The sequence below is a fragment of the Paramisgurnus dabryanus genome, chromosome 8 (assembly GCF_030506205.2).
Source record: "Paramisgurnus dabryanus chromosome 8, PD_genome_1.1, whole genome shotgun sequence".
NCBI classification, from domain to species: domain Eukaryota; kingdom Metazoa; phylum Chordata; class Actinopteri; order Cypriniformes; family Cobitidae; genus Paramisgurnus; species Paramisgurnus dabryanus.
Genome location: NC_133344.1, coordinates 29,265,066 through 29,387,576, shown reverse-complemented (window position 1 = coordinate 29,387,576; position 122,511 = coordinate 29,265,066). Strand labels below are relative to the sequence as shown.

Below are 122,511 nucleotides of genomic sequence, written 5' to 3'. Positions count from 1 at the left end.
AAAATAAAAAATAAACATTGTAGCCTACTGTCAGCAGAGTAGAGAAAAAAAATGACACAGAGAAGATAAATGAAACATGACATCTGTCATTATTTGCAAAATATTTAAAGGGCTATTACCAGAATTTCGACCGCAATAGGCTACTGTCTTTAATTTAATAAACGCAAATGTTCAGGCTAATTAAAAGGAAACATGAAAATGTCATCTATTGCAGTAAATATATTTCTCAGGGGGTGGGGGGGGGTGGGGGTTATGTGGGGACCCACCCACTTTTCATTTGCTTCCGACGCCCATGCCATTGGCTGCGGCCAAACCACCTGCTTCCATATAGTAGGCGAAAAGCAGTAGGCGAGGCGAGTAGTATGTCCGAATTCATATTATTCAAAAACAGTAAGCAAAAAGTAAGCATACGACTGACACTTCATTATCCCATGGAGAGGAGTTATCCAACGAAGAAGAAGAGGTGTCGTCATATTTGGAAATGGCGGAAAGCGACGATGCGGCTGTATTTGCGCTTGAATGACATGACGTGAAGACGACGTATGTCATGTGATGTATCAACATTACGGATGTATTACGTCTGAATCTCATTCATACTACCAGGATTCATACTATACAGTACCTACTGTCTAACCGTCAGTACTGTTTCATCTCATTTAGTGCGTACTGTTACAGTATGCGGTTTCAGACACACCCATTGACTTAACATTGCGCTGACCTTTGACGGGTCATAGCTCTGCTTGAGGATTTTGTAGATATGGGTTACAACTTTGAAGAGAGTGGTAGGCTCTGTAAGAACACACATCACATTGGGGTGTACATTGTACCCCTGGGGTGTAAGAGGCATTTTACTCACAATCACATCAGTCTCTCAGGATCCTCCCAGAACTATAAAACCATGCCCCTAGTTACCGTTTGGGCATCCTAGCAACCTATCCATTAGACTGCATTTAAAAAATGCCCGGATGGATATCTTTGCAGCACATTGTCATAGAGACATGAGGGTGGGCTCATTTTCCTCAGGCATCCAATCAGTCTCTCAGGATCCATTACAGAGGTATTAAGCCATGCCCCTTGCAACCACTTTTGAGCACCCTAGCAACATAAAATTCAAACAGTTATATCTTTAAATCTGAATGTTATGGCGACATGTAATGGAATTGAGTGTTTTAGTGAATTAAAAATGTATAACACACATTATGATCCACTGTACCCTAGCTATATTCAATTCACTTAAACACTCAATTGCAGTTAAATTGTTAACTGGCTTTGTATAATCAACAGTGAATATCTACATAATATGTTTATCTTATATCATGTAGATCCAAAACTTGCTTTGCTACAGTAAGTCTGATCTGATGATGCGAACTCACTGTACAACCTACTGGACGCATCAGGAACAACAGGGGCATAAAACTGCCTGGGCCGTATATAGCTGCCTGAATCTGCAGCCTCCCTCTATTCTTTCCATGGGCACTCATAACAGATCACCACGTCAAAATAAAAGTCTCACAGGGAAAATGTATTTAGAAGTTATTTTGGTTACATATACATAGTATAAATCACTAAGAAGGTTTATACTGAATTTGGTCTTCTAATACTGTTATAATGCGTTAAGCTTTGTTAAGCGTTTATCCGCTTAGCAGTTTTAAAATGTCCCATTCGGGTGAACAACCTGACAACCGCTGGTCTGATAATAAATAACTTACATAGATTATTTTATCTAGATTACCATGTGAAACCCATATCCTTGAATCTGGTCACACATATCCCCCCTCCCAGGATGGCTGGGTCCTGTTGGTTCAAAATGGGACTTAAAATCTTCAAGTGTGGGAAGCTTTATGTGGCATGTGTGAGAACACTCTTTCAACCCTCATAGCTGAAGTAAATATCAGCTATAACACATTGTCCCACTAAATGATTTTTACAGGTGTTTAATAATGTTCAACCTTGGGAGGTGAGTAAATATTTGTATTATTGGGTGTCCTATAGATCCTTTTAGTGCCAACGTCAAGATTACTTCACGGGGCTAGCTGGCCTGAATGCAAAACAAAAGGAAAACTGGAGGCGGCCAATACAAATCAGCATAGAGTTACACAAATATTGTTGTGTTAGTATGCCTCCAATGTGGTTGGAACGTTTATCGCATTCAGACGCCCTCCTTCTCTCTGCATCTATGTGCACAAGTGCAGCACACGTCACACACAGACAGACAGGTAGGCAGGAGCTCCTCACTCACACAGATCGTATTCCAGCTGTGTTTTTCTTGACTTGTGTGGAGGTGAGTGAAGATCAAATGAATATACCGTACCAGTACCTCAGCTTTACAGCTAATTAGCCAAAAAACTAATTACATTATATAAGGCAAAAATAACACATTTAAGTTAAGTTAAGACTTTTTCTGTAACAATTTGAGTTGCTGTATTTTTGCATTTTGTCAATAACTTTGCAGATTTTGTAAAATAAAAAAAATAGCAGCAACCCTCCTTTTTTAGTTTAGTGTAAAGTTGTGTTCTTTTAATAACAAAATAATTAAAAACATTTACTGCCTTGTGGAAAGTAAACAAACAAATGATTAGTAAAACTGTCCACCCTCTCCTTGGCGCAGTCGGAATTCGGACGCAGTCGGACACTGTCTTCCATGATGTGCATCACAACTAACTTTGTTAACATCTAAAAAAGTGTTGGTTAGTGTTTCATGAAGCTTTAACAATGTTAAAATGCGAAATGCATTTCAATAATCCGAAATGGTAAGTGTTGAATACACTATACCATATCTATAACCAAATATCTGTTTATCGCCAAAGGACTGTATTCATGTGTTTTGTGTAATAGTTTAATTGTGCTCATTTGATGGGATTTTCTGATATTTTTTTTTTTTTATCTACACTAGTCTATCAGTTTAAAATTCAGAAGCATAGTCTCGTAAAACGTACTGTGCTGCCAAAGCGTTGGGATTTGATTGGCTTGCGGCTTAAATACCCAAATACGCTGCATGTCGGTTTCCATGTGCAATATGAGTTAAATCTGTGTGTCTGTGAAGATGCGATTCACCGGATTCAGGACATCAAAATATGTTATGTGATGAGAAGATGGAAAATCCTGCTGGTGTTAAATGTGTTTACGATGGTCGGGTTCATCTCTTTTTTGGGCTGGTTCAATTTGCACGTAACCAAAGCTCACCAACCAGCAGCCGATACGAGAATGCTGTCGGTCATCAGATCTGCTCAGAGGACCGGCATCTCTCATGATGTCCTCTTAAAGAGACTGGGATCACTGGAAGATGTAGTGTACAGGCAACTCAACGGTAACCATCCATTGAAGTATTTTATATTCAAAAGTATTTTCATGTTTAAGTATTTCAGTGATGACTAATCTTACTGTACTGTTGCTGTAGCCCAACCCACAAAAATAATAATGTTGTATAGTATAGTATTTACTTTAGTAAACAATTGTTAAAATTCCTAGATACTATTGCATCACACTGTTTGAAAACACCTGGCCTATACTACAGTATTCACTAGGCTATAGTTTATCAATTTGCTATAGTCAATAATACTGAATACTATATTGTACTATAGTAATTCTACTATACTACAGAACAAATAATAGGCTTACTAAATTATAGGCTACTAAAATTTACTACAGTTTAGTTATTAGTAGGTTCAACAGGTTTGTCCAGGTCTCTTGGGCTTATCGAGGGTTTTGGAGGTCGAGGTAGAAGAGGAGTGGCAGCAACACTTTTGCCAACAGAAGAAGAGACGGCCAAAACATTAAAGGAGAAATATGGCTACAATGCATTTCTAAGTGACAAAATCTCTCTGGATAGGACTATACCAGACTTTCGGCCCAGAAAGTAAGAAACATATATATTGTTTTGCTTCTTCTGATAGTCTTCTTATAATCTGAACAAACGGTATATTTAGTGTAGGAGAGGAAAGTGACATTTACTGTTACTAAATTCAACTTGAAAGGTAATATAAATAAGTGTTATGTCTAAGCTTTGTAATTGATACACTTAAAATGTGCAAGATAGCAAGAAATGACCTCTCATCTGTTACGAAAAGAACGGTGTCATACCTTTACTACACCACTCTTACAGGAGTCTGTTGATTCATTTCACTAATAATGAAAAGCTATTCTGTGTATCCATGTACTGTATCTGTGTTTTTGTAGATGCAGAGACATCGTTTATCCTCATGACTTACCGCAGATCTCCATCATCTTCATTTTTGTAAATGAGGCGTTGTCTGTCATACTGCGTTCTGTCCATTCTGCGGTCAATCACACTCCAGTCCATCTCTTAAAGGAAATCATCTTGGTGGATGACAACAGTGACGACGGTGAGAAATATTCAATTGAATATGTTTTTATTAACCAACATAAGCTTACGATTTCACTGGTGGACTGTAAAATGCAGGAAATGAAAAAGAGGGAAAAAGTCAAAGAAACCTTACAGGGCTGGACCATGGGTGTCAAAAATATAACCTGGTGCACCCCTTGCTTATGTCATTCATGGCCATGCTGTTGGTTATATTAGAATATGTCATCAAGCTTTGTTAGAAAGACAGTTGCAATCACATTGTTGGCATGAGTACAGTATGTGGGGCATGCCAAGCTACCCATCAGCGTAAAGAGGAAGAGACTTGCTAAAATGAGGGGGCAGCTAAGAGCTAACACACCTATTTCTGTCCTAATGTCAGTGAATCACCAGTTGTTTCTTAGCAAGCTGATGACATTGTTTAACTTGGGGAAAGCGAGCACTTTTCAAGAAAGGAATGGATAAGTTTTGGCATCGGAGATGCCCTCCCTCCGTTGTGGTTTAAACACTGCGACAGAGCGACTGTGCACCATGAAACAAGTTTTGTTGATTGTGGTTGTATTTGTGTATTTGCAGAACAGCTGAAAGGACCGCTAGAGGAGTACGTCAACAAGCGCTACCCGGGTCTTATCAAAATAGTGCGCAACCAGAAGAGAGAAGGGCTCATCCGTGCTCGCCTCGAAGGCTGGAAAGTGGCCACTGGGGAGGTGATCGGGATCTTTGATGCCCATGTTGAATTCACACCTTTATGGTGAGAACATTGTACTTAGCTTTTTATGATTGGTTCTGCAGACCGTTTTGGATCAGTTTACACTTTATTTAATGCTGCCCGTGAAAGGGGCATAGGTGCTCCTACTCTCAACTCTGTTTATAATCAAGAAGTCTTTTTAGTTTGTATCTTCATGCAATTGTCTAATGTGAGGAGAATGAGTACATTTTCGAACCAGATTGATAAAAAGGGGTGAGCGGGGCAAAAACTAACGTGGGGTTAATTGTAACAAAGCTACTTTACATATTTTTACATGGCCGAGCAATCTGTGCTTTCAGAGTGCGCTGTGTAAGTCACCAAATCCAACCTTGCATTATTTTACTCGTGTTACCCAAAACATAACACCATTTAAAAAAATGTCAGCAACTTCTAGTAACTGATAGCTGGGATTGACACAGTGTTACAATCAGTGTTGGGGTAGTTACTAGTAATTAGTTACTAGTTACTTCTATAAATTGTAATGAGATTACTTTACTAGTTACTGCATTTGAAAAGTAACTTCACTACTTATTACCTTACTTTCCTTTTTCTTAATTTACCACATAGATACATGGACAAACATCATAGCCCTATCATCACTTAACCTTTCTGCATAGAGTTTATTGTTGAACCATATACTGTAATAACAATATCCCCATCTGCACAAAGAAATATGCCTCACCGTAAAATCCAGAAACAACAGGATAACTAAATATGGTGGGGTCATTAAAATGGTGCAGCCACTTTAAAATCAATTATCAGTGACTCATGCTGTTACTTTATGTGATAGTCTAAAGGATGAATGAACCTGTCCTATTTCACTAGCTCTGGCATTGTAAGTGTGTCTATCTCTCATTCTCTTGCAGGCAAGAGCAGCCTTCTCGTGTTTAAAACTAATGCTGTCTATCGTGCACCGTCATTCCTAAATAACTTTTGTTGTTGGCGGACCAAACATTCTTTTAAGCTTTGATTCCATGTCGGAATAGAATAACACTTATCCAAGTAATGTGAAAACGTTTTCCTGTCGGACGTTGCTTGCGAGTCGCAGGTATTTTATCTAAACCTGGTCGATTCAATGGTCGAGAGGGGAAACATGTCTTCTACAATGAACCCTGCAACTACAGTAGCCTGTTCATTTCGTTTTGTGTTACCTGCTGCACTCCAAGACTTGAGAAAAGCTTAGCATGGTTTAGGCGAGTGACTCCTTTAAATGACCGGTGAGCAGGATCTTTCGCCACAAGTGTTGTATTGCCATGCTGGGCTTACAAATGCTCAGACAGGTTGCTCATCATGTTGGCAACAGTTGAAAGAGACTTATCGTGTGGGCATAGTGTGCATTTAACACAAATATTTTTGTCCTTTTGAGCAATAAACTGAAAGTAATGTGAATACCACTACAGTGGCCTGAAACCCTCCGTTCTCCATTTCCCGCTCCCCTTTGCACCAGCAGCTACGTCAAATCAATCTCTATGGATGCGCTACTTTACTTCGTTACCCAAAAAAGTAATATAGTTACTGTAATCCGTTACTTTGTAACTCGTTACCTCTGACACTGGTTACAATAAAGCCTCAGGTATACAATGATCACTGTCACTTTCGGTGTAATTGTACGATAACGGTACAAACAAACTTTAAGTTTTCATGTGTTTTTAAGTTTTACACATTTAAGATGTAATGTGCATGTTGATTGTGTAAGAAATATTATTTGAACTTAAATATTTTTGAATGAGCCAAAGCCAAAAAGCGTTAGGTTATGCCCTGCTCTCCCATATACTTTGCATGCACTTAAAGTCACTATAGATAAAAATGTGAAACTCAGTTTGTTTATAATGATCTAACCTTTACAACTACAGGGCTGAACCAGCTCTGTCTAGAATCAAGGAGAACAGTAAGAGGATCATTCTGCCATCTATAGATAACATCAATTATGACACATTTAAGCTGGAACACTATGAGAACCGCGCCCATGGCTATAACTGGGAGCTCTGGTGTATGTATATTAGTCCACACAAACAGTGGTGGAATGAAGGGGACCCATGTGCACCCATCAGGTATTTTTCTTTATTTTTCTTGCAAATAGAGTGAGACAGAGATCTGTATAGACAGAAGCCGTTTCTCAATGTCAAGGAAGGATCCTCGGAAGCTAGAATTTCGAGGATGCTACGTCATCGACGTCCGTCGAAGGACTGTTCCAATGTCGAGGATCCTCGAAATTTCAGCCAAGGACTGAGTCCTTCGTTTGAGAAATATCCCATATACAGGAAAGGATGCAAATTTGTATCCTTCGCGCTCTTCACGCGCTGAAATCACCCTCAATCCTATGCGCGCAGCACCGAAAGCACACCTTTCAATCACGCAATGACGTAATGACGTGCACTTGCTAGCCTGTTCCATTTAACGTGTTCTCCGAATGCTTAAAAGGAGCCTCGCCAAGCCTCTGAAGGAAGTGACTTTTAAGGACTAGTCCTGCCAAGGAAGTATCCTTGACATTGAGAAACGGCTAGAGTTTGAATCTTTTCTCCCCAAACAACAAGAACGAAGTGAGTGAACATGTATACACGGTTGTTTATATTGTATGCTGTGTGTAGAGGTTTAGCTGCTGTAGCTAACGTTACTTTCCTTTAACATAAGCTAACAATGAACTTACCATGAGCAATATAGTTTTACAACATTTATTCATCTTTTTAATCAGTTTACATTTAGGCATTTAGCAGACACAGTTGAATATTTACACATTTTGGACTTATAACTAGAGATGGGTATCGTTAAGGTTTTAACGGTATTACTACTCTTACCAATACTACTTAACGGTCTGGTACTTTAACGGTATTCTTGTCGGTACTTTGGCCAATGTTAACATTTGATCATGAATCTGTGTTCACATAATTAAGTTAATTATGTGTCTGCATTCCATTATTACAAATTAATTTCTGGATATCATTTCTAAATAATATACATATATTTGTTAAGGCACCAGCGTGAAAGCTGCTCGCCTTGTAAGGTTGCATTCTTAGAAAGTCGCAACCCTTGAATTGGGACACAGTTTCTGTCTGCACGTAATGTACTTTTGAAAGATGCTTTATCAGATTGCTTGTGCTTCCGCCCTTACATGCAAACATCTTGTTGCACTTACCTATATGACAAAGAGCGTTGTCTGCATCCACTTTAGTAAAGTATAACCGCACTTTTGAACGTTTTGCTCTATCCGCCATCGTCACTCTTTGTATTAAGCGGGAGTTTCATGCTGTTATGCGTGCGCCGCGCTCGTTGTTGTGTGCGTGCGTGTGACAGACAGCCTCCGCGGCATGCATGAGAGATCTCGCAGATCTCACAAACAAACATCATAATAATATCGCAAATTAGAAATGTTTGGTGAGATAAAATGTGCACGAAAACATTATTAAGCAAGAATACATAGTACATTTATTTTTATTTTTTTCTCCAGGACCGAAAGCAGAACCGATAGCGTCAGATCTTACTGATACTACGGTCTTTCATAATTTAGCCCCAGGGCCAGTTTAATACTGGGTTTCGGTACCCATCCCTACTTATAACATATGGAAATATTTAATGTCTCAGTTAAATAGCATTGCATATGCCAAGTGTGAAAAGCTGTTTTTCAGGACGCCCGCAATGATAGGCTGTTCATTTGTGGTAAACCGGGAATACTTTGAGGAAGTGGGACTGTTGGACGAAGGCATGGATGTGTATGGAGGTGAAAATATAGAGCTGGGAATCAGGGTTAGTGTGTTGCCTGTATATCTCAACTAAAGTAGAGCGCTCATATCTGAGCATCTGGAAACTCAGTCTTACTTCACAAAAGTATTAATTATATCAAGACTGAAGTTTTTTGGTGTGTTTTTAAATCCTAGGTCTGGACATGTGGGGGCAGCATGGAGGTTTTACCCTGTTCCAGAGTGGCCCACATGGCTAGATCAAATAAGCCTTACGACAGTAATATCTCTTTACATGCCAGGCGAAACGCCCTTCGTGTTGCTGAAGTCTGGATGGACCAACATAAATCTAGTGTCTATATAGCATGGAATCTCCCAATGAAGGCATTGAAGAGCAACAGTAGTTGCAATATTGTAACAATATATCCATTCTAGTCATTTTCAAACATACAGTACACCAACTTTCTTCATTCTTGCAGAATCATGGCATTAATTACGGAGACATTTCCCAGAGAGTAGCGCTCAGAGAAAGACTTCAGTGTAAAAGCTTTAACTGGTACCTCAACAATATCTATCCACAGATGAAGATATACAACGACACTCTGTTTTATGGAGAAGTAAGTGGATCAGAAAGTTTTTTTGGAACAACATTATCTGATTAAAGTAAATGAACAAGGGCTAGTTTACACAAAATTAAAATGCTGTCAGTGTTTATCCACCCTCATGTCATCCCATTATGAACTTCTATTAGCAAATAAAAATATGAATTTACCATAAAATGAAAGTGAATAGTGTTGCTGTAGCCCAACTGATAGAGCATTAAGTAAGTAGCGCAAAAAGTCATGAGATTAATCATAGGGAAAATACATACTAACAAAATATGTACCTACAAATATGTAATTTGAGCTCCATGGAACTATAGTTCTATATGTTCCTCTCTGAGGGGTGCAAGCCCCTACTGGCATAAGCAATGGGTTGCCGCTGGCCATCTTGTTCTTAAGATAGAACTGACCTAAGTCCCACTTGACTAGCATCAATTTCCAATACAAATGGCTAAGAAAAGTCAACATATCCAAATACAGGGGCCTGCACTAATTTCTGCTTTAGCGTCTGAAATGCATCCTCTGAAGTGATGTGTCCACTTAGTTTCCAACAATATGTTAGTAGTACAACTTCACTTCCTCCCCTTTCCTTGGAGATCTCATACCAGTTTATGTAGAGGAGCAGCATGTTTAGCAAAGCCTCCCACAAACCTAGGATAGTAGGAAGCAAAACCCAGGAAAAAACGCAGCTTGGATACATAAGTCAGACGTCGCCATTTAACCACTGTATTAATCTTATCTGGATCTGTATAGTAGATACTCCTTGGGAATAAATTACATGGCCTAAATATTTCACAATGACATTTCTTCAATTTCAATTTCAAATTGTATTGTTGAAGACAATCATAGAAGTACCATCTCTAATTGTTGAAGATGTTGCTCAAAAGAACTGGAATAAATTATAACATTGTCTAAATACAACAAGAGAGACTTGAAACACTGGTCGCCGAAAATTCTCTCCATCAGTTGTTGAAAAGTACTAGGCGCGTTACAAAGCCCATAGGGGAACCGAATGTACTTGTAAAGCCCAAAAGGTGTACAGAAAGCAGTCTTCTCTTTATCCTTCTCAGCAACAGGAACCTGATTTTATCCACTTGCTAAATCAAGGGTTGTGAACCACTGAGCACCATTTAAAGCATCCAAAGATTCTTCAATCCATGGCAATGGATAAGCATACTTTTGTGTCTTGGTGTTAAGCTGCCTCTATTCTACACAGATTGCCATGTGGAGCATATGGACTGCAACTGGGACGAATTACTCCTTTTTCTTCATTATTATGTGCTTTAACTTGCTCATATTGAGATGGAGGCAGCTGCCTATAATGCTCTCGAATGGCAGCGTAGTCTAAAACAGGTCTTTCATGTTAAATTAAATCAGTGCATCCTAAATCTCCCTCGTCCTTACTAAACACTGAACTAAAGCGAGTTAAAAGACTCTGGACCTGTTATGATTGTGCAGCAGTTAACGCAAGCCAGGGAGCTTTACTGCTGTCAGGGGGAAGATCTAACATTCATATGGCTTGATTACAAACTGCAAACTTCGACTGACCAATATTTACCGGCCGATTAACATCAAGAGGGGGAGGCAAATTAACAACATGTAATTGTGGTAGAAAGTCTTCGGCCTCAGCCACTGATCCTTTTATCCTAAATTAACTATAGGGACATGGACCATACCTTGCTTTACAGGAAGGAGACACTTTGCTATGAAAATATTTGCAGGCGGAAAACTCTCCCCTTCTGTCAGAGGCTCCATTATGATTGTTTTAGTTGAGGATACACCTTTTTTAGTAGAAATAAATGCAGGGGGCGCATTGGGGACCCATTCAAGATGGCGGCAACGCTGATATGTCAGCTCCAATAGGAAGCGCCAGTCTATGAGGCATCTACATATATGTCTATGGTTGGATACTATTGGAAACGAGCCTAAACGTTTTTTTTTTCATATGTCTGAACAGTTTCTGCGGAGGGTGAACGAGGGCGCACTTAGACTTCACGTATGAATAAACAGACTAGTGTAAATGTCAGTTTAGGAACCAGTGGCTCATATCACCGTGTTTAGAAAAAATGGAATTAATATTAATCCTTTCTTTAGAAATTAGAAATAAACATATGAAATCAATCAGTATTTTTTAAAACATGCACTCCTTTGAACCAAAATCCCTAAGGGATGTTGTTTTGTGAATTGCTTTCATGATGACCATGCATGAGATTTTTCTTATTGACAGCGACTGAGGGTCATATTTCATTTTTACAGGTATGGACAATTTCTTGTGACATTAACTTGGGACACAAATTAAGACACTACTGTCACTATAACTGTTCCTAAATAAAACAAAGGTCAAATACAAATGCTTGAGCCTTAGACCTTTCTAATGATGTATTTTTTGTTAAGCACAATCTTTTACATTAAATAAGTAAACAACAAGAATCAGGCTGCACTCGCTATGCTACCCACAATCTTTTATTACCAAGAAGTTTTGCACAAAGTTATCCGACCTAATAACATGAGAAAGGATGTACAATGGCCTTGGATGAAAACAAATTGAACAACATTTTCAGAATTCAGCAGAAATCGAGTTTTACTAATTACTTTACAGTAGCAGCATGTAGGATAAGCGTATATTTTCCGTATTAGCTTACCTGCTACTTGTGGCGCTCGTGTAGTTATTTTGAAGACTCGCGGCTAACTACTGCATAGTATTGTTATGTTTATTATAATATTTATAGGAATAATAATAATAATTATTTACTATTACTGGAGAGAGGCACATTACATTTTGAGACAAAAGGGGCAGGGGCTTGAAACCCCCACCCCATTCCCTCACCTGTGCACACCACTGAGTTGGAGGATATGTTGTGTCCTTGGAACAACAGGAAGTTGACTTAATTATGACAATTTTGATTAAGACTTATTTTCAGTTTTAGGTGAACTAATTCTTCTCATCAGAATCCAGTTACTTCTGAAACAAATACAACTTGCTTATCACCTTTTTAATTTGTGCTAGTTACGCAATGCCAATGTGACCCATCTGTGTGTGGACCAGGGCACAAAGGAAAACAATTCAGCAATATTATACCCCTGCCACGGCTGGACGCCTCAGGTAAGCTTGACGTCTTAGGTAAAGCCACACAACTCTCAGCTGCACATCTCCAAAGACCTGACCTCCTCTAAACCTCAGCTCAGTCTCCAGACAGAAAATAGGTTACATTACAGTACAGGGAACATTTTCGTCAGACAGTTTTGTTTGTTTGTTCATCATAGGGTAAATGTGAAATAAGAAAACCTCAATATTTGCAGTTTGGAATTTTGACTTCATGTATCAATAAAGTGTGTTTGATGAAATCAGAAGTTGTGCTATGAATGAAGTTCATTACGTGAGTACACTTGGTGGAGATAAAGCAGCAATTCTTTTCAGTTTTAGATATTGGTGTGCTGGTGTCACCTTGGACTATTTAACTAAGGTTGTTTTCACATATGTTGGTGCGCACCGTGGTGCGGCCTCGGAGCGCACCAAAATACACTGTATCATTTTCAGTTAGTGCGGTCCGTGTTCACATATATATATTTTTTACTTTACTCGAAATGCCGCACCGTACACCATGTGACAACGATCAGCGATGTCATTGGTCTCTGACAGCTCTTACCGTCTCATGACCACCCCCACGTTTCCACGACAACCAGCTTGACAGAGAGAGCGCAGTTATCAAGATGTGGAGATAAACGATGCACGTCTTTGCGAAGTTTCTTTGCTTTAACGCGAAATTGCGTAGCTGTTCTATTAAAGCCTTTCTCACGGAGCCGTTTGCTAAAAGCCCGTAATGTCACTATTTGTGTGTGGAGGACAACTATGCATTTATAAAATCATCAGCTCAAACGTAAAGGAGACAGCGAATCTCTGCAACGGACCAGGATTGGCTTGTTTGTTGTTAACCCACAATATAACACCCGGCTCACGTCACAACGAAAGCCCAGTGGCTCAAACATGTGGAGAACTTCCTGTATTTGGTTCGGCCCGAGGTCCAGCAGTGTTCACACTACAGGTGGGTCGCCCCAGAGTTCGGCAACAGCCGCTCCGAGACCACCTGTTTAGAGCGGTCTCGGAGCGGCCGTTTAGTGAGCACCCGAGTGCGGCTGTTGTGTTCACACTGACCCAAACGCACCGTACTCGGAGCGACACGTCATTTGGGCCGACCTAAACAGTGTATATGTGAAAACACCCTAAATTAACCAGCAAGCCTCTCTTGCATAATCAGTTGACTATTATTGACCTGCATTTGTTTAGCTAGGAAGGGCACTTTTATGTGCATTACTTTCATATAAGTTAAGTCTGGTCTCTTCATCTGGGACAATGCTGAAAACATAAAAGAAGAAATGTATGCAAAAACATACTGTAGTAATGTCTACATTTGCAGTAAGCGATTACACAATCTAGCTTTGATCCAGGTGTTGAAGTTTGAGAAAGCTAGGAATGGAAATATGGAAATAACCATAACTACTGCCATATTACTTGGTTCCCAAGTCAAATATATTCACATTATCCCCTCTATGGCCTGTTTTATAGCTGAGCCGCTACACTAAGGAGGGATATCTTTACCTGGGTGCTCTGGGAAGCAGTATTGAAGAGACTCGCTGTATGGTGGATGATACAATGAATAGCCACCCTCAGCTCCTCAACTGCGAAACGGTCTCCAGCGTAAGCCAGAAAACTTGGAACTTTGTACAGGTGAAGTACTGTAGGTTTTTTATATACAGTAGTACACAGTTTAAAAGGTCTGTTTACCCTTTGGTCTATAACGTGTTTTTATTTCTGCCCTGAAGAATGGGTCATTAATCAACCGAGCCACAGGACGGTGTCTCGAGGTAGTGCCAGTTAAATTTAATTTAACGTTATACTTCGGCTTTGACTTGGTCCTGCGCTCCTGCACTGGCCAGAAGTGGAACATTAAGAATACAGTAGATCTCGAATAAGGCGTTTGAGCCGGTGGCCCTCAGTAAGACTTCAACATGCTGAAAATTTGGACTTTCGACATTCATCAAACATTTAGGAACTTGAAAATGGATCCAGTTTGGACTCCCACATGTCAAAATATTTTATAAAATGTCATAAAACTGGGGCCCGACATGGCACCCCCCCCCCCCCCCAGCTTGAGAACTACCGCTGTATTTTTAAATGTAGTGTATATATACGAATTTTGTTACTATCATGGGACAAACATATCAAATGCTTGTAAATTATTTTTATTTATTCCATTCTATTTGCAACTATTTTTGGTATCAATTTAGTTTACTTTATATGCACTTAGTAATTAAACATGGAAGAGTTTGGTTCCAAAACGCAATAAATCCATTTTGACTAATTTGGGTAAAAATGTGTTTTCTATACCAAGAAAGTGACAAGATGAAAACCACTATTTTCTGTTACAAACTTTCACATATAGCATCTCTAAGTCATAATAAAATGTAAAATTCAAATCCATAACTTGATTTTCAAAGATTTATCATAAAAACTGATTATTTTGTCTGCAAAATGCAATAAATCCATAACAAGTTTTTTTTTCAAAATGCTATAAATCTATTGAATCAATATATAAATGTGCATTCATCTTTACCATGTTATATTCATTTAGTTAACTAGTTGTATACACTGATTAAAAATAAACATTAATGGCATTAATCAAAACACTTAGTTTGTCATATTACTTGTCATTGCTGCTGTTATACCTGGGATGTTCTCGCTGAACTTTTTTGACAGCGATCAGCTGTAATGTATGTTTTGGTCCTGCTCGATTTTCATTGGCTTTGAGTAAAATAATGGAAAGTTTTTCATAAGATCCCCTGGAGTCAATGTGTTAGCATGACAGGAGCTTGATGCTTCAACAGCCGGCATTTTTCCGTTTCCTGAGTGCCTCTCATGTAAATTATTCGATTTTGATGGCTTACGTTTCTTCCCCACCACAAAAAACCACCACAGGTTTATCAACGCCATCAAAAGAATTATTTTGATTTAGTTTGTTTGTTAATCATCAGTACAAAGTAGATGAGGAAAACTAGGATTCCGTGTGTATTCAATACGCCTCCATTATTTTTACAATCGGTGGAATGGTGCGCTGTGATTGGTTGAGCGAATTTATTGCATTCTGCAGAGAAGGAGGACTGGCGTTTATCGCGTTTTGGGAAAAAAGGGAGAAAAGATGACAGAATAAGACGTCGGATATCAGATTTTGCCTAAAATTAATACTGCTTTGGCTGCTATTTACAGTTGTCAGGCTAAAGTGAATGTAGCGTCATGCAAAAGTTTTCATTATTTACAAAATAAAGCTTTTTTTACCTTACTGTATGTGACATTACTCTACATATAGTTTAAACATATGGTTCATAATAATAATAGAGAGATTACTAAGTGCACATATAAATAAGCTGTCTGGTCAGAGAAGGTCGTTTATTTTCTTTCTGCATTATGTGCATTGATAACATTATGATACGTGTGCAGGAAACAATGTAACAGTAACTATGGTAACCATATTGAGCTGCTATTAAATGATCATATTGTAGAAATGAACCTCTGAAGCAACACATGGCCAGTCTGTAGGCGAAGGGAATATGTAATAATGATGGACAGGGATTTGTTACATAAGAACACTGTTAATGAGTCATGAACTGCAGATGTTACTACAGTTTCTTTAAATGTACTGTCTTGATTGATATGAATACAATGGTAAAAAAAAGTCCAACGTTGTGTTCTGGTGCTCAGTGTCCTAAATATCTATTTATGCACAAAAGATCCTCAAATAAGCCTCCTTGCAAACAATGTCATTCTTATAGAAGATGAATGCATTTGATAAATAGTAAGATAAAGTGTCAAAACCAGCAGTTTTCTTCAGCTATGTAAAAGCCATTTCAACTTAAAAGCACATCAAGTGTGCATACTAATAACCTTGTGAGCGCTGCGCCATACACTCCTGCTGTGAAGCTTCAGACTCTGAATGACTGACAACTCCCAGCCATGAGCTCATTTCACATGTCTGAAGCTTGATAAATATTCGACTGCTGTTTACTATGCGTTTAAATCACATGAATTAGGGCAGATATTCATTCTTATCTCTTTCAACACAACTATGCTGTAAATCATTAAGGAGTTGAACCGATTTATAACTCAACAATTCACTTTATGGCTTTGACGTTCATTTAAATAGACTACACCTCCACACTTTATCACCGTTATTATAATACACGATGACCACGATTCATTACTGCCTCATTACTGTGGTGTTTAACCCTTAGAGGTGAAGATCATAAAATCCTGTTTATTAGCACATTGATATGATTTTTGCAGGGAATCAATAGAGAGGACAAAATGTTATATAAAAAATCTTTATTGCATAAACTCTATGCTTTTGTGTCCTGTACATATTTGAATAATTTTGAATAATAAAATCGTCTATGAGCAGCTTGCAACAAGCTCAGTCTCAACTACAGTCTATATAGCTAAATTTTCTGCATGCACGTGTATAGATCTATCATAAATAAGTGAATCGTGGTAAATATAATACAGTATAATATACAGCTCAAACACCATCACTTTGATTTTCAACCCCCAGTCTCCATTGTAAATACATCCCACAGTTGATCTGATGTCATAAATATATCTTGAAACATTGTCTTATTTATTAAAAAGGTTACTGTTTTTAAATAAAATATTGACATAAATGGAAATAAGAATATGTGTTAACATTCCAACCCCAAAATATAATAAATGTATATTTTTCACATTCACCACATCATTGTGTTGATCAATCAAAATATGCAAACACATAATAAATATTTGTTTGTCAGCCCCTCTATATCATTTATATATTTGAATGCTACAAGCTAATGTTACATTCAGTATCAGACAACAGTAACAGTAAACGAATCATCCATTCAAACTTTAGCCGCTAGGTGTCGCCATTGTATCAGAATGGCACACATTGAGACTAATAACGCATGGATCAACATTTGAGTGAGAAAAAGGGGTTCGACTTATATAACAGTAATAGTAGTAGTGTATGCACCTTTAGATTCTTCAGTACATATGTGCAGACAAATATGGCTTTTGTCAGGGGTGCCGGGGGGAACGGAGAGCTGGCAGACATGTATTGGTTTCAGCCGCCCCTCTGTAGCCCTGACGCTATCTGTGCAGATTGTACCGGTTGAAACTATCATGCACAAACAAAAAATAACACACAAGAAAAAGGATATTTACAGAGATTCACATGCATAATAAAGTATAGTCAGACCTCAGAAAACATTACAGTAAAGAACAATAGGAGACATCCATGAAACATCAAGATCGAGGAGAAATGGGTCAGGCACAGAGATTCTGCCATCTTATCGATACCAATGATACAGCCAACTTCAACTACATCAATCGATCCTATTTTACAATCTCATTAGCTGTGAAATAACATTTCTGTGGCTGTACACAACTGCTGAGACATCAACAATGCAATGCTACTTTGGGGTTTATGGATAAATGAGAGATGTGCAATATGAATGTGTGCAGGACACCAAACATTAAATATTACTATGACCCATGAGATCAATTGAAGGATATCTTCAGTGCAACCTTAAATGAAGAATGATATAATATAAAAATTTATTTTATTAAAGGGATAATTCACCCAAAATCATTGGCTCACCCTTATGTTGTTTTAAACATGTATGAGTTTATTTATTTGTTGAACACAAAAATGTAATTTGATAAATGATGGTAACCACACAGTTAATGGCAGCCATTGATTTCAATGTATTTTTCTTCTACTATAGAGGTCCGGACGTCACGTGACCCATTCTGTTTAGGGCACCATACTGGCATGCAAGGACAGCCGGGAGTGTGTATGAAATGAAGGGCGCCAGCAGGAGTACTGAAGCCAGATTTTTTGGGTTCGGCCGAATACCGAATCCTACTCGCACCCTTATTCCGTTAACACAGTAAAACACATGAATGAAGTAAATAACGTCCACAGCAGTGTATTTTTCATTTTATTTGATTTTAACTGTTTTAAACTATTTTGACAATTACTATAAGCCTATGCATAATGAAATGCGGTGCAACACGTTCGTTTTCCCAGGTGCGTTCGCGAAATGTTAACCGCCCCTAATGCTCACCGAAAGAAAACGCTTATCTCCACGTCAGCACCCGATTTGTGTAATCAACTGCTGCGTAACGTCGACCAGCGTAGCGCAAGCCTGGAGTTCGGTTCGGTGGGAAAAAAATCTAAGATTCGGCCGAACCCCGTCAAAAAGCCTAGTATTCGGCCGAATCCGAATCCTGGATTCGGTGCATCCCTAAAACAGAGTTCACTGCACACTTCAAAGATATGGATATGTACATCCAAAACTTAATAGATGAAACATTACAAATGCCTTTTAACATATATCAGTCCAGTTATTTTCCACATTTTAAACTTTTTCATGTCATTTCAGGGTTACTTACTATTAAACATAAAACCCTTAAGGCCAATTCACACTGGTCAATTCAAACACATTTCTTGGATCAGTGTGATTTGGCCTTTATACAACATGTTGAAATAGTAAGGTTTGTAAGGTTTAAACAGTCAATTATTGGTATTGATACTGGTTAAACAATGGGGTACAGGACAGTCATAGCCTAGTGGTCCAAGAGTTGCCGGTTCGAGTTTCGTGGCAGATTGCGACTGTGGTGCCTCAATGGGATGGGTTAAATGCAGAGGTCACATTGTGAGTATGCGTTGACAAGCATGTCACTTAATACTTTTCACCTCACTTGCAGCGCTCCTCGATTGCCTGCCAAAAAGGTGTAGTTTAGGCTGTGTGATGTCACATATTATGGTGCATTCACACCAGACGCGGAAGAGCCGGTAAGCACCAGTGATTTACATGTTAAGTCAATGCAAAGATGCGAAAAGGCTAGGGCTGTAGTCAACCAAAGAAATGCTTAGTCGACCAAAGTCCTGTCATGCGCATCGATCAGTCAACTAAAAATAAAAAAGACGCAATGTTTTGCATTTTGATTGAACATTTATTAAACAATTGTCATAGAGAATTTACAAAACAACAACGAAAAAACATCAAAAATAATACATAAAACTATAATAATAACACAATTCTTTAAACATTAAGCGATTTTTTTTTAACTGCAAAGTGAGGAGCTCTGTACTAGGTCTATAGTGACAGTCACAATCGCGCACCTGACCACACCCGCACGCTACAAAAAATATAACTGCTAAAACTGCCAAATAATGAAAACTCCTAAAAGCTCTCGTTTATACAGGCTGTATATTCTTCTTTACTTTGAAGTTATGGGATGACTTTTGTCCAGCCGATCTAGGCATTTTAAAACAAACACACACACAAACACACACAAAAATGGCCTAAAACAATCCTAATAATAATAGGCTGTATAGCAGGATGGACTATAGGTTTATATTCGTTTTGTTACATTATTTAGGCTATTTTCAAACGCGTCAACTGTACAAATAAAAACAAAAACATAAGTCCAGCAAACGCCGAATCGGAGGACAAATGGCTCCTTAGTTTCGAAATGGTTTGGGTACGAGGTGATCGTGTTGAAAATAAAGGCGTTTGTCTAGCGTTAGAAGCTCATTTGAAACATTGCCGCAGCTCATTACAGAAAATGACAGCTGAGAAGAGACTCCGCTTTAGTTTGAGGTAGTGCTACAATAAAGAAAGAAGATGGTCACCGTATCTGTTACCACTGAAATGTAGATGTAATATATTTCCAAATCTAAGCCCGTTGTATGCGGAATGTTGCCGAATAGACTGCATCACGATAAAACTAATGGATACAATAGGCACCTTAAGAATGCGTAAAAAGACGCACCGGCCAAGGCGGACTAACTCACTGTATGTGAGAAAGCTCTTGACATCTTCTAGAACGAATGCAGCAAAGATATTTAATGCTAATGTATGAGGCATATAGGCATACGCGGAGTTTTATTAATTTATAATGAGGTACGTTCTAGTTAACAATGCAATGCAATATTGTCTGCTATATTTGCTTTTTATTTATTAAATACATGCAGTTGGTTGATGAAACATTTATTAAAATTAAGAAACAATTTATACAAAACGAAATTCACTTTAAAGAAATGCTTTCTATAAAGCAAAACTTAATTAAGTGGTAAAAATAATGTCTGAGGATTTACAAAAACAAAACTTAATCTGCAATTTACTTATAGCCTACAATACGTAAATGTTAATCATTTGGAACACAATCAGGAGAGACTTTCATTTTAATTATTTTATTGCTGTATTTTATTTACTATTCGAATGAAAGAATTTACAAATAAATAGACTGTACCATTTACTTTACGCAAACCTTGTGAGCAGGCGAACTCAAACTCCGTGACCTTTTTTTGTAAAATGCAGCCAGACAAAAGATTTAGATTTCTTGGACATTTTGCTGACTAAAGCCAAAACAGGTAGTGTTTGAACTGAATGAATACAGCAGAACTACCTATATTCCTGTCTGAGCAAAGTAGCAGTGCAGCCAGCCACAGGTGCGGTTCCAGAGTGTTCTATGTGGTGCGCTAAACTGTGGCGCTGTTACAAAATAGCCTAAATTGAAGCATTTAAAGTTGGGGATAAAACATGGGCTAATTATATTTAGAATACAGTCATATTTAATTGCTTATAAAGGAATAAATATCAAGGAGTAAATCAATGAAAATTTCTTAATTGGGGAAAATAAATTAATTATGCAACTGGTCGACCAATGAAAATGTCAGTCGACCAAGACGGCATCGACCGATTAGTCGACTAAACGACTAAAGTTGACAGCCCTAGAAAAGGCATCCTGTGACGTGGAAAGCGCGAATGGCGTGGCGCGGATGGCGGGTTCCACGCAAATTGAGTGTTGCCGCGTGATCCGCACTGAAAAATCTAAACTTTGGCGGATTTTCACGCCGCGTTAACCAATCAGGAGCTTGCTCTAGCAGTGATGTGATTACAGGAAGCGAGTGGAGGCAGAAAAACATAACAACAATGGAGAACAATCATCATCGCTACACGAAACATCTTTGTAATTTTACATGAATTAAAAGGATCTTGTTTGGAAGAGTGAGGAGGTCGCACAATCTGGTAAGTTTACTCACTTTGAGCTATATAAGCCCCGCCCATGATGCGAATTTCCGCATGATGTCTTGAATGACTAGAATTGTATGCGCGAATGAAGTGCATAAACTCAAAATGGTCAAGCGTCCAACGTGTCTTCCGCGTCTGGTGTGAATGCAAAGTTAGAAGTTAATAATGTAAGCCAACTGTAGGTGCAATCTTTTATCAGAATATCTTATTTTGTGTTCAACAGTATAAAGAAACTCATACAGGTTTAGAATAAATACATTAGAATATATGACAGAATTTTCATTTTTGGGTGAACTATCCCTTTAATGCTTAGTAAACATAAAGATCATTCTTCTATTGTGTCATTGGATTTGTGGGTATGGAGATACTGTAAACAGTAATAAGAAATGATGTATGGAGAATGAAGATACAACACTGCAAAATAACTCAACATCTAAAAAATGCCAGGTTTTCAACACACAGTTATGTAAAATACTGACAACTAGATAGCAGATGACACCAGGCCAGATCTGCACCGAAGTCAGCAGCTCCAGTTCGGATCCGGCCCAAGGTCGTCTGCTGTCTTGGCTGTCTTGGTTGTTAAAATTAACCAAGAAACATCCATATTTGACCCAACTACGTGTTGAAACAACCCATAATTTTTACAGTGCAAGTTGATCAATGTGCATCTCAACAGGTATTTCCCTTGATGCAGCACAAACTGGCCAGTACCAAATCACATTTAAAGGAGACATTTCACAAGACTTTTTTAAGATGTCAAATAAATCTTTGGTGTCCCCAGAGCACATACGTGAAGTTTTAGCTCAAAATACCACACAGATAATTTATTATAACATGTTAAAATCGCCACTTTGTACGAGTGTGCAAAAATTTGACATTTTTGGGTGTGTCTGTAAACATGCAAATGAGTTGATCTCTGCACTAAATGGCAGTGCTTTGCTTGGATAGTGCAGATTAAGGGGCGGTATTATCCCCTTCTGACATCACAAGGGGAGCCAAATTTAAATGACCTATTTTTTCACATGCTTGCAAAGAATGGTTTACCAAAAACTAAGTTACTGGGTTGATCTTTTTCACATTGTCCTGGTTGATACAAGCACTGGGGACCCAATCCAGTCAGATTTTCATGATATGTCTCCTCTAAGAAATCGTTCACTAATTTTAGTAAGCCTCAGAACCATTTATGTCAACAGGATCAACTGATTCAATGATTCGACTCTAAAAAAGAGCAACAGGTTCAAAAATCAGACAAACCTGTAGACAAAAGTCCTGACTGCTGCATTCATGAGAATGAATGGAGCAGAGTTCAAGGTTGGACTTGGAATGTATTGACTAGGTATTGTCCACTTTTATTTCCACTTTTTATATTTTTTTACCAATTTACTGTAGTTGTAAAATGTGACCAAAACGTTCCTAACAATTTCTACTTTTGTGTTTTACAGAATGAAGCTTTACAGTATCTAAAGATGACAAAATGTTCAATTTTGGTGAGACTATCCCTTTATATGCCCCGAAGTCTTACAAACCTCAAGTTAACAGCATTCTCATCCACAATTCATTACAAACCCACTGTAGAAAGGTATTAGACGGGATAAGATGGCATTTGAGAGTTCTCCTCGCACAATCAAACAGCAAAAGACATTTAAAATGATTCAAATCTGTGTCGCGTAGACTTTTGGAGTAGACGATTACGGATTCAATTATGGACTACATAGAGCACTGTGTCTCCCCAGCCTCCCACAATCCCCAGAGCCCGTAATGTACACGGGCGAGTGCAGACGAAAATAATCTCCAGAGTGAATGCTGCAACTTCCCTTCTCGAAGGTGTAATGAGTTGCCAATTACTTTTGCTTTTCTACATCGACGGCAGGCCGGAGCACAGCCGCGAATCCCAGCTGAAATCTCCAGCCACAGAGGAGACGGCAACGCAGGTGAGGTGCTTGTGAACTCCTGCGTGTTATTGCATTAGGGAACAAAGGTGTCACAAAAAGCATAAAGTCAGCCCTTTTAAATCCCTGCCAGAAAGATGAGACCCCGTGAACATGCTGGCGTAACTTCCTGTGTCAGTTTGTCCTCGTGGAAAAATAACAGGAGAATAAAAAAATGATAAAAAGCTCCTCTTCTCAGTAGTGAGGTGTTTGGTTTCGTTACTCTTTTTATTTAATAGTTTTAGGAAATGACTTCATCGACAGACATGCACATGCAGGCTCCGCCCCGCTCACAGTGGTGTCGCTACTCCATGCCGTTGCGCAGCATCTGATTGGCTGCGATGAGCATGACGCTGATGATGAAGGCCATGGCGAAAGCACAGATCAGGCTCTTGCGCACGCACGTCTGCCGGTTCTTCTTTTTGGGATGAACTGCAGTTGACAAGCAGAAGAAACAAAGAGTATTTAGTCAAATCGGTTCATGAATACAAACCTCAGGATGAGATAAAAACCACAGACTATTTAAAAATGCAGAAGGAGGCAAAGAAACAGCAGGTGATTAGCATTAGTTAGCATTAGCTTGCAGTGGGCATTATAACCCAACCTGGACCAACACGAAAAAATGGATGGTGGTCTAAACTGCATCTTTTCTGAGAAATCGCCCCTGATGAGAAAACTGAAATGCATTTTCTCCTTACAGCTGAGGCTGATAGTGTAGGTGTCGATTTGCATTCTAGCTGACTGCCTTTCATCTGACAATCTGACCTGTCTAAATAAAGAAGCATGTTTCTTTGCAGCTGCAAGATGGAGAGGCGTTTTGCTTGGACTGAACACAGAAACTCGGTCCACCTGAGCACATGTGGCGGCTCTGCTCGAGCTTCATGAGGTTCAGGGTTGACGGTGGGGTCTGAGCTGAGAATAGAGGCGGTTATTAGGTGCTTCTGGAACACACAGCGAGACAGATTGCGTGACAGTCTCACGCCGTGATATCATTTTCCGCTCCAGTCCTCCTTCCGACAAAACGGTAGTCAGCAAGTCCCTCCCCCTGCAGCCAATCGGTGGCCTGGTTATGGCAGAATGGAGGCACGGTAATGAGGAAAAGTAGATTTTGTTTGCATTTGTCAAAAGAAATGTGTGTGTGATATTACGGTCCGCATGAAGAAAAAATCTATAAAAAATCTCTTAAATGTCTACATGGACAAGGCCCTATTGTAGTTTACACAAGTTACACAGCGACACAGACTGTGCTCAGAATTTAACACACCAATGTCTCCCATCAAAAAATAGGACAACTTTTGAGAATAGAATTTTCTCTCACCGATAAGAGCTTTAGTTTTTGCTCCACTTTTGAAAAAAAAATTATGGGAGCGCATAAAAAGTCAAGATCAAATATTTTGCTGCATGCTCAACACATTTTAAACATTAAAAATGCTTAAAGCACCGCAGTTACCACAAAAAGCCATCGCTACAAAACAAACACATTATTTTTTACACAGGTACGCAATTTATGCACCATTGCCAAACACCAAATGAATTTGTAATTATCCACCTGTTTCTTCATGTAAATGCGGGCGCCGCCATCTTTGAGCTTTCCGGTTTATGACTTCCGGTGAGCCGTTTTGACTGGCTGTTTAATGTTTATTATGTAATCCAAGAAGACCCACATCATTTGTGCAGTAAGGGGGTGCCATAATAGCTAATACAAATGCAGTAAATCTTTACAAAACATTTGTTTTAACCCAATGCACAAGAGCTGAATGTGTGGCGCACATGCAATCATGATCTGTATTTACAAATCCATCCAGTAAAACCTTTCATAGAAACTACCAGTAAACAATAAATACAATAATTGTTTTTAAACAACTACAGTAATATTATGCTGATAAAAATATGCTGATTTAGCTGATTTATTTATTCTGCTACTATACAGTATATTAATACAAAAATGCGATAACAGTAGAGAATATATATGACATAATCTGCTTACTTAATGTTTATAATAGTTCGTAATGTGTTTGGATGTACTTTTGTTATGTTTTAAATCAAAAAGCAAAAAGTAAGCAAATAATTTCATAAGCTCATGTCTCCACCTGCGTAAGAAGCAATGTAATAATATTTTCCTAAAACGAAAACAATACTCAATACATGGAGCAGTTTGTTTATTATGGTTTGTTCAAATAACTTACAATGTGTTGAATGAGAAAGATACTGCTGACTGTGTCAGACCGCGTGAAGCTCGACGTGTCGCAATAAACAAGTCCATTAAAAATGCAGTTTAAAAAAAACACAGCAGAGGGACAGCTGTGACATTTTAAACCAGCCCCTGAAAAGTTAAGTCTTGGTAAAATCCATGTACAAACCCTTGACTGACGTTCCCATTGTAAAGATACTGGTATGTCTCTGCTTTTATATTTGCGCATTGAAGACCCGTCACCTCCGATCAACAACACAAAATGATTGAATATATTTTCATATATATTAAGCCACTTCTTAATTTCATCCTCACACTGGTTCATACATGGCAGGTGAAGTAAATATTAACTGTTTAAATCATGTTGTATGCGTGCTCCCACTACGCCCCTCTACCATAGACCTCTACCGGCTGGCAATTAAAATGGAAGTCTCGGACCGGAGAGGAAATACCTCACATCACTTACTTTCACGTTCGCGAAACAGGTGGATACATTTTATAAATGAAATACGTGACCTTGGAGCACAAAACCAGTATTAACTCTTTCCCCACCATTGACGAGTTAACTCGTCAATTAAGAGAAAACGCGTCCCTGCCAATGATGAGTACACTCTTAGAAAGGATTTAAGCTTTTAACATATTATGTGTAATTTAAACACATGATGTGTCATTTTGTGTTGATTTTAAAAGTAACACAAAATGTGTTGTTTTTTATAATACCGTAAAACTTCAAATAATAGCCAAGTCCCAAAGAGACGCCTGTCTCTTTTAGACGCCTGGCGTGACGACAGGTTTGGGTAAATAAACGCCTGTCTCAAATAAAGGCCTGGTCTGTTTTTTAGTTTCGGGTTGTATTTAATCTTCTAAAACCCGTCAGATAGTCTGTTTAAGACAGTTCTATGGTGCAGATTGAACACGCTAAAGTTTTTTTTTTGCTTACCGGTAGATGTCACGTGACAGACGCAGTCGTTCCGTTACTCATCACTATGACAACACAACAAGCTTCGTCGCCAGGATTGAGGTGATGATGACAGTAGCGAAGTGGGAATCGGGAGAGTCGGGACTTTTCCCGGTGGGCCGGTAGTGTTTTGAGGCCACTGATAATAGCCGGGCTTTCAGTCTTTTGTCATACATGCACTCCCGCCACACATTGTATTTCTTGCGCGGAAACACTATTTATCATATTTAATATGCTGCAGCGCCCAAAATGTATCTGGCCGCACTGCTCTCTCTCTCTATCAAGCCCGTCTTCCCTAGAGTTCTAGTCGAGCGAGCCAATACAAAAAAAAGAGAAAGAGGCTACACAATAGCCAATCAGAAAATAGCACTGTTGTATCTGGGTAAGATTTCACGCAACAACCAATAAAAAAACATATCCTTGTTTGCTTTATTTATACTGCCAATAATTTAAGACTGTTGTTATTACACGAACTAATTTGTTAAACACATTCAAATTAAAAATAAAACGTAATATGTGGTAACCTCCTGCTGTCATGCTGGAACCATTAAATTAAAAGCCTGTCTCTTATAGACGCCTGTCTCTTTTAGACGCCTGGTGTGATGATAGGTTTGGGAAAATAAAAGCCCGGGCTATTATTTGAAGTTTTACGGTAACACAGAGATGTGTGGATTCTGGGACAACGCATTTAATGTGTTGTCCCAGAATCAACACTAATGTGTTGTTTTTAACACATTCGTTCTAAGTGTGTATTTCCGGCAACTTATAAAACCCGAAAATATCGCCCTACGGCAAACAGCTGTACTGTATGTCCATGTCAGTTTTTAGGCTCTGCATCTGATCTCTATCAAAAGTCCTTCACAAAAATGAAATTATTTCAGCTTTTTGCTCAAAATTTTGTGTTTTTGAAGAAATCTACCCATATTTGAGAGGTGATAAAAAGAGAACTAATGAAGGTAGGATGAAACAGGTTTTTTTTTTAAAGCAGAGGGTCTGTTCTTTCATTTTATATATTGTATGTTTAGATATTTTAAGAAGAACATTTCCTGGAAGGCATTAAACTTTTGTGGAAAATCATGAAAAAAGCTGGCGCTGGCTGGCAACTTAAAAAAAAAAACCGCTGGCAGGGAAAGAGTTAAAGGGATAGTTTACCCAAGAATTTAAATTTTGACATCATATACTCCCCCCTCATGCTGTTTCAAACCTGTACAAGTTGCTTTGTTCTGCTGAACACACAGTAAGATATTTTGAGCAATGTTTGTAACCAAATCAGTTTTGAGCACCATTGACTTCAATAGTATTTTTCTTTACTACTATGGAAGTCAATGGTGTTCTGTTTCCTGCTCAATTACGAATATCTTCCTTTGTGGTCAGCAAAATAAAAAAAATGTATACAGGTTTGTAACAACTTGAGGGTGAGTAACTAATGACAATATTTTCATTTTTGGTGAACTATCACTTTAAGAGACCCAGGTATATTTGTAGCAATAGCCAACAAAACATGGTATAAGTCAAAATGAATGGCAAAAATCATTGGGGTATTATGTAAGATCATGTTGCATGAAGACATTTTGTTAATTTTCTACAGCAAATATCAAAACTTAAATTTTATGAGTGGATGCAAGAGCTAAGGACTTTATTTGGACAACTTTAAAGGTGATTTTCTCCATATTTTGACTTTTTGCACCCTCAGATTACAGATTACTGTTTTGTATCTCCGGCAATGATTGTCCTATCCTAACAAACCATTTATCGATGGAAAGATGATTTCAGATGATGTATAAAAATGTACCCTTTATGACTGGTTTTGTGGTCCAGGGTCACATATTTTCTAACAAGTTACACAACACTCCCACCATTCCTGTCATTGTCTGTAATAATACTTAATTAATAATTCATTTCATTTATATAGCGCTTTTCTGCAGACCTCAAAGCGCTTTACATATAAATAGGGGAATCTCCTCATCCACCAATGTGCAGCATCCACTTGGATGATGCGACGGCAGCCATATTGCGCCAGAACGCCCACCACACACCAGCTTATCAGTGGAGAGGAGACCGAGTGATATAGCCAATTAGTATGAGGGATGATTAGTAGGCCAATGGGCAAGTTTGACCAGGATGCCGGGGCACACCCCTACTCTTTTTCGAATGACATCCTGGGATTTTTAACGACCACAGATAGTCAGGACCTCGGTTTAAAGTCTCATCCGAAACAAAATTCACACCATTGGTAAAGCTGCTTTATCATACAGAACTATTTGATACATCACAAAGCCAAAGTACCTTAAAAAAGCACAAGTATCAACAAATGGTTTATTTATAGCTGTCATTGCATATTAAGCTAGAACAGAAGCATAATAACTTTGAAAACCGTCAGACTTTAGCTATAAAAAGGCAAGCTTTTGTGTTGAAGAGAATCCGTTTTACCCGTGACTCTGAATACATTACATGGTCTCAGCATGTTGTCTGTTGTCAACACCTAATTTCAGCCCAGGTGCCGTTGTGAATGATTCATGAAGACAGAAGGTGTGGATGAGTATTGCTTTAGAGCTCTGGACATCTGTTAGTGTTGGTAGGTCAGGGAGTTATGTGATTTGCATAAGGTTTATGCTTGACCTCTTCACTGGCTTTATGGGGAAAATACAGGTGCATGCCCAAACGGTCTCCAACCAATGTTGGAGTCATGTTAATAGAGTATGTCAAAAATACTAGTGCTGGTTCATGCTAATTTAGCAAGCATTTTTGGGCTTACATCAGCATACATTTTGGTACTTGTTTGCATTGGTAGGCGTTTGATTTTGACACACCAAAATATAATTGTGGCAAACAGATTTATTTCTGTCATTAGAAAACTAAACTTTTGTTTAAAAATATATTTATTCTGAAATACAATATATTGAAGAAAAAGCAGCCAATAAGATATTAGAACAGATGTAAACTCCTTTAATGCATCTCAGGGTGAACTTAAGAAGCTTCTTGATAAAGCGAACAGTGTATGATTTTGCTAATCGTTTTAAATAAACCCCTCTATTTTCTCAAGTATTTTCTAAGTTTCCTCGGCTTCTTTTTACAGTGTACTTATAAATATAGCTTTGTAGACTACATTTATTGTTGTTGAAAGTGTCTGCTAAATGAATGAATGTAAATGTAAATATTAATTTAACTCTGTTTAACCTGTTTTAACTCATCTACCCCCATAGTCTTACTAGTTTGCAGTACAACAACAGAAATATTTTCTGATCCCCAAATATACCTTAAGCTGGCATAATCGTACAATGTGTACCCAGCTTTACTCTCAGGTTTAGTATGTGAAGCAAAGTAATGTCAAAATGTGATGCAGCATATTCTTCAGTGCGATTTGGTTACCATATACAGTATTTGCAACACCCACTCATGAGTTGCCCAACTAATTCAACAGCATTTTTAATCCTCTCATATCAAAACAAGCTTCTAAATATTCAACTTTTACTGCACCTGATGTTTAAAGAAGCTTTGATTATCAGATGGGCATCAAAGTTCCTCTTTATTACCATGAGAAATGTTGGAGATATTCATCACAAGATCACAATATCCATAGAAGTACAGTAAAAGAGTCATTATTTGATCTTATTTGCATGAAAAAAGGACATGCTGGCGGACAGAATGATAAGGAGCCATATAAAAACTCAAGAGATGCACTATGAGGTCACTTATGGCCACCATTACATTTAGCTACATATAATTAACAATCTAATGTTTGTATTGTTCATATGCCCGGCTTTCATTTCAAAGTCATTTGTGTTATTTCATTTGTGAAATGGTGACAGTAGAAGTTTTTGTGTGTGTGTGTGTGTGTGTGTGCGTGCGTGCGTGCGTGCGTGCGTGCGTGCGTTAAATACACATGATTTGCATGAAAATCTATGGCAACTGAGATATTAGTGTACTTTAAAAGTCAGAAAAGGTAGAATATTATTTAAACTGATATACAACCTCCACAAGTTTTTACATGTTTATAAAGATTAGAAATACCACAGCTGACAAATAGGGCTTCTTTTTTTAATCTCATTCTTGCCAAGAGCTATGCATTGTTTCAGTAAATTGTATACTAAAATATTTAAAATAATATTTTATATTTTTTAATTCAATAATTACATTAAACAATTAATAATTGAGGAGTTCAAATGCAAACCCCCCTATGTGCGTCTGACATGTTTTCTTGTAAATTAGCATTTTTTATCCGTCTCTTCTGTTTAGGTTCAGTAATTTCACTTTAATGGAAATGTAAAGGTTTTTAGTCAGTTATTCAAATGTCTTGTTTTCACAATAGTCACTTTAGTCATTTCATTGTTTAGTAACAAATTTGACTTTATTTAGTTGCAAAACCCTCTAAGTGCATGCAAAATCTCCACTTTTTAAAGTCTACTTCTTTGGACAAGACACAGTAACAAATGCAAAACTGAATGTAATTATTCACTGAAGTTGCATGACTAAAGATGTTTTACTATTACAACTAATGAAAGTCAGAATGTAAAAATTAACAAACTAAACCACACGTTAATGGGCGCTGTGACTGCCACATACGGGTTGTATTCAAGTCCAAGTACTCAGACAAAGGACACAAGTTTCAATGTCATCCATGGCCGTCTTGCACATCATCGTTCATCTAATTCATCTATAGTGCACTTAGAGGACATGTGCACAAATTCAACGTGACGTTTCAGAGATTCAAACATCAACGCAATATTACTGAATGCCATGAGGTCTTGGATTAGGCATATTTTAAGCGAATGTATTTCATGAACTTATGTTGAGACCATTCGGTTAATATCATTATCTCATTTTTGATGGAGGTGCCGATTCGTAGCTTTTGCATCTGAGCTCCTCAATTGTATCCTTAGGTTAAATGATCACTAGATTAATCAATCACCAATATAATCAATAGTTCAACACAACACAATGGATGAGAGCTAATCCAAATATTGTTACTTATATTCAGACTTCACAATATAACTGCTGTCCATTGCGTTAAACACAGAGACACTCACCTCCCTCAAACTCTGTTTGACAGTTCCCCGAGTTCTCGTTCAAGCTCTCCTCCTCATTGATGATGATGTTCTCGATGTCCTTCATCGTCAGGTGGTCTCGGAAGGCATGAAAAAGGATGTGCTTGAGCTCCTCCAGTGTTATCCGCTGCATGTCAAACTACATAAGAGAGGAACAACACAAGAGGACTTACTCAAACACACCTGAGCTCAAGATAAGCCTGTCTTAAAAATGCAGATTTATCCATTAATCTAAAAGGAATCTACAGTACTGTGCATTCAAACTACAGTATATATTTTATGGATATGTGTGGATTCAAACCCATGACTTTTGGCTAGCAAGGAGCTGAGTGTTTTGTTTTTGTTAACAATTTTTTAACTGAATAATAAATAAGAATGCAAAATCAATACAGGGGAAATTTAAGAGGTAAGGAGTCTAAATTTTTCACCTTTGCTTTACGATAGGACATTTATCAATACAATTAAATGCAAGAGAAATGTGATGGAAAATGTCAAGGGAACTCTTAACTCATGTTCTGTATTGAAAGCTGATTTTTATTACTCGTATCCAGAGGGCATTTATATACTCCATCATTTTAATTACCCAAGCAACATTAGTGTGAAAGACGTAAATGAAACTTTGGTGCAGCAGCGTAATGCTTTATTTGCAAGCCTTCATTAGGAACACTGGGGAGAACCGTGATACAGTTGACTACATAATTTTAATACATTACTAAATCATTCAGACTTCTCTGAATGTACCGTGATGTACGATACAGTTAGCTGGTAGATGCAGTAACTTTACCATCAGGTAAAAAAGTATTTTTTCAAATATAGCCATTCACAATACAGTAACTGTGTTCGGACTAAACACGTTGCCAACACATATAAATAGCAAAATATCATTGGATTTAACCCATTCCAATAAATTTTCACTCACAACCACCACTGGTGATGTCACATTTTAATGCACAGGGTTTTTCGATGTGCATTCTGCATTATTATAAATGCTTTTTTTTTGCACTGTAGAACAAATCTGTAGTTTTACGATAAAAATCTGACTGCTGTGTTGACAGAAAATCCCCAAAAACCTAGGAAACACATAAACAACTTTCTGCAGTTTAAAATTGTGTAAAATGCATTACATCAAAATTTGGTATATTTTACAATTCTCAACTGTATATTTCATAGCAAAGTTTTGTATATTTCAGTATCTGACATACAGTATTTGACTGTTCCAATAAATCTGCCCTGTATCTGTTTGCGGGGCTCTTACGAGTGGCGGCAGTAATGTAATTTCCAGAATGTGATTTTCTGCACTTCCAGAAAGATGACATAGCTCTTATGGCTCATGTGACAGACAAAATATACCTTTATATGCTGTGCACACCTGAGCAACTTTATTGAGATTAACAGGAAGAAAGATTTTTCTTGGTAACATACACAATCTCTGTCGACATGTTAATATTGTCTTATATTAGTATACTATAAACAAAATGATTATTATATTTGTATACTATAGTAAATATACATAATAACACATTAATGACCGTGGAATTTAAGTTTAAGTAATATTCAGAAACGTTGGTTGTGATAAAATACAGAATGGAAACCAGTTACCTGCAGCGACAGTAAAACTGCAATTCTAGTGTTGTAAATAAAGACATTTGACAGGAGAATCTGCCATTGGAGCTCATGAGGGGAGACAAAAATAATACAATAGCTGGCAAGCTAATAAATCTGACAGGTCATTAAGTATTACAGCCTCAGTATGGTCACACCTACAGTAAATTATCTTTTCAATTTACTTTAGCAAGCAAGTGTGCTATATGAGCAGTGCTTTGTAACACTGCATGTAAGGTATAGTAAACACAATAGGCAATTGAAGTGTGCAATATATTTGTGACTCTGCCTATGAAATGATATTCAGTTTTGTGATTTATTTGTTTTCAACATAAAACCTTCATACATAATGTAAAAATATGTCCTTGATATCTTTAATATTGACTGAGTTAGGTCATGTCAAAGATTAAAATCAATGGGCAAAATCAAATTTAAAGGTGCCAGAGAATGCATTGATATAATCTGTTAAATTGTTATTTGATACTTACATAAAAGGTATCTAACTTTATAGGAACATTTTACATGTCCATTTACAACCCTATTGTCCTTTGAATGAAATGGTCTATTTTTGCCCTATTTGGAAGGGTCATGAATAATAATGTTGAGCTTTGCTCTGATTGGCTCTGCTCCGAGGCTCATGCCAGTAGCTCACATTAGTAAACATGTTGGGGTGTACATTTTGACTGTTATATCACATGTCGGTGTTATGTTGAGTTTGGCTTGTTTTTCAGCAGTCTTTTGCATGCACAATTTTTACATAAAAATTAGGAAACAAACGCATTTGAAGCTCACAATAATGTACAGAGCTCTTATTATTAATCTATGGGTAGGTAAATACAGTTTCCCATTGTGTTACATCTATGGCACCTTTAATGTTCCTAATCTCATGATTAAATTGAGACTTTAGCCTGGATTTCATAAACAGGGTCACATATAGTTGGGTAGATATTTGCTTTTATATCCCTATAAAAGAGCAACTTCTACATTTTACAAGTTGCAATTGGCAGACACTTATCTAAAGCCACTTACAGTGCATTCAAGCTGAATGTTTATCTGCATACGTGTTCCCTGGAAATCAAACCCACCATCTTTGCACTGCTAACACAATGCTCTACCAACTGAGCTATGAGAACATCATCCTCTAATCAAAACAATTTTCCCCAGGATAACTGATAACCTGGAAAAATAAATCTTTCACATCACACATCTTTCCACAGAAACTTGCATAGTTTGAGCTATTATTCATGCTCATAATACAAATAGTCAGGGTTTAAATTGGGCCGGGGCCGTCCGGGGCTAAGCCCCGGCACATAGGCTGAAGGTCGCGCTCTGCTCTTGCCAGTGTACTCGCTGCGCTGGTGCGTGTGCACTGACGCAAATGGAATAATGTGTTTTCATTCATTATGGGGCATACTTACCAACGCAAGTTCAACGATTTGCGCGAGCAGATTACATACAAAGTTAATGCAAAGACGCAACCAGGCGCGTCCTCGCACGGGGCGATGAAAATGACGCGAATTGGGCGCCGCAATTGCCGCGAAAACACGCGCTTTTCCCTTTACATGCGTCTTCGCGCAAGTTATGCCAGAACTTCAAGAACATAACAAATCCCAATTTAACCCCTGCAAATAGTGTTGGTGTAGATTAAGAAATAACAGGAAATTTAATTGAGCAGATCTTTTAGGGTAAAACACCAAGGGACAGACGTGCAAGTCAGCCTATTTATATCCTAAAAGTAAAGCTGAAAAGTTTCTGGACATTCAAGAGGGAATAAGTTGGCACTAACTGCATTGATGTGACCCTCGGACAGCCGGCAGCCAAAGAGATATATTTACCTAAGGGCATCAGATTCATCTGTTTTCATTGGAGGGCATGAGAGTGGGCAGCAGACCAGCTTATTAGGAGCTCTCTTGCTAGATAACAAAATCCATTATTTCTTTCAACACTTTGTCTTTCCTGTATCTCAGATTATTTATATCTCTGTAATGGCGGCCAGAATGACCTTCAAGGCTGACCGACTGTGCTGGAGGTACAGTGTGATCTTGGTCTGGACTCGGGATGGTGTGTGTGTGAGTGTATGCAAAAATAAAAAGACTATATCCAGTGACCCATAGTCTTATCTAAGCTTTCCTGGGCTTAGAGAGGAAGGTTTTAAAAGTAAGGTTCTTAAAGATTTAAAGTAGGTGTAAAAGTATGTGACAAAAAGATCACAAAGACAGGCAGACAAAAAGATCAGACCAGCCTGATCTCACGAGAATTTGAACATTTGTACACAATAAGAGTTTGCTGTTTTGTATGAATTTCGTATTAAGTTAGCCGGGCAAAAATATACGATTAATATAAAAAATCAATAACAAAACCCCACCCCTAACCCCAAAGTCACAGGGGTCAAGGCAAATCGTACAAAAAATGTATGGATGTGGTCCTACCAATGAATACTAATTAGCCACCTCATAAAATATGTACAAATTGCCATGAGATATAGCATTGGACAAATCAGACAGACAAACAGATGAAAAGATCAGACAGAGAGACAAAAAGTCAGACAAAGACAGATAGACAGGTAAAGAGAGATAGACAGACAGACCGACCGACAAAAAGATCAGACAGGCAGACAAAAAGTCAGACAGACAGACAAAAAGTCAGAAAGACTAACAGACAAAGACAGACCGACAGACCGACAGACAGACAGACAGGAATACAAAAAGATCAGACAGGCAGACTAAAAGATCAGATAGGCAGAGAAAAAGATCAGACAAACAGACAGACAGACAGACTAAAAGATCAGATAGGCAGACAAAAAGATCAGACAGACAGACAGACAAAAAGATCATACAGGCAGACAAAAAGTCAGATAGACAGACAAAGACAGATAGACCAACAGACAGACGGACAAAAAGATCAGACATGCAGACAAAAAGATCAAACAGACAGACAGAAAGTCAGACAGACAGCCAAAAAATCAGACCAACAGACAGACAGACAAAAAAGATCAGACAGAGAGACAAAAAGTCAGACAAAGACAGATAGACAGGTAAAGAGAGATAGACAGACAGACCGACAAAAAGATCAGACAGGCAGACAAAAAGTCAGACAGACAGACAAAAAGTCAGACAGACTAACAGACAAAGACAGACCGACAGACAGACAGGAATACAAAAAGATCAGACAGGCAGACTAAAAGATTAGATAGGCAGAGAAAAAGATCAGACAAACAGACAGACAGACAGACAGACTAAAAGATCAGATAGGCAGACAAAAAGATCAGACAGACAGACAGACAAAAAGATCATACAGGCAGACAAAAAGTCAGACAGACAGACAAAAAGATCATACAGGCAGACAAAAAGTCAGACAGACAGACAAAAAGATCATACAGGCAGACAAAAAGATCAGACAGACAAACAAAAAGATCAGACAGACAGACAAAAAGATCAGACAGATGGACAAAAGATTAGACAAAAGATCAGACAGACAGACAAAGACAGATAGACCAACAGACAGACAGACAAAAAGATCAGATATGCAGACAAAAGATCAGACAGACAGACAACTGGTTTGGCCAGGCAGACAAAAAGATCAGACAGACAAACACAGTCAGACTAAAAGATCAGATAGGCAGACCAACAGACAGACAGACAGACAAAAAGATCAGACAGACAGACAGACAGACAGACAAAAAGATCAGACATGCAGACAAAAAGATCAGACAGACAGACAACAGGTTTGGCCAGGCAGACAAAAAGATCAGACAGACAAACACAGGCAGACTAAAAGATCAGATAGGCAGACAAAAAGATCAGACAGACAGACTTAAAGATCAGATAGGCAGACAAAAAGATCAGACAGACAGACTTAAAGATCAGATAGGCAGACAAAAAAGATCAGACAGACAAATAGACAAAGACAGATAAACCGACAGACAGGCTGACAAAAAGTCAGACAGACAGACAAAAAGATCAGACAGACAGACAAAAAAGATCAGACAGACAGACAAAAGATTAGACAAAAGATCAGACAGACAAAGACAGATAGACCAACAGACAGACAGACAGACAAAAAGATCAGATATGCAGACAAAAGATCAGACAGACAGACAACTGGTTTGGCCAGGCAGACAAAAAGATCAGACAGACAAACACAGGCAGACTAAAAGATCAGATAGGCAGACCAACAGACAGACAGACAAAAAGATCAGACAGACAGACAAAGACAGACAGACAAAAAGATCAGACATGCAGCCAAAAAGATCAGACAGACAGACAACTGGTTTGGCCAGGCAGACAAAAAGGTCAGACAGACAAACACTGGCAGACTAAAAGGTCAGATAGGCAGACAAAAAGATCAGACAGACACACACACAAACACAGACAGACAAAAAGATCAGACAGGCAGACTTAAAGATCAGATAGGCAGACAAATAAGATCAGACAGACAAACAGACAAAGACAGATAAACCGACAGACAGGCTGAGCAAAAAGATCAGACAGACAAAGACAGATAGACCAACAGACAAAAAGATCAGACAGGCGGACAAAAAGATCAGACATACAGACAGACAAAAGGATCAGACAGACAGACAGACAGACAGACAGACAGACAAAAAGGACAGACAGACTGAGACAGACAGATAGCATGCTTTAAAATACACAGCCACAGGTGCAGTCACAATGGTTTAACAGCGCACATCAATTTCAAAATGTTGACCAATTATGTCATAAAGGAAGCCAACCAATCAAATGAAAGATGGCCGGAGTTTCTGTTAACAGAAGACAGGCACGAATTCCAACCAATAAGATTACAGAGCCGAGCAGGGATTCCAACCAATCAAACGAAAGAACGCCAGTTTCTGCTCAATGAAGCCAAGTGCTTTATTCCCTTTATTCAATTTAATTCACACATTGTAAAAAAAAATTCAGCATAAGGTTAAAACAACGTTTTGTCAATGCAACATACTATTTTAAGTTTTTACTAGGTGATATAAATTATAAAAACAAGTTGAAATTGTTTAACTTAATTTTTTAAGTTAAAGTAATAAAATATATATTGATTTGACCAAAAAGCAGAATTTTTAACAGTGCATATTAAAGCAATGATAGGGTGATCATAACAGTTATTATACATGTGAAATGTACCCCAATCCAAACCCCCCCCCTCCCAAATCTCACCCCAGCCACAAAGCCAAAGTTGGCAACCCTGGCTAGGCAAGCAGCCAGGCAGGTTCTCTGTCTCTATAAACCAGCGCTGATCATATCGACAGTTTCTGCCTGCTCTGCACATCAGTCCATTTAACAGTAATTAGGAACACATTAATGGAATCTCCTCTGCCGCTAAAGCACTGATAGCGCTGCTCATTGATCCTGCCATCCAGCTCTACTACAAAAACACAAAACACTTCTGTAAACATGTATGTATAAGGGCGTTCAGACAGAACAAACAGAGGTTGCATGTGGATGCGTTATTTAACACAGTCCCACAAATTGTACTTTAATGTTTAATTTCATTTTGACGTATCACATATTAATCACATATTAGTCCACCTTATAGGCCGTCTACAAATGAAAGAGACTGTGTGAGCAGCTTCATGACCTGATCTGACCATTCAGCAATTTAATTTCCACACATCATCACACTTCAGCGGAACATTAATATGATCACGATCAGAAGCCCAAGAGCATTTTTGAAAAAATAATGAAGCCAAAGAACACTTTGTGTCCGGGCTGTAACCTGGGGCCGGATTCACGAAAACATTCTTAAGACAAAAAATAAGAAAGTTCTTAAGATAAATTATAAGAAGTGCGTAAGAATGTTCCTAAGTGCAATTCTCAAACATTTCTTAAGAAGTTCTCAATTTTTTTCTTAAGAATATCTTAAATTTGTGTCTTAAGAATAAAATGACAAGCTTTAAATGAATTATACCCTGCTAATGAGGTAACAATAAATGTATCCATTAATCTTTTGACTACCTTGCGATCATTAACGCGATACAAACGAGTGATGCATTAAGACTACCACAGGATGTTATTCGCTGTTGTAACAGAGGTCAGCTAGTATTAAGGCGGTGCGGTGCGTAAATATAAATCCATAATGTCCCAATCGGTCCGTCATGCGGGCCGAGCGCTCTGAGTGTGCGTGCTTCACTCTCCGTGCCCAAGGCTTTCGTCTCCCGCGCTCACGCGTCAAGAGACGGACGCGGAGGGTCAAGCGTGCCCGCAGTTTCGGAGCCCTCGACTCACATGACGGAGCGATTACCGGTCCGCCTCCCGCTAAGAGCGACTTTAAGCTGTTAAGTAATTTCATAATGAATAGGCTATTACGGAGGAAGTTACATGTTTGCTAATATTATCACTAATACTTATTTGTGTTGTATGACATATTACTGAGTAAGCTATTAAACTTCATTATATGAGTGTTGAATTCCTCTTTAAACTAATCTATGTGAAGTAAACTGATAAAATTGCCATTTCAGACTACAAAATACAACATGTCACATTTAAAACAATCACATTAACTTATAAAACATCTTACATTTTGAGATTTAAGACTACTGTAAGGTTGTCCTAACTTTAAGATGTTATTTAAGACAGTTTATTTTTCGAGAATTGGAATTCTTCTTAAGTTTTTTCTTAAGAACATACTTAAGGAAAAAAATAAGAACTTTCTTAAGAAGCTTTTTTGAGAATACAAAATATTCTTAACTTTTTTCTTAAGCTTGAATTTAAGATAAAAATGGCAGTTAAGAAGATTTTTCTTCTTAAGAATGTTTTGTGAATCCGGCCCCTGGTTATCATCCACCCTGCCGAGACTGCAAATATCATTGCCCTTGTACAACCCATGCTTGTCCGCGAAGGCACATGACAGCTCCCCTCCCATTTGATGTCCATTGATACAGCTATAAAAAGAAACTAAAGTCATTCCAACTTTATACAAAGCTATTCTTTCTCATTAAATCCCTGCTTATGGTATCTACAAACTTACTTTAGTAACCTTAAGATTTTGGTGCAAGATTGTTCTTGCGCTATAGCTGGTAGAGTACAGTATGTAGCTGACAGTGCTAGGATCACATGCAGGTTTATTTCACAGAGAATGCACAAACCATTAAAAAAGTTTATATATAAAAAAATCATATTTCATTTGGATGAATGTAAATGTAAAATCTGAATAATTCTGAAGAGTGGAAACGGTACAGTACAGTGTACAGTTAAATGAAGCTCATAATATACTGTATATATTGTAGAAGAGATTAAATCACATTGAGTAAATCAATCTGGGTTGCAATATGCAAAATATTTATGCATAATACAAGAAAAAAATGAACTTAGCTCAAGAAATGTTCTCTAAAAAACAACTTATTACATTTCTTATGCAACTTTTGCTGCTCAAGTACATTAATCTTGCTGCAAGTATGTTTTTAGTTATTTTTAATATAAAACAAGACAAGAATAAATATATTTTACAAGCAGATTAACACAGGAACTTCTAGCCAGTGCAAACTGTTTAAAGTTTTATGGTGTAAGACATACGCTACAGCAAAAGCTCATTTTGCAGTATATTTTATAAATGACAGTAGTTTGAATGTACAAGAATGAGTTAATGACTCTGAAAGATAATTACTCATGAGCTATTGTACTGCATATGCATAAAGTAAATGTATCCTGTTATATTTATAGCAGAGGGCCACTTAATCTGATACAAGGATCGTTCAAAGCACACAATCTCCTAAGAGTTTGTCATTAAGTTTGAGTCTTATTACCAACATCTTAGTAAAGCTGATCAGATCCTTGTTGTTTAAAGGAAAACACCACCGTTTTTCAATATGTTACTATGTTCTTACCTCAACTTAGACAAATTAATACATTCCTATCTTTTTTTCAATGCGTGCACTTAATCTTTGTACAGCGCGTCATGAATGTGTTAGCATTTAGCTTAGCCCCATTCATTCCTTAGGATCCAAACAGGCATGAATTTAGAAGCCACCAAACACTTCCATGTTTTTCCTATTTAAAGACTGTTACATGAGTAGCTACAGGAGTAAGTATGGCGGCACAAAATAAAACATGGCGATTTTTTTTAAACAGACTACATTGCAAATTAACTGCCCTTCCGCCATACAATATAGTTCTCATTTTTATCTGCTTAAAAAAATCGCCACGTTTTATTTTGTGCTACCATACTTGTGCAAGCAGTGACAAATCCTGTAAACCTTGTAAAAAAACACACGTTCACATCTGCATATTTCCATATCCTTTCCCCACAAAACTAAACAGATTGAACAGCATAATGTGACGTCTTGCATTTATACACAAATCTGGACACCTCACTAACATAAAAAGAAAAACGGGATAATATTTTATTAAAATCCTTCCTAAAGATTGTAAATAAAAATAAAAGAATAAATTATGTTTTTAAAGGAACATTTATTATATATTATATAATATGAAATTCTAAAATTAGCATTTTTATCAAGCTTCTATGTTTATGTTCAGTAATGGCAATGAAAATAACCTATTCATATAAAAACATGATAACAAACACCCCCCCCCACACACACACACACACCCTAAACACGTGTTTTATGTTTACTGTTAGCTTGATTAAAGTCTGATGCTGACAAGTTTGTGTTGTGAACGTCAAAATAAAGACACAGTTAACTGTCAGAAAGAAAAGTGTGTGTATTTTTTTAAATCACACATTATGTGATGATGTACCCATTGCAGGACTGTGATAGGCTGCTTTACTTGTTTTACATATATAAGCAGAACAATGAGACTTTTAAGGAGAGGTTTGTGAAATCCCTGAAATTCAGTGTTTTTACACTTCTTCTCTATCAGATCGAAAGTAACTAGTAACTAACTACTTGAGTATTTTTTCATCTACTGTAATATGCTTCGTGCACTTCAAAGTCTGCAGCCTTCAAAAACAGAGTCTTGCCTTCTTAGAAGGACCCAGCCTTCGAATTGGGATGCACCCATTGTCATTGGCTTTCTTCGTCACTTACATTTTTCTTCTTGTGCACTGGTCGGCTATGCCGGGTTTAGGGCCGGGTTTCCCAAAGCATCGTAAGGCTACAGTAAGTAGATCGTAAAAACGATCGTACGAATCATCTTAGAGTTACGGGCCGTTTCCCAAAAGCTTCGTAGCTTAAGTAGCACTTGAAAATCATCGTAGATCTACGAGTGCTCTGGAGTAATCGTTCATTCATAAGTGCATTGTAAGACAACAGTATTACAAGGTCACCTGCAGGACAACCAGCAAATTGCGCTTGCACTCCTGCAATAACGATAATGTAATGTTTTAAATGTATATTTATTAATTGGGGTTTTCTTTGTTTAAATTACTTTAATATAATATATTTAGAATTCAAATGAGTAATCAAATTTAAATGACTAAACATAAATTAATAAAGAAGGAAAACGTATTTGGTACAATTTTGGTAAAAGTTGGTACTAGCAAATTGATAAATGGTTCCTACCAATTGCTGCTATAATTCATCTAGGCTACAGTAAAAAAAAATGTTTTGAAGGGTATGGCATCTGATTAAAGAAACCAAATAAATATTTACGGTACAACGCAATAATCAATAATAATAAATAAACATAGATAATAAACAACAAATAATAATAATGATCTATACTATAATATAAAATGTAGAAGGCATTTCGCAGTGAGACGAGTCCTAACTAAATACGGAAAAGAATATTTCATTATGCGCAAATTATTAAAACATTTTAAAGTCATTTAACAATAATAAAAAATATTATACAAAATTTTAGTACACATCAGCCTAAATAAGCTTCTGCTACAAAGTCGAGTCATTCTATTGGTGCCATTTCAGCACTTGACAAACGGATAGCGACTCGTAAGTAGCACTTTAAACCCAGTTGTGAGCGATCGTTACACGTGCATCTTTGGGAAACGCACGTAAATGAACAACGAATGTTCGTTAAGTAGCTCGTAGAAAGCACTCTTAAGTGCTAAGTTCAATCGTTATCGGGAAACCCAGCCCTGAATGATCCGACACCCAGACAAGCGCCACAAGCAGCTTAAGAAAAAAGGCCATGGTGATTAAGTAATAAAATTAAGTCAACGATCAAAACCTGTCCAACCATCTCGGTGTGCACATAGTTTTAAACAACAGGAATTATTACACAAAAGTCTTCACAGAAGGTGTGCGAAGGTATTGGGCAATTCGGCAGTAAACAATTGTAACTTTCGTTTTGAAACAGTGTGCAGAGTGTTATGATTGGCCAGAAGCTATCAGCACGTTCTGATGTCGTCCACACTCAGGGAGAAAGATGTGACCTCATACAATATCTACAGTGTGTTCAACAATGAATGTGCCTGAGGCAGGCCTATCCCAAAATCCCTCCTCTAGCCAGAAGCTTTCACTATGCCGTTACACATAAAGCATTTCGATGAAAGATGCTGTGCAGAAATCGACGGGACAGATGGTTGACGTCAATGATGGAAAATATGCCAAAAATGTCACATTAAACCATCTCCACGTGTATTAATCAGAATGATTGTTTAAAATCTATTCTTGGACTCTTTCGATCCGCTTCAGTCCACGAATATCCAGCACAGGTCCGGCATGATTCATCTGCTGCTGGTCAATTAGTCTGTGCTTACCAGAATGCAAATGATTATGACCTTTGCATGCTATCAGTGTCTGAAATAGAGATGGCGACTGAATGCAGAAGGTTTCTGTAGCGCCTGTAGCTCCTCCTACAAGTATACATACTGAGTCTATTAACTGATGCAGTATCATCTCATTCGTTTTCATTATGTAAACTGTCAGTAAGCCATAATGGAGAAAAAACCATTACTGTATGTCACAAATGCAATACAAGTTACTCATAAGACAGATCAAAGCTCTTTGGTGATATTTCTTTGAAAGCTGAAAGCAATTTAAAAGCTGTTGAACTGTTCGAAGTCTCTCAAAATGGCAACATGGAGAACGGAAATACCTGAAATCTTTATTATTTATCCATGATATGATAGCAATCAGGCTCAAGTTTCCTAAATTTTAAGATTTTTAAAAAATACCTCCTTTCTGTAGATGTCCTAAAGTCTCAAACTGTCTGCTTTAATATGAACCCAAATATTTATCATGCAAAACTATTAAAACTGAATGATCTAATATAGGCAATCTACATTACCTTAATAATTGTTTGTGTATATAAATGAAACATAACTGAGACACTTTTATATCTTCTGAGTATATGAAGAGATTAGACATCAGTTTGAACGTTCAAGTTTCAGAAGTAAACGCATACACATGCTGTAATCGAATAAAAACAATATGCGGCTGTCATTACTCTTTGTTTTACGACAGAATGTTAAGGTGAGGAATTACAAATGAGCTGAGTCTCAGCACGTATCTCCAGCTAAAGAGATGCATTTGTCAGTGTGCCAGTCTCGACCCATTTCCATATCTGAAATTAAAATGGGCTCCACGGAAACGTCGGCGTCCCTTTGACACACTGCTTTAATATGCACACAGTGCCAAACGCTGGCGCTCGTGACAATAAAGACCGAATACATCCCACCAATACATGTAAATTTATACACACTCGCTGGCCGGCCAGCACTCGTGTGGACACCGCAGTCAATCTGCACAGTATTAAAAAGCACAAACTATGAGCATGCTAAACAAACAGCAGGCCTTGTATGCTTGATTCTTTCCTTGCACGGTCACAACACTCAGCCTTGACATAAATCATTTAATTTTTAAAGATTCATAACCTTAATATCAAACCTGTATGACTTCCTTCCTTCTGTGGATCATAAAGACTCCCAATCAAGCTTCCACAATAAAAGAATATCACACAGATCTTAAACGAAATGAGGATGAGTAGCAGCATTTTCACATATCACTGTTTTGTTGAAGCACAAATAGTATGACAGACACAATGAATCAATACAGTCATTCAACATGAATAAATCAAAGCTAAACATCATCTTTTTCATATATGACAATTCAAAATCTCCCAAAGTCAACACGGCACATGATTCCCAACGATCACCTTGCAAAGGCTTTGCCGTGCTGCTCAAATGGGAACGTTAATTTAATGTGCCACCATGTTTATACTTGGAGCTGTTATTGTCTGTTTACATTACATACACAAAGTATAGTCTCAGCCTCAGATGTCACTCCAATAGCACACTTAAAGGGGACATATCATGAAAATCTGACTTTTTTCATGTTTAAGTGCTATAATTGGATCCCCAGTGCTTGTATCAACCTAGAAAATGTGAGAAAATAACAACCCAGTAACTTAGTTTTGATAAAGCATTCTTTGCAAGTGGCTCCCCTTGTGATTTCAGAAGGGTATAATACCACCCCCTTTTTTGCTCCCACCTACAGTGGGGATTTTAACATGCTATAATAAATTATCTATGGGGTATTTTGAGCTAGAATTTTACATATGTACTTTGGGGAAACCGAAGATTTATTTGACATCTTAAAAAGTCTTGAGAAATGTCTCCTTTAACTGGAAACACTGTAGCAGCTTTGAAATTGTCCTCTGATTGGTTAAATTATACAGTATTTCTGGGATAAGTGTGTTGCATTCTTTAACAGTTCACTAGAAACAACACAAAACCGTCTGATTAAAAAAGAAAGCTGTCATGTTTACATCTGTGATAATGCTTCATGAATATTGAATAAACTCTGCATTTTCTAAAAGTATGCAATGTTCAAAGTCTTTAAAAGATGTCCAAGAATTTAGCTTAAAGCAAAAGTAAAGCATTGCGTTAGATTACTCGCAAGATTTAAATTCATGCAAATTTCCACTTGAGTTGAATATTTTTAACTTTTGAGGTGAATAGTAAATTAAATAAATTCAAATAAATTAAAGGATAATTTGTATTCTTTGGTGAACTACTCCTTTAACTCTTTCATCGCCATTGACAAATTATCTTGTAAATTAAGAGAAAACATTTCCCTGCCAATGCCGCTTCCCTGACACGTTTTTACCATAATCTATAATTTTGCTATTATCCACTAGATGATGATCTTACCCAATTTATAAAAAATTGAAACATCTGCTAATTCACAAACATTTTTAACTCCGTGTATGTTTTGATAATCGTTCTGAATCTGATCTCTAACAAAATTCCTTTACAAAAATGCAATTATTTCAGCTTTTTGCTCAAAATTGGGTATTTTTGAAGAAACCGACCCATATTAACTCTTTCACCGCCAGCGTTTTTAAAAAAAGTTGCCAGCCAGCGCCAGCGTTTTTCATGATTTAAAAAGTTGCGGAAGGGCGCCTCCTGGTGGATAATAGCGGTATTGCGTAAAGACGGAAAATCTCGTCATTGGCGGGGAAGCGTTTTCTCTTAATTGACGAGATATCTCGTCAATGGCGGGGAAAGAGTTAAGGAGGTTATAAAAAGAGAAAAAAAATTAGATACGATAAAACGTTTTTCCCCGTTGTGTTTGTTTGTTTGTTTGAAAGCAGAGGGTCTGTTTTTTCATTTGCTATATGTGCATGTCTAGGGGTGGGCGATAAACCGGTAGACAAAATTAACCGGTAGAAATTTGTCAACCGGTAGAGATTTTGGACTATCGTTTCTATCGAGGTTACGTGCCCACGTCACGCTCCTGTGCGTGTGGTCGCGAAAACGTAACGTTTGTACACGTATTTAAGCACTGCAGTTTTAAAACAAGTTATTTTAAGCCATTGAAACACAGACAACAGATCTGTATGCGTGCGTTCTTTCTGTGTGTCAGGAGCGGACAAGTCGCGCAACCGCTGCTCTTTCTGTCTGTGAGGAGCGCGCAAGTCGCGCGACCTCTGCTTATTAAGCTCGTGAGCATTTTTCCCGCTTTATTGGCCTTAAATACACATATGCGTCAAAATTCCCGTCTTTGCAAGCATCCTCATAAACACGACCAGTTAGGTCTTAAGAGAAAGTAAACAGCTAAAAGAGAAAGCGCATGTGTAACAGTGTATTGGATCCGGACTTTGGTCTTAAAGGGGAAGTTACCTAATTTTGCTCCTGTCTGTCACTCGTGTTAATCAAACAGCATTGAGAAAAAAATCTCTCGCTCCTGATTAAATCACTTTTCTACCTTAAATAAAAATATATATAGGCCTATACATACATGCATAATTATTTATTATCATTCTTATTGACTGTGTATCTTCAGAGAGCTTGAGTTTTGTTTGTTTTTATCTTCTTTCTATGCTTGTATATGTTTTTTGTGAGAATTATGAACATTTCTATGGTATTAAAGATTTAAACCTTATTAAAACATAAAAAACTCTACCGTGATACATATCGTTATCATGATATAAAATTAATCCTATCGTGATAGAAGATTTTGGTCATATCGCCCACCCCTATGCATGTCTATATATTTATAGAAGAACATTTCCTGGAAGGCATTTTGTGAAACTTTTGTGAAATTCGCAAAAGAAATGCTGGTGGGCATTTTTTTTTTTTTTAAAAGGCTGCCGGGGAATGAGAGATTCACCTTCCTAAAGGGACAGTTTACCCAAAATCAAAGTCATCAGTTATTTCTCCTAATCTCAACGGAACACAAAAGATGTGTAGGTTGTTAAGATGTTATTACACAAAACTGAATAGGGACTAAAACTGCAAAAAGATCATCTAAGCAAAACTAAGCAAACACAATTACATTGCAAGGCTTCTGAAGCAGAAAGCTTTGAGTGAGGAGCAGAAAGGATAAGAAAAGGGTAATCCATTAACATTTCTGACTCCATCTGTGAAAACCCAGCTAAAGCATTTTTTGTTGGTGACATATGTTGGTGACATTTTTGTTTTTCAGCAGAACAATAAAAAATATATTTTGCAGAAGCCGCAGTGCTCTATGATTCATATAACGCAAGTTAACAGGTACCAAAGAGTTAAAAAAGCAGATAAATTCAACACACAAGTAATCCCAATGACTCCTGGTGACACATTTAGCAAGAAACTGAACATTATTAGCCTCTGCCAAGCATCATGGGCATGATCTTCTTATTGTGTTGTTTGGAGGAGGTTGGCAAACCAGCCTACTAGTACCACCTCCAAAGAGCGAAGTCCTTTAATCCCTTTAATCATAATTATAATGGTTAAGAGCCATGTATTGTAGGTCATTTGTGAACATACCAATCAAATACTTTGGTTACAACAACAAAGAAATCAATATAACCCTATCAAATTCACATTTCGTGGATTAGTGGATGATGTCATTTGTCAAGCATTACTCTCAGTTGATAACACTATCTCGTGCACAGATAAATGACTAAAGAAGGCTATCACAAACACTTACAGTATATGCAGAGAGTGTTTGACAAAGATTATTACAATGAATTTTCATCTTACAGACAGGCACCTCACAAGCACAAAACCCCCCTGTAAGAGCCAGGCTGGTGTGACACATCACAGTACATGAGTCACTGAAGTCCACAGCTACAGTATGTTTCAGACTTATAGCCACCTTCTTTTATAAAGCACACCTGCAGCCTCACAAGACATCTGTATAACAATAACTTTGTATAACATCTTTCTGGTATTAATTTGAATGACGTATATATGCTTGTCATTATAAATACAATGTGTAAACATTCATCAAAATGTAACATGACTCTGTCTCTGATAAAGCTTTCCTTTATGAGTGACATCATCATGTCATTTTTTTTTACATTGTCCACGAACTTCCTTATAATTTTCACATATTTCCTTTCAGTATTCTTCTCTTGTGGAATAAGAATAAAGAAAATAATACTATAAAAGTGTATTCATTTTACAGTCAGGAGTGTTTGAGTGAATTTCTTTCATTAAAAGAAGAAGCGGTGCTGCAAATCAGCCAAAAATGTGATGTACTGTATAGGTACTGTATATCATTTTTGCTTTACTGTCACAACAATAGCATGATGTTGAGCATCATTAAGATGAAGAAATACTTTATCTGCACCATGCCTTTGAAATCCTTTGCCTTTGTTCCTTGTGATACACTGGTCCAGCAGACCTTGTAAGGGTTTGTTTAGTTTGCCAAGAGCAATAATACGCTAGGCACTTATCTCTTAGAATCCTGTATTGTATAACGCAGCAATTGTGCTAAAACAGATTTTTTTTTTGTTTGAATGCTAAACACAAAACTTCTAAAAGCCATACTTGACTTATCAAAGTCAGCACTTGAGAGTCAAGAATGAAATAAAGGGTTAGAGCCTGCGGGCAAACTTAAACAAGAACTTTTCAACTCCATTTACGTCTCTATCCTGCTATCTGTAAATCAGATGACTTTCTACCAACAAAATCCAATTGTGGGCTCAATTACGTTTCCCTATTAACAATACAGCACAGGCTATTAAGCCACAGTCAGCCCATTGCTAATATGTGGTATTATCATGACCCAATCACTTTGCTAGTTCTTTTTTTTTGGATTTAAAATGTCTTCATTTATATTGGATAAAATGTACTTTATTAAGATTATATTTTATCATAATATTACAATTAAATGAACATAAGATGAATTTAAAATAATTCAATAGTTGGGTTTGAATTGATTCAAATTAAATATTAGGTTTCACTTTAAAGGGGCTGTCCGTAAGTTGAGAAATTTCTAACCGTTACTGACACCAGTGGCCGTTATAGAAACTGCAGCCAGTCTCATGCTCGTACTCGGTGGGCACACTCGTACGAGCATGACCACAACAACCAGAGTTGCCATAGCAACCACAGACAGCTCATTGAGATTCACCAGCATGTTTACAAATGTAAGAAAAGTTACAGTACTGTAAGGTTATTGTTTGACAGACCATATTTTAGCAGTGTTAAAATTGTGTTGCAGTGCTACTTTATTTTCAACAGAAGTCTACTTCTAAAAGTTTTGTAACACGACACTGTAAAACACACTCCCGACACTCACAATCTTAATGCACTCGTGCTCTGAATAAAGATAATTCATATAAGAAAGTAACTTTTGAAACGGTCCTGTGCTACATACTATCGTTAGCATTACACCACAAAATAAATGCTATCGTTAGCATTACACCACAAAAACAATAACATAATATATTACAGATGCCCTATAACTATGTCTTACCTTTGCAGTAAAAAGGAAACCTGCTCAAGGTCTGTTTTCATACCCAGCGCTGACCGGAGCTCCCTCCAAGAATCAAATGCCAATCCGATGTTTAATCTTGTCTTTTCCCCGACGCCGGTCACGCACTATTTTGGCCGCACTAGATAAGGATTTTTTTTAAACTTACGAGGAGTTTCCATAAGTGTCTGGATTGTGCTGGAAGTTGGTAGCTTCTTTCCGTCTACAGAGTCCATTTGAAACATGCTAGCGATTGCCGCTGTTTACTAATGACTGCCGTACGCATCTATATGGAACGCCCAGAAAGACGATCACGCAGATGGCGTCACATTTTGAATTTCGCGCCAATTCGGACCCGACTCCTTCAAACAGAAAAGAGCCTACAGGCTGATAGAGACAACCGTGGAGGACACTCAAGGTGTCATTCTTTCTATTACATTATGGTTGCCTTATAAATATACAAATGAAAACTCTATCTTAAAGATTTTTTTAAGTAATAACTTACATTCAGCCCCTTTAACCCAATTACATTTTTTTAAACATGATTTTTGTATATTTTGTAAATAAATTCTTAATATTTTTGTCCTGCACTGTCAGAAAAAATGGTCACGTGCAAATGTATCCATGAGTGGAAAGATGAAGCTCTTAGGAGATGTCACTTAGAGACTATGGCACTGTAAGTACACTTAAACCTCGTTCACACAGCACTATGGTCCAAGAAAATATCTGTAAAATGGGCAGACAGGCATTTGTGTGAGTGCAAACACGTCCGGTAAATGTTCTGGGATCGCTCCTGGAAAGAGGACATAGTAACATTCCCGGAAACCCCTCTTTGTGAACAAGATGCAGAAATAATTCCGTAAGGGGCGTGCATGTCATCGCAACAATGCAGTTATGGTTCAGCTCTTTAAAATGAGGGATTTAAATGCAGATTAACAATTACTATAAGAAATGTCTGGAAACTGGAGTGAAGCAGAGATCAGGGAGCTCGTCAAATATCCACTCTGAAGTTGAGATCATTTACCAGCATACTAGAACGGTGAATCAGGCACTCCTTTAAGGTCTTATCATAAACAAAAATGCACGATGAGAAATAACTGATAATAAGCAAACTTTAGATGCTGCTGAAAAAAAAATAACCAGGACTTTAAGCCTGTCACGACTCACGCGTCACTATGGCATCTGTGTAAACGCACGCACAGATTCCAGAAAATCATTGGCAGTGTGAATGAACCATAAATCAAACGATCCCAGACAAATCCCAGATGCATTTTCTGTGTATTTCTGTGTAAAGGGCTTTGCACTTGCTATCTGGTATGTATTGATACATACTGTATGGTCCCCCTCAATGTTTAAGTTGTGGTTATGGCCTTGATATGTACCTCTGAGCTACTAATATAAACTCTTTAGGTACAAAGGTGTACTTTTTAAAAGGGTACTGCCCCAGTGACATCTACAGTAGGACCGTTTTTTGACCATTTTTCTTACAGTGTGCTAGTACTGTGTAACATTTCAAACAACAGCATAATCGGTAATACCAATGGTTTCATAAATTCTGCAATAGGAATGACGCAGGAGAGTTCACCTGACAAAAACGTAAGATGATATTAAAGAGCACCTATTTCGTTGCTCAAAAACAATGTTATTTTGTGTATTTGGTATAATATAATGTGTTTGCGTGGTTTATGGTTCAAAAAACAATTTTTTTCCACATACCATGCATTTTTTTTTGCTCTAGACATCCCTGCCTTCCTCAAACGCTTTGATTTGTACAAATCTCACCGATCTGAAAAGCACTGTGTCCCTGATTGGCCAGCTAATCTGTACGTTGTGATTGGCCTAAATACCTTTGACGTTAACCGGAAATGTGACGCTCCTTACCATGTTTAAAAGAATCCGTCACAATGCAATGCTGACAGGAGATAATATCGTCTTTACTACCTTATCAATCTGCCGAGCCGAATCTGATCCAGAAAATGCAGATGACCGAGCTGATCAATAAACTTTGCTAGGGCGGCTTGAGCAGGACGTTACAGATTTGTAAGGTAAGGAGCACTGTGAATGTTTAATGGGTGTTTTCAAAAAAGACACAAGAAACTAGAATTATTTGTGTGTTGTTAGCGTATACGCATTGTGTTTGTTTATTGTTGGGACCTTGATGAGGATCAGATCACATTTTATGGCAAATCACTGTAGATAACTAGTTCATTCCTACAGGGGTCACATACTTTTTCTTGCCACTGTATAAGCACTGTCCAATATTGACAAAAAATCCATGTGTTTTCTTCATCATTCACTTGTTTTGATTGCTTTAAAGGTACAATTTGTATGATATTTGCAGTAAAATATCCAAAAACCACTAGTCCGGTGTTTTTTATATATATATATTTTGCTGATTACTAACAATATCTATAATGTTTTCAACTACTTGTAAATTATGAGAAAATTGCTGCCCTAAACAGTGACACGGGGCAGTTCAGTCGCCTGTAAATGACGTTAATATCTACGTTACCCTTTGTTACCACCTTTACTGACGTAAAAACCACATGAAAACAGTGTCGTGGACAAATGCGGAAGTAATAGCGTCTGTCGGGCCACTCGCTTTTTTATGGTAAGTTTGTTCATCTGAACACTTAATTCTGTGCTGTGTTAACAAACCATCGTACTGGACTAATACTGTAACATCTATTACTAACAATTGCGTTTTGAACATAACATGAAACCTTACATGAAAATGAAAAAAGAAAAACGTTGTCATCAAACACAACATTTATAAAACTTGATTACTTTACCTCATGTGTAACATGATTTCTTGTGCCCGTCTGATTGATGGGCATCAGCGTTTGCGTTAAAGACAAGAAATCCCATCAGTCCACGCTGCTTCAAAGCATCATTAATCTACGTCATTGTTATTGATTTGATCTGGCGCCCTCTAGCGGTGCGGATTATACAAATTGCATCTTTAAAGAACCAAGGTCCTGTTTACACCTGGTATTAAGATGCATTTGTTCGATCAATGTGCAATATACCGAGCACAATGTTTAGATGAAATTCATAATTTTAATGCATCTTTAAGCTATCATTGTTAAAAAAAAACAACCATCTGTCTCTTTCAATTTGCTTCATTTTTTGTTTCATTTTGTTTGCATGTGAAACATTTTCTGGGTGAATTGAACCCAATGGCTGGGTTCGACCTACAAATGTCAAGAAGGAGGGTAGCATGGTTTCTCGGCACCTTGCAGATTGTGCTTCCACACTGTGGGGATCAGGAAACGCACAACGAGATGCATAGCTGTGAGACTTTTCGAGTCAAAACTCCAAAAGAAAAAAGATATAAAATACATCAGCAAAACTTAAAATGAATGAGATTCAATTTAAAGTAAATAACTGTTGGAATATAAAGAAGAGTGGAATTCCTAAAATTTTCTGTGTGATTATTTTGATCCTTTATCTTATTACTTTATTCATCCTATGAGACAGCTAAAATGCTTGCAACCTCAAACAGCCCCCCAACACACAACAAGGTACATTGCTTGGCCCACCTTACATCTCACAGTTGGATCCGGGCCTGCAGAGCAGTGAAGAAATGCAATGCTGGGAAGTGCTGAGCTACTGTAGATAAAAGCTTATGATCTGTGACCTTGTTTAATTTACAAGAGGAGTCTGTGTACGAGCATGTAACAATTGCATTGGCAAATTAACACATTCACGCACTGCCAACTTTGGCTTAAAGGACAAGTTCGGTATTTTAGACTTAAAGCCCTGTTTTCAGATTGTTTATGATGAAATAGAATGGTTTTGACTGAAATTTCGACATATGCGGCTGCCCTGAGAATTTTCGGATGATTGTGTTTCACCTCACACCTCTACAATGGGTTTAATGGTGCACTGGAACAATCCTTTCTTAAATGCATTAAACTTTCGTTTACAAAGACGTGAAACTCACCGAGTGGTCAGGGGTGTTCACTGATATGCTCACACAAAAATCGCTGCAAAAGATGCTTTCCAACAGCTGTTTTAGCATTCGTTGTTAACTTGTGGACCTATTTTTCCAAACGCCTCACACCCGTACATTCTTCCGCTTAGAGCTTGAATAATAGACACTCCAGCCCAGGTGGTGGCGCTAAGCCGCCATTGCCAATTGCAAGAATAGAAAAAAAGTTCCCGGCGCGGAGTAATACCATACCTCACAGCACAACTAATACAAGTCAATGGAGTTGGCAAAAACTACGATAAAACCTGTTGGAATGCGTCTTTTGCAGCGATTTTTGTGTGAGCATACCAGTGAACACCCCTGACCACTCGGTGAGTTTCACGTCTTTGTAAACGAGGATTGTTCCAGTGCACCATTAAACCCATTGTAAAGGTGGGAGGTGAAACACAAACCCCCCAAAATTCTCGGGGCAGCCGCATATGTCGAAATTTCAGTCAAAACCGTTCTATTTCATCATAAACATTCTGAAAACAGGGCTTTAAGTGTAAAATACCGAACTTGTCCTTTAACAGGGACAGCACTGTTTAGGTGGGACTAGACAGATACAATAATTGGCTTGAATTCATTTAAACTGTGTTGTATAGCATATAAAATATATAGGTTGCGTGAATGAACCATTTTTACAGTACAGTTTCACTCGTATATTCTGGGTGTATTTTGTAATAATTGCAAACATTTGCAGGGTCTGTAGATCACAGATAACTAAGGAAAGATTTGATTTTAAACGCTGTGATTCTGTGATTCTGCAGTCTTGCAGCAGTCAGCATTCCTGCGGCTTCATTCTGAATGTGATGTGAGAGTTTGATTCAGCTTGGTTAGCCAGCCAAAACACTTTGCGGTAATCAAGCCTTGATGTAACGATGCATGAATGAATGTCCCACTATCAGTAGAGGAAGAACATCATGTACCTCAGAGATGTTATGAAGGTGATAATAGCCTGTTACCAACACTGCCGATATGGTCATTAAAACTCAGAAAGCTTTCATACATGACTCCTAAATTCATGACACGTTTATTGGGAACACGGCATTTTAGATAAATTTCATTTAACGCAACAAGTGTCACTACCGGAAAAAAATAGAAAAAGGCTTAATAATTCATGCAATATATTGTACATAGCTGTGATAATGTTCTTTAAAGGGATAGTTTGTCCAAAAATGATATTAAACCCATGATTTACTCACCCCAAGCTGTCCGAGTTGCACATGTCCATTGTTTTTCAGACAAACACATTTTCGGATATTTTAGAAAATGTTTTAGATCTTTCAGTTGATTAAATGTAATGTTATGGGGTCCACGACCTTCAAGTGAAAAAAAGTGCGTCCATCGTTCACAAATTAAATCCAAACGGCTCCAGGATGATTAACAAAGGTCTTCTGAGGGTAGTCAGCGTGGTGTCGTTGTAGAAATATCCATATTTAAAACTTTATTAATGAAAATAAGTACCTTCCGGTAGCGCCGCCATCTTAGTCGCATCCACATTCAGGATGAGAGCTTACGCAGCCTACGGAGGTTACTTTGCTGCTGCTCTGTGCCCCCGCCCTCCGATTTTGTCATACGTCACTAAGAAAAGTGCATACACTACGCTAACGCTCTTTCCTGAATACAGAGGAGTCTAAGATGGCGGCACTACCGGCAGGTATTTATTTTCGTTTATAAAGTTTTAAATATGGATATTTCTACAAGGACACCACGCGGATTACCCTCAGTAGACCTTTGTTTATCATCCTGGAGCCGTTTGGATTTAATTTGTGAATGATGGACGCACTTTTTTTGGACTTGAAGGTCGTGGACTATGGGTGGACCCCGTAACATTACATTTAATCAACTGAAAGATCTAAAACATTTTATAAAATATCCGAAAATGTGTTTGTCTGAAAAACAATGGACATATGCAAATCGGACAGCTTGGGGGTGAGTAAATCATGGGTTTAATATCATTTTTGGCCGAACTATCCCTTTAAATAAAAAAAAACATCAAAACATGACAACAAATACTGTAGTGTAAGTGACCTTGTCTGTGACAACCAAGCTAAAATCTTTTTTTCTACATTAAATCGTCCTATATACAGTAAAGAACAGTGTGTAAAAATATAACCTTGATGCACTTGATACAAAAAAATAAATGCTTAGTAGGTTCTTCACAGCGATGCCATAGAACCATTTATATAACCATTTCTTTTATACATTTTATAATCTGAAGAACCATTTTTTTCCTTAAATAACCTTGTTAAAGGTGCTTTAAAAAAACATTTAGACCAGAAAGGTTCTTCAATGGCATCGTGAAGCACCTTTATTTTTAAGAGGGTATCTTTAATATTGACTGAGTGAGGTCATGTCAAAGATTGAAATCAAACTTTGATGCTCCATTATTAATACTTTAGCCTGGATTTTGAAGACAGGGTCACAATTATGCATTTTGCAGACACGTTTATCCAAAGCAGCATTTTATAACTACATGCATCAGCTAGCACCATGCTCTAACAGTTGAGCTACAGAAAAGCATCACTAACTTGAATGTCACATAAAATCAGAGGTGAGGCAAACCTGTATCCAGAAAGATTTTAGAGCCTCAATAAAGGCTGGACCAATGCTTTTAGTCAACAACTTTCAAGGATCTATATATGGCAGATTCTTTAACCCAAAGAAATTTACAGATACACATTTTATTATGTTCTGTTGGATTCGAAACCAAGACCTTTCTGCTGTTGAGAGAAAGCCAGACAGGGTTCACATACAGAAGGAATGTGGTGACATAATTTGGTGGTTTTGATAACTAACAAGTCTGACAACAGACAAATAAAACATCCGTGATTTTAGCTGTGGGTAATGAAAACCGACACATTACTGTGAAGTGGGCGAGCTGTTCAGTCATTTCACTAAGGGCTGTGAATGTTAGAAAGGTAAGTGTCATAAGTGTGGAGTTAAAAATGGTGACAAGAACTGTAATCACCTGCCACCTGCTGCGTCTCCTTTTATACTTTATTTCACAGAATTTCATAATTCATTCCACCTACACCACAATTCTTCATATGAACCTACACAGAACAGTTTGGCCAAAAATAAAATAACACCATGCTTGTAACTTGCTGTTTTGCAAGTATGTTTACAAAAATAAAGAAGGGTAAAGCCATAAAAACATTTTTAAGAGGAAGCCAACGATTCCATATGCTTACTAATAATGATAAAGTATTCATCTGTATTTGTCTTCAAGCTAAGGATTTCACAAGCAGGTCTAATATGAGATTTGAAGCATTAAAGTTTAAATCATTTTACACTGATTTCAATGGTTAACGAGACTTTAATCAATCAGTATTAAAGATATCAAGGTTATATTTTCAAATTATGTATGAGTAGCAACATTTGCAGATTTGTTATTCCCATATAACAACTGCTCAAAACTAATAAAACATGGTAACCTGGATGCTACAAATATTTTTTAATAACTTTAATAATCTTTTAGTGACATTATATTTAACCCAATGGCTAGTTCGTGACATTTGAACATCTTTGTCTTAAAATAAAATCTTAAAAATAAATTATTTAAATCTTTTAAATTTCAAATTAATATTTAATGTTCCTTACCTTACTTATAAGGTAAATAGTTGTGTAATAAGAGGGAAAATGTACAGGTAGCAGGATGTTATCGTAAAAAAAGCCCCTTCAGTGTGATACAAGACACCTGATCACAGTGTCTGGTCTTATTTCTGCAATAACAACCTGCTGCCTATACATATTCTCCAAACCCATTGCACTTTGCAGGTTTAAATATGGGAGCGCTAAAGCCTTACTGTTTGTACAGTACATTATACAGTATATGATGTTATGTGATAACATTTTCTAAAAGTATATAATGAGTTTAAATTTTAAACAAATATCCAAAAAGGGTTTTCATAATAGCCAAAAAGCTCCATATGTTCAATAAACTGCATCTATTTTACTTTTTTGTAGTCAAGAGATTAAGTTACAGTGTGTGCCTTAACTGTATTTAAAAAAGCCAGCGCTGACTAATATTCACTGGAATAAAAAAAGCTTCCGGTCTCCTCTACGTACTTAAAGGAAAACACCACAGTTTTTCAATATTTTACTATGTTCTTACCTCAGTTTAGATGAATGAATACATCCTATCTTTTTTCAATGCGTGCACTTAATCTTTGTACAGTGTGTCGTGACTGTGTTAGCATTTAGCCTAGCACCATTCATTCATTAGGATCCACACAGGGATGAATTTAGAAGCCACCAAACACTTCCATGTTTTCCCTATTTAAAGACTGTTACATGAGACTGTGTATGGTGGCACAAAATAAAACGTAACAATTTTTAAGCGGATAAAAATAAGAACTACATTGTATGACGGAAGAGCACTTAGTTTACAGCACTACGGCATTGGTGCGCAGTAACATCATCACTTCTGAGGACTCTCCCTCTCGCTCAAAATTCTGTCAATATCACTGCGCCCAAGGGCAAACCATACTTACCTGTGTAACTACTCATGTAACAGCCTTTAAATAGGGAAAACATGGCTTCTAAATTTATCCCTGTTTGGATCCTAAAGAATGAATGGAGCTAGGCTAAATGCTAGCACATTCACGACGTGCTGTACAAAGATTAAGTGCACACAATGAAAAAAGATCGGTATGTATTAATTTGTCTAAGTTGAGGTAAGAACATAGTAAAATATTGAAAAACGGTGATGTTTTCCTTTAATGTACAGAAACTTTTCAATATACTTCATAAGTAACTTGCATTAGTTTCTTTGCATCACACACACCAATAATTCACAATGTGACCTTGAAAGCCAAGTTTAACCTACAAAAACCCTCACAAAAGGCACAAGCTATAACTGATCCAGACTGCTCTGCTTTTCAAAGCTGTTGCCATTTTGTTGAAAAATCTAACGCACACATATTGAGCGAGATAAACCTTGTCAATATTTAATAGAGATCATCAAATCTGAATCGACCATATAAGAGCTCCTGACAAAAGCTTCAAAAATGTCTCTATCATAAGCTGTTCCTATTATGCAAAACCATTTTTCCTGTTCATCTGCACACAATGATGTCTACTCCATCAAACCGCCTGTGGTTAGACAGTTATATATCATTTGTTGTAATATTTCCGACTAGATTACGGTCCAGAGAGCTTCTCATGCATAAACAATAAGATTATTAAAATGTTGGGATTATTACAGTATAACAAAGCATGAATCGGGGTGCAGGCTTGGCAAAAGCTCAGTTTTCCGAAAACACTTTTTGTTTCTCAGAGATGCCCCAAAGACCTTCAGTTATAAAAATATTAAAAGCGCCTGCAGTGTTATGACCAGTTTGCATTACTTTATGTATTGAGCCATCTTCTTGGCAGTCCGGTGTACTAAATAATAATGATACATAAAGCAAAATTGGGAAATGGCTGTACGGCTAACTGTGGTTTATGTTATAATAGATGACGCAATCACATTTTAAGACCGCAAGTAAATCAATGGACGCCTTTGTCTTTCAAATGGGACATACACCAAGGTTAATGCTTTGAAGAGGTTTTGGGGAACAGATTTTCTTGCTCTTCTAATTTTCTCATCATTTCTCATTGAATGCTCACGAAGATCTGTCATTATCCACCGCAATCTCTTTGACAAAATCCTCATCTCATTAGTCGGGCACAGTGTGGGCTCCCGCTTTGGGGCAGATTAACAAACCTGACACATCGTAATTAAAACGCAGACACGGGCATTAATTCGCTAATCTGGGTTTGATGCGAGCATTTCTGATTTCTGTGGAGACACTGAGCGTGTGTTTGTTTATAGATGAGCCCTGAGTGAATATCTGTTTTATCCTCAGATCTGTGAGGAATAAAGGGTCTCTCAACTTCATAGATCTCCAGCTTCTCTGAAGCTTCACGCTGTGACACACAGTGCAGAGTGCAGAAAACAGTCCGCCTATATGGCAAAGTCACTCCAACAAGCACTGTTACATTTATAGAAATGTGCAAATGATGTGGTAGCCTACAAGTGATCTAATGTATGATTTAGCAGTGTGACGTATATGACAAAGTAGAAACACATTTATACTTGCACACATTGGGAAAAATGGATGCAGAATAGTATTGCAAAATATTTTGACTCAGTACTAAATGTGTTAAGTTACATCAATTATTTAAATCTAATTATTACTGTTTTGATCATTTTTTTTATAGCAAAACAAACATATCTTTCTATTATACATCATTCCCTCAACATTAAAGTATCTCTTCAAGTAGTGTAGAGAAACTGCATAATTCTAAAATATGATATGAATATGATGCTCGGAGTATTTTAATACATCCTGACCACATCCTGACCTCCACTTATTATTTAATATTTGTAATATCCTCTCTAAATGACAATGTTTGATATTTGAAAAAAAGGTTAAGCATGTTGGCATTGCACCATAAAATGCTTTAAATGTTTTATTTTTACACCCAAAATCAAATTATTTATACACTTATTTATTTTATAAAACTAAATATATTTATATTTATACAACTAAAGATTACACAATGATCCAGATGGATCAAACCTCTTATGAAAACTACAGACAACCCAACATATGAGATGTTCCCTAACTGTAAAAAATATTTGTTGGTTCAACTTAAAAAAGTAAGTTACTGTCAATTATTATTAACTATTAAGTAAAATTTAGGGAAACCAGGTAACTTACTTTTTTAAGCTGAACAAAGTTTTTTAAGGTGCAATATCCTGCCTCCACGGAGACCTCCGAAAATAGAGACCTAATAGGTTTTTTGTGCAAGCACCTTATTACGACGTAAAGTGATGTATTAGGGCATTAGGATAGGGTCCTCTAGCGGCAGTAGCTTATAAATACAATCTGTTGTTACGTTTTAAGGTTTTTGCCTTATACATCAGATTAGACACATTTAATTTCATGAATTTGTAAATTTAGAAACGGTTTAATAAACATTTATGGTTTTAAAGATATTTTGGAGCATCTAACACCCTCAACCTTACCCTAAACCCAACCACTTCTCAACCATATTAAAAACAACACGCAAGTAAAAGTACAGTCAGGTATTTATTGAATAAAACAGTATAAAAGTATTACAATCCATTCGCGTTGCAAACCTTGCGAACTGAAGCCATACGATGAATTTATATGAAGAACTCAGTGATCCATACACACAGTCAGATCTCATTCAAACATAAACCAGCATGACGTAGTCGGTCACAAGAGCCAATAGTGCTTCACATTCTTAGCTGACGTAATGATGCATTCAGTCACAAGACACACGAGAGCCAATGCCTTTTCACAATCATAGCTGCCGTATCATTGCTTCTTCTGGCGGCAGTTTTTGAATTGGTGTATATCTGATATTTACAGCGGATTGTCACCACTTTTGCATCTTTTCTTGAAATCAATCGATAGTTTGACCTCGGTACACTTGGAATATTTTCAGTACATTTTTAAAAAGTTGTGACATTGTATGCTGTGTTTATATCATATAATAAATAAATGGGTACGTTATTTGCCCTTAATGCCTGAATAGTGTATGTAAGGGATAATGTAGAGGCAGCCGGTAGTTATCGGGAAATAAGCCCCGACAGTGTGATCAGGACCCGACGCGAAGCGGAATGTTTCAAAATGTTTTGTTTTTTCCGTACATGTTAAAATTAATGTCAAAATCCATTCTTAATTGTGGTTGTCCAGTGTTTGTCACAAGATGGCGCCAAACAGTAATCTTTATTGGCGCGGAGCGATTTTAATCATACAAGTAGTACCGGCTATGCGTTATTACTTTGGAGCGGTTATTATTTGAAAAGAACGGACCTGCAAATGTCTCAACTGACCAATCAGAATCAAGCATTCCAGAGAGCCGTGTAATAATGTTTAATAAAATACAATTAATCCTGGCGGTTTAAATTGAAATTCTTATCCCAGTACATGTCATCATAGCAAAATTATACCCCAAAATATCATTTTATAGCCTAATATATTAAGTTTCACCTGGACGGATGAGGTACAAATGGTTTTTTCAAGGTTTCAGTCTGAAGAGACTAAGAGGCTGTTTACACTTGGCATTAACATGCGTTTTCGTCGATCGGATCACAAGTGGACGACGTTAATGCCAGGTGTAAACGGTGTTCAAAACGTTTTGAACGCGTCCACTTTCGACCACTTTCAACCACATCCAGAGGTAGTCGAAACCAATTTCGATCGGATCGCTTTGGAGTTGCGGAACGCATATGTGGTTGAATGTGTTCGAACAGCCACACGCGACCGCCTTCTCTCCGCCCATTTATCTAATCTGAGGTATTAAACACAAGTTTTACGTCTTTTTTTGACTTCTGGCATGAACATACGGTGAACAGCGCTATTTTTAGCCTTTCATTGATAAAACTAATGCGGGTGTTCTCCGTAGTTTCGTTTTGAAAGCGTGAAAGTTGCGCGATCCTATTTCATCAATTGCGCTGAAAATTCAGAGAAAGCTCCAACATATAAACGTGCAAAACACTGTGCAGCATGTTTACTTGCTAAACAAGCAGTGGACTCCGACATAATATTAGTTCGTGTCCATATAAACTCATAATTACTCCCGCTCAGGTTTGAATGACAGCAGATAGACTCGCCCACCGTCTCAAAGACCACCCCCTCACAGTATTCCAGACATAAGCGGTCGAAAGTGGACAAAAGAGACAAATTTAAATACCAGGTGTAAACGTAATGTGTCTCTCTCGTCCACTTGTGATCCGATCGATGAAAACACATCTTAATACCAAGTGTAAACAGACCCTGATATTGCGAGCAACAAGAGGAAGCAAGAAAGGGACAGCTGATTGGTCTCTTTCTCTCTGATAACTACACCAATCAGTTTTTCGCTGTGGACGGCCTTATACAATCGACCTCCTTCTTTCTGTTCAGTGCAGTATACATCACTGTAGTTAATTTATACTGTAGTGTAATTGACAAGAATGTCCAAAAACAGGAAAATACTATGTTAATTACATTGTTAGGACATTAAAGTGTACCCCAGCTTAGCAATAGTAAAAAAGAAATAAGTATTTTTTGCTGTCATTCATTCATTAGGTGTCATTTGTTTTAATAGCATAACTTATTCGCTATTAAGAGTGCTATATTATATGATTATATTAGTGTGTTTTAACTATTATAGTTGTTTTTTGGGGGGAGCTACCTTCCTGTTTTTGACATGTGGGCAATTTCTTTTCTGATCTGACCTTTTAAAAGCTTTTTGCTGTAGTCCAAAAAGGGAGTCCAAGCTTAATATACTGCCTTTGTTTTTCACCGCAGTGTTTTTAAGGAAAAAAGGTTACTTATCTGCTTATAAGACAGAAACAGACTGAAAGTAAACACGAGAGCTCTTAGTGCAATGCTGGCAAACTCCAACTAGATCTTCAAAATATTATTTGAAGTGGAAGCTTGTTGCAAAGAAAGGAACTATAAAAAGATACCATCTGTATGAGAGAAATAAGTGGCAAGATATTAAAAACATTTTGTTCCTTCCGATTTTGCTATAAAAGACAAACATGTTGCAAGATGATAAGATCTGAGTATATATTTTATTTTGCTGCTATCTTTCAGAATAGAAATACATTTATGATCAATTAAATGCTTGTAAGGGGAAACCTTGCTAATTACAAGACAATGTAAAGTCATGTGCATATATTGTATATATTTTAATATCTGGTTACACTATTGTCAAAATGTGGTGTGTCAGTACAGTCCATTTAATGAGGATAACATCACACTCTCAGAAAAAAGATAAAAAGCTGTCAATGGGGCGGTACACTTTCAAAAACACAACTTTTGGTGTCCCCAATAAGGGTACCATATATTGGTAACCCAAAAGTACATATTTTTTCCTAAATGGTACATATTAGAACTTTTCAAAAGAATACCAGTGCTAGCTTTCATACCTTTTTCTGCTAGCGACCAGAGAGTGGATATCATAAGCATAAGCACCCATGCAATAAAACAAAACACAAGACATAGCAGTTATTGTAGGACAGATATTTGCTTGAGACACCAGTAAGTGAAGTATGACCCAGCTTTGCCTGGAGAGGCCCTCTGAGCATTTAGAAGCGTTGAAGTGATGAAGCACTTACAGATTGGCCTGACACAGCAGAGAGGTGGAAAATAAATACTTTAAATAAGAGCAGAAGACCGGGGAGTGATTCATAAAATATAATTGAAGTCCTGACAGCATCAACGCTCCAGGATACTTTCAGTAGTCACATCATGAAGAACAGTACAGCGTTCAGACTATATTCAGATAGCATATAAAGCAGTGATTATCAACTTGTGGGTCAGACAATAAGAGAAACTATGATGAAAGTGCAACTTTAATTGATTAAAAGCCACTTAAACATTTTAAGATTGTTGTCCTTAAGAAGCATCAGCTCTTATGAACCATACCTCTCTAAAGATATCCAATGAAGAGTTGTTGCACTCCATAAGGCTGAAAAGGGATACAAAACAATCTCAAAATGTTTAGACATCCATCAGTGTACAGTTAGACAAATTGTATATAAATGGAGACAGTTAAATACTGTAGCTACTCTTCCTAGAATTGAGTGCACAGCCAAGTTGACTCCTTAGGCACACACAAAATACTCAATTAAGTAAAGAAGAACCAACGAGTAATAGCTAAAGGCTTGAAGACATCACTGGAACTGGCACACATCTCTGTTCATGAGTCTGCCATACCTCAGTCTTTAAACAGACACAGTGTCTACAGGAAAATATTTTATGGACTGATGAAACAAAAGTTAGTGAAAAATACAGTGAGGCACAAAGGGCACAGCTTACCAACAGTAAGCATAATTTCAAGAGTAAAGTATGGTTTAGGGAACATCATGATTTGGGCATGCTTTGCTGACCACTTGACATCATCGAGGGAAAAATGAATTCCCAAGTTTTTTTTTTAGCTAACGCTTTTATCCAAAGCGACTTACAATTGCTATATATGTCAGAGGTCGGACGCCTCTGGAGCAACTATGGGTTAAGTGTCTTGCTCAGGGACACAATGGTGTGTCACAGTGGATTCGAACCCGGGTCTCTCACACCACTGTGCCATCACCACCCCAGTTTTACTAAATATCCTACAGGATAATGTCAGGGTGGCTGTCTGCCATTTGAAGCACATTAGAAGTTGGTTGATGTAGCCGGACAATGACCTTAAGCATCAAAGTAAATCCACCACCAATACTGGCTAAAGACAAACAAAATGCGCCATTTGGAGTGGCCTAAAGCTCAAACCTTAACCTCACGAGAGCGGTTCTCATCAGACACCCTACAAATATATCTGAGTTGAAGTGGTTTTGTAAAGGGGAATGGCCAAAAATTCCTTCTGTGCAGGTCTGATTCAGAACTACTGAAAACGCTTGCTTGAAATAATTGCTGCCAAAAGAGGTTCAACAAGCTATTATATCCAAGGGATCACTTACATTTACCTCCAGCACTGTGAATGTTTAATGGGTGTTGTCAAAAAAGACACAAGAAACTAGAATTATTTGTGTGTTGTCAGCTTATGCACATTTTGTTTGTCTATTGTTGTGACCTAGTTGAGGATCAGATCACATTTTATGGCAAATCAAAGTAGAAAACCATTTTATTCCTGGGGGTTCACATACTTTGTCTTCTATATTAAAGCTGAACATTGAGGTATTTTGGTGCTAAATTGTAAAGTATATTGTATGTAAACAGCCCCCCAGCCCAGAGTATATTAAGTAAAGATTCACTTGCAATGAGACTTAAGCTTGTTTGTACTCAGCACAGTGAGTTTTGCCTGGTGAATCATTCGCAGCTAACAGCCAAAGCAATAAAATGTATGAGAAAGTAAAACTAGTTGAGAACTACTGATGTAAAGGACAAATCCTATCAAAACCTGCCAACTCACTCATTACCATCCATGTATTTCAATGCACACGTTTTGATTACCACAAAAAATGCTGAATGGAAACAGCAAGACGCAAACAAAATGCGTATAAAAAGCACCTACAGTTTTTGTACTTGATAAGAAACAATGTACATAAACTGGGACGAAAGCACATTTACAAATCACCAACAAATAAATGAATAAATTAGCATCAAAAAAGTCATGATATGACTGTATACTTTGTTCAGATAAGACATTCAGAGCCTGCCATTAAAGATCGGCTACAGTTTGTCCTGTACTCTCCCGATATACCCCGTAAATGGTGCGGGCAGACAAGCAGAAATTATATATGTAACAGGAAACTCGTCCTTCATGATGAGGAGAATCATGCATCTCACTTCACATGCAAATGATGGATGAGGTCGTCTCAATGATAATTTCCCCTTACAGAGGAAGCATTAAGCCAATTCTGGAAGTCAATGAATTTACAAAGACATCACTGCAAGATCAAACTTAAAAATTCCCTGAATCAACAGCAAAAAATCCTAATATTGAGTGTGATTCACAAGTATAGTTGCTGCCAGTATGACAAAGTTGAATCTGGATGTCTATAGAAGTTTATTATTGCAGTTAATTATGCCTATATTACATTTTTTATTATCAACATAATAGTTAATTGTGGTAATAATTGGTTTTGCGGTTGCTGAGGTGTGAAGTGAAGCCTAAAGCCAACAGCTGAATCATCCGTGAACATTATAATTCAGATAAGATCAAACTACTGTTACACACCTAAATCCCTGTGATGGCCACGCTTAGTAAAACTTGCCCTCATAGCATGGAAACTTTGAAGTCTTTCCAATTTCAAAGATAAAATTGTGCCAGTGAACTGGTGGTAACACACTCCAAACAACACCAAGGTGTTTATTATTTATATCAACAGCAACATAAATCTACAATAGATGGCAGTTAAGTCTTCTTTTTATGTCTTTTATATCCATATAACTTACATGTTATCATTCAAAAAGTGATATGCTCACCCTCTGTAAACATTAAGCTGTCTACACTCAGCAACGTCTTGCAAAAACCCTCCAATAGAGTCAGCCAAGGTCAGAAGTACCTGTCTCCACCAATTGGGGCTGGCATAGGCTCCATTTCATCTTTTCTGATGTAACCATACAGCAGTCTATCTCAACACTGACCCACAGAAATCTTGTCTCCTCCCAGCCAGATCCCAGCCACGCTATCTGAATTATATGACATCTAACTATTTCCGAACGAACACTCCAACATCACCGTCCAACATTATCAAAAGCTCCTAATCCCAAACCAGTTCCGAACCCAGGACATGTTTCTCTTTCCTAGTTCATGCTGTAGTAAATGTCAGCCTAACACACAAAGCTTTTCATGTATTATGCAATTTGAAGTATTTAGACATTTCATTCAACACAGTTCTTTGATGTTCAGTCCTTTAGAAGTGCCTGCATAAATTGTCCTTACCTGCCAAAATATGCTGTCTATTGTGTTTCCAAGGAAACCTTCCCGTGTTTCAGAGGAGAGGAGCTTTGGTCCGAGTATCGTCATGAACTCATCAAAGTCCACTTGTCCGTCACCTGCAAAACAAATTAATGTCGTAATCTTACTGACAAGTCATTGGAGGTGTTTCTATTTAAACACCCCTTGAAGTGCTTTGCGTTTATGAAATTTCCCCCGAAACAGGAAGCTAGGGTGGGGCTCTTATGTGGCACTTCCGCCTTTAATAATAGCTTACATAGGCCCTGTCCAAAATGGCACAATTTGGACTTATGGACTTCCTCAGAGTCCACACTTTGATGACATCATGTAGTGAAGACCTTAGGCACCCTTGAGGTGAGTCCACAAGGGCACACCGGAGTTGTATTTTGGGACAGACTCGAGCTTCACGCCAGAAATAGGAAGAGAAGTCTTCAAATTGGGACACAGCTATAGTCTACCTCACAACCTGGAATCTGATAAGCTGAAGTGACCTCATGAAAATTGTTAATTCGTATTGACAAAAATGAGAGACTGCAAGTTTTGAATGCTTATCTGAAGTATGTGAATGAGTTTGTAGATATCATGAAGGCTAACATATTTATACTAAAAGCCCAAAACGTCAGTTTTGATTTCATGGGGACTTTAAACGTGATTGCGAACAGACATCTATACAAAGACCCTTAAGGTGTGTCTATATGAGGTTACAAGGTGGCCGTGATGCATTTTCAATTTAAGTGTGATGAAAATGTAATTATATCTGAATTAGGCTGTAATAAAAATTAAAGTGAACAGTGTGAAGTCAAAGCTTTTGTCTTTCTGACCACATGCACATAAAGCAAGAAAATGTTATTGCTTTATTAGTTAATTTCTACATAGACACCTTGTACTAAAAATAAAATGTCACTGCAAATTTGCCACAAAATACGCCAGGCTTTTATTTAAAGTTCGGCTGGCTTGGAGAAGATAAGAAGAAGCAAATTGCTTTGGGAATAAAAACTCTACTGAATTCAGTGGTGTAACACTGAGACTGAAGCACGTAATGGATTCTGCGGTCTGCAATCTTTTGTTTCCAGAACGTGTAGCAGTCTCTGAATAACAAATCACACACACTCTGCATCAGATCCATAAAAACTGTAACACTTTACATTACTTGTATTTGTTAACATTAGTAAATATTAGAAATATCTCGAAAATACGCCATATGCTGTCTGCATCAGATGCAGAGAAGCTTATCCACGCTTTTATGACCTCAAGATTATATTATTGATACTTGGGGGATGTCACGCAAATAAGGTAAATACATTTTTGCTGGTTCAAAACGCTGATGCAAGAGTGCTCACTCGATCTAAAAGGTATAACCACAAAAGCCCAATTTGGCATCTTTAACTGGTTACCACCAGTTAAATATCGCATACATTTTAAAATATTGCTAATTACCTTTAAAGCATTAAATGGCCTTACACCTTAGAATCTTAGAGAATTAATATCAGAATACAATCCGTCACGTACACTGTGGTCGCAAAATTCTGGTTACTTAATTATCCCTAGAGAATCAAAAGTATCTTAAGGTGGTCGATCCTTTTCCTACTTACTCTAGCCCATAAGCTCTGGAATGATATGCCAAAAAACGTCGATCAATTTAAGTCTAAACTAAAGACATTTCTCTTTAAATTCACACACTCACATTACCGCATTCACATAATTTGTCTAGTAAGTTAACTTATCCCGCAATAGTTAGCATGTCCGAAAAAAAGCATTTACATAACTCGTCTGTGTAATATACTTATGCCGCAATAGTTAGCATGTCTGGAACTCAGCCGATATTAAACCACAATACTGTGTGACTTGCGCTACATGTGAACGGCCCCTACGCTAATAGGATTTTGTTTCTCTTTCTCTGTCTCGTCCTCTATCCCGAGGACAATGGGACTAACAGACCCAGCTCCGGGTGCCATGGAGGTCATTACGCCACTGATCTACTGGCCTTCCTTCAACGTGATGCCCAACCAATGTCAGACCAATGACCACCAGCTGCCCCCATCTAATCTACTTATCCGTGTATATATACATATATACATATATACATATACATAGCCTATATATTATGTTTTAATCCCCATAAAAATGTAAAAAATTGCACCTATTATATAATATATCAGCTATATCTGGCTCTCTAACAAGGTTTTTCCCCTCCTAGGACTTTTCACCCACAGGGTTTTTCTCCTAGGGTTTTTTTTATCCAATGATTGGATTATGAGATCTTCATGAGGGCTATGATAGGGGTATGTTAAACAACAAAAATTATTAAGATGATACCGTATGTAAACAATGGAAGTGGAAATATACTTGTAAATGTGTGTGTGTAGGGGGGGACTCACCATCCATGTCCAATCTCTGCATGATGATTGCCAGCTCCACTTCACTGGGCATGTACCCTAGTGAGCGCATGGCCATGCCAAGCTCTTGCTTGGAGATGAACCCATTTCCATCCCGATCCAGGACCCTGAACGCCTCCCGGATCTCTGCCAAGACAAACAAGTGTGCAACTCAACACCTGTGAATTATCTTACGGGACCTTAGTGAGACCTCCACATTTATTGGTTGTGCTCCACCGATCAACAGCTATCGCAGATATTTGCCACCTTCATCGCTGATATCACACCAGGGATGACACATTACCGCAAACACAGAGCAGTTTCTCTTCTCCAAACGTTTATCAACCTTTCATTGTTCAGTACACGGAATTTAGGATGGAAATGGAAATCCTATAAATACCAGAATTTTCACCAACAGCACAAACACAACAGAAGGCCATGTTGCTGACATTTTATTTTGATATCTGCTCTACTAGGAAAAACTCTGCCTGTGAATCTGTCTCCAACAGAAGAGATGATCTGTTGGCTCTATCAAATGCGTATTTTATAAAGAAATCTTCTGTGAAGATAAAACGTAGGAATGGGGTTTTTAAATAGAGCCGGTGTATCGGGTCTCTAAAGAACTCTACGGTACATTGGCTTATTTTCCAGAATACTAAAGCCACGTACAGTCAGAATCCTGGGAATTGACTACAGCTAACAGTAGCTTAGAAAGCTTTAACAACATCACTGCACTATTTTCATCTATTTAAATTAACAATTAGGACTGCGCATACAGTACACAGGCCACTTATTGTGAGGACCTGCGTTTACGCATTTGGCAGACACATTTATCCAAAACAACTCACAGTCCATTACAAGATATAATTTTTTTTACCCATGACTTTTCGCAGTGCTCTACCAGTGTGATATACAGTTGCACATTAGCTTTCATGACTTATTAACTTAAACAGTAAAGATTTCTATTTGAATGTCAGGTAGTAATCCTTTATTCAGTAAATTTCAATAATAATATCTTCTGGTGTACAAATGTCTGCAGTAAGTTGAAGAAAGTTGGAATGCTGTACAGTGGATGAGTCAACAGCTCATTCCCCTTGTTAAAAAGCCACTTTGTGTCTAATAGAAAACTGTTAGCTAGTAAAATTTGCCACCTAATAAATCAGACAGGCCTCATCGGACAGGATGATGTTATTTCATTCGCTTATGTGCAAGCCCAACATTGAGCCAATAAAACTTTAAAGACCTGACCAAAACTAGAAAGATCTATAGTATATTCAGTACAGAAATGTACGTAACTTTTCCAGGCCTTTAAAAAAAAAAATTTGCTCAAACCAAATCATGTTAAACCAGCATGTACCTAAACACAATAATCGGTCAAATGTGAGCTATTAAATTTTCAAAGCTGTTTATCAGCCACTATGTATTTGAAATATACCGACAGAATTATAGCTGCACATGTGATTTTAAATCAGCTATGCACATTTACGATGACAGTAATGTTTCAAAGCCTGTTAACAACATCTGTCTGAAGAAAATGAGGCGAGCAATTTTCTCTCACACTAAAAATTTTGTGAATACTGTTGCACAAAGCGTTTGCAGAATAAAGTCATTAGATTTGTTTATGTACACAGCGGCAAACTCATGAATATATACATACTGTGTCTGTTTTGGAACGTAAATACCGCTTGAAGACAACCTTCAAACACATTTTGTTCTGTCCTTTCTGCTTGTACTTCGGACAAGCATCATTCATCCACACTAGAAAGTCAATAAATATGTCATGATCCTGCCAGCCTGTCGCAGTTATTCATAGTTCATGTGGCAGGATCTTGGCAGTACCCATGTTTTGTGCGATAGCACATGGCCTTTTGTTTGGGCTGTGTGCTTCCGTGTCTTGTCTCTGCCCCGCTCCCTTGTTTTTCTTGTTAAGTATTCATTATTGGTTAATTCCCCTCACCTGACCATTTTTTCTTATTTTGTTTAGCTTAACCTCTTTAAGGCCCCAGTGTGTTCTGTCCTGTGCTAAATTGTTTTGGTATGTTTGTCTCTGTTACCTTGAGCTCCCTATCTTGAGCTTGGTGAAGTTTAGTGTCGAGTTAGTCTCGTCTTAGGGCGTTTTCACATCTAAAGTTCGGTTCATTTGGTCCGGACCAAAAGCAAAAATTTATGCATAGCATTTTTAGCAGTTTTGGTTCCTTTTCACACCACACTGATTGCTCTGATACGCACCAGTTGAAACGAACCAAAATTCAGTCATGTGATAAGATCCACATTAATCATTGGCCTTATTTATTTGAACGTATTTCCTAAATTGCTTTTCGATTGGTCAGAATCAACGTGCGCGAAAATCCAACGGAACCCCGGAAGTAAACAAAAAGAAGGATTATACAGCAGACACCATGGACAGACGGCTTTTGGTGCGAACCATAGTTTGATTGCTGCATTCTCACCTGCCCAAATGAACCGCACCAACTGAGCAATCGAACTCTGGTAGGATTCAACCGAACTAAATTAGGCAGGTGTGAAAGCACCCTTAGTGTGTTTGTTCATAGTCATAGTCCCATCTGTAGTGTCATCAGTTTATGCCATGTTGTTTTCCCCCACGTGGGCCTTTGTTTTTTCAGTTTAAATATTTTTTTACGACAAAATATGCTGTCCACCTTTAAATTATGTTATGCTGTAATAAGCTTTTTCCTTTTCGAACTTAATGATATTGCTTACAAGGATTATGTATGAACTTGTACTGATATTGTTTTCTGTGGAATAATTGTAATATGGTCATTTTTATACAAGTTCAAAATACAATAAATAAATAAAGTTCCAGTAATTTTTATATCTGACATAACTGGATCTATAACATATAAAGATGCAAAGAAATCATATGTTAAAGCAATAATTCAGCCCAAATAGCAAATTCGGTCACTCCTGTCTAACCCTGAACGTAAAAGGAGATATTTTGAAACATGTGCTGGTTTCTTTGCTCTTTTCATGTGGTTACAATGACAGATGCCAAGATTTGCAATGTACTTAAACTTATTGCATATTAGTCAGTTTTGTAAGCTTCAGAAGGAGCTTCACGTGAGTCATTTTACTTTTATTATGGTTTCGTGCATTTTTAAGCTTCTTTGCTTCAGTCCACATTGATTATGAATATCAATATTTAAATATCAATATTTAAAATATTATGAATATCAATATTTAAAATATTTAAAATTTGATGAAGATGCTATACAGTATTTGCTGACCACCTTCTGATACTAATCAATGCAGCATCTGCAAGGTACCAGTAGTCATATTTCACAGATTGCGTCAAGGCAAAACCAACAAACTAAATGATTTGTGGCAGCTCTGAATATCAGCAGGTCCCCGGGGGATTTAATATGTCAGTTACATAATATAAGTCCAAAGCATTTCCCTTCACCAATAATTAGCAATCCGTCTTATTCACATTCATGCTGAAAAATGTTTAGCAAGGGCTTATAACATTTTTCTTTACACATTTTGATTTAATTCCTGGTTTACATAAGAACACTGAGGGTATAACACTCAATAATTAACACTTTGTGTAATCCTTAAAAAAATCTGGAATTCATCTACATTTAAATATAAAAAGTTATGTAGAAGAGTAAAAGTTAGATAAAAGTACTCAAATTTAAATGACCCAAAAATATCAAGCTTATATATTCAGAGAATGTTCTTTACGTTATGTAGGATGATTTATTTAGAAAAAATTATAAACAATGACTTGAGCTAAGTTTACAGATGGGGTCACATATTGTCAGGATTTGTATACGAATGAACCCAGATGCAAACGATGTCGGGGAAAAAACACAAAACACTTTATTTGGACAAAACAAAAACCCACGATGGGGTACAAAACATGAAACACTGACAGATAACACTAAACTTTGACTTTGACTCTGACTCTGACTTGAATAACTAGACACGAACACCAGTAACAGAAGACAATGAACCTGCACAGAACTAAAGATACACTGATATTAAATAGAAGAAAGCAAACAAGATAACGAGCGGGAACAGGTGATGGGAGAAAACCAATGATACTAAGAAGCAGGAGAACGAGGGGGCGGGGTCACAGGACAAGACACCGGAGGCACATGCCAAACACAAAAACAAGGCATGAACCTCCACACAAGGCCAGGGACTGCCAGAACTCTGCCACCATGACAAAATACAAATATAACAAGACTTCAAGGCAGAGTCCTGACACATATATTGTTTAGTATAGTTGTGCGTGTCTGTAACATTAGCGCTCACCATCTAGTTCCTCCACAGAGATGTTTGCAAGCTGCTCGCTGTTACTGTGTTCAGATAGAGAGCGACTCAAGAAGTTCCCCTTGTACAGCAGTCCTGCCGTCACATGGTGGAACGGCATCTTCTCCCTAAGAGAGACACAAGAGAAATGTTTTACACATTCAACCAGTCAGATGAGAGCAAGTGAGAAACATCTGTTAAAGAACCTGTGCAGCAGTTTAATGGTGTCTTACTTGACTGAAGGTCGAGATAAGGAATTAACCAAAGCCACAAAAAGTAATAAAAACACAACTGATAAATTGCATGAGCAAAATATAATGGCAAAATAGTGTAAATTCAAAGAGTACAGTTGAAATTAATATAATATTATATAATAAATATATTAATTCATTGAATGCTGTGGTCTTCAAGAAAAACATATCCTCTCAAAGTGATTATTTTCTGTGAAATGGCCAAATACGGCCATTTCATAAAAATTTTCATTTCTGACACTAGTGAAAGTACTTCAAGGGACATGATAGATCATACTTAAGTTAGGCATAAAAAACATTATTATCCTATTTCCTCACCCAGTTTGTTCAGTAAAATACCCCTTAACAGCATTTGGCATTGTAATATTGCGCTGCTGCAACTGAAAAAATTGTAAGAGAAGAATTTAAAGGCTATTTTAATGCATACAGTATAAAGTATTAAAATTAATAACATAAGAAAATATGCTGAAAGGCAACACTGAGTTGAAATGACCCTTAAGTTTATGAGCATACCGTATAGGTGGAGTGTGTAAGAGCACAGTCAGTGCAGTTTATAGGCAGTTATTTTGTTTATGTGTGGTTATTATAGTGCTATTAAAATAATGCTGATAATTGATAACTGGAGATTGTCCTTTTTTAATGTATGCATTTTGCTACATACTGTATAAGCGTATGGTCGGTCAATATGAATTTTTTATGATAAACTCAATTGTGTTGCAGCATCAGCCTGAGTAAGCTGAGAAAATCATTTACTGTAGCACGCTCTGCTAAAGCTCTAAATCTCGGTATGTATTGGAGGGTCAATTCAATGTAATTTTTAAACATTTCTTTAAAACCTTAAATTGAATGATATCCCAACTGACCTTGTTTATTTACTGTTTTAGATCAATATATCTCTGATTTAGAGTGACACTTTGTAGTTTTTCAACCTTCATAATATATTTTCAAGACCCTTGTGATGGTACATCGACTTAAAATAGGTTGAATGACATGTTCCTTCCCCAATAGCCTGACGGGGCCTGTTTTGCTTTTACTCATACTTTTAAACGTGGTGTTTCGGGTAGTAACCCGAGCACAAAACAAAAAACTACAAAAATCTGCTTTACAGCATACGTCACTTCCTCCACTTCCTCAAATTCGGACGTAAGAGCGCAACTATTTATTTTCCTGATGTTTTTGTCATGGCCGAAGCAGCAACTAAGAAAAAGAAAGCCAAGGTTTTGTCGAAGGAGACCAGAAACAGAAAACGGGAGAGTGACAGAATAAAAAGAAGGACGAGGATCAATTATATTGGGCCAGCACTCGCTAAAAAAGGAGGAGGGGTTACTGACCGATGCTTGTTTGGCCCTCATGCTTTTGTACTAGTAAGTAATGTTATATTGCTTGCATAAGTCCTGTCTGGCACCCGAACAATACTTTTTACGTGAATTTTACTGGAGGCTACTTGGAGAGTTTAGAGAGAGACTTATATCATGTGACATTGTGAAGCCGTGGTGGCGTCATGGACTTACGACACGGGCGATCTGGGTTCGATTCCCCTTTAAGGCAATACTTTTTTAATATAAACTTTAACCAAGTGACCACCGTTACAACTGGCTTGTAAACGTGAGCTACGCGATCGTTTGGCATTTTAAAATAATAAAACCCATGAAATTATATATTATATGACACCTGACATGCTGGAAGGCACACTTGGTGACACTTTGTCTTCTTTTCCTTTGCGACAGTGCTGCGGCGCTTGTGGCCTTTAGAGGCGCTAGACGTGAAAAATACATGTCTAGCACCCCCTAGTGGCCAAAAAGTTCCATGGTGTGCCTTTAATAATAAAATACATAAGTAGATTGTTATATAATAAACAATATTGTTGCTTTAAGTGGTTACTGCCAAGGTAGTTACAGGACGTTTTTGCTAAGAGCTTGTACTTTAAATACATTTTAATCTACCTCTAACTAATGTACCTGCACTGTAAATATGTATCGTTGCACTTTAAGTTTAAACAACAAATTAATAAGTTATTAAACTTTTTTGACTATTTAGAAGTTGCTACAGTATAAATGATAAAAATAAAGCTGTAATAACTTAAGCCCATTTAGCTTATTTTTGATACCAACTCCGTCAAGAAAGTGAAATGAATTGTTTAAGTTAAGTTTTTTAAAACTTAAAAATTTAAGTGCAACAAGACATTTTTTACAGTTATTTAAAGCTACGATCCATATCTTCATTTGGTTAAAAATACACAAAAATCAATAATTGAACAAGTACAGTACATTAAAAACCTGTTTTTTAAACTGTCTCTTTACTTTACACTGATTCATAGCAGTTAAATAAATAATAAATAAAATATTCATTTGTAATTTAAGATGACGGGTAATAAATGCCAGTGTTGCATAACTTAATTAAAAAAACATTATTTTTGAAACTGAGATGGCGATATAGAGGCAAAAGTTACGGATTGCAGATTTTAAGGAATAGTTATGAAACTTTTTCTCTCACAAACCTTTCGCTTTGTATCCCACTGGAGTTATATGGATAACTTTTTTCATGAAAGATGGTCTTCAAACACGTGGTGTGTAAATCATGGGCTAATATACATTTTTGGGGGGAACTATTCCTTTAACATTCTAAACAGCTTAATGCTAGACAAGCTAGTTTCAACACTTGCAGAAACCACAATTTGAGTCATGAAATCTCTCAGATGCCATGGTTATGATTAATAATGTCTACATTAATTATTCAGCATAGTTAAAACCCACTGGGATTTGTTTATCTAAAGCAGTGAGATTCAGACATGAGATACTATTAATCTGATTGATCTTTTGTGTTGATTATAGCATGAAGTGAGTGCATAAAACAGTGAGTATAAAACAGATTTATTGACAAATCTTAGATTTAAGACAGATGTGGTGACAATTCTTAGATTTAAGACGGATTTAGTGACATATCTTAGATATAAGACAGATTTGGTACAGATCTTAGTTTTAAGACAGATTTAGTGACAGATCGTAGTTTTAAGATTAATTTAGTGCGAATCTTAGATTTAATGCAGATTTAGTGACAAATCTAAGATATAAGACAGATTTAGTGAAAGATCTTAGATTTAAGACGGATTTAGTGACAGATCTTAGATTTAAGGCAAAGTTAGTAACAAATTTTGGATTTAGAAATATTTAGTAACAAATCTTAGATTTTAAACAAAAGTAGTGACAAATTTTGAGTCTGAACAGTAGTAACTGCCTGCAGCCATTTTCCAGCATCCAGTAGAAGACCTCTGTAGTCCCTATTATGCAATAGTTTTGTAAATATACTGTACAGCTGTACAGCAACTTAAAACTTAACCACCACAATAAAAACCACCATGAGAGAGAGAGAGAGAGAGAGAGAGAGAGAGAGAGAGAGTTAAAGTACTGTAGTAGTAGTAGTAGTCATTGCAGGAGGTTCCAGATTATAGGCTATGATTTGGGATGCGAGCCCATAGTCACAGTATGTGCTGGGTTAAAGCCAGATTCAAATCAGAGTAAAACGCATACAGATTGAGCAGCCCAGACGGGTAAGGTAGTAGCAGTCTGCCAAAGGACACATCCAATGATTGATGGCAGATCCTTGTAAAATATGGATGCTGCTTTGGGAGAAATGCATGAGACTTCTAGTTTGCACTAAAGGGATGGCTGACTGGTAATAACTTATTGGGCTTAACATTTCAGTCTTTTCTTTTTATTTTCAGGCAGGCTACAAAAAACACATTCAGATTTTTGTGCCTAAATGGTCAAATGTAGTTGTTTTATTGGATCTTTTGGGATGTGATGTGTATGTTACATCATACAAAGTACAAAATATTATCTGGAGCTCCAAAAATATACAATGCACTAAATTTTTCTCATCTACATTAGCAAACTACTGCATCTGATTCATCTGTTCATTATGTAGCAATCAGTAATTCTGTACACAACACAGTATACAGTATGCTTATAAGTACAGTATATGCATGTATATGTTATAAGCAGAGGCAATACTCCACTTTTCAGTCCTCTATTTCTACAGTGACACCTCATAGGTGTTGTTGGATAAATCACTTGCTGATGATCACAGTTCTTTACATCATTAACATAGTAACCAACATAAATACACTGGATATTGACTAACACTGGAAATGCTGTAAGCAAATGTGTCAACCTGGTTGTATACTTAAAGGGATAGTTCACCCAAAAATGAAAATAATGTCATTAATGACTCATCCTCATGTCATTCCAAACTCGTAAGACCTCTGTTCATCTTCGTAACACAGTTTAAGATGTTTTATATTTAGTCCGAGAGCTTGTTGACCCTTCACTGAAAATCTAGTATACTGTCCATGTCAAGAAAGGTTATTAAAACATCATCAAAGTAGTCCATGTGATATCAGGGTCAGTTAGAATGTGTTGAAGAATCGAAAATAAATTTTAGTCCAAAAATAACAAAAATTACAACTTTATTTAGGATTGTCTTCTCTTCCACGTCTGTTGGGAAGCGCAAGACTAAAGTCACGTGACTGCTGTGACAGCTGGGGCGCACCAGATAACACGTCAGCAGCGTCGTACGTCATCTGCGTCACTGCAGTCACATGACTTTAATCTTGGGCATGCCCTTCACAACAGACGCGGAAGAGAAGACAATGCTGAATAAAGTCCTAATTTTTGTTATTTTTGGACCAAAATGTATTTTCGATGCTTCAACACATTCTAACTGACCCACTGATGTCACAAGGACTACTTTGATGATGATTTATTACCTTTCTGGACATGGACAGTATACCGTACATAGATTTTCAATGAAGGGTCATCAAGCTCTGCATTGCCAAAAATGCTTTATAAAAACACTACAGTTTGACATTGGAGGGTTGTATCACTCCAACAAATTGATATCTATAATCATTTTAATGTGAGTTAATTAATACAGTGTCTTTTGCTTTTTATTTCATTATTCTTTCAGGGTATGGGTATGAATATTATGCAACATATGCCAACTCAATGCACAAGCAAGGCTGAATTGGCCAAATAAATCATTGTGTCCCTGAAAGGGAAAAGGCACAGATGAGCTGTTTATGAGCTAATTATTTGGGCAGTTTTAATTAAGGTAATTATTACAATGTCCTCAAGTTATTAAGAATTCAAATCCCTTTCTTGTTGGCGACTCTGTTTACAGTACAGTATGTGTATACATTATTGCCATGAAGTGGTTTTTGAAGAAGACTCATACATCAAAGTAACACATCCTATAATGCACATGCAAAAAATATAGTTTCTTATTGTGCAACTTGCTAAGAAATGCCACACATCATAATATAGCAAACATAATAAGTAAGTCATGAGAGGGTATAGGTTACATTAATTTTACAATGGGAAATGGGTCTTCTCATTACTGTAATATATAGATTTAATTGGCTGATTGCTTTTATGAAGTGATAGCCCTACAGTATGATATATCACACCGATGTGGTATAAACAGATTAATTATTAATAGTTCTTCCCTCAAATATAATATACACTGTTAGAAAAAAATATCAAAATATGTACTCCAGCTGTCACTGGAGCCGTACTCCTTAAAAGCTCCTAATATGTTCTATTAGGCACAGAAATGTAAACATTTAGTACCAATATGCACCTTTAAGGTATTAATATGAACTCTTTTAAAAGAGTACAGCCCTAGTGACAGCTGGGGTACATATTTTGACAATTTTATCTGACAGTGTACAGCTTGTAGTTTATAATTTATATTCTTGTATTATTCTTAAATGTTGGCACATGAATACAAAAGCTGTGATAACAGATGTGCATTTATCATTATTAAACCAGCTTTGTGGCTCATCCAAATTGATTTTAAAGCTGGAACTACAGTATGTTTTATAAATATAAACATACAGTACACCTGATAAAACCCACAGATTCAAGATATTCTCTGGTGGTATGTAAACAAAAACTTTAGTCTGTTTCTATGCCTATGCATTTTTTATGGTAGATCAAAACCCAGCATTCAGCAGAGACCCCAGCCTGGCAGTCTTAATGTGTCCAGAGGGAAAGCATGACTAATTTACCTGCCATCTCAGTATGAACAACTATTATGGTTTTCAGATGATTACTGTGGAGCATACATGATATCTGTAGATCCAAAGCGAACTGTGGTTGGCATTTTAAAAATGCACCAGTGAATCTGATAACGTTTAGGACAAAATATAGGGCTGTGCGGGGCAAAAACTAACACGGGGTTAGTTGTAACACGGACTGTTTACATTGTTGCACAAGGTTGAGCATTTTGATTTTCAAGTATTTTTTTCACGCTGCCAAAAGATGATCTCCCGCAAATTATTGGAAATGTATAATGTTTTTCCAGAATGTTATTGATGAACGAGTGTTTTGGTGCCATGTAACCATGGGGTAAGTTGTAACGTTTGCACTTCTGTCACGTTTGGTGTAATTGTCCAAGAATGGTAAGTACTAGGGCTGGGCGGTATGACGGTATATTCCGTTACCGCGGAATAAAATGTCAGACGTAACAGATTTTTCTATTCCGTCTATTCCGCGGAATGCAAATAAGTGGGCGTGGCTAACTCTGCCCTTCAGCATGTTAGACTGACTGTGACCGAGAAACATGTAAATTAGTTCACTCATAAAAAATGAACGAGTTATTTGTGTATTTTTTAATAACAATTGCCAGTGAATCCACCGCGGGTCACGCAGCGAGACTCTTGTCTTGATCGCTCTCGCGCTCTCTCTCTCTCTCTCCTATGCAGCAGCCGGCCGGTCTCTCACGTGCAGAGGTCTCTCTAGGCAAGCGCAAGGAGCTGCGCCTGCGACGGCAATTAAAGAGTTCTTCTCGCACATAATGCTAATAGTTGTAAAGTTTTCTGAACTTTAAGCAAGCTAGGACAAAACTCGCGTTTATATCTGTGACACGTGCGCTGCTGTGGCGCCATTTGCTTATACAAACATATTTGATCGGAAAGACGAGAAAGAGATGCAAATGTTAAGGTCTAATAGAAAGTAAAGGGCTTCAAGGCCTTAAAACAAACTTTATGATCATCACATCATAGCACCTGTCACATTTATAATCAGTGGCGGCGTTTCACGAAAACCTAGGGTATGGCAAAAAATATTCGTACAAGAAGGCCATTCAAATAACGAATCTATGAAACCACATTATATCCATATGTGTACATACTCCACCAACCTGTTTAAAATCATACTATGATTGCACGGATGTACACTTACTAACAACAATACAGAAGCAATACAAATGAAAAACAAAAATAGAAATCATGGTTGTTTAAAATGCTTTTCAAATGTTGTCATTCTTAACTAAGTGCAACTCCAGCAACAGATAAACTAAAACAAGATAATATCAAAACATACTGTAACATCCCTTCACAAATCTTGTCATGACAACCGCAAATAAACACTTATAAACACACAATAAAGACTTTTAAATGATGTGATAGAGCACACGTAGTTAACCCAGCCAGCTAACCAACTAAGACTAAAACACTAAATAAACTCTTAGTAAAACAGGGCTAAATGCAAAAGCAAGTCTTACCTTTTGTCGTCGTGCAGTTTTTATTCCACAAGTCGCCATATTCAAAAACGCGCGCAAATAATTAATACAATTCACTTCGACTGCGCTACAATTTCCCAGTGTAAGAGAACATGTTTATTTATCCGCAGAGAACAAAACATTTTACTTCCGGAATAATTTATGCAATATGCATTGCGCGAGTGTGGGGGAGAACCGTGAGTTTACTTGCGAAAATAAAGATTATAACAACAGCGGTCATCATGAAACCTCCTGCACAATTCAATCTGCGCTGCAAGAACGACAGGGTGATGACATCAAAGTACCGCGAGGGTGAGGCGAGAAATCATTGGAAGAGTTTGCTTTCAAACCGCTCTCGCGGCACGTTGATGTCATCCACATGTCGGTTCCTGTATTATAGCATGAAGTCGAGCACACGCGTAAATTATCCATATTAGTGATGTACCAATGTTCAGATATGTTCTACTGAAAATATTTAACATTATTTTTAATGAGCTTCATTATAGCCTGTTGATTTCTTGTGTTTTGTCTGAATGCTAGGGTATGGCAACTGCCATACCCTGCCATACGCAAACGCCGCCCCTGTTTATAATATCTAGAGCTTCTTCTCTCATATACAGGTATTTATCCTGTCTGTAGGTTTTTGCATATATTTATACCTGTTCAATTTACATATTGCATATGTTTTAATGTAATGTATGCATAAATACAAAATACAATGAAGCCATACTATAGCTTCAATAGTCTATAAAATTAATAACTCAATTAAAAACAAGACTCTGTCTAATCAAGACTTATCTGTTGTTATCTTCTGGGCATTTTCACTTAAACATTATTAACTTTAAATTGCTCATATTTTAAACTGTGGTGAGCATTTAGTTAAAAGCTATAGGTAGTGGTGTATTTCTGTACATTTTTATCATAAAAAAACAATATAAACTGAAAAACATATATACCGTGAAATATTCCGTTCCGTGAAATAAAATGACTCATTCCGTGGAATAGATTTTTGGCCATTCCGCCCACCCCTAGTAAGTACAAGAAACAATCTTCAAATGTTCATTTGTAGCAGAGATGTGTGTGTTGCTTGTGTAAAAATATAATTAATCAAACTCAAATATTTTTTGAAATCTCCTCTACTCTATGGTTAAACACGGATCTAGTAAGCAATAAAGTCGGGTTTAGTTGGCAAACAAAATGTATATTAACTTTCTTTTAACCCTCAAACGCTCCTCGTTTTCTGTTTACACTTCTGGCCCTTGGGGTCTATATGACCCCAAAATTGAAAGCATAATTGTAAGAAAAATATACATTTTCAATAATACAAATAATATATCATTTTTTTTGTTTACTTCTCATCTATACAATAAAGCTGTGTTTTGAGAGATTTGAAGTAGTTTTGTACCTGTTTACCACTAAAATCCTCAACTACACAATTTGCTTTCCTGAAAAATATCAATTTTTTATGAAAATTCACATAAATTATTATCTAAATTTGATTTAAATTGTTTTTAGATATTACAGTTTTTTTCGATTGCTAAACGACAGTGGGCACAACTGGAGCTACATGTGCAAAACTCTAACTACAGTCTGCACTACCAAAAGTCACCTGAGCACAACTCTTAACATATGGCTCAAAACAGCTCCGTGCAGCCAAACACTAAACACAACCCTCACTGAGATAACACACACTGTCACTCAGAACACACTGAGAGGAAAAACACTAACATCAAACACCAATACACAAAATACTAACTTTATATCTTTACAGTTTTAACAATTTCAGTGATGTCACACCAAGTAATGTTTTCTTTAAAGAATGATTTATTTATTGATTTATCACAATATTTTTTTTAGAACATCATAATTTTTTAGGGTAAATGAAAATTAGCAGTTTGCTTCAGTTGTCTGTAGTAATTTACGGAATTACAGTAATGAGAAAAAAGGTAGAAACTTAAAGTACATGAAAGGTAATATTATATATAAATGAAATATATATATGAAATTGGAATTTATATTTATATGAAATTGCAATCAGCAGTGTTTGAAAGGCACAATGCTGAAATCAATTGTGTTTTGAATGTGTGGTTCACAGTTTTGACAGCAGTGTGTTAGCATTTGAACAAAGTGCTGTAAATCCACAGTGTTGTGCAGGTTGTGGTTAAAGTCATGGGATAAGTGTGTAAAGTTTTGAAAACTGTGTTCAAGCAATGAAAAACGAACTAGAGTTTGGTCCACATGAACTGCTGCTGTGCAGACTGTAGTTAGAGTTTTGCACATGTGACTCCAGTTGTGCCCACTGGCGTTTAGCAATCGAAAAAAACTGTAATATAGGTGTGGGGTGTTGAATTCAGGCATCGGTTTTTAGAAAAAAAAATAAGAGAATTACAGTGTAGGAATTAAATTATTTAGACTGGCAGATTCCCATAGAGACCCATTCATTTTCCTGGATATGGACAACTGCTCAAATCATTACTTTTGTGATACATTTTGTAAATTTATGTTTATATAAACATTAGAAAGGATATTAAAAATAAATTTTATGTCAAATAGTAATTTTTTTATAGTTTTTGATGCATTTTGAAATGTCTGTTTTTACAAAATGCCATAGAAATTTGACTGAGTGTAAGTGTGTGTGTCTGTGTGTGTGTGTGTGTGTGTGTGTGTGTGTGTGTGTGTGTGTGTGTGTGTGTGTGTGTGTGTGTGTGTGTGTGTGTGTGTGTGTGTGTGTGTGTGTGTGAGAGAGAGAGAGAGAGGGAGAGGGAGAGAGAGAGCCAAGCATGTGTGCTTGAGAGAATGTGTATTAGAGGCAGAGGGAGAGAGCATGTGAGTGTGTCTGTGTTTGTGTGTGTGTTTGTGTGTGTGTGTGAGAGAGAGAGTGTATGTTTGTGCATTAGGTTACACCCCTTTGTATCCTTTTTCTACATTTGTGACTGATTGTATTTGCCAAATTTTATAAAAATGCTCTCTGTGGTAGTCATGCGTGTGTGCGTTTGTCTGCGTGTGTTTGTATGTGTTTGTGTGTGCCTGTGTGGGTTTGTATGTGTGTGTGTGTGTTTGTGTGTGTGTGTGTGTGTGTGTGGGGGTTTGTGTGTGTGCGCGCATGTGTGTGTGTGTGTGTGTGTGTGTGTGTGAGAGAGAGAGAGTGTGTGAGAGAGTGTGCATGAGAAGGAGCGAGAAAGAGCATGTGTGTGTGTGTGTGTGTGTGTGTGTGTGTGTGTGTGTGTGTGTGTGTGTGCGTGCATGCGTGTGTGAGCGTGTTTGTGAGTGTACATGTGTGTGCATTATGTCACACCCCTTTATGTGTTATTTTCTGCATTTGTGACTGATTTTATTTGCCAAATTCCACACAAATGCTCTCTGTGGCAGTCATACCTGTGTGTGTTTGTGTGTGTGTGTATTTGTGTGTGTTTGTGTGAGCATGTGTTTTTTGCATTGCATTTGTGCACAAGTACCAGGCCTTCATTTCTGTGTCAAAATTTTCAGATTTATGCTGGATTTATTGATATTTATTTTTTGACAAATGGAAAAAAATTACATTTTTTTGCATTTCCCATTCACTTTCAATTGGGGTCATATTGACCCCAAGGGACAGATTGATAAAAAAATTTTTTACATACCTTTAGAACAACCGAATCAAGCCCAGTTTTTTTGTGCATGTAAAGATAGATTATTTAGGAAAAGTCACAAAGTTTTACATCTCTGAGATGAAGGGAACCTTTTTTGTTAACCAATGAAATGTCGTTTGGGGTCATATTGACCCCAAGGACCGATTGAGGGTTAAGACAGCAGCTATTTACACTTAATGCAAATAGCAATATTTTCTATTTAGACAATATCAGAATTTTCAGTAACACTTTAAAATAAGGTTGCATTTGTTAACAATTAGAAAGCTAACATGCACAATACTTCTACAGCATTTATTAATTAGTTCATGTTGATTTCAGCATTTACTAATACATTTATAAAATCAAGTGTTGTAACTATTAACATTTGTTAATGCACCATGAACTAACATAAAAAACTGTATTGACATTAACTACTGTAACATTAACAAGAATCATTACATTCTCATTTGTTAATGCATTAACTAATGTTTACCAATACAACCTTATTGTAAAGTGTTACCAAACTTTCTTAGTGATACAGTATGCTATTTACAGTAGGTGAAACTAAGTTTGATATAATAAATAAAATAATTGCATTTGCAACAAGTATGAATAGTATTTATATGCTATTAATGTTGGCAGATATCATTTGCTCTTTGCAGATTAACAGGATGCAACAAATTAACAAGTTTTTAAAAAGGATGCTGCATTATTGGGAGAATAAAAACCCTCCCTACACCGACCCCTTACTCTACCCTATAAATACGTTAGGCACTTTATTTCCACCCTATAAATACGTTAGGCACTTTATTTCCACTTTTTGAAAATTTTCTTAATTGTTTTTGAAAATAAATGCCTTTTCAATATGATATTTGAAAAGAAAAGAAGAGCGAGGTCGGCAAAATGCGGATTTGAACCAAGGAAATTACATGAAAAGCCAGTCCCACAAGCCATACACTCTCCTGCCACTAAAGCCGTTGATTTCAGCATGTTTTTTTTTTACTTTGGTGGCCAGAGCTAGTGTAAACAGCATTTGCCAAGGAACGCTATTTTCACTTAGTGTAAATCGTGACTCAGTTATTCGAGACTCAGTTATTTGAAACATCAAAATTGCAATGTATATAAATAGATATTTGAATATATTACATTCTGCAACCGGTTACACTTTGTTCAGCATTTTTAATCAAATGAAGCATTTATTTTTTTAACAAAGCCTATAAACTATGAATTCACTGCAGAAATGCTCTGACTTTTAATTCATACTGTATGATACTTTTTTAATATTCCCCAAAATATTTCACCCAAACTGCCAGAACCCTTTGAAAAACATTTTTAAAAAATCTATACAGTAGCTCATTTGATATAAACTAATAACACGTGTTATGATAAAAGATTTAAAAAAAAAGTCATTACAGGCGTTGTTGAGCCAACAGCCCATTACAAACAGAAAATGCATTAGGATGTCATGTTGAAGAGAGATAATGGAGTATCTGCATATGTTTGTTTACAAAGACTGAGGCAGAATTGATCACATTGTGTTCAACTGAGGACAAAACTTTCCAATCCCATTCTGTGCCACATCAAAGAATCAAACAGAAACAAAGTTCTTGAGAAAATAATAATAAATTATTTATAATCCAAATGTAAACCATAGACGTACAGTAAAGTATCTGCAGATGAATTATGTCTTAAAAATCCAATTATAAAATTGATGTAGTAAGTCCATATTGAAAACATCCTGCAGTTAACTAATATCCAATGTCCGTTTCCTCAAATTGAATCACAAAGCACACTATAATTCATTGAAAAAGTCATTTGAATGTCATTTCAGATCTTGTCAAACAAGCCCAATCTTCCCTACAGTATGGTCTCAACCATAGACATTACAAATTAATTTAAAAGCAAGTAATAACGCATATTAAATAATCCCTCACCTTAAAAATTCTCTTGTTCGTGGAAAAGTGACATTTAACATAAAAGCTGAACATATTTTAACAAAAACGCAGTTTACAATATGTCCCCCAGACAGAGCCATATAACAGAACAAAACCCTAAAGACAGCAGCATTCATCCCTTACCCGTACTGATCATACTCTACAGGATACTGAAGCACAACAGGCTCCGTCCCAGTGCTGTCCTCACTACCACCGCTCAGAACACACGGCCCCTCACCCTCAGAACCCTCTATTCGAGGGTCCGGATCCAGATTGGCAACCTCCATCTGACAGCGCACTCCAGCTCGGAGCACAGCAGACCGTCCCGGAGAGCCACAACCAGACTCTGTCCCAGCGTAAGTCCTTTAGCATCGAGTGCCCAGAAATGCCTAGTTAATATTTCAGCAGGTAGTCACTCATTCATTCGTTCATTCAGCCATAAGTCACACACACGGGCGGTCTCTCATCTCGTCCTCATGTCACTCTCTGAAGAGGGATGTGCTGGTGTCATCACGGGGGTTTCACAGACTGGCTCGGTGACAGGAGGAGCACTGCCTCTACAGATCCAATGAGAGGAAACACACAGGGCTCTGGGCTGCTGACCAGCACTTTGAAGCACACCAATTCATTCACATGGATCCTTCAGGTTGTCTAATCATTAGGGCACCCATCATTTGGTCCTAAAGAGGATTGGGGGTGTTGGTTGGGTGTCACTTGACTAGTCAAATGATTAAAGTGAATCAGAAATTGCCACCTAAGAGTCACTGATGCATGAGGCATAAAGTTGATTTTGGAAATGAACAATGATCAATGGTTTTACTACATTAACCATAGTTTAAATGTGGTTTTTGGAGTACCATGGTTTTACAAATGGTGATCAATGCCCTCTACACTTTTACTAAATTATAACCCTTTTATGTTTGTGACGGACAATGTTGCAGTTTATAGAAGACAAAATGATAATGAGAAACAATGTCACTATGAATGAAGATAAATATATTTTATTATATTATATTATTCGTTAGATAATAAATAAATAAATAAATATAGCCCAAACGATGTAGCTATAAAATCAGTAAAATCAATATATATATAACATTTAAGCAAGCCAGATCTGGTTAATGTCGTAGGCTACAGTTATAAACCATAAACCAATCGGTCGTTGGAAAAATGAATCCCCACAACACAACACAACAGGTGCAAAACTAGGTAGAATACAGTTTATGAAATTAACCGAACATACAAAGCCCAGTAAGACGAATACGCTTTATACTTGATTTATAAACTCTTAAACTAAAATGACCTTACCTTTAAAGGTTATTGTTGGTAATCTTTGAAAGTGATCGAGATCCCGATGCGCCGATATATCGCTGCGGAATCCAAATGATCCCGGTGCTGAAAACGGTAATCATTAATTCTTCTTGGTTACTTAGCAAGGTAAATCTCCAGATTTCATTCACGATTATATGCACTGTTATTTCAATCCATCGGATTCAAACGGCAGTGGACAGTGCGTTTCTGTTTTTCCAGAGAATTATCCGCAAACGCGTCTCACTTCCAGTAAAAAGCAAAAAAAAAAAAAACAGTTGGACTTTTCCTGCAACTCCGATCCACTCTAAAGACCCCCTTGAATCATCGGTAAGTTACCTCCATAATATTTGACGAAATCCAGTCGATAGTTTCCGTCTTTAAGTGATTCACAGGTAAAAAAATCACACGCTGCTCATGAACGACTGCACACTCACACACACGAGGCTCATCCATCAACTGATCCAACAACAATCAATAAACATCGCTGTCAGAGCAACAGTAAAGCTGGATATTGTTGTCCATAAAAAAGAAAGGTGCGGATTTGGTTCGTGTGATAAAGCATCAGATATTTTCCTCACATCGTGGATTAACCCATTGAACACACTGAATGACGGACTGACTGACTGAAAGCTTGAGTCATTACTCCACGGTCCAGCCTACCACATCATGTAGCCTACTGTCATTCATCTGCAGCTGATCCGGGATCAGGTGAAAATATGAGGGAACATCTAATCATCACTTCAACAAGGCAACCTGACTGCTAGTTTTCATTCAATTCAATTACACTAGTCAACATTTGAAGTGGATCAAAAAAGTTGATCAAAGTTGTCCTAAGACAAGAACAGGTCTGGGTATTGGTTTTAAGGCAACTTTTATGAAAGGTTTTGATCCACTTCAAATGTTGACTAGTATATTTATTTATCTATCTGTCCGTCCTTCTGCCCACCCTTACCTGTCTGTAACCTGTATATCTATCTGTCTGTCCGTCCATCCATAGAAATGTAGCCATAGTGGTTACACAAATAAAGAAAATAGTTTTCTATAAAAAAGCAATTAAAGAGCACCTATGGTCCGATTCACGATTTTACATTTTCTTTGGTGTATAAGTGTGTATTAGTGAATGTTAACGATATGCAAAGGGTACAAATCCTCAAAGTAGCCTATATGCGAGTTATCGTTTCCACAAAAAACTATTTTCTTGGACTACAACAAACACACAGATTGTAGGCAACAGTTTACTTGGTGATGTAGACAAGACCGACATTATCATAATTCCTCCCGCTTTGATTCACAGCCGGTAAATTACCTCCTGTTAGCATTGCATTTTAAGAAAATCTTTCAAACATGGTAAAGAGCGTCACATTAAGCTAAGCTGCGTACAGATAAGCTGGTCAATCTGGGACAGTTTAATACAAAATCCATCAGTTTCAGGAAGAAAAATGTACCGTATGTGGAAAACAATGTGTTTTTTAACCATAAACCACGAAAACACATCGTATTATACCAAATACACAAAATAATGTTGTTTTAATGTTACTTTTATTGTTTTTTATATAGAAAACAAATGTAAATGCATAAATAAATAAAAATAAGAGGATCTGTTTTTAAGGACATTATTCAAGATATAACAGAAAACAGAAAATATAGAAAAATTGATCAATGGAATACATATTATCTTAAATTGACTAATTGTCATGCCTAAACTCTGAGAACTGAAATATTTTGAACTGAAGATCACCTTATATTTAATAGCCTATGTAGGAAGAAAAAGTGCAGTAGCTCATCACCCATTTTATACGAGTTCATGAATACTAAAATAATTCAGGTCAATGCATCAGAAAGTTTTTAGGGAGAACGTGCTTTGAGCAAGGAAAATGTAATACATACATAAATCTGAATTTTTTTATCGTTTAACCCAAAATGAGAACATTTCCTGTGGCTACAAATCACAGTCAGCTATGGTGGGACAAAACTTATAAGAAGGAAGAAAGTGAACTCCCACCCCGGTGAAACATCACAAAGCACAAAGACCATATTCTGAAAAGTAGGCTTGATTTTGAATCACGCTTAGCCTGTGTTTGTTAATAAAGGCCATGATTAAAAAAACTTAAAAAACACAACTATGGGCATGACTGGAATGACTTAAAGGTGCAGTGTGTAATTTTTACAAGGATCTCTTGACAGAAATGGAAAATAATATACAAAACTATATTATCAGTGGACCTTTTTATAATGAACCGTTATGTTTTTATTACCTTTTTTATCTACATACACCGAGGGTCCCCTTATGTGGAAGTCGCTATTTTGTGCTGCCATGTTTCTACAGAAGCCCTTAAAAGACAAACTTTTTTTATAAGTTATCTCCATCAATGACATGTTTTTTCCGTTGGTGGCTACCGTAGCTTCTCTGTGTGTTACAAAAGCGAGGGGTGAGCAGTGGACTGAGCCATTGGTTGCAACTAGATGCTGCCAAATTTTACACACTGACTGCACCTTTAAGGAATACTGTTTACGGGTCCAACCTCAACTCGACAGCAATATATTAATAATTTGTACAAAATTCCATGTCCATGAGTCCATGTCTGGTCATTTCAGATTTTGTTATAGAGATTGGGATCAGGTGTTTTTGCATTATGATAAGAGTCTATGTTAGCATGATTGTTCTGTTATTTCCCTATGATATTTGAGATCGGTTGGACCCAACAGCGATACATGACGTCAGACTTAACAAGCCCATAGGGACCACAGGGTTTGACAACCAGCAAACAACCATCTAACAGCACCTTAGCAACTGCCAAAAACACCCTAGCAACTACATATTTAATAGTCTAAACATACTTGCTAACCTAACACTATAGATATAATGGTGAAAATACAAAAATTGCATTTTTTATTAATTTTAGTTTTTCCTCATGTCACTACTGTGTTTACTAATATTGCAACCACTGTGTTTACTGCTTTGCAACCATGAAAAACTGTGAAAAGTGCTATAGAAATTAAACTGAACATATGCCCTGGCAACCAGCTACAACATGTGGCACATACTTTTTCATGGCCATGTACTATTCTTCATTTAAAAGGGTGTATAGTACTCCACAAATTTGCATTGTATTATTGTTCGATTCTTTAATTAATTATCAGTGTTTTAAAGATCTTGGATCTCTTTAAGCATCCTCTTCACACAGAACATCTTGAGCATGCTATGACCCATCACATTAGACCAAATAACTACACAACTCAACAGAAACCAATTCAGTCACACACAGTGATATTATGATGCGTTAATTAAAATCCTCCTCGCTTCTAAGCCTGAGTGTCCACCAGCTGACTCTCTCTCTCTCACACACACACACACAGGGAATGAATCAGTGAATCACAAAGACTTTTTGGAGCATGTTGAGATGATAAACTGACCTCAGAATTAAGGCTGAAATGCAGACACAAAGTCTGATATCGACGCTGACGTAAAAAAGCACTGTGGTAATCATGAACGAAGGGGAACATTTTTAATACTGGATTACCTGTCACATTATACGCTGCTAAATCGGGAAACGTCAACAAAAGGGTGAGTTATTGGAGCTGAAAAATGACCCCCTTTATTAAATACGGAAATCACAATGTTATTCCCGTCAAACCCGCTGTGAAGATTTAGTGGAGGAGCACAAGCAGCTTTTCAAACAAACTCACTTCTTACCTGTCTGTAATAATGTACTGAGTCATGACAAGCTTTTTATTCGGTTTACTGCATTTACAGTTCACCATGTGAATCTGTGCCAGCAGTGCAAATGTTTTGATTGTGGAAATACTTTGAGAAAATGACAGAGAAAAGAGATTCATTCATTTTCATTAGCTAAGTAGGGCAGTCTGCAATGCTCCATGGAGAAAGCCTTTAGCTTTGAAATCCCAACAAGGAATTTTGTGCTGAAAAGACGTCTAGCCGTACACACAACCCAGACGTCTAGGCCAGTGGTTCTCAAACTTTTTCTGCGTGCGGCCCCCCCTTGTGTACGGTGCATTCCTTCGCGGCCCCCCAAAGAAAATTTATGACAAAAACTGTTCTAAAATTTAACATTTTAATTAAACAAAACATATTAATTTATACAAAGTAGTGCTGTTGGTTAGTAGTCTTATTGTTTTAGGTTTAATTACACAGAATTAATGATAAATGAATGTATTTTATAAAATGTCATAAAACTGGGGCCCCCCTGGCACCATCTCGCGGCCCCCCTGGGGGCCCCGGACCCCAGTTTGAGAACCGCTAAAACAAGGCAAAAGCCGCAAATAATTACCTAAATACCTTGTAATCACATTTGACTTTGCTTACGTAATGGAATATCAAACGACATGAAACGAAATATATTTTTGCTAGAAGTGGGTTAACTCAGCTGGAGTATTTCGGGTCTATAGTAAACATAATGTAGGTGAAAAGGTGGCAATTGCATGCTGGGATAAATCTTACAGTATATACTGTAGCAGTGACCAAACATTTCATGTTCAAGGATCAAACACATATGAAATTTCAGTCAACGGTTCCATTCCTGTATGTTAACGTTTTTAATGGAATTGTATTTTTTAACATACAGACCACACCTCTGTGTTATAACAGGACAACAAGCATCATACAGGTTGAAAATCATATTTACCACCATAATTATGAGTAAATGACAAAAAAATTGTGACCTACTTTTTTAACAGGTAGCAGCAGTACAGAATACTGACCCAGTAACCAATTAATCCATAAGCACAGCAGCACATCCGTCTCTAAACTCAGGAGACTGTCTGAAGGAGGAATCAATCATAGGGAATGCTGTAAAATTAATAGCTTGCAAAATTAAACGCAACCAGGTGGAACATACTGCATGTTCACAGCGACGCGGCGTTATTATGAAGCATTTGAAGGATAAAAATGTTAGGATGCTGAGTCTGAGGTACAAGCAACAGGAGAAATTGTGTGTCTGTCGGAAAAGAGGAGATAAATGACACACAGGTGTGTCTCTGAATCCTCCATTACACTTTTGTTAATGGCTGATGCTGCTCCGCTTATCGAGGCCTGACCGGTCTCTCGCTGTGTGTTAACACATTTTATAGAAACTATACAGTATCTTTGTTAAAACAAAACAATCAATATCATCCTCATCAAGATATGTGACTTTCACCGGTTTCCACGACAGTGGTGTAATCTAAAGGTAAATGTTTGAAACTTGTAACCGAGTTCTGAGGTGGTAAGAACTGAGCCATGCATAATGCAAACAACTAATTTAGCCATGCAAGCAACCTATTTAACTATGAATTTATAGTATACTGAAGAAGAATATAGTGTCTTACTTTACAGCCACGTACATCTCCATGCAGTCATTTCCATTGTACAAGACACAAGTCCTAGCAACTGTATTTTAAAGAGCACCTATTTAATTGCTAAAAAACAACGTTATTTTTGTGTATTTGGTATAATACAATGTGTTTGTGTGGTTTATGGTTAAAAAACACACTATTTTCCACATACTGTACATTTTTGTAGCTCCAGATTTCACTTTCTTCCTAAATCGCATGGATTTGAAAAGCTCTGTGTCCCTGATTGGCCTGAATACCTCTGACGTCAGCCAGAAATGTGAAGCTCATTACCATGTTTGAAGGATTCTGTTGCTAACAGGAGTTAACTAAAAAGCTGTGAGACTGAAGCAGGAGGAATTATGATAATGTCGAATCCTCTCTACATCAAAAAATCCCAGGAAGTAAACTGTTGCCTTAAATCGGTCTGTTTGTTGTAGTCCAAGAAAAGAGATTTAAGTTGGAGACGATAACTTGCGTCATCGTTTACTTTGGGGTTTGTACCTTTTGCATATCATTAACGTACACACTCACACACCAAAGGAAATGTAAAAAATGTGAATTGGACAATAGGTGCTCTTTAATAGTGTAAAACTGATATCTTTGAAATTGCTAAGGTCATAATAATAAAAAAAAATCCATTAACAATTAAAACTGAAATCAATTGTAACATAAATACACTTAGGGCCCTATTTTACCGATCTAAGCGCATGGTCTAAAAGGGTGTGTCTGAATTAACTAATTTAACGATGGGAAAATTAGTACCATATGCGCCTGGTCTAAAAGGGTTGTTCCTATAAATAAGCAGTGTTTTAATTGTTGATTAAGTGTCATTTCAAAACGTTTTTTATAAGAATAATTTACAAATATGCAAAAAGGGTTTGCATAAATAAAAATACTTTATTTGTAATAAACAGGAGAAAAGAATTTACAAAGGTGTAGAGAGGTGTTTCAGCACTCGGACAGCACCAGTAGTGTTTTGAAAAATATTACTTAAAAAATGGTTATCATTTCACCATATCCAGAAGTACAAAGTCATCATAAACAATAAATCCATGGGGTAGCATTTAATTTTTTTAAAATGAATGTAATAATCTGCTTACCAGGCTACAGATGAAGCAGCTACACTCTCAGAAATATAGGTACAAAACTGTACCTCATGTCACTGGGGCTGTACCCTTTCAAAATGTACAGCTTTGCACCTAAAGATTTAATTTTAGTACTCAGAGGTACATACTGGGACCAAAGAGAGCTTATTAGTACCTCAAAAATACATATTAGTATTTCAAAGGTACATATTGGTACTAAATGTTTACATATCTGTTCCTAATGGTCCATACAATTACCTTTTTAAAGGGTGCTGCCCCACTGACAGCTAGGGTACATACCTGTATTTTGACTTTTTTCTAACAATGTAGGCCCTAAAGGTACGATAATCTACCCAAAATTGTATTCTGTTTTTTATTCATGTAAAAATACCAAACGAAAACTTAGGGTACAGCCCCAGTGACAGAAAAGGTACAGTTTTGTACAGTACCTTTATTTCTGACAGTGTATTCACACCTTCTAATGTCCTGTAAACTGTCCTCATTTATGTCCAAGAGACGCAATAATAATCTTTTACATGTTAATCCTTTAATTTTTCATACTTAAAAACAATTGTGTGATGCTGCGCATCCATGCATGTAAAAAGGAAATACACACTGTCATCCCATTTATAAGTACATTTTACTAACGTGCTTTTTAAGTAACAAAAAAAGAATATTGTGTAATATTGACTTTAGACCCGGTTTTAGTTGAACACTCCTTTTCAGACCAGAACGCCTGTGGGCGCAAAAATTTGGGTAAATGCATTTTCTATATAAACAATGTGACGCTGAACGTGAAAATTTTAACTGCACCGGGCTGAAACTAGCAAAAAACACCTGCGTCCTGCATTGCGACAGGTGTATGATAGGTGTCTTTTGCCCTCCTGTTCTCCACAAATGCTGGTTGGTTGTCCACTGAGTTGCACACATTGATTTTGTGCATCATGATCGCTTCAAACCTGCTTATTCATAGCCTTAGAGGGGCTTAATGTTTGAAATCTGCCTATTCTCTTCACTTATCGTTTGATCATCCTCTCAAAATGTCGGTGAAACACAGCAGTTGTGAATTTAACTGGTGTTTAGAGACCACTGCTTGGTGATTATGGTCTTTTCACAGTGCCCGGGAGTCTCTAAAACGTTTCAATACGATACAGTTCAGAGACTCACAGATGCTCTTGAGTGTAAAGAGGAACGGCTTGGTACCAACTGACACAGAGTCTCACTTAAATGTGCCCTCATGCTCCACAGGGTCTCTGTCCCTATAGACTGTCCTAAATAAAGTCTTTGACTTATTTTATTTCCAACCTGGTAGTGAATCCGCAATAGCCGGAGAAACACAAAATCCTGTGTATGTTTAAGTGCTGTAGAAGTTATAAATCTGGTTCATGATTCTGATTGGTCAATGCACCACACAGTAACAGCTAAACACCTGTTCACGTAGATACTGTGTCATTGCTCACTGCTCATAAAATGATGTCAATGTCAGTTGCCAGCTTTATAACCAATAAAAGCAATAACTGTTGACCAAGGTACAATATATCAAAATTTAAACCATAAACAACATATATACAAGGTTACAATATTAAACTGCGTTTCCAAAGGACTACACTGTAAAAGAAAAGTTAATTAACTTATGTAATAATTCATTTAAACTTTCTTGACTACTGATACTGTATAAAGTTGAATAAGCTATTTCCACTTATTTTTAATATTGCTTATTTCAACTTTTTTTTATCATTTATAGCAAACACTAGTCAAGAAAGTTAATTGTAAATTTACATTTAAAATTTAAGTGCAACAAGGAATTTTTTACAGTATATGTTTTCTATTTTCTGAAAGGAAGAAGCTTGATAAATTATCCATAAAGTGTTTGAATGAAAATTTGTGTTTCTTATGTTTCAATTTCATAGTAACAATTTTATTAAAGCAACAAAGAGGGCACTCAGTGATACTGTATGTTATATTATAGTTTTTCTTCTTCTACCTCTTCATTCTTCACCATGTCCTCATCCTCTTCATCTTCCTTCACCACGTCCTCCTCCTTTCCCTACTCCTTTCCATCCTCTTCCTCCTGGACCCATTTCTTCATTTCTCTGTGGATCCATTGTTCCAAAGCTCAGTGAACTGATTCAGGCCCTTTTATCTATCTATTGAAGGATCTGATTTATGTGTGTTCAATTGTTTGCTAATTGATCCTAAGCTGCGCTGACTTGAGTGAACAGTATTGAATGCTAGTGCTTTCCATATGACCACATGGCGTAAGCACTGAGAAATGTAGGGATTTGTTTGTGTTCACCAAATCTGTGTGTTAAAGCAGGGGAATAGTGTTTATAGTTCAGCAAAATGGATGTGCTTTTAAAAAAAATTGAATAATGGTTTTGAAATTTTAGTTCAAAATCCTGGTTATAGTGTTTTAGCTTAAAAGTGACTAATTCGTATGAATTTTCCCAATTGGTTTGTTCCGAACACAAACGGTATTTTAAAGTTTCCGGTTTTGGATTAGAACAAAAAATTAAGTTTCCGAACTGGTTAATAGGGTTCCATGTCAGCTGTGTGACACACAAATAAGTAGGCTGATCCTTAGGACATTAAACTTAAATTAAATTATTAGTCTACATAAACATTCATAAACTTTTCATGAAACATTAAAGGTGCAATTTGTAAGATATTTGCAGTAAAATCTCCAAAAACCACTAGGCCAGTGTTATATATTTTGTCCAGCTGATTACTATCAATATCTGTAATGTTTTCAACTACTTGTAAATCATGAGAAAATTTCCATTCAAAACATTGACACGGGGCAGTGCAGTCTCTTGTCAATGACGTTAATATCCATGTGACCCTTTGTCACCGCCTTTACTGACGTAAACCACATGACAACAGTGGTCGAGCTCGAAAAAATAAAATGGCGGCCAAGGAAGCGGCTGGAGCACAAATATAGTGTAAATAAACGTATATTTTCACTTTTTAAGCATTTTAATTGCATTTCTAGTGAGAAATTAGTATTGTAGTTTTCAAATATGTGATTAGTTATCACAAAGGCGCTCTCTGTTTATATTTCAAACAGGCTGCCTTTGAAGTGCGTCGGAAAGCCTTTCTCTGAGCGGCCTTCAGGCCTCCGAGGCCGAAGTCATTTCCTCAAGAGGCAGCGAGGCAACAAGTCCTCACTGTCTTGAGTTTTCGGACGCAGCGAGCCAGTGTTGTGGACAAATGCGGAACTATGCAATAGCGCCTGTCGGGCTACGCGCTTGCTTATGAACTTATGGATAACTCTTTACCGTCTGCCGCTGGTTGTGTCAGCTCCTGTAAGCGTACGGGCCAACCAAACGACCCAAGAAGAGTTTGGAACAAAACGAGGGAGGATCAATTTGTTGTTGCATTATCTGGATGGAGAGAGCTTCACGACAACATTTAACTAGACCGAGATTCTGATCCTGCTTGTGTTTTACGCGATGGGTGAGTTGTTTTGATTCGTAACCCTTCAAAAAACGTATGCTATTATATTGATCACAACATTAGTGTGTAGATTGTAATCAGCGCGTCTTCCCGCGGACGATATGCACATCAAAGGTATTGTACAGCAATATAAATGGTCATTTTAAGACACTTCACAATAAGATTTGTACTGTCAATACATTATGTCAAAAATCATTGTAGACTGTAAGTTGAAAACTTAATTCTGTGCTGTGTTTACCATCGAATTTGGACTAATACTGTAATATCAATATGACTAACAATTTGGTTTTGAACATCACATACTGTATAAACTTACATAATGAAATAAACGATGTCATCAAACGCAACATTTATAAGACTTGATTACCTTACGTGATTTCTCGTTCGCGTCTGATTGATGGCCATCAGCGGTTGAGTTAAAGACTACAAATCCCATAATTCCACGCTGCTTCAGAGCGTCAGTAAACAACATCATTGTTTTTGTTTGATCTGGCGCCATCTAGCGGCCGGATAAATACAAATTGTATCTTTAAAAAGGCTACATTATGTAAGCGGCATAACTGTAATTCTGACATGCCTATATTTGTTGAGTGCATTTTAAAAGCACGCACACACAGACGGAGGACGAATTCCAAACGGCACTTCGGGAAGAAGATGCAGAATAAACAGTTGCACCACATAAAGTGAAAATAACGTTGTTTTTCATTGCTTTATTCGCCAAATGTATTTTAATGGACTACAGTATGAGACTCAGTAGCGCAACTCTCTCAAGTTTATACATCAAGAATTCTGATTTTTGAAGGGCATATGGATAATCACGTTTGATTGGAGTTGGACCGGACACATTCAACCGCATGTGCGTCTGTGTATACAGAAAGTTGCTCACTTTAGGGCCTTTAGCATTTCAATTGTTTAGAATCACTTAAGTGTTAACATTTGCAAGCCTTTGAAACATGTGTAAACTTCTACTTTCACCCTATTTAAATTTGCGTATTAATCTGCGAATTACATACGAGCCAAACCGTGGGTCGTGATCTGTACGGTTCAAGGATCAATTGCAATCCGTTACAACAACTAATTAGTATTAAAAACACAAACATCTTAAGAAACTTGGTAGCGTACAATATTTACCTCTTATGATTGAGCATTAGAGACTTGGGCTTGAGTAGGCTACTTGCTGATGGCAAGCTTCTCATTTCTCCGATGAGTCAATGACGACCGGAAGTGAATTTCACAGAGTATTGCACAGAAATCTTGTCAAAGAATGAAAAAAATAACGGTTAACCGGTAACCATTATTTTAAATAAAAGGTTCTGTTCCGGAACATTTATTTTTGGAAAGTTTCTGGTGTCATTTCTGTTCCTTGCAAAACATCCAAAGTTTCTGGTTTTCCTTTTTGTTCCGTGAACCGGATCAAAGCCTTGCATATGAAGTTAATCGTGCAAAAATGTTTGTAAGAGAAAATAGTGGTTTTCATCTTGTCACTTTATATATATATATTTATAGAAAATTGGACTCATATATTCCCAGTCCTTTATACTGTATAGCTACTCACTATATTAATCATCTTTCACAGGTTGGGACCCTTGTGATTTCTGAAATACCAGAGATGGAATTCTATTAACCCACGGCCATTAATGAAGGCCAGACACCCATTCTCGTATTTGGCATTTTGTTTATGGCCATTAAGGCAGATTATGTACAATATTATGTGGGATACAAAGTGTGATTGTTTTATAAGTATCTTTTTTATTAAAACGCAAATCTCTTTGCAAACAAATAAACATCAATATGCCAGAAACAAACTGTGCATTTGGCATTCATGTGGTTAACTGACTCACACCAGTTAATAAGGGAATTAGTGATGCTTTCATATCACTGTCTCTATTCTGATGATGATAATGCTGCACATAGGGTCTGTGATGAGTATTCGTGTGCGTAACAGCATGCATCATTCAGAAGGTCCCTGAACTCTTACACTTGATGTCTTAATAAACTGCTGGGACACTACAGTATGATGTGCCGATAATGACAAGCAGCAGCGCTGATGCTTACAAATCTTGTAAACTAATACCATGCATGATCTGGACAATAGGAGCGCTTATCCATGCAAAACTCACCTCGATAACTTACGGTTACTGTTAACTTTGTGGTTAACTAAAATCCCAACTAATAATACAAAATAAATAATCAATTTAATATTTATTTGCTTGGCCTTTGTAAGAAAGCAAACAGAAAACAGAAAGGGTCTGCACTCTAAAAAATTATGTGTTGGATTTTCCTTAAAATATATTTGCCACATTTTTGCATCACACTTTTTAAGCAATCCCAACATAGATAATTTTACTTAAAATTAACAAGAAAACCTGTGTTTTATGTACTTAAATTTTTAAGTAAAGAATGTTACATGAACTCAAATATTTAAGTGTGTACACAGAAATGTCTCCTGAACAAAGTCTTTGTCTGACTTAGCTCTTGAACCAGAGACCTTTTTTTGCTGTGAGGCAACAATGATGCGCGCTAACCCACTGTACCGCCCTCTACACTGAACACACGGTTCACAATCATGGTAACAATGAACAAACATCATTCTTACAAAATAACTCTAAATACAACATTTAACTATCAACATAAACAAACACCAGCAAACATTAAAACAGTAATGGTTTTTAGTAAATATTAACCAAAGAAATAAACATATCGCAATGCATGTTGGGAACCATTCAGACCATTGTTTTTTTAAATTGCTTGTTCAGATTACTCAGTTTGACAAGTTGGGTGAACGAATTGGACAAAAACTTATATATCTACGTCCAGTCAACAAAATAATATTTGTTAGCAGGATGATTATGCTTATTTCATTCAATAAACACAAAATAATGAATTGACACCCTTCAACAAAAAAATATTTCTTCAAGTTACTTAATTATCTTTTTGAAGTTGGATTTTTTTACATTGCTTCACAAAATGGCTACGACCGTTAGGACAGACGATAGTTACTTAAAATGTTATGCTAGATTTACTTCATTTTGACGCAATTGTTATAGTAGTTGGCATTTTTTTTTTTTTTTTTGCATACATTTAAGTTCACCTGGTAACTTAAATTTTTGTGTTACACATACTAAATATGTTAAGTAGAGGTTGAAAAGTTATGAATACTATGTTTTTGGTGTTTAATCTAATTACTTTAATAAGTAATGGTTGTTCAGCCAACAAATCGTTTTTTAGAGTAGTAGCATCCCAAAGCAAATCTGTAGTAGATCAGAGCTGCTTGAGCTGTTGCAGATATTTTAAGCAACTTCCTTTTTGGCAAAGAACAGCTTAGTTTGGCACCAACTTCACCGAAATCTGTCCGTTTGACAGGAAGCCCAGAGCTTTGTGGCTCTCAGGCACATATGCACCACATAACCGCCACTGGCTTCTGACCACCTCATGCATTCAGTCAGTGGATTAGAACTGTGGAGCGAGAGAAGGTTTGAGGTTTATGGACAGTGGTGGTGACTGTGATTTTGCCAAGGGCTGCATCCTCCTGATCAACATCTTATGGTGCGTGAACAACATAGCTTTCCACCAAACATAGTCCTTATCATATCACTAACTACATTTTGTGTTCATAAACAGCACCTGTAACCTGATAAACCACTATTAGAACTATATTTTTACATTGGAAATTATTTATTTACAGATGTAGTAGTGTAATAGAAAAACAATAAACCCATAATGACACATTAATTCTTCTGAGTCATAGACTCATATATTTAAATTGTGGAGTGATCAAAATAATAGCAGTGTGAAGTTTAATTAGAAAATGAGTTAATTCTGTGAAAACAGAAACAGCTCCTTTTGTCATTTATTAAGAAAAAGGGGAAGCAAATGTTTTGCCCATTGCTATAAAATATATCTGCTGCTGAATTTCTAAGTAAAATGGACCATCGTTGCTCAGAGGAACAACGCAATTTCAGTGGTTGATTGCCCTCGCAAGTTGATTTGAGAGGGAAAAATGTATAAAGAAATGTTTAGGATGCTCAGCTAAAATGATCTTAAATGCTTTAAAAAGGCAACAAAAACTCAAAGCGCATGAAAGACAACAAGCAAGTACTGTTTAAAGGGGCCATGGCATGAAAATCTGACTTTTTCCATGTTTAAGTGCTATTATTGGGTCCCCAGTGCTGCTATCAACCTAGAAAATATGAAAAAGATCAACCCAGTAACTTAGTTTTGGTAAACCATTCTCTACAAGCACATGAAAAAATAGGTCGTTGAAATTTGGCTCTCTTTATGATGTCATAAGGAGCTCTTATTATAATAAAACCACCCCTTAATCCAACCACAGCACTGCCATTTAGTGCAGAGAGAAAATAATTCACAGAACAATTGAGTTTCAATTTCAACAAACCACCATCATTGTGATCAGTGTTTGAATTTCATCCGCTCATGTGCATTTTAAAGGACACACCCAAAACGGCACATTTTTGCACACACCTACAAAGTGGCAATTTTAACATGCTATAATAAATTATTTATGAGCTAAAACTTCACATATGTGCTCTGGGGACACCAAAGATTTATTTGAGATCTTAAAAAAGTCCTGTGACATGGCCCCTTTAAACAGATTGAAGAATAGTCAGGATGGCAAAGATTCAGGAGTTCATCACCTCTAAGAAGATCAAAGATGATCTAAAATTATCTATAAGTACTGTGACAGTCAGAAGACATCTGACTGAAGCGAAGCTGTTTGCAAGAATTAAAGGCAGGTGCAGAATCACATCAACTGGCCCAAAGACAAATGGTGTTACATTTTGTGGCCTGATGAGAGTAAAATACGTCTGTTGGGGTCTGTGATTATTGACAGAACCTCCGGCAGCCCCCGGGTACTGAATTCAAGCCAAAGAACACTGCAAAGACAGTTAAACATGGTAGTGCAAAAATTTTGGTATTGGGATGTTTTTCATACCGTGTTGGGCCTATTTATGGTATACATGAAAACATGTATTAGTTTGAATAATCAGAAGAGATTATTTTGGCCTTTGCAGAAGAGGAAATGCCCCTAAAATGGGTTTTTCAACAAAACAACAGCCCCAATCACACTAGCAAAATGGCAAAATCTTGGTTCCAGACAAAAAGGATTGAAGTTATGGAGTGGGTATCAATTTTTGATAGTTTCTTAAGTTTGATAATTAATCTGCTATGTCAAGTTATTAGTATTGGTTTATGTCAAGTTGTCATAACAAAAGACATAACAAACAATGTCATCTTTGTATTTAAAAAAAAACATAATTGAGCGAATGACACTTAACGACAGTTGTCATAAACGTGCATAAAATCTCATTCATGTTCATGACACGCGTTATGTCATCATTATAAAGGTGTCGTGTCCGTCATATGCAGACCCCTTTAAGTAAAGTGTTACCATTAAATCTTAAGACATTTCCTCAGTTTTAAGTGTCTACAAAGAAAAATGTTGATGCTATAATGCTGTTTTTTTAACACTTTGATATTTCTTTTATTTTTGCATTCCTTTAGTACAAGGCAGACTTGATCAATTTTGTTAATGCTTTGATTTGAAATTAAATGTGTAATTTTTTGAAATCAAGAAATAAACTCTATAACATTTTTGCACTTTATTTACTTTTATTAGTATAGTATTTTTTTAACACAACTGTATCATTCTTAAAGCAAGAAAACAGTTGAATAAGCACTTCAGATTTTCAACAAGCTTATGAGAGGATGTTGTCAAGCCACCTACATGTTTTGACAACACACAAAAAAACAGGACATCAGCTCAGCAAGGTTTCCCTCATGCTTACCAGTCAGCCTACTCTTCTTTTATTTCCAATTACTCTTAACTTGATCTTGTATTTCAGACCTTTAAATGTGCAGAGGACAATTGTTTTGAGGCTTATAACACAAGCTGGGACAGAGATACCGGTAATGAGACTGCGGATGCTGGACCGTCTTTCTGTGAAACCCATTTGTGGGATAGAGGATTGGGTTGGTATAGCCAAGAGCAAAAGGGGATGTGAAAGGAGAAATCCATATTACTGTGACTAGGACATTTACAGTTAGAAATGTAGCATTTGTTTATAATGAGATTCATTCTCGGTCTGACTGAGCAAGAAAAGTTTTAGTCACATGAAAAGTCTGTTTTATTAAGAAACGAAAAGATATAAATGGGAAAATATGCTTATTAGAGGCATTTATATACTGTAGGCCTTGCTCAAAATGAAAATCCAACACAATCTCATGCCAATCTGTATTTACTGTATTTTGGGAAGTGGCTTATTCATATGAATTTGTGCAATCTCATTGGTACGTTTGTGCTTTTGCATCCCTTTGATGGGGTGGGATTTAATTCATGCTGTTTTCTGATATTCATACGTTTTTGCTGCATCCGTGCATTATCGTAATTACCGTTATTTTTTAAATGACAACATGTGACACTTAACTCGAAGCTGTTCACACCCTTGGACTGGGAATTATATACTTCAATCCGCTTAAAAGAATGTTGTTGCCAACTGTAAAATACATTATTACAAATACATTTGAATGCTTCTGCTAAATATATCATAACACAGAACGTGCATCAATAACAACATACTGGAAGTGGTTTCACGTGAGATTGCAGAGGTCATGTGTTGCAAGTCATAGCTCTCAGAAAACTCTAATAAAAAAATCTAATAGCTGTAATTACAAGCTCTACGAAAAAATAAACACTTTTCACATGTTAAAATTTCATAATTACGGTAACTACGACAAATCACCTTTTGGTACAATTCAGAATGTGCAAATTCACACTTAATTGGCATGAAAAAATAGGTTAACTGTTAAAAATAAAGGTGTTTAAAAGGTTCTTACCATAGAAGAACAATTTTGGGTTCCTTTATAAGTTGGGTAAGAGCACCACCTGGTGGATAATAGTGGAAATACGGATTGCTGAAAAAACTTGTCATTGGCAGGAAAGTGGTTTCTCTTAAAGGACAAGTTCGGTATTTTAGACTTAAAGCCCTGTTTTCAGATTGTTTATGATGAAATAGAACGGTTTTGACTGAAATTTCGACATATGCGGCTGCCCCGAGAATTTTGGGGGGTTTGTGTTTCACCTCCCACCTTTACAATGGGTTTAATGGTACACTGGAACAATCCTTCCTAAAATGCATTAAACTTTCGTTTACAAAGACGTGAAACTCACCGAGTTGTTAGGGGTGTTCACTGATATGCTCACACAAAAATCGCTGCAAAAGACGCATTCCAACAGGTTTTATCGTAGTTTTTACCAACTCCATTGACTTGTATTAGTTGTGCTGTGAGGTACGGTATTACTTTTTAATTGGTTGCTAGGGTACCTCTGTTTGGTTGCTAGGGAGTGAATCGGCATCCACCAATGATTATACTCCAAGCCACAAGTAAAACGATCCGATCGCCATGTCTCTATGATGGTCTGATGCAGAGATACAGGCTTTGTTAATACTGTTGCTAAGGTACTGTATTTGGTTGCTAGAGAATGGCTTGGCAAATGCTAATAACAATAATCCAAAGTATGTCTGCTTGCCCACATGAATAATATAAACCATGACAAAACAACTCTGCGATGTTATGATGCAGAGACATAAGGCTTTAGATTTGAGCCCTCTTTCATAGGTCTATGGCAAACAGTGCGGGACAAGCTATGCACAGAATTTTTGTCCAGATGTAAGAAGAAGATCCCTGAGCAATAATAATAGTGATGCTTTGCATAAATGGAAGAACCACTAATGACTTAAGTAGAATCTGTTCCCTTTCTCAAATCATGTTGGGATGTCTGATTCATTTAGGCAAAGGCAGGTTATTTCAATAAAGTGCTTGAATTTTGAATACTTTTTGACAATTTATTACCTTTTAAGTTTTTGGCTGACAAATACGTCTGCCTTTTTACATGTTGTCTGCTGTATCAAGCAATGCGATGGCTTTATTATTGCTAAGTCTCAGATATCAAAGACTATTCTACTGGTTGAACCCACCTTGAATCGAGAGCAGATACTATCGAAACTAGACTGGTGTTAATATTGTACACTTAGGGGCTGTTTTTACCGGACAGGGATTAGACTAGGGCTTAGACTAGTCCTAGACTAAAATAGATTTAAGAGCTGTCCAAACTGAAAACAACTTGCAATGACAAATTTTAAAATACATCAGTGCCCTTTGTTTTGTAATGTTTTAAATTGGGCATGTTTGTTAAAACTAATTAAACTAAGGCTTAGTCCTGGTTTAAGCTAATCCCTGTCTGGGAAACCATTTCTTAAAAAATAAGGTACAAAAGCTGTCACCAGGGCGGCACGCTTTCAACAAGTACACATTTGTACTAAAAGGGTGCATATTAGTTCCTCAAATGTACATATCTGCACCTGTAAATGGTAAATATTAGGAACTTTTTAAAGGTTACTGACCGAGTGAAGGCTTTGTACCTTTAATTCTGACTATGTACTATCACCCTTCAGTCAAAAACTAAGTTTTTTAGGTTTCTTCAGCTCAGAAACCAAGTGTGACCACGTTTTATAGCATCAAGCAGATGTCTAGTACAATAACATTCAAACGCCCTTTTTAATGAAAACCTCAAAAGCATCTACAACAAAATGTTATATATTTTGATCTGTAACACACACCTGTTATAAATAATCTATGCAGTTTTGTAGACACCTTTTGGCCAGTAAGAGACAACAGCAGTCCTCAAAACTAAACAGCAAAAACGTAATAATAAAATATTTAAGCGACATCTGACCTCAAAGCAATCTTTAAATAAAGACACACAGGTACTATTAGAAATAAAGGTACAAAAGCTGTTATTGGGATAGTACCATTTAGTTACAAAAAGACCTTCAAGGTACTAATATGCAACATTTGAACCCCTTCAGACCTGATTTTCCCCGTGTTTCCTCAGTGGGCCTTATTTTGATTGGTTGAACCACAGAACATGTGATGTCCATTCCAGTGGATGCAGGGTTTGAAGGCACACTTTTAAAAGGTGTCAGCTTTTTAAAAACTTTTTAAAAGTGGGCTGTGACAGGACAAAAGATAGAAAATGATTGAGATGTTTGTGGGGTAGTTTCAAAAGGGGTTTCCAGCATTATGATGAACTTTATTGTAACCACCTGATCCATACAAGTCCCATGTGCCCTCTAAAACTTTAAAAGATCACACAAATCAGTTTGAGGTGACATGTTCATTAAGGCACATAACACTACAGTGATATTTTTCATTGTAGGTCTTGCCTCTTGTGATCTATAAATCTAAGCCCTATAAAGGTAACATATGAGTAACCAAAGCCTTAAATTCCACCACAAAACCCTGAAGGACTAATCAATACTAATAATCAGTCTTAAGGGGTCAATGCAGGGCAAAGGTGAGATCTGTCATTGTTCTCCAGGGAATAATCCGGCTCATCCGGTTCTCTGAATGATTGTGATGTCTGCATCAAGACTTCAGGAGAGTGAAAATCTTTATTATCATAGCCACAACTTTAATTAAAAAGCTCACGTTTATTAAAATTGCATGAGAACTAAGTATAGTATATCTGTTAGGAACATAAGATGTCTCTTTAGTTTTGTTCCTAAGGAATTCTGAAGAAAAAAAATTGGTCCCAAGCTGTTACTGGGGCAGTACTTTAAAAACGTTTTAGGTACAGATATATATACATTTTGTACCTCTTATGTACTAATATAAACACTTTAGGTGCAAAGGTGAGCTTTTTGAAAGGGTGCCACCCTAGTGACAGCTAGCTAGGGACCATTTTTGACTGACAGTGTATTCCATACCCTTAAAACACATTCATCTACTACAGAATCAAACGAAAAACACACAATCGTTCAACATCAGCATCCCGAGATATTTTTGGTCTTGTTCTTTCTCTGAAAACGTGTGTCAGAGGGGTCGAATCCTCTCTCGCTACCTCCAAAAAGAGCCCAGCTGGGTGTCTTAGCCATATAGTCCGTCGCTGAAAAGCTCTTAGTACCTCCGCTCTCCTCGTATTCCTGAATGAGTTCCTGAAATCGCTCATAGTCGATCCACGTCCACCACTCTCCGTCCACCTTAAACTGCAAACACAAGAGAATAGAGAGGGTGAGCATCACACACACACACACACAGTTGTGAGACTTGAAGTGAGTTTCTCTATCTGACAGGTGTGCACTTTGACTAATGAGGCCTAACAGTGTTTTTCAAGCAGATGCCAACTGGGCAAAGCTCTGCCTCTTAAGTGAAACAGAAGAAGAGGGCAATAACAGTTGCTCCCAGATCACACAGAGCGTTTTTTTCTTTATTCAAAGATACAATTTTTCTAATAGTCACAATAATAATATGGTACATTCGACCTCTTCAAAACAACCTTGTTGTCCTCCGTGTCCACGTCAATGCACATAAACTGTTAGCCAAGGATGTAGTGGACCTTTACGAATTATAAAACAACAACTGGGACACCCTACAGTCGGTCACATAGTCCCTGAAGCAAACAGCACACTTCATTTCAACCTGCAGATTTGCAATGGCCCATGAAATGGCCCATGAAAAGACTGCAGGGCTTCCCATTTCTAGTTTTTACGATTCTGAAGGGTGCTCATGATTGCCGCCGTTGTGCACACTTGCACCTTCGCCGGAATTAGGGTAGCATTAGACACAGAGCCGTGGACTACATGACAAGTCGACAGCTTCATAAGTGTGCCAGTGAAACAGACAGTAACATTTGTGCTCTGTCTGGGAAAGACATGAAACTTACAAAACACAACATATTTAAAGAATCTATTAACATTTACATCTATGCATCTTGCAGACGCTTTTATCCAAACCGACTTGGAGTGCATTCAAGGTAACAAATTTATTAAACCACCTGTCTATTTGTCTTAAAGACCTTGCTGAATCGTAAAGTGCTTTAATGTGGACTCTTGCCTTTTCAAAGAGGTTTCAATGTTTCACCATTTTGAATAGAAGTGGAGGAATGGCAAATTAAATTTGCCTTTTTATACCCAAATTTGAGTCGGCACATTCAACTTCTTTCATAAGTCAAGCATAACATTCAATCATAACTTGCTTTTCTATTATTGTAATTGGGCATCTGAATAAAAAAATCTAAAAATAAATTCGAAAATGGATAACAACAATTATATAGCATTAGACATACTACTGTTACTTTAAAGGGACACTCCACTTTAAAAAAAATGCTAATTTTCCAGCTCCCCTTGATTGAAACATTACATTTTTAGTTTTGGAATCCATTCAGCCGATCTCCACGACCGAAAATACTCCCCTCGGTTACTTTCAATAGCAGGGGACTATTTTCAGGCACTGCGTAATATCATTGCGCCTGCTGCAGCCATGTTACAGCTAGTGTTGCTTTCGTCAACGAAAAGTATGACGAAATATAGTCGCCAACGAACCTTTATCACGTGACGAAAACGAGACGAGACGCAACGAAAATGCTGGTCATGTGAAGATGACTATAATAAAATGTATAATGCAATATTGTTGACGAATAAAAATTAGACTAAAAGTGGTTTACAAAATAAAAACTGAGCTAAAATGTCTCTTCATTTTCGTTGACCAAAACGAGACGAGACGAAATGTTATAACGTTATTTCGTCTTTTATCCATCCCAGCATCTCCGCGCCCCTGCCACCTGACTGCAGGTGATCACGTGTGTTGTTGGCGCTGCGTAGATCAATCAAAACATGAAAGTACCGCGAGAGTGAGTAGAAAGCATGCGGAGCAGTCTGCTCTCGCGATGCTTTGATATCATACGCCTCTGTTTGCACATTAATGGGCATTTCAAACGGTGTACGCGGCAACCGCGAGTGTTCCTTTTCAGTACGAGACGTGCGGAAAGTGGAGAAACGGGGCGCCGGTTACAGAGGTGAAGCGGAGTTGGTCCACACGCCTTGCTCGTGCACCTAAAATCCTCTCCTTTTTACGGACACGACTCTTCATGGCAGTCGCTGTTGAAAATAAACCCATTTCCACTAAATGCTGCACAAAACGCTTCCACTACACGAGAAAAACTGTAGCCGCGCGGCAATTCCGCCCGGGAAGACGCAGCATTCTGGCTCCAAATGTAAAAGAAAAGTCCAAAATAAATCGCTTGCATCACTTTCAGGGCAGTTCAACAAGCCTGTTAAAATCTATAGCTTTGATTGCTGACACCACCAGTATAACAATGTACAAATTTATATCATGTAACAGTTGTTTAAATGACATTGTGCTGCGTTGCGTATTGAAACATTGTAAAGATATCTATGCTAAAGACATTCGTTGTTTTGTATATGCTTAAATAACTTATTTATTATTTAAATGAACAAAACATACTTAGCTGAATACTTGAGTATTAAATCAATCAAACACCTGTAGCCTACTATAGAGAACATAACCATACTGTACATACCAACTTTGCTTTTCTTAATAGACATCAGCTGTTTTCTTAAAGTGTTTGTGTGTGTGTGTTTGCTTAGACTACTTCAGTTTTGATTATGTAGATTTTTATGTAGACTCTTACGAACAGTCAAGTCACTCACTCAGAGGATAGTAAAATAAATATCTATTCAAATCAGAGCATCTTCCATGTCTGGAATGGATGTATTCTTGAGCCTATAAGGTAACAATTATATAACTTTTGTTTGAAATGGGTTTGGCTAAAAGAAAATATTGTTTTGTCTATACTACTACTAGGTCATTATACTATATGGGTTATATAGAATTGCATTACTAAAAAGAGACAAAAAAAATTTCACTGACTAAAACTAGACTAAAATGTTATCAGTTTTCGTCAACTAAAACTAGACAAAAATAGTCATGGATAAGTCTGACTAAAATAAGACTAAAATGCCCAGACTTTAGTCGACTAAAACTTGACTAGACTAAAAGAGTATGAACGTGACTAAAACTAATAAAAACTAAAATGACAGCTTGACACAAAGACTAGACTAAAACTAAAATTAAAACAGGCTGCCAAAAACAACACTAGTTACAGCAGTTTGTTAACACAATTTAACTACAGAAGAGTCAAGTTTTAAATAGGAAAAATATCCAAACTATTTGTTTATTTTTAGCGCGATGCTAATGGTCTAATCAGATTCAATGATTATGCTAAGCTATGCTAAAAGTGGTGCCACCAGACCCAGAGATCAGCTGAATGGATTCCAAAACGCTAAAAATAAAATATTTAACTCTAGGGGAGCTGAAAAATCAGCATATTTTTTAAAAAAGTGGAATGTCCCTTTAAGGTGCTGTGTATGTAACATTGGGTTGCCAGACACATGCAGCAGCGCTACACGGAAGATAGAAAGTATATGTCTATCAAAAGTTTATTGTAAAATTGCAAACCCACATATGTGGATGTTTATATCTCAATCTGATGCTCATTTCGGAGGTGTGAGCAAAGCAGGGTCGCATTTATGGTCCAATGCGGCCTCATTTGAGCAACTGTGATTACTGGCAACCGAGCTGTCGCAATACACTATTGGCTTTATTGACAGTGGCAGGACCATGCCGACCAAAACAACAGACATTTTGACCATAAAGTACTATTTCAAAATGAGAATTACTGGTGACTCCCATGTAACGGGACCCACAGTGTATGGAGATAAAAGCGTCTCATTCTAAGGCAGTTTTTCTCAAAGTGTGGTCCGCGGACCACTAGTGGTCCGCCAAACCCCCCCAGTGGTCCGCCAAAAGATGACCTAAACTAGGCAAGTGTTTATACAATCGTCACTTATTTAAGTAGATTTTTAATGCACTTGCAAAACTGTGATATCAGTTCTTGCCATTCTGTTTTAATTAGGGATGCACCGAATCCAGGATTCGGATTCGGCCGAATACTGGGCTTTTTGACGGGGTTCGGCCGAATCCTAGATTTTTTTTCCACCGAACCGAATCCTAGGCTTGCGCTACGCTGGTCGACGTCACGCGGCCGTTGATTACACACATCGGGTGCTGACGTGGAGATGAGCTTTTTCTTTCGGTGAGCTTTAGGGGCTGGACACACCAAAACTTTTAAACATGGCTGAAAACACCTTGAGGACACCAAATGCCAGCTGTTTTTCAGCCGAGCGCTTGGTAGCTGTGATGCTTCAGCTGTGAGCCGGTTGGTTGCTGTGGTAATGTCCCGCCCCTCCTCAATTGTAATTGGACGGCCGTGTGAAAACTGACATTGACGAGCGGAGCTTCTCACTCAAAGTTAAATATTGTTTTCAGCGCGGAGCTGCTTGCTTATTGGAAAAACGAGCGTGTCGCAACGCATCGCTTTCATTATGCATAGGCTTATGGTAATTGTCAAAATAGTTTTCCAACTTGTCATCCTGGCATAATGTACAGTTAAAATTAAATAAAATGAAAAATACATGCTGTGGACGTTGTATAATTCATTAATGTGTTTTACTGTGTTAATGGAATAAGGATGCGAGTAGGATTCGGTATTCGGTTTCGGCCGAATCTTAAACGGTGGATTCGGGATTCGGCCGAACCTAAAAAAATCTGGATTCAGTGCATCCCTAGTTTTAATAACATAAAAATGGATCGGTGGTTAAACCAAAGAGGAGTCAAAAGAAAAGATCAAGCGTCAACTGAAAGCAGCTTAAATCCACAGATCTATTAGTTTTGTAATGTACTTGTTTTTGTTTCATGTGTAAAATCCCTGTAATTTCAGTGATTTTGGACATTAAGGGGAAAAAAATTTTCAGCATTTTATTGTTACCATAGACTTCATATACCCACCACCTCAGTTTTAAACTAAGGGCTCTTTGGAATGACATTAAGTGGGACCTAGGCTGTTATACTATGTTTAATTGGAGTTTTTTTTTTTTTCATATGTGCAGTGTGTTGTTCATATTAAGCTGTAACTTATTTCACATTTACTTGTTCAAATGAAATAAAATTCATATAATAATTTCTGAACATAGCATTGCATTTGTGTTTAAAAAATTAGTTTTTGACTTGAAACAGTTGCATATTAAACTTAAATTTAGCTTATCCTTCCTATTTTGTTGTTTTTTGGGGGCGTGTTAGAGTGGGATTCTGTTAGGTGGTCCATAAAGTGGTCCTTGGGCTGAAAAGGTTTGAGAAACACTGTTCTAAGGTAATAAAAACAATTCAGTTCATTATGTAAGGTCTTTATACACCACTGATAATAAAGTTATGTATATTATATTGCATTTCGGTCAAGAGATCCTCCTAAAAGTTACACAATGCACCTTTACGAGCTTACATATACTGTTGGATTAACCATTATAAAAACATAAAAAATGATTTTGGTTATCACTTATACTTTTAGTGTAAGGCAGCTGTGGCACAAACCTTACATTGGGTCTATTAAATATGTTAAGCACTGTATACATTTAATCAGTATGTGGGTGGGAATCGAACCCATGATGTTTTGTGCTGATAACATGGTGCTCCGCCGATACAGCTATAGGAACATTCACATCAAAAGCAAACATAATCAATCAGGATAACTTTAATTTTTAAAGAATCTAACCTTCAGTTTTAATCACTCACCTCAAATTTAGACTTTCAAGTTCTGATCTATTTGTGGGGGTGGACATAACTTATTCTGCTTGTTTTCTTTTCTATACATTTAATCAATTTCCATCAATGCCTTCACAACTTAGTCTGACACACAGAAGTAAAGAGTTGCGGTGCGGATCTGCAGTGATTACATTTCACACAGCCTTGATGAGACAACACTGATCCGCGCTCAGCATGGTGATGCAATCAGCTACAGGCACCACACTCCTATTATCCCTTTCTCTCCAAACCCCTGTCTTTCCACAACTTTCTCATTTCAACCAAATCAAATTAACTGAAGAATGTGTTGCTCTCAGTGAACTTGCTGAGGTGTTTTTGTTCAAAGGACTGATTGGTTTGTTGTGGACCAGGTTCGGGGGAAACACTTTGGTTGTGCCTCAATCAGCTCCCTTGTTCGGTAGTCAGGGCATTGATCAAGGATTTTGACATTTTAAGAGCCTTCTCGATTGCAAAATCCTTCCAGTGCACTGGAACATTCATTCCCTAAAAATTTCCATAAAGCAACACCAAAAACTTTTCTGAAGCCTTGCATACGAAATTGTGCGAGACCATATTCTCAATATTACTTTCTCTGGGTCACAAAATGTCATTTTAAGATAAGTTAGGCAAGAAAATATGTATTATTTCAAATCTGCAGTTAAAGATCACCAATGGTCCGATTCACGATTTTAAATTTCCTTTGGTGTGTAAGTGTTTATTAGTACATGTTAACAATATGCAAAAGGTACAAACCCCAAGGTAAACAATGACGAGAGTTATCGTCTCTAACGTAAATCTCTTTTCTTGGACTACAACAAACACACAGATTGTAGGCAACCGTTTACTTTGTATTGGGATTGGTAGACATTGTATTATACCAAATACACAAAATAACGTTGTTTTTTTAACAATGAAATGGGTGCTCGTTAAAGGTGCTCCAAGCGAATTCACGCGTTTTAGGCAATACAATTTTTTTGTTTCATACAGTAAACATCTCCTCACTATCTGCTAGATGCCTGCCCTCTGAACACACTTTAAAAAACCATGGTCTCTGTAGACAGCCCAGGCTCCACAAACTGCAACAAAAACAAAGTGGTCAAACCTACCACAACGAAACATTACAAACGTGTTCCAGCCACTAAACGACAAGAAGGATTTGGGAGTGGGGGTTGGGCGCGTTCATGACTCTTTCAGAAAGCACAGAAGGGAGGGGAAGGGGTTGAGTTAGCTACTCTCCGTTTTGTTTGACAACACTTTGAACCTCAACAAGAATTGACATCACACAGATTCACACAGCTTAGAGCGCCTTTAATTAGTAAAAATAGTGCCCATTTAAAATTTGATTAAACAAATTCAGAGATGTGAGTTCCAGGCGCAACCAGTAGGTGTCAGCGTACATTTACCCCGCAGTGCTCATCTCGTCTACTTCTATGATTTGCCGCTGGCTCTGATGTATGCGCGTCTGACGGTCACAAAAAAAATGCTTTTATCCAAAAGGAACTTACAAAACTAAATGGCAGTGCCGTCTTAGATAGTGCAGATTAAGGGGCAGTATTATCCACATCCGACATCACAAGGGGAGACAAATTTCAATTACCTATTCTTCAAATATTTTGCAGAAAATGGTTTACCAAAACTAAGTTACTGGGTTGATCTTTTTCACATTTTGAAGCACTAGGGACCCTTATAGCACTTAAACATGGAAAAAGTCAGATTTTCATGATGTGTCGTCTTTAATACTTTGTCAAACATGCCAACAATAAATGTAGCCTACAAAGCTATGTTTACATGTATAAATAAGGTAGTTTTGGCTTGGGAAAGCTGTCTGATGTAAAATGTAGACAGGTTTTGACAATGCTCCTATTTATGTCATTGCATGTACCCCTATACAATTGTAATCTTCAACCACAAAGAAAGCATCTGGAATTGTGACTTTTTGAGACCTCTGTCCCTTTATTTCTGGAAGAGGGAGATGTTAGATAGCAAACAAAGGCAAGTGCTGTCTGAATTGTACTGAATCATCAACTTTCTGAGTTGCTGAAATCAGCGTATCGGCACAGAGGGACAAACCAAAAAGTCAGCATAGATTCCACTGTTAAGTGCCCTTATGCTACATCATTATCTCTTTAGACGCTCACCTAAAGCTACCTAGACGCTACCCTAGATCTGTGCATCCCATAAGCACCCCAGTACCCCCTTAGGACTTCTTTCCCTCAACTGTTTCGTTACGGAGTCATTTTCTGAGGTAAATCCCTGCGCAGCTCCCTTGTGGATCATCAGCACAGTAGATGACGCTCCCATGACGCTCAGCTCATCTCTGCAGGAATGCTACAAATCAATCATCTACTGTACCCTTTATGATGTAGCCATCCCATCTTTGAAATTATTGTACACATTCGGTTCAGCTCTATGTTTCAAGTTTATCTATACCTAAAAAATAACCACGCTATTAATATATAGTATTAAAGACCCACTCAAGTGCCTGGAAACGATCAGCTTTGTTTGATGTGTTGAGACAATTTCCACTGAAACAGTAAGAGCGGGACATAGTAAGTGGCTCCTCGCCCTTTAAAAATGTCTGATATAGTTCAGCTCACAGCGTGAAATCTGGAGACAAAAGTGCAGAATGATGTCATAAAAATCGTTGATCCGTACAAACGGAAGTGAGAAAATGTACGATTTGAATGCTTTTATCTACTGAATGCAAATATTTACAATGGATTGGAGTACACTAGTTTATATATCCTTCACACTCAAAGGCAATAAATTTATAACAATAATCAACATCTCTGCCAAAGAATGTCCTTGCTCTGTCAAATACTATTGCCAAGTCGGATTTAATTTAGCAAGCATGGTTCATTTTAATGAAGTGGTTTCAGAAAATCAATTTAAAACATCACTTAATTGAGTTCCTGGAACCCTTGACAAAATTGTTTTATCTATTTGGGTACCACAATAAATATTTAGTAAAATGTTTATCCTTAAAGGATAATTCCAGTATTTAACACTTTGGGTCTCATTTCTGGTTTGTTTTGGATGAACTACAGTGATGGACACTGAAATTTTGACAATGGTTCGTGTCTTGACTTTTTGACTCGTTTAGAAGCATCTGTTGATTGCTTCAGAATGGAAGTCAATGGCCATGCACAAACATGTCAATAAACACTTAACGTTCATTTTCAAAACTGTACTACTCACCGAGTGGTTCGTGGTGTTCGTTGATGATTAAAAACAAATATATTGGCGCAATGTATGATTGGCGCAATTCTTCTGAGAGAAACCGAGTGAAAAAACTACAACCACATGTAAACAGACCCTTTTCTGTTTCCCGGCGGCGGAGTGATATATCAGCGAGCAATGAGTCTTACAAGAGAAGTCAATGGAATTTTACAAAATGCCAAATAAAACACGACAGAAACTGAATTTCGCTACACAACTTGTTTTCAATCATCAACGAACACCACGAACCACTCGGTGAGTAGCACAGTTTTGAAAATGAACGTTAAGTGTTTATTGACATGTTTGTGCATGGACATTGACTTCCATTCTGAAGCAGTCAAGAGACGCTTCTAAACGAGTCAAAAAGTCAAGACACGACCCATTGTCAAAATTTCTGTGTCCATCACTGTAGTTCATCCAAAACAAACCAGAAATGAGCCTCAAAGTGTTAAATACCAGAATTATCCTTTAAGCTTTTCCCTTGGATATATAAAATAAGATATGGCTTATTTTTATTAGTTGTTTTTAGTTTATTAGTTATATTGCGGTGACTATAAATAATATCCTAAGTTTGGTACTAATATTTACTTGCGATGTACTAATATGAACTCTTTAGGTGCAAATGTTTACATTTTGAAAGAGTACCATCCCAGTACCAGCCAGGGACAGTTTTTCTGTAATGACATTTAAAAGAAATAAAATGTGCCCATTATACGACTCTGTTGTTGTTAAGTAACTTTTCATGCAGTGGATCATAAAATTCACAGTTCGGATCATATTATGGATTTTGAGTCACGGATCATATCATTTGGCTGATCAGCAAAAGGGTGTATATTCAATTAGTTGTGAACTTAACTATAGCGAGCTACTGTACAGTACTTTTTTCAAACTACTGTATGTTATGAACTGGCAGTAAACTACAAACTCAAAGCAGCCTCCCCAAAACAGAGCAGACACACTACTGAACTTTACATGGTGGATATCACGAGAGGGTAAAACTGGCAGACCTTTAATTTTCTGAATGCAAAATGATCCTCGTCTGCCATGCCAACAGATGGCCATGCCATTGAGAGAGTGCTATCTGTGGGTCCATTCGTTTGTAAAATTGCTTCTGCATAGTTAACTGAGAGAAATGGGCAAACAAAGTCACTATGAATATGTGATTTGAGAAACTGAATCAGCCAACATAGATCTCGGCATCTCAGTTGTTCACCAAAAACTAAAGCCATCACCTGAAGTTTATGATGGTTTGGAAAGCGTGGTGTGCTGGGGGCTTCGGCCATTTCTTCCCAAAAATGCACTAAACAACCTGGCAGCCGGTGCAATTACTTGGATACTATTGGGTGTTTAAAGATGAGATTCAAGGTTTTGTGTTAATTCAGTAAAGCTTCTTGTGGAAACTGAATGCACTATTTAAAGTTTCTTCTATTAAATAAAATAATCTAGTTTTTGACTTTATGAATAGACAATACAAAATATTTAATACAAAAAGTAACATGTTGTTTACTATGGATAGATAAATAATACTTGTTAGGGCACCAACAGTACTCGATGTTATGTGTTTTGAATCATACCTGAAATCAAACCAAACCTGTTTTCCATTTGGTGAATGGAAAAACTTACGTTAAGAGACCAGTACTATCATTGCAACATGACAATGCAATATAATAGGTCATAAACCCTGCCATCTTCATGCAAATTAATGGTATGTGAGCCAGAATTAAAAAATCTAATTATACTTCAAATAAATGTTTTTTTCCCATTGATGGTTGGTTTCTATTATTTTATTTATTTCTTATCATGTTGATGTACTTTAAAGTGTTTGTTTATCTAAAATGTGAGGACTCTTAAATATATAGTAATTTCTACCATGCATCTCAATGTTAATGTGAACGATTACTGCATCGATTATTAATCAATCTCTCATGATAATCAAATCGAATAATGAGACCATCACATAGTGATTGTAATGTGAACGATTACTGCACGATAACTAATAGGGATGTCGTTCAGGATTTCTCCAGCTGATACCGAAAACCGATTGGTTGTTTTCGTGATTGGCCAAAACCAATGCCGATTCTTCAAGCTAATATGCAAGCTATTTGATGACTGTTACTGTTAACATTTTTTTCTAGATAAAGTAACACCACAGGTGTTGCCTTTGTTATAATACTTTCGGTAATTAGGTATATTATTGTTTAAATAGAGAATCAAATAAATAAGCACAACAAATATTTATTTTACAAAAAGAAATTTTATATGCCTTTATAAAGGCCTATGTCTGTTAAAAGTAATAAAAATCAAATTGGGAGAGATAAATTGGGTTACTGTAGCTTTAAGATGTGAGAGAGAGATCGCTCTGTATACGTGCACTGAAGATAGGCTTGTGTGCGTGCGCGCCAGGTTTATGCAGACAAAAGCAGCTGAGGAAAATGAAAGTTTAAACTTTAAAATGCATGCAAATAAAAAACTTTCATCATGAAGATGCAATTGTCCGCGATATATATGTGTTGTATACGCTGTTTGATTGGGATGTGAAGGCGTGTCACGCTGTTGACCGGAGCGTGTCCTCATAAAAAACACATATCTCTGTAAAGGCAAATCTGCATGTCGCACATGAGCAACGGGTTATAAAAATGCTTGCATTGCGTAAAAATGGTCTCTAACTGCAGCCGCATTCTGGAGCCCTGTGATGACAAAAGTAAACACAAAGATCGTTTCAAGAAATAGGCAAATTTAGCGAGTACCGATCGAGTCACTGAATGCCGCTATTGATCGATACTGATCGATCGGAGCATTATTAAAGGCGCTCTAAATGAATCTGTGTGACATCACTTCTTGTTGACGTTCAAAGTAGGGATGTTTCGATCGATCGGCCGATAATGCTTGCTATGTTTCTCAATGAATTATGGTGAAATGCCGCTACATCCAAAAGCCAGGGGGCGCTCTCGTGCAGAAACTCAAAATGCGCTGTAGACGAAGAACAATACACACGCAGCTGTGATGACACGCAGCTCCATGAAATGGCTGAAGGAAATATTTATATTGCTGTTCTTCAAACCTTTTCAGGTATTTTCATGATAATAAAGAATATGTATAATAATTATGTTTGACGAATGTTGCCTTTTCAAATGCATGTTATAAACGACTAAAACTAACAGTGATTTTAGATCGATAAGGACTTACTGATCAAAAGCCGTAGTACATATAATAGCTGTAATAAGATCGGCTGTCCGATTCAGAATAGTGATCGGCCACGTATTATTAGTGGAGATCGGCATTGATCGGAGCATCCCTAGTTCAAAGCGTTGTCAAACAAAATTGGCGTAGCTAACTCCCCCCCTCCCTTCCGTGCATTCTAAAGGAGTTAAGAATGCGCCCAATCCCCACTCCCAAATCCTTCTTCTTGTTTTCTCTCTCTCATCGTAGGCATAATAATCGATCGTAATCGAATCGAACCCTAACGACTCACACATCTAGTTATTAGACTCCACCCCACTACTAAGAAGACTCTGGCTCCAAATGACTTCATCGGCATAGAACATGGAAGTCTACAGACACCAGTCGTCCAACATATTTAAAGTCTATGGGTAAAACCCAAAGCTCGGAAGCTCCTTATTAAAACCTTTTTTATAGGCTCCAATTTGTTCTTACTCGTTCAGAACATAGCGAAATAGGGAAAGCGTAGAAGATGAAGCACACTAACTCCACCAGAATACATAAGCTGTCATCTCCGCACGGTGAAGAGCTGTAAATTCATTCAAGTCTTACTTCGCCAGGAACGCCACAGATAAAGGGAGGAATGTTTTCAACCTTGAAATAAGAAAGAACGAATATGACGGCTAAACAAAGTCAATGCGATGAAATGCTGTCGGTGGCCTTACAAGGACCAATGTGAAAAATTGCTTCTCATTACAGGAACAATGGCCCTTCAGTACCCTTGTGAGTCATGGTCGTGACAAACCGAGGGTAAGAGAGGGTCCCTGTGCGGCCACCTGTGACGCTGTGATGAATGATTTTTCACATCAAACTTAATGCCTTTTCATTTACCTGTCCGTCACGAGTTCTTTAAACATGCATGAGACGGGGACAAAACCTTAAACCATCGCAGCCTTTCTGCAAGTCAAAGTGTTATTTGAAATTCAACAGAACCAGGGCGGTCTGTTCGCTAAATTAGATGAATGGTAACTAGGCCTGTATCAACTTATTACTAATAAACAATAATTGATAGCTAAGTGGAATAAATAGTTTACCTTACCTTACCATACCTTACTGCTGATTAATAAATATTTGTGTGACCCTGCCTGTGAAATGAAATCCAGGTTAAAGTATCAATCTAATTATTAGATATTATAAGCATCAAAGTATGATTTCACTCATTAATTTCACATTGATGACCTTACTCAGTCAATATGAAAGAAATCACGGTTATATTTTCACAGAATGTTCTTCACATTGTGTAAAAAAACCATAAACTTTAGCTGGATTTTCACAGACAAGGTCACATATTACCCCACCATTAAATAAACAGAGGATGGTCCATTAAATTTACTGCAAATAACATCATCATCCAACAAACCACACACCTGTGGAAGAACTCCTTCATTAGCTCTTCTAATGCAACTCTTTCATCAAAGGTCTTGCATTCAGGGTCCTTTCAAAATGCCTACCAACAAACAAGAACATCTCTCTCCTGTTACCAAAGAGTTTCTTGTGCCTGCGTGGGTTTGTGTGGATGTTGCTCTGGGCATTTAAACGGAGTTAGATTCTCCACTATAGCTTATCTGAAGCTGTCATCTTTAACTTTGCGCTGAGACAGCAGATGAATAGAGGTACCAGTGCTTCTAATGAAGATAAACAGGTGGACATGTGCAATTACCGCCACTTACTGCATCTGAAAGAGAGCTCTCTATATCTAAGAAGAGAACTAAGGCTGAATGAAATAAT

At 37.2% G+C, this 122,511-nt stretch overlaps 2 protein-coding genes and 1 pseudogene across 3 annotated transcripts in view; 1 reads left to right on the top strand and 2 right to left on the bottom strand.

The window, feature by feature from the left end:
- The first annotated feature begins 3,043 nt into the window (after positions 1-3,043).
- Positions 3,044-16,078, top strand: LOC135771251 (polypeptide N-acetylgalactosaminyltransferase 17-like; annotated as a pseudogene).
- A 4,313-nt stretch (positions 16,079-20,391) lies between these two features.
- Positions 20,392-89,618, bottom strand: caln1 (calneuron 1). 2 transcript variants are annotated; one of them, XM_065281447.2, is made up of 6 exons: positions 88,955-89,618; positions 74,297-74,421; positions 70,022-70,165; positions 67,629-67,741; positions 31,576-31,732; positions 20,392-23,831 (listed from the first exon to the last, which is right to left on the bottom strand). In XM_065281447.2, the coding sequence occupies exons 2-6, from the start codon at positions 74,412-74,414 to the stop codon at positions 23,704-23,706; spliced, it is 660 nt and encodes a 219-aa protein (XP_065137519.1). In that variant the 5' UTR covers positions 74,415-74,421; positions 88,955-89,618; the 3' UTR covers positions 20,392-23,703. The 2 variants fall into 2 exon arrangements, with proteins under 2 accessions (XP_065137519.1, XP_065137518.1); XM_065281446.2 differs by lacking the exon at positions 88,955-89,618 and adding an exon at positions 87,791-88,199.
- An 18,665-nt stretch (positions 89,619-108,283) lies between these two features.
- tyw1 (tRNA-yW synthesizing protein 1 homolog (S. cerevisiae)) overlaps positions 108,284-122,511 on the bottom strand; it is an 85,532-nt gene continuing 71,304 nt past the window's right edge. Inside the window, exon 16 of the mRNA XM_065281426.1 lies at positions 108,284-108,896. Within this exon, the coding sequence (XP_065137498.1) occupies positions 108,675-108,896 (222 nt within the window). The 3' untranslated portion in view covers positions 108,284-108,674. The remainder of the gene's footprint in view (positions 108,897-122,511) is intronic.

What these genes read in the sequence shown, in the direction of transcription:
- caln1 (XM_065281446.2), bottom strand. Translation starts at nt 87,933, where the DNA reads ATGGAGGTTGCCAATCTGGATCCGGACCCTCGAATAGAGGGTTCTGAG. An exon ending in CTCTGTGGAGGAACTAGATG is followed by an intron (nt 70,166 to 74,296) that starts GTGAGCGCTAAT and finishes TTGTCTTGGCAG; the next exon opens with AGATCCGGGAGGCGTTCAGG. An exon ending in TAGACAGCATATTTTGGCAG is followed by an intron (nt 31,733 to 67,628) that starts GTAAGGACAATT and finishes TCTCTTATGTAG; the next exon opens with TTTGACATGCAGCGGATAAC.